The 133,727-nt window shown below is 42.0% G+C and overlaps 6 protein-coding genes across 14 annotated transcripts in view; 4 read left to right on the top strand and 2 right to left on the bottom strand.

The window, feature by feature from the left end:
• Nucleotides 1–348, top strand: part of ebf2 (EBF transcription factor 2) — a 24,100-nt gene extending 23,752 nt beyond the window's left edge. For 4 of the 5 annotated variants that reach the window (XM_063017474.1, XM_063017472.1, XM_063017471.1 and 1 more), the window contains 2 exons: nucleotides 1–149; nucleotides 260–348. The exon at nucleotides 1–149 is cut by the window's left edge. In XM_063017474.1, coding sequence (XP_062873544.1) covers nucleotides 1–149; nucleotides 260–291 — 181 coding nt within the window. In that variant the 3' untranslated portion in view covers nucleotides 292–348. The remainder of the gene's footprint in view (nucleotides 150–259) is intronic. The other variant, XM_063017473.1, reaches the window with a different exon arrangement.
• A 13,422-nt stretch (nucleotides 349–13,770) lies between these two features.
• ank1a (ankyrin 1, erythrocytic a) lies at nucleotides 13,771–104,714 on the top strand. 5 transcript variants are annotated; one of them, XM_063017510.1, is made up of 46 exons: nucleotides 13,771–14,019; nucleotides 32,728–32,820; nucleotides 46,806–46,835; nucleotides 47,242–47,343; nucleotides 49,649–49,747; nucleotides 50,131–50,229; nucleotides 50,395–50,493; nucleotides 50,984–51,169; nucleotides 51,774–51,872; nucleotides 51,964–52,062; nucleotides 53,239–53,337; nucleotides 54,321–54,518; nucleotides 54,606–54,704; nucleotides 55,670–55,768; nucleotides 57,164–57,262; nucleotides 58,375–58,572; nucleotides 58,676–58,774; nucleotides 59,673–59,771; nucleotides 60,551–60,748; nucleotides 60,889–60,987; nucleotides 61,730–61,828; nucleotides 61,953–62,051; nucleotides 62,238–62,330; nucleotides 62,730–62,802; nucleotides 62,918–62,938; nucleotides 64,827–64,923; nucleotides 65,074–65,146; nucleotides 65,251–65,363; nucleotides 66,772–66,996; nucleotides 67,078–67,232; nucleotides 67,388–67,599; nucleotides 74,364–74,568; nucleotides 75,501–75,597; nucleotides 75,684–75,912; nucleotides 76,084–76,212; nucleotides 77,095–77,214; nucleotides 77,936–78,020; nucleotides 78,138–78,212; nucleotides 78,767–78,898; nucleotides 80,817–80,954; nucleotides 88,008–88,080; nucleotides 88,499–88,838; nucleotides 92,847–92,930; nucleotides 95,071–95,214; nucleotides 98,524–98,621; nucleotides 99,807–104,714. In XM_063017510.1, exons 1-45 carry the CDS (start codon nucleotides 13,894–13,896, stop codon nucleotides 98,596–98,598), a joined length of 5,505 nt encoding a protein of 1,834 aa, XP_062873580.1. In that variant the 5' UTR covers nucleotides 13,771–13,893; the 3' UTR covers nucleotides 98,599–98,621; nucleotides 99,807–104,714. The 5 variants fall into 5 exon arrangements, with proteins under 5 accessions (XP_062873580.1, XP_062873579.1, XP_062873583.1 ...); XM_063017509.1 differs by having other exon boundaries at nucleotides 87,453–88,080; XM_063017513.1 differs by lacking the exons at nucleotides 32,728–32,820; nucleotides 46,806–46,835.
• Nucleotides 104,715–107,008: 2,294 nt separating this feature from the next.
• Nucleotides 107,009–109,964, bottom strand: spaw (southpaw). The gene is made up of 3 exons (XM_063018335.1): nucleotides 109,697–109,964; nucleotides 107,371–108,101; nucleotides 107,009–107,161 (listed from the first exon to the last, which is right to left on the bottom strand). Exons 1-3 carry the CDS (start codon nucleotides 109,962–109,964, stop codon nucleotides 107,009–107,011), a joined length of 1,152 nt encoding a protein of 383 aa, XP_062874405.1.
• Nucleotides 109,965–111,717: 1,753 nt separating this feature from the next.
• Nucleotides 111,718–118,448, top strand: sftpbb (surfactant protein Bb). The gene is made up of 10 exons (XM_063017906.1): nucleotides 111,718–111,862; nucleotides 112,482–112,522; nucleotides 114,209–114,283; nucleotides 114,489–114,614; nucleotides 115,796–115,948; nucleotides 116,025–116,105; nucleotides 116,180–116,363; nucleotides 117,076–117,218; nucleotides 117,317–117,397; nucleotides 118,114–118,448. The coding sequence occupies exons 1-10, from the start codon at nucleotides 111,805–111,807 to the stop codon at nucleotides 118,138–118,140; spliced, it is 969 nt and encodes a 322-aa protein (XP_062873976.1). The 5' UTR covers nucleotides 111,718–111,804; the 3' UTR covers nucleotides 118,141–118,448.
• A 628-nt stretch (nucleotides 118,449–119,076) lies between these two features.
• Nucleotides 119,077–126,155, bottom strand: usp39 (ubiquitin specific peptidase 39). The gene is made up of 13 exons (XM_063017905.1): nucleotides 126,030–126,155; nucleotides 125,207–125,288; nucleotides 125,006–125,100; nucleotides 124,748–124,884; nucleotides 123,824–123,976; nucleotides 123,473–123,698; nucleotides 122,834–122,908; nucleotides 122,564–122,631; nucleotides 121,236–121,424; nucleotides 120,982–121,124; nucleotides 119,866–120,001; nucleotides 119,377–119,463; nucleotides 119,077–119,273 (listed from the first exon to the last, which is right to left on the bottom strand). The coding sequence occupies exons 1-13, from the start codon at nucleotides 126,085–126,087 to the stop codon at nucleotides 119,229–119,231; spliced, it is 1,494 nt and encodes a 497-aa protein (XP_062873975.1). The 5' UTR covers nucleotides 126,088–126,155; the 3' UTR covers nucleotides 119,077–119,228.
• A 579-nt stretch (nucleotides 126,156–126,734) lies between these two features.
• On the top strand, nucleotides 126,735–129,745 carry c21h2orf68 (chromosome 21 C2orf68 homolog). Its single transcript, XM_063017876.1, has 4 exons — nucleotides 126,735–127,097; nucleotides 128,292–128,407; nucleotides 128,690–128,835; nucleotides 129,354–129,745. Exons 1-4 carry the CDS (start codon nucleotides 126,988–126,990, stop codon nucleotides 129,474–129,476), a joined length of 495 nt encoding a protein of 164 aa, XP_062873946.1. The 5' UTR covers nucleotides 126,735–126,987; the 3' UTR covers nucleotides 129,477–129,745.
• The last annotated feature ends 3,982 nt before the right edge of the window (nucleotides 129,746–133,727 follow it).

The raw sequence follows: 133,727 nt of genomic DNA, 5'->3' as shown, positions 1-133,727 counted from the left end.
TATACCAGGCTCCAGTGCTTCTTCTTCCTTGCTTCCCTTCTCAACTTTTCCCTCAGCGGCCAAACAGAAGAGCGCTTTTGCGCCTGTCCTGAGACCCCAAGGCTCACCGTCGCCCATCTGTCCGTCCTCCGGAAGCAACGGATTTAGAGGTGAAGCCTTTTCTTCAGACGCATATTCCAATGACTAAATGACCTGTGTGCTGAATTCCGCGCCTCATTGTACGTCCATTAATAATAATCGTATCAAATTTATTTTCTAGCAATGACCGGCCTGGTCGTCCCGCCGATGTAGACGCTTCATACTCGCTTAGGCTAGCGACGTCTGCACCTCGTGACGGATCAAAACAAGACTTGTCAACCACACAAAGCTTAAAACAACGTAACAAACAGAACAATGCGTTCGCTACACGCCGACGAGCGACTGAACTCGAGAACCCTCATGCTACATACGAAGAAATGAGTTCGGCCGCAACGAGAGGATGAACTTCGGTCCACTCCGTACGACGCTTCAAGCGCCTGTTTTACAAATCAGATTCTGGGTCACATGACCGAACTCTAGAATGCAGGGTGCTTTCGAATTTCGGAAAAGAACTGGCCAAAGCTTTTCAAGGTTTTTTGCAAAGGTGGGAAACCTTGTTTACGAGAGACATTTTACATTAATATACGTAGATGTGCGATTTTTTTATTACGATTATTATTATTATTATTATTATAAAAATTTTATTTCTTAGCTTGAAAACACGGAACGTTCTACTTTTTACCTCCCAGATTTGTGAATGAAGTACCTCATATATTGACTTATTTAATGAAAAATGCTATATAAGTTATTCTTGTAGGTTCATTAATAATAAAACATGACTATTTTGATTGTATTTGTAATTGTTATGAAGCTACGATATTGTTATTATTATTATTATGTTACTATTTTATAATAATTGTTGTTAGTTCAAATGTAACACGAATAAACCACACATTTTTTTCATAGCAAAAAACGTAAGCTGTGTCTGAAATCGCATACTTCCATACTGAACAGTACGCGAAAGCAATACGCCAGAGCGGTTAGTACGTCCGAATTAGTACGTCAGACACTCACTCACTGTCTTAACCGCTTATCCAATTAGGGTCCCAGGGGGGTGCTGGAGCCTATCCCAGCTTTTCAATGGGTGCAAGGCACACAGTAACACCCTGGACAGGACGCCAGTCCATCGCAGGGCAAACACACACACACCCATTCACCTATAGGACAATTCAGTGTCTCCAATTAACCTGGGAGGAAACCGGAGCTCCCGGAGGAAACCCACCCAGACACGGGGAGAACATGCAAACTCACAGAAAGGACCCGGACCGCCCCGCTCGGGGATCGAACCCAGGACCTTCTTGCTGTGAGGTGACAGTGCTACCCCCCGGAGTAAGACAAATATTAAACATGTTATGATTGCGTACCACCCTGAATAACGGTTATGACAAAATTTGTCCGATTTTAAAATTGTTATAACTGTGGTGATGAGACGTCATGCATCACGCGACGTTGGTAAGATGTCGGACGTAGCACGTACGAGGTTGCGTGCATACTGCACACTTGCGTTCTGAAAGAGTGTACTGCTTACTGCATACTGCCTCGAATCTAGTACGTACTGCTTAACTATGCGATTTTGGACGCAGCCGTTTTTAATGTAGGACTGATTCTGATTGGTCAGGGTTATCCCAGACTGTGGACTCACTTCACATTTTGCTTATTGAAATAACGGTTATAATTGTGTAGACTATGCAGTAGATTTCACTGTATAACTTTACGACCTGAATTTAATTCCAGGTTTTTATTTATTACAGCTACGTTTTTTAGCGAAGTCTTCCACGTTTTTTCCCGCGCTGATTACCTGTGTATCACGTGATCAGGTTTAAACTGTATGTACCAGCTCATCAAATCAATAAAACATTACACATCTGATTACAACATTTCATTTCTTCTACACAAAACAAGCAGCAAAACGTAACAGGTTCCTTGTTTATACACATGCAGGATGTCCTGTGTTCTATATAAATTATATTCACTACACTATATGACCAAAAGTATTTGGACACCTGACCATGGGTTTGTGGAAAATCCAGTTTTAAAGCGTCCTCTATGTGAAGTTTGCAGCCAGCACAACAGACTCTCTCTTTTCTGAGAAGGCTTCTCACAAGTCTGTCGGAATTTGTGCCCCGTTTGGACGGTCAGTTGATGTTCCAGTTCAATTCAGAGCTGTTCAGTAGGGCTGAGGTCAGGCCACTGGAATTAGCATATGATTTCCTTTATATGGAACTGTTGTGGGGTGTCCCAATACTTTTGTCCATATACTATAGAATAGAATGCCTTTATTTGCCACATATACATATACAGGTGTACAGTACAACGAATTCTTTCTTCGTGTATTCCAGCTTGTTTGGAAGCTGGGGTCAGAGCGCAGGGTCAGCCATCGTACGGCGCCCCTGGAGCAGAGAGGGTTAAGAGTTGCTCAAGGGCCCAACAGTGGCTGCATGGCAGAGCTGGGATTCAAACTCTCAACCTTTCAGTTGATAGCTCAAAGCTCTACCCACTAGACTACCACTGTCCTATATAGTAGTATATATAGTGACTGTAGTGACTGTGTTTTGCACACTTTTCAGTATAAACAAGTTTAGACAAATAATTTTAGGTAAGGATTAAAGATGTTCTGCAGCTGTGCTATCGACCCGGCCAGGCTTCCAATATATTAAGCCTATATAGAGAAAGATGGTAGCTGTACAATTTTTATTGTTTCATCTTTCATTGTTTCTTTTGTACAATTGTGACATCAGTACGAAAAATATAACGTTAAAAAAATTCCATTCATGGAAATGTGGGATTCCAGCGGTAATGCAGTGTTTACATCCCTAAAGACTAGTAGTCTAAATGTCACCGCTGGCTGGTGTAAAGAAGTGTCTGGCGGGTTTATGAATTTTGGAGAGTGCGGATGCACAAAAATAGAATTTCCTGGAGGGCCAGGCTTCCAACAGGCACAGTTGACCGTGCCTGAGAAAGGGGTTCCAGAAAGGTGCTTAGACTGCTGCTTAGACTGCTGCCAATTTTAGTTAAAAATAATATAATATTTAAACACATTCTATTTATGAGGTTCCAGTGGGAATGCAGCGTTTAAACCCTTAAAGACTCGTAATCAAAATGTCACTGGGATCCCAGCTCTGGAAACACACACACACACACACACACACACACACACACATGGGGGCACTTGGGAGCACAACTACACATGTCAAAACCTTATCTGGGAATTCTCGGGGTGTAGTCGGGGGCTTGTTTTTGTTAGCATAAAACATATATAGGGAAAAAAGACAAGAATATGGAAATATGGGCATTACAGATTTGTTACAGCTAAAAATGGTAAAACTGGCATATAGTCTTCCGCTGCTGGGGACCCCGATCACGTCCAAGGAGGGTATATTCACCAGACACATGCTCCCTCCCACATGTGCGCAGTTCAACGATCACTTCTTATTAATCCATAATTCATTATATTCGCATGTGAGGCCAGTCTCGCGCATGGAGAGTCATGCACTGATCTCCGCGTCCCTCCTCTTCTGTACAGGCGCCTCGGGCGACTAACCAGTGTCCTTACACAGTGTTAAAATCCCCACCCACTTTTTTAGTTCGGTCTTTTCCCACCCAGCAGACTTTAGTGGCCAATTTTTTTCTGCTGCAGGCACTGCCAATTGTGCCCGCTAGGGGGCGCCCAGCTGACCGGTAGCAGAGCCGAGACTCAAATTCTGAGAGTTCGGAACCCCAGAGCTGGTGCGGTAGTGAAATATCCTGCTGGGTGTCCATAAAAGAATCCATTAGGGCCGTGTTTTGTGTTTAGGGCGTGGTAGCTCTCTTGGTAGGGTTTGAATCCTAGCTACACCGGCAGTTACTCTTGGACCCTTGAGCAAGGCTCTTTAACCCCTTCTCCAGGAGATTTCTGACATACTCTCATACTATTTTATCACTGGCATCCGTGCTCATCACCCCCCAGTGCAGGCGCCTCGATTGTCTAGCAGAGGTTGCACTTTCACCAGAGACTATGTTTCAGTCAATGGCGTGTCTGTGTAGGCGCCCAGCCGGCTGACAGCACAGCGCCACCCGAGCGCCAATGAGTGCCTCATTTTTAAATCACGGCCTCATTTTTAAATCACGGCCTCATTTTTAAATCACACTACAGCTGCATCGCAGTCCCCAAAACGTCGATAACAACCACAATCCCTGAATTCTCCTGTCACCTTGAAGTGGCACTCGCTATGAAAATCCAAGCTGTTTGTCGTCGCCTCGATCTCCCTCTTCCCTCTCTGCCGTCTCCCTCTCTCCGTCTCTGTCTGACGCCATCACCCCGCCCCTCCTCCCCCTCATCTTTCGACTAATTTGACAAGTTAAATTCCGCTTTGTTGTCAGCGGCTCGGCACTCGTCAGTCTAATACGTCGTCCTGCCTGGAAGCGCGGCGGCCATATGTTGCTTTTCGAAACAATTCCGCGCCTGGGTTCTGTTGATGTTTATCTGGCGGAGTGATCAGAGGTGCCTCTTTTTTTTAAACACGGGCTGATTTCAATTAGGGCGCTCTGTGAGCGAGTGTTGGCGATCGTGCCAACGTAGCGGTCAAACACACCGAATATTAAAAGCTTTGGTGTTTTTCACCAGGGACGTGTCGAGTTAATTTCCTCAATTAGCACCAGCATCGGCCGTGTGTTTTTATACCCATGTGTGAGTGTGTGTGTGTGTGTGCCTAAAATTTAGGTGGAAAGAGAGTTGGGTAGATGCCCGGGGGGAATTGCATTCGTGATCTCCAGCCCTTTCGCCACACTCCAGGTCCAATCAGTGCATTTTTCTGTGGTCTATTCTGGCTTCTGTGGATGCATCCACCCTTCCCCACTCCCCTGGGTGTCAGTAGAGTGGGGTGGCAGATGGAACTGACAGGGAGCGGTCTCATGGGACATTTCCGAAAAGAAAACAAAAATGTTGTGCGCACACACACACACACACATTAAGAGAGAGAGACTGAGACTCCAAACACTTTCAACAAGAACTTTTAATCTTGCTTTTAGCCCACAAACATTAGACACCGGTTTGGTCCACGTGAGGCTACATGATGTCCTTCAGATGGGTCTATTTCATTTGCCGAAATGCAGGAAACACCCCAAACAGGTCGCCAGTCCATCACAGGGCAAACACACCTCAATTTTGGTATCTCTAGTTGGCCTGACTGCATGTCTTTGGACTTATTGGGGGAGCCACACAGAACCAGACCCGTATCCCACCATATATTGGTTACTTTGGTAAATGTACTTACTGGTCCATGTGAGGCTACATAATGTCCTTCAGATTATCACAGATTAGCGTCCGGCTGGTAGCTAGCAGAGCTGAGATTTGAACCCGTGACTTTGAGTCATAGTTTGTTAATTTGTCATGGTCTGTATTAGCACAGCTTTATCTTAATCAGTGGTGCGGACCTGCGGTGGGTCTATTTAATTGGCCAAAATGCAGGAAACACCCCAAACAGGTCATCGGTCCATCACAGGGCAAACACACCCACACTTCGGTCAATTTTGGTACCTCCAGTTGGCCTGACTGCACGTCTTTGGACTTGTTGGGGGAGCCACACAGAACCAGACCCGTATCCCACCATATACTGGTTACTTTGTTCAATTTACTTTAATTATTTACTTTAACTTTAATTTTAGTGTTTATTTGGATTTTACTTCAACCGACCTGGCTTGCCTCAGTGAAGACCCAAGTGGTCATGGGAGAAATGGTGTTTATAGTAGAGTTGCCAGACAATAACCACTGCCAGTTATCGTAAAAATGGACCTATGGGTTTGTCTAGCGTTTGCCAAAAACACCTTAATGACTTTTTAATGAATTTAAGTCAAGTCAAGTCACGTTTATATGTACAGTATAGCGCTTTCCACAATGGACATCGTCTCAAAGCAACTTTATCCAGAAACCAGGACAGACAGACCAAAAAAGCCCTGTTGAGCAAGCCGAGGAAGAAACCTTGAGAGGAAACAGGCTCAGCAAGGACCTCCATCCTCCTTGGTTTAATTTACTTTGCGTACTATTATTCCTCGTCTCTATGAGATACCATCGACCCGCCAGCAGACGCAGTAATTTAAGCAGCACTGAGGAATCCCTTCGGCCTGCCCTCCCTCAGACATAGCCAATCATGTCTGTGTAAGCGCCCGGATGGCTGACAGACAGCAGGGCTTGATTACCAACTCTAAGGCGTCTAAAGAGACGTCAGTGGTGACGGGCTGACATGTTTTATTTTGGGAGGTAGTAAGGACTCAGCAGTAAGAATCAAAGCCAGGTTCTCAGGACCCATGTAGCACCAATGTCGTACAAAAGCAAAATGTGAATTTTAGAATAAAAGAAGAGCACGTGAAGAACTTGGTTTAGCTAGTTGGCCTGCTCACTCGTGCTGTTCTTCAGCTACGTTAGCAGAGGCTCATCTGTAGGTGTACGCTGAGGTGCGGAGGCTCTTGTTTGGGTGATAAATTAAAGCCTGTTCGACAGGAGCAGCTCTGGGATAACTTCCAGCCCCCAACAGTAGGAATAAAGGAAAAGCCACCAGCTAATTGACCTGGCTTCTGTTAGGCCATCAATCACCTCGGGTGGGGGTTAGGCCAACCCCCAGGTTTGTGAGGCGTCAGGCGAGGGCTCTCCACTTAACCAACTTCATGTAACGTTATTAACTCGGCTCACTGCGTCAGATGCGTACCCATTGTGTGTGTTTGGGGTATGAAACCTGGGTGAAGGATGGGAGCGTGGTGGTGCCTGAGGGTCACACAGCTGACATATTTTGTTAGCCTTAGCTAAAATGTTTTACATTTTAATATTAAGAAAGATTAATCTTTAAAGAAAGAAAGAGAAATGCTTTTTCAGAAAAGTTGGGACACTGTGACGAATTTGTGATTCATTAATTTGTTCGAATCTTTAACTAAAAAATATACAAAGCTTACTGGCTAAGGTACCGGACCACCACAGCTAGGTTGCCAAGCACAACCAGCACATCACACACTAACACACCACCACCATGTCAGTGTCACTGCAGTGCTGAGAATGATCCACCACCTAAATAATACCTGCTCTGTGGTGGTCCTGTGGGGGTCCTGACCATTAAAGAACAGCATGTAAGCAGGTTAAAAAGGTATGTGGGGAAATAGATGGACTGCAGTCAGTAATTGTAGAACTACAAAGTGCTTCTATAGGGTCAGTGGAGCTGATAAAATGGACAGTGAGTGTAGAAACAAGGAGGTGGTTTTAATGTTATGTGGCTTTGCTTAGTGAATGTAGTGGTAGCCTGAGTTTATAGAAAATAATTTTCTGAAATATTCCCAAGCCCACATGGATACATTTATTAAAGAATCGTGATATTTGTAATGCAGCGCTGTCTGAGGGATTGAAGCTTACAGGTATTTATTATTGGTTTGCCTTTGCTCTTCTTTATCTTTTAATAATATCATGGACTGTAGATTGTGAATGTTTTAAAGCTCTTCGCAATTGTGCTTTGATTTTTGATTCTTTCAATAATACTCCTTTTAACTCAGTAATGACAGCATCAGCAGCTACTAACTATTCACATGTTTACCTGTTAATCCCCAGCCTTACATTAGACCTGTTCAGGAATTACTTAAAAAATTGGTGTGAATCTGTCTGTTAGTTGTGCTGTTCGCAATGAAATACCTGTAAAAAGTCACTGCATTTAACCTAATGTCCCAACTTTTTTGGACTCTGAACCACATTTTAAAATAATAAAAAGAAAGTAAAAGTCTCAGACACCGTTTAAGCGTGTAAGAAGTGCCAAACCTACTTCAGCTACTTCAGACTGCAGCCTGCAATTAAATATGCAGAGTATTTACGATCAAATAAATCCATTAATTAATAGGAGTGCGGAATGTTTTCTCTCATGCATTAATTACATCCTCATTAGCATATCAATTAGATGAATCAGAGATCATGTAATTAAAGCTCAAGAAGGAGCACCTGCTGCCTCTGTGGCTGTTTGTTGGATGATGGAAGCTCATCAATCTCAGACTTCTCTTCGTCTTCATCTGTGCTGGAATTCATCGTGAGGTATCAAGTCTAGACTTAGTATTCTGATTTAGGTCTTGATTAGGATCTGAACCACTGATACGTGTAAGATCTAGATGACTGACAGGGGGCAGACTTGTAAGGATATATAAGAATAATTAATACAGATACAGTGGTACCTTAAAACTCAACGTCAGTGGGTTCTGAGAGTGGCGTTGAGTTTAAAAGACGTTGAGTGTTCCATGGTTCCGTGATACTGCATATATTTGAGACGAATGTAAAAAATGGGGTTGTTTTTGACACTGAAAATAACACAAGTATAATATAAAAAACACTGAAATACAATTAAAAAACAGTTAAAAATCAATCAAAATACAATAAAACCTGCACTTTAGCTTTGTCGTTCTTTTAATACATTATGATTTAATACTATTATTTAATACTATGATTTAATAATTTTTAATGATAAGCTTTTTAGACTCTCTTGGAAAAGCTATAACACAAGTTTAAAAGTGAAACAGGAGAAAAATCCAGCTGAACACAGATATTCCACACAATGCAGATTCGTCTCATGTTCGAACTTTGATGACGTTTTAACGCAACGCTCAAGTCGAGCACTGAACAAAGCAGTCACACACACGCTGAGTTTAAGGGAAACGTTGAGTTTAAGGGTACACATTTCTCGACAAAGGCTGCTGAGTTTCAAACGATTTGAGTTTAGGGGACGGTGAGTTACAAGGTACCGCGGTATTCGGATAAGTCAGACATCCATAGAAATGATATATAGAGCATTAGTTGGGTCAGGTACTGATGTTAGACCAGAAGTTCTGGCTCGAATTCTACATGTTCAGTAGAGTTGAAGTCACGGTTTTGCACTCACCGAGCACCGAGTTTATTTGAAATACACAATTTTATACACCTGTTAGGACTGGGTGAGAAAACCTTCCCTCCGTCTCAATAATTAGTAAAAATGTTACTAATAAAACATCCAGTGAGTGTAAATACATTGTGAATTCTCCTATTAGTTCATCATCGTATTTCTACACAAGTCGACAAACATAATTCATTTCGGGATGTCTTGATGGTCGCAGGGTAGGAACAGCTGGTCAGGGTACCAAACCATACATGTCCTCACTCAGACCTAGGTGCTATTTAGAAGACCAAAACTCTGTGTTACCTTTCTGTCCCATAAAAAGATCCAGTTTCAAACTGTTGTTTCATGGGACATCATTCCAAAAGGCTTGATGAATGTTAAAGAATTTTGGGGGAAATTATGAGCTCAATGGGCCTTTATGTTCAACTCTTCCATGGATAGCACCCTGCTGAGCAAAGGTTTTCTGTTGACGTCATGGATAAGACGTTGATGCACCCTTGAGGGACTTTTGGAAGGTTGGCCTCTTCTGGAAAGATTTAATACTGTTCCTATACTAATTTGCTTGGAAATAATGGCTCTCACTGTGGTTTGCTGAAGTCCCAGAGACTTTTTTTTATCCTACTTTTCATTATTTTGATGGTTTTAGGTTCTTAAACTTACCAGGATTGGCCTTAATAAAGGTGTTTCCGTATAAATTCCATGGTTTACCAATGCTTTGGCCTGGCCAGGGTCGCAGCAGGTTCAGTTTACCCGGTCTGGACGCCAATCCATTGCAAGCATCTTGCTGCCGTCATCCCCCACATTGGAAGATTGTGGGTTTGAATCCCGGCTCTGCCATAGATCCACTGGACAGTGAGCGAGGTCCTTGACACTCTGGCTCCAGGGGTTGTGTACAATGGCTGTAGAATTTGATTGTACTGTATATGTGTACATGTGTATCTGATGAATAAACATACAGCCAATCATGTCTCCGTGTCCGTTTTACAGACCTGGGTTCAGTCCTTGCCTTGCAACCGTAATGAGTTCCTCATGTTTACCCTGTTTGTTTTGTTTTTTGTCTCCAGGTACCTCAGTCCACCCCCTCCAACCACATAAAGGCGAATTAGCTACTTTTTTTTACTACCTAAGTGTCCCTAGGTGTGAGGAAACATGAGAATGTGATGTGATGGATTGGTTCCTCATTTAAGGTTCTGCACTAGGTTCTAAATGTTTTTGATGAAACTGTATCCATCTAGACAATCAGGATTTAAAGCTTCCTTCCTTCCTTCATTCGTTCTTTGGCTTAAAGAACTATTTTATCGTGCACAGTGATGAAAGTTAAGGAATACGACGTGTGTAGGAGTCCCTCTTCTGGTCACAAGCTGTCATTACATGTTCATCAACCATGCCCCCTCACCCTATTTTGAAGTGTAGGACCAGTATTTCTCTTGTAAATGTGAATGTCATAACGTTGTCCTACAATAGGACCCAGTTTTTCAAGATGTTGCCTGACGATGTTTAGACTTTAACTACAAAATTACTAACATCGGTTTTATGACGTAGTAATTTAACTGTAAAATGATGTCACAAGACTCGTCAGTATGAGTGACTCAGTGATGTAGCGATTTGGTAATACTGTATTATGTCATAAACAAGAGACGTCATTTTCAGTTTGGACCACTAGAGAGAGCTGTTTACCATATATGGCGAGTCGAGAAGAACGACCTGTCTAAAGACTAACTTCTCCGTTGTGGGATTTGAGGTAAGGAAAGCAAAGCAAAAGATTGTGGACAGAAAACTCAAACTCAATGGAGCTCTGTACTTTTGCCCGTACATTTTAATAAATCAGACTCAGGAGCCCAACAGCAACCTGGTGATCTCTAGTCCAGCACTTTAACCACAAGGCTGCCAACTGCTCCTCAGGACAGCTTTGCAGACACAAGGAGAAAACACCGAGCATCGCTCAGATAGTTACTGATAGATAGTAACTCTAAGCCTTGTTTACTTTTTACCTGACTTGTTGATATCATGGTGGCTATCTTGATCTGCCCTTGCGTACCTCTGCTTTGTTAAATGAAGTCTTTGGGTGTGTTCGAAAAGCTAGTGTGCTGTCTACATAGGCAGCATTTTACGTCATCCTGTGCGCGCTCCCGAGAAGGAGGCTGTTCGAAATCCTAGATGCCTTAAAATCCACACTTCTGAGGCATCTTATTATTTCAATGTTATTTTGGCTCAAGAACGAGTGAGCATCGGACGCTGCCTTAGTGATCAAGACAATCCCAGCATTCATGGCTGACGGGGCGGAGAAACGAATGGAGTTATTTTCAAACGTAAATAAAATATGACTGATTTTTAACTTGTATAAACTTGTACCGAGTGTTTTTATTTGCAAGTTCGGGCTTGTCAGGAAATTTAACCCTTATCGGTACATGAAGGGAGATGTTATTGACGTTAGCGTGCTGTGCTACCTCAGTTTATTGGTTTTAATGGCGAGATGCTAAATGCTAAACGCGAAATGCTAAACCCGATGGAATCGCTATCTAAGTAGTGCGTTCGAATAATCTGCCTTTTAAGTCACTGACTTATTAGAATCCTCTCTACTAAGTCAGCTGCCTATGTAGACAGTAAGACAGCAAGGCAGCTCCCTAGGTTTTCGAACACACCCTTTATGTGGTATTGAACTCTTGCTGCGACTTAAACAAAGTATGTGCTTTGCCAATTGTGTCTTTTTTACCTTTGAGTATTAAAACACACTTTTCCCAACCAACCTGGTCCCAGGGGGTATTTCAAAAAGCTCCAAGCTGTGGTGTTAGACCAGGAAAGCATGTCGGAGTGTGTTGCTGCTACCCTGGTGATGCTCACAGAGGTGTTTGGCTATTGCAAACACTCCAGGGATTGGCTGTCAATTAGATCTTGAGGAATGGTAGGCTGCTTCTGGGAAAAGTTATCACTGTTCCAAGTTTTTTCTTCTATTTAGAAATAACGGCTCTCATAGTGGTTTGCTAAGGTCTCAGATTTAAAGCCTGGATTTATCTAGTCCAACTTGAACCAATTGTCATTTCACTTTGGTTAGTAAGTTGATTAAGAACTAGGAGTTCAATGACTTTTTACACAGGGTGAGTTTGTGTTTGATCATTGTACTGTACATTCATTATTCATTTGTTGGCATATAGCTTCTGTTTGTAGGAAAGCAGCCCCATATCATGATGCTCCCACTCTCATATTTTGAGTGGTTGTGGAATTCTTGGAAACGACTTTTTAATCCACACATAATGAATTGAACTTTTGCTGCTGAGATTATTGCAGTGCAGTTTTAGTGCTTAATCTGTTACTGTTGTTTCTGCTGATCTCTCCCCCAGCCGATCGAACCATGGCCTGGTATTGGGTTAGCGTATCTTACCGCCAGAGCTTACTATACCTTTTAGCAAACTTCAAACAGGATGCCACAGTGTTGTCTGTCCGAGGATTTTTGGAGTGACCCTTGGGTACCTTCATACCTCCACAGCCTTTCTCGTTTGGACTTTCAATTCAGCCAATAAGGTTCAACGTTATTTTACTGAGGCCACTCATTCAGGTTCCATAACACAATGTTCCTTTTTGTTGAAGTGATTTCCTTTCTGTTTGTGTAGCAGGGACTAGAGTGAGAGAGATGAGGCAGAAGAGGGAGACAGCGAGCATCTCTGTCTGCATCGGCAGCGTCGCAGAGTGAATGAAAAAAGCAGCATGAGCCCTGGAGATAGATGTAACAATAAAACCAGAGATTCAAGGTCGGTTTGCTTCATATATGCAGCAGACACGGTCTATCATGAAGAACAAATAGAGGCATCGTCCTGTTTCGGATGTCCTGAATGAACCAAGCAGTTCCCTGTAGGAATGAGATAGAAATGAGCAGAGCTTTACAAAGGATAGTGTATTATACTATATACTGCAATATATATATATTGCAAACGTACAGTGCATTACTGCAGCCCTACTCTGTAGGCATCCATTGCATTAACTGATCACAGATCCTGATCAGTGCATGTGGGATAGGCGAGAACTGCACTTGTTGGGTGGGGAACTGATCCAACACAGAGGGAGCATTACTGTTTTTTTCCATGCCTTCCCCACACTCAGACAACCTCTCGCCCAGTCCCCTAACGTCCAGCACGGACGGATGTCTTAAGACCCAGGTAATAACTTAGACTCGGTCCGCTGAGAGGCATTCGGAAGTGTCATATTTCCCATTCAGGTTCCTTCCCATTTTGTTATCGTTGCTTACATGTGTTCTAACACACACAAGGCGGTAAGGGCAGGAAGGTGTGGACGATGGCGGGGAGGAAAGCGAAAGCGCGCAATTGATAGCAATTGATAGCCTGCGATGACTGGTTATGGGTTTTACACCCACTGTTGCTCCTCTGCGCAATACTGAGAGAATGTGAGAGAGAGAGCGAGAAAGAGAGAGAGATGCACAGTGCAGGAGGGTTTAATGAGCAAGGATTTGAGACAGATAGATTAGATATAATACACATGTTTGAGTCATATTATGAATAAAACATATATTAATATAGCTAAATAAATATAATTCTACACATATGTGCACACGTACAGCTAGAGGAAGACAGAATCGATGTGAGAAAGGGAAACAGAGTGAGAAATAGAAATAGAGAGAGAGAGAGTGTAAGCACGCGTGCGAGAGAGAGCGGTGCATTGTGCTGCAGCAGCATTTCCCTCAGTAAACGGCTTGTGCCTGCCTGACAACCCCTGCAGTGTAGCTCGCAGAGTAGCATAACCGAGAGAGAGAGAGAGAGAGAGAGAGAGAGAGAGAGAGAGAGAAAGACAGAAAGTGAGATAGGGGACCGAAGGAGCGGGGCGGGCGAGCTCATTTGGCCGCTGCGGGGCTGCGTAGAACAACTAACGCGGCGCTTTCCGGCGGCACACACTCGCACCAGCACAGACCCGCCGCCAGCCGAGACCCGGACATCCGGCCATGGCACAAGCCGCCAAGCACCTGCGTAAGAACAAGGATTTAGAGGCGCTCGCCGAGCAAGAGAAGAAAGAGAAGGAGGAGGAGAGGGCGAAGAAGAGGAGTCGGTCGCGGGACAAAAAGCGCAAGGTAAGGGGGGAGACCGGTGGAGCGTGTGCACGGGGAACACGGGCGCTCCTAACGGGGAGGGAAGAGACCGGACCGAGATTATCCGTCTTGATCTTAGGGACCCCCGTGAGCCACACGTGAGTCATAGGGACAACATACTTACACCAGGAAGACCCAGAGTCCCGTGCTCAGAGTCTCCCGGTTTGTGAATGGACGAGGTACAGGAACGATTTGGAAACTCTTTACAGATCTAGTATGGACAGGAATGCGAGCAGGTATGCAATGCACGACCAGCACGGGGTTCAACAGAATTCGTTTGTTGCTGGTCGGTCCGGCATTGTGAGCTGCGGTTCTCATTTCCCAGGGATCACTGCAGAATGCGATTGGTAAACACCTCGCCGTGAGGGCGCTGTGCGCCTGTCTGCGGCAGGATGGACGTCGATAATCTCGCTCCTTCTCTTTTACTCTCTCCCTCGTGTTCGTGTCCGCTCTTTAGGACTTTGTTTCTACTGCATTTCATGCTTTATGAGAAGTTTGCTGAAGATTTGTGAGACACCCATACACATTGATGTCTGGCTCATTAAAAGTGTGAAATAATTAACGATGATTGTTTGTACATCAGCTTTGATGGTGGTTTCCTTTAAATGTTGCATTATATTGTAAGTTGACATGTTTACGTGTTGGCTGCGTTGATTTGTGTGTTTGTTGACCACTCTATGGTGTCCATCTATCTATGTGATTCGAAAGACCTACCTACATACCTACTTATCGACTTACTTAAAGTACAAATATATATCCTGGCGTACAAACCCCATTTCTTACCCAAAGAGTTGGGACATTTTGTACAATGTAATACATGATCACTGATCGACTTCACTGTAGCTCATAAATGTGAACACGTTTAGACTTTGATGCCTGCAAAATGTGCCCAAGGCATGGCTGACTCTCACATGTGTGAAGGTACCACTGACGTAGAGAGACATGCTGCAACCAAGATGACGATTGTTCTTGCAAGTCGATGCCAGGCCTCATTCTGCACTCACTCCAACAACGTGGCTTGTGCTTGACTGGCCTGCCTGCAGCCCAGATTTGTCAGATCTGTCAAGCTACCATTTACTGACTTATGATCCCTAGAGCGAAAGAGCAAGAAAGGGAGTTGAGGGGTTAGGAGGTAGAGAGGACTCGGCACTGAGTTATGGGGCACCCAGGTATCTCAAGTGGCGATGATGAGGTGCAGAGACTGCTTAGAAGTGCTTCCTCTTTACCTGTCAGGCCAAACTAGGCATAGCAGGTCAGGACGTTACATAAAAAAATATGAAATATCATAACCAGTGAGAGATTGAACTGATCTTCCGTTCCTGGACAGTTTTACTGGTCACTGCGCTAGCTTCATTAATATTCAAAATATAATTGGTGGTCATGTAGAAGATACTGTGTGTAGACCTCTGATTTTGTGTAGACATCTGTTTATCTCTGGCTCACAGAGTTACAGATTTGACCCCAGGTACCTTGAGTGGCGATGATGAGGTGCAGAGACTGCTTTGAAGTTTAGTTCAGGGTGTCCAAATGCGCCTTCCCTACCGGTCAGGCCAAATTGAGCATGACAAGTCAGGACATTACATAATGAAATGTTTAAGATAACCAGTGTAGAGAGAATGAATTGATTTTCCTGGGTTCCTGGACAGTTTTACTGGTCACTGCGCTAGCTTCATTAATATTCAAAATATAATTAGCGGTCATGAAGAAGATACTATGTGTAGACCTCTGATGGTTCATCTTAGGTTCAGAGAGTTACAGATTTGACCCCAGGTACCTCGAATGGCGATGATGAGGTGCAGAGACTGCTTTGCAGTATAGTTTAGGGTGTACAAGTTGGTGGTCTTATATGTTACAAAGTGATGCTGTTTTTATTGTACAAATATATATATATATATATAATATTGTATTTATAATACTGTATTTATTGATGAACTTGTGGGTCTTAAAGTATTGTGATTTTTAATCATACACACCTTATTGCACTGCTCCCCCAACATCAGGGGTGTTTACTGCTGACCAGTAGAAGTTTATGCCCAACCAAATTAGCAACACACCAAGCAATCACCAGCTTCTCCTAAAACACACGTTCATACAGAGAGACCCCCCACACACACACTTTTGGCTCTTCGTGTATTCGTCTACAAGTCAAGGCATATTTCTTCTTTTTGACTAATGTCTTTATGTTTGACTGTCCGTTTTTCCCCACAATCCCACACCTTGCACCACCAATTTTAACTCATAAGCTACAGCAAAGGTCAAATATGTGTTCTTCTTTACTGGTTTAACAGTCCTCTACTGTAACTGGTGTGTACTGCCAAAGCTGTATGTTTTGGAATCAGGGGGAGTGATTACAGCCTTTAGCGAGTTATATTCAGCGTTATGTCCGAGGCTCCGTACTCTAGTCGGTCCCCTTGGTGCTGAGCCAGCGCTTCCTGACTAGTTAGGAGAATGATTTATATGCTGCAGAAAGAATGTTGGAAGACTCATAGCTTGGTGTCTCCCTCAAGAAAAAACATCTTCACCGTGGATTTGCTCGCTCTGTTATCTTCCTGGTCGCTTGGCGCTCTTTAAAAATGGCTTCACGGTGTGTATTGTGCGTCATGGAAATTGATTCTGCATAGCATTAAACTACACATAGGGTGTAATGAGGCATTATAAGTCTATAGAATTCTAAACAGAGGCTGGTGAACTCTGTTTCCGCATTACACTTGCATAAAAATGACATTACCCAAAGAGGGACTATAGAGTCCCAGTCCCAGGTACACAAAGTTACAGAGTTCCTCCAGGTACAGCGACGGATGATGCTGATGAGGTGCAGAGACTGCTTTAAAGTGGCAGAATTCATGGTTCCATCAATTATGACGAGGCATCGTGGTCTGCAGAAGCAAAGCAGCCCAGGACCATCACACTATCACTGACAAGTCCACCCCTGAATAGCCCAAAAGAATAAAATGAAGGTTTTCGAGTGGTCTATTAAAAGTCCTGAGTTGAATCCCATTGAAAAGGTGGCAAGACCTTTAATGCTCGAAAACAAAACTCCCCCCACAGCGATGCAAAAGACTCACAGCAAATCATTGCAAATGTTTATTACTGCCAAGGGTGGAACAACCAGTACGAGGGTGATATCAGGTGACGGCCCGATACTTCTCGACAGCTCTGTAGGGCTACCTACCTTTGTTTAAGACCACCAGAACAAGAGTTAAACCCACGGAACCCACATACAACAGCTTTCCTGAGGATTTGTAGCACACGGGGAGTAATTAGCCACCATTAGAGCTATAGAGTTTTCGATTAGAAGCTGGCAGGCTTTGTTTATAGCTCAGGATTGCTTAAAGGTGACATTCCTCTCAATTACACCAAAGTATTGCTCACTCTTGACGTTTCTACTCAAGCATCCTAGTGCAATCAGGTCTTTATGCAATAGGTACACACACTTTGTCATGGTTTCTAGAAGCCCTTAGTGGATGTAGAGTTCACCTGGTCATAGCCTGGTCTCAAGGCAGTTTAATTGCTGATGCTCTGTAATATCACCCACAGCATGACAGTGTGCCTTGGAAAAAGGGTCTGGGGTTCTGGATCTAATTTTTTGTGAAATTTGGTACAGACATTGTGTGTGCGAATATGATTCAGATTCATCTGAGCGTTAAATAATGTGTCAGACTGGCCAATCATGGACCGTGTTAAAATACTAATGTAATAAACGTGTCTGATATGATACTGCAGCAGACTGGGACAGATAGTATTATTATTATAATTTTAATTATTATTATTATTTTAATTATTATTATTATTATTATTATTTTTATTTTTATTATTATTATAATTATAATTTTTGATTAGTATTATTATTATTATTGTTGTTATTTTTTATTATTATTGATGTTATTATTAATAAATTATTATTAATAATAAATAAAAAATAATTTCATAAAATATGATCATTATACTGTATATAAATATTAATAATAAATATTATTTTATTATTTTTATTATAGGTATTAAATTAATTGTTAGTTGTAATTTTAGTTATAATTATTTTATAAATTATATTTTGTTATTATTATTTTTTAATTTTGTCATTATTATTATTATTATTATTGTTATTATTATTATTATTTTATTATTATTATTTTGTTAGCAGGTTTGATTTTTTTTATTCTGCACTTAAATCAATAATAAAAATACACCTATTTATTTATTTATTTTATATTTAAAACACTACCCGAAATCCTCAGCACAGCAATGCGAGGCTGTATAAATGAACTCTTGTAGTTCGTCTGCACCCGTCGCAAAACTGACTCCTGCGATTTATTTTCCCTCCATTTTGACCTTGTGATGTTAAAGTCAGAAACACCGCAATATTTCACCGGTGCAGTATTTTATATTTATTTACCTCCAGGCGTTTGGCTGCTGTTGCATTTCCTGTCGTTGTCACGCTGTTGCTCAGTTGGAAGCCCAGTGGAACCCCCGTGCATGACTCAGCGCAACGCAGTGGCATCAAATTGATGTATATTTTTTGGCACACCGGAGGGCTTGCTCGAACTCTGCATTTCAGGACTTGTTTACTGTGTGTGTGTGTAGGATTAGAATTTTTTTTTGCATTTTCCTCCCAATCTAGTTGTATCCAATTACCTGATTGCATTACGCCTCCTCTCTAATGATGTTGACCTCCACTCTGACTGAGGAGAGCCGTGACTGACACACGCCCCCTCCGACACGTGTGCGGTAGCCAAATGCATCTTCTCACCTGCACGAGGCGAGTTCATATGGGGCTCAGTCTTACACACGGAGAGTTACACCCTGATCCTCACTATCCACCATCATCGATCAACCAGAAGATGTCGTAATTGCATCAGTTATGAGGAATCCCCTCCGGCACCCTCCCTAAGAACGAGCCAATCATCGTTTGTCTAGGCGCCCAGCCTGCCGGTAGCAGAGCTGATTTTCGGACTCACAAGTTCAAGATCGAGAACAAATATGGAGTTCATGAATTAAAAAAAAAATGTAGCCCTGATTTTAGCCCTGATTTTCCACTTGGCGACAGGCTTTGGAGGTTGTCGACAGACGCACCGTCTCAGAGATAGTTCGGCATTCGGCTCTCGATTGGTATGCGCGAATTGGTCAACAACACGATCCGAGAGGCTCTTCAGTTGCTTGTAGACTACTGAAAATATCTACCATGCTAAATATCTGGACCTGTCGGCAACCGGCAAGTGTTGCAAACAGGTTTCGACTGGCACTGAGTGCTTTACAGTAAAGCATTGCAGTACCCGAGTATAAACACAACGATGCAAGGATGCAAGAGGCACCAGATAAAATCTTGCCTAGGGTGCCACGTTGGTCAGGGCTGGCTCTGGTTATCAAGGTGTCCATAAACTTTTGATAACTTATCCTTCTCCTCTGACCTCTGTGTTACAACAGAGGGGCTCATTTCAGTAATTAACAGGTTCTGTTCCCCCTCCGAATGTTAACAACCCCAGCACCCCTAACCATCAACTTGGTTCTGCTGTAGTAGCAAATGACACTGGAGTAGAAGATCAGAGCACCAGAACAAGAGTTTCTTGATGTTCTAACGTTTAATGACCTGAAATCATCAATCAGAAACAGCTGGAATCCCGACTATAAGACGAAACGCATTGTCACTTCCAAAATACCGAATAAAATCACGAAGACGTCGATTGTCTCCAGTGTTGATGCACTACAGCGGCCCAAATGTCGGATCCTTCAGGGCTTCCCATCGATTTTCCATTTACAGAAATCAACTCCTCGTCATTATGCCTCATCAGGTCTGTTTGATGTTTCGTGGCATCTTCTGTTCGCCTTCAGGTTCTACTGAACTTTATTGCCTGCCAAATATTAGAACACACACACACACACACACACACTCCCATGTTGCAGTGTAATGGAGTCCCTCTTAGCAATTCCAGCATCGTCACACCATCTGCTGCGGCCGCTCTGAAAACGATCCGTCCCAGTCAGGCTGAGCTCCTGAACCCAGTAGTGCATGTGCAAGTCCTCCACTAGATTGTACCTCTAATCCAGCTAAAGCAACCCCTCGAACTACTGTATGAGGGGTCTTTACGCCTGATGCCCTTCCTGACGTAACCCTCCTGTTGATCCGAGTTGGGGACCTACACTCAGTGTGCACTGATATGTGCCCCCCCCCCCCCCCCCCCCCCCATGGCTTTGTTCATCATGCACCTCTGTATTCGTGATCCCAACCTGGAATTCGAACCCCTGCTGTTACATCCCGTATGTGTTCCTGTATCAGAATGGTTCACCACCCAAACAACCCGGTCAGTCTGGGTCTTATTGGATCTCTCTGATTGATATTGGGGTACAGGGAGTAAAATGTGCACCCATTCCTGTCTGCCTCGTTCCCGTCAGCTGTTTGGCGCCCGCTTGCTCACCGATCTCTCCGAGTCCCTGTAAATCGCCGGCGTCCGTATATAGGTGTGTGAGCCGCTCGAGTTCCAGATGGTCCTCAGCGCTCGCTCGGTGCCTCACACTGCTTTCGAGCGACGCCAGGCACTCGGTTACGTCAGACACGCTGCTGCCTCGCAGGGGGAATCCTGCTGGGACCGGAGAGGAGATGCAACTTGATGAATATCTGTTTCGTCTTTGGTGTGTGTGTGTGTGTGTGTGTGTGTGTAGGTGTGTGTGCAGTACAGTCTCGATCGCTGCTTAATTCGGATAGTGACTTGGATTGCAGGTGTCAGATGCCCTGAATGCCCTTGCACTGTAGTTTATGGGTAGGAGGAAGCCAGTAGGCAAAATTCTGACTGAAGTGCTATCGACCGGCCAGCCGCCTGGACAGACACGATCGGCAGTGTGTCTGTAGGTGGGAGGAAGAGCGGGTCGAGCAGGGGTTCCTCGATGCCTGCTGCTCGAAGCACCAGCGCGAGGGGCGACAATCACGCACGGCAGTACGTTGCTCTCCGTACGCCATTCGCTCTCCGTCAGACTCCGTCTCTGGCAGGTGAAAAGAAGTGTACTGTTGTTCCAATGCACACAATAGGAATAGATTTGTGAATGTCCAGTATTTGAGGATGAGCTGGGCAGTGGTAGGTCAGTGGTTAAAATAGTGGACTAGCAATCAATAGGTTGCCGGGTCAAGCCCCACCCCTGCCAAGAAGCCACTGTTGGACCCCTGAGCAATGCTCTTAACCCTCAATTGCTCGTATGGTGTTCAGTCACTTTGGACAAAAGCGTTCACCAACGGCTTCACATTCCACGCGTCCACATACTTTTGAAGGAACAGACGGCGTGTGGAACGGACTGTGTGATTTATTATTCATTCCGAATGTAGCCGCGTGTTCCGTATCAATCAGAGTAAATCGTCGAGCTGACGTCGTTTATGAAATACATCCTGGCACCGATCCATCTCAGAGCATAAATCACTCGGGCGGTTCACGCGGGCGCCCGACCTTCGCCGGAGTGCGTCGGGGCGCCCGAAGGTGCTACCAGACGGGACGGCCAGCGTCTAGACGATTTTTTCTATTTATTTATGCATTTTTCCCCTTATGTCCCGATTTAGCAAAGTCAGTTTGTCTTCCGCTGCTGTGGATCCCTGATTGCGTTGGAGGAGGGTATATTTGCTGCCCACGCACCCTCCGACACGTGCACAGTCCTAGCGGACCCCTTCCTTACGCCTGTGCTTCTTAGTCCGGTCATTTACCCACCCAGCAGACACGGTTGCCAATTTGTGTCCGCTGGAGGCACTGCAAATTGTGCCCGCTGCGCCACCTGAAGACCCCGCCCACCTAGTCTGGTCATTTCCCAACCTAATTTGTGTCCACTGGAGGCGCCCAGCCGACCGGTAGCAGAAGCGAGATTCGAACCAGGGTGTTTGAATATATAGTGGAATATCCCGCTGCGCTACCTGAGTACCAGCTGATATTTTTATATCTGTACCACGCAGCACCTATTTATATCCTTTTCCCGGTGCGGGTGAAGCGAAATGTAATTAGGAACAGCAGAGCTTCCTAAAGTTACCCACAATCCTCAGGGGGACGGGAGTTAGGGCACCGAAAAAATCCTGCCGTAGCGGACGGAGCAGCGAGGACGGAGCAGCGCTGTTATGGAAGATTAATGAGCAGAAAAAAATCCAAAGGCGTAGAGAGAGAAACTTTACATTTTTCCTTCATTAAATACACTATGGTCAAAAGTATTGGGACACCTGACCTTCAGCTTGCTGGACACACCGTTTCAAAAACAAACTGTAATAGAAAGACGCTTCTCACAAGACTGTCTGTATGTCTGTGGGAATTTGTGCCTGTTCCGTCTTTCAGGCACATATTACATACACAATATGGTCAAAAGTATTGGGACACCTGACCATCAGCTTGCTGGACACCCTGTTTCAAAAACAGATGCTATTAAAATAGAACAGAGTGACCTCTGTGTGACCTTTTCGGCCAGTACCACGGGCGCTCTTGGGAGAAGACTGTCTGTATGTCTGTGGGAATTTGTGCCTGTTCCGTCTTTCAGGCACATATTACAAACACAATATGGTCAAAAGAATTGGGACACCTGACCGTGAGCTTGTTGGACACCTTGTTTTAAAAACGAATGCTATTAAAATAGAACAGAGTGACCTCTGTTAATTAATTGCTTAATTAATGAAGCTCGACTCCAGCTCCACAACATGCGAATGCTCTTGTGACGGAACGGGCACAAATTCCCACAGACACACACACAGTCTTGTGAGAAGCTGAAAAGGTCACACCTACAATAAAGTCCCTCTGTTCTATTTTAATAACACTTGTTTTTGAAACGATGTGTCCAGCAAGCTCCTGGTTAGGTGTCCCAATACTTTTGACCATATAGTGTCATATAGGGCTTACAGGAGCCCTCTGGAGAGGGGGGCGAACACGCCAGCGGGCGCGCGGCGCTAGCTCTGTGATCAAGAGCTGATCCGCAGCGGTCCTGCGCAGCCCCGTTAATTATGCATGCGGTTATGGATTCCTCCACTCGCTCACTCTGAAAGGAGAGAAGGAAAGAGGAAGGGCGAGAGCTAAACTGTTTTGACAGGCTCGCGCGGCGAGAAGTAACGATCACGAGGCGCGCGGGACCGTCCGAACGTTCGGCTAACGCGCGAGGGACCGCGTCAGAGAGAGAAGCACCGTGTGGACGTTCTCGCCGTCTGTCAGAAAGAGCGTGGATACACGATGCTGGTGACGTGCAAGCCCACCACCACTGACATCTGGGTACAAATCTCAGCTGTGCTATCGACCAGCCAGGCAAAAAGAGCGTGAATACACGATGCTGGTGAGCTTGTGGGCAAAGAGGTCGGCTGGGCGCCACCTAGCAGGCATGATCGGCAGTGCCTGCAGCAGACAAAACTGGCCCCAAGTCTGCCGGATGGGAAAAGACTGGCCGAAAGAAGGGGGCGGGGACCTAGACACTTGTGTAGAGACCCTGGTTAGTAGCCCGAGTAACCCTTGTTAGTCAGTACATGACTCTCCATACGAGAGACTGGCGTCACACACCAATCCAACGAAGTACAGGTGAATTAGAAGGGGTCAGTGGGAGGGAGCGTGTGTCAGCGAATATACTCTCCTCAGACACGATCTGCATTTCTAGCAGCAGTAAAAGAAAAGGGGAGAAAATGCTGAAATAAAAAATAAATAAATAGTATATAAATAGTAACGCTAACGGCTGTGTTTTAATTTGTCACGCTTGCAGTACAAAATAATGAGGATTGAGACGCAGCCATAGATACTACCTTCAGGGTTTTAATGTCTTTCATTTGACCTTATTATTATTATTATATTATTATTACTATTATTATTATTATAATTATTATTATAATTACTATTATATTATTATTATTATTATTATAATAATAATAATAATTATTATTATTATTATTATTATTATTACTATTATTATTATTATAATTACTATTATTATTATTATTATTATTATATTATTAATATTATTACTATTACTATTATTATATTACTATTATTATATTATTATTATTATTATATTATTATTATTAATATTATTAATATTAATATTAATTATTATTAATATTAATTATTATTATTAATTATTATTATTAATATTATTATTAATATTATTAATATTATTATTACTATTATTATTATTATTATATTGTTATTATTATTATTATTATTACTATTACTATTATTATTATTATAATTGCTATTATTATATTATTATTTTTACTATTATTATTCATATATTATTATTATTATTATAATATTATTATTATTATTACTATTATTATTATTACTATTATTATTATTATAATTTTTACTATTATTATTATTATATTATTAAATAATTATTATTATATCATTGTTATTATTTTTATTATTTATTTTTTTTAATTATTATTATTATTATTATTTTATTCATTTATTTATTTTTTCTCACATAATTAACTACTAAACCAAACTAAATTCGAAGACTCCACCCCCTTTTTTTTGTTCAGTCTTTTCCCACCATTGGCCAATTTTGTCAGCTGCAGGCTCTGCCGATCGTGCCCACTAGGGCGCGCCAGAGTTGAGTCTCGAACGCAGGGAGAAATACTGACCGTTCCTTTTAACTGTTTATGTTCTGTCACTTTCTATTAATTGGGGCGCTTAGGTGGCGCAGGGGTCTAACGTGCAACCTGCTGAGTACAAATCTCAGTGTTTTATTTGGGTGCTTCAGACCAGCCGGGCTCCTACACAGACATAATTAACTACTAAACAAAACTAAACTCCTTACACTCCTTTGTCCGGTATTTTCCCACCCAGCAGACTTGTGACTCATTTCGTCTGCTGCAGGTCCTGCCGATCGTGCCCACTAGGGGGCGCCAGAGCCGAGACCTGACTCAGAGTTCAGAAGGGTATTTCTTTATCAGCGAGCGTTTGAGACGCCTCATTTGCAAGTTGTTTGGTCCGTCCGCGGGAGCTCGTTCGTCTTTCATGCTCTGTTTGCACCGGCGTCTGTTCAGTCTGTTGCAGCTATTTTTAAACGCACCCGTATGTTCTTATTGGGTGGAGTTATTTGACTCGTATCATCTGTATTTGTTGGAGTCTGTGGTGGAGAGTCTCTGCTGTTTGAAGTAAATAAATTCTAATTCTAATCTTGCTGCTTTTGATGCGGGTTCCTGAGGTGATGCCAAATGCTGATTTCATACGTAATAAGATGCTTAATCACATTTTATTATTATTATTTTGCATTTTTTTAATCCCAATCTGGTCGTATCCAAACACCTGATTGCATTTTGCTTCCTCTGTGCTGCTGCAGTCTCCACTTTTGACCGAGGAGAGCCGTGACTAACACACACCCCTACAAAACGTGCACAGTAGCAGGTCGATTCTTGTCACCTGCATGAGATGGGTTCATATGGAGAACCGTATAGCGCACGGAGAGTCATGCACAGACCTCCATTTCCTGTTCCAGCCCTGACCTCAGCCTCACTCAACAGCTTTGAGGCATCAGTTGAGGCTTTCATGTCCAGCTATACAAGCACTTGAGAACGAACGGGCACAAATTCCCCACTCAAAGCCTTGTGAGAACACCAGAGCTGACATTTTAAACTTGTCGGTTCGAAACTCATCTCTGGGCGCCTACACAAACAGATTGGTTTTGTTCACACAGGGTGGGAGCCCGGATCAGGGTTCCTGATAACTGATGCAATTACGACCTCTGCTGGCTGATCGATGGTGCTGCACAGAGTTGAGGAATAATATGTTGATCAGGGTGTGGCTCTCCGTACACAAAGCTGCTCCGCATATGAACTTGCCTCGTGCGGGTGAAAAGATGCAGTCGGCAGATAGGAGGAGTTCCGAGTGCTTGAAAGAGAATTAAAAATACAACTTCAAGGCAGCGCTGAGATCTCGAGCTGTTGGGGTCAAGTCTTAGCTTTGCTATCAGCCAGCAGGGCGCCTACACAGACACACGATTGGCTAGGAGGGTGGGATTGACAACGGCTAAAACGGGGTTCCTGGTTGCTAGTTGCTCAAACGCTTGCTGGTAAAGAAATACCCTTCTGAACCCTGAGTATGAGTCTCAGCTCTGCCGCCCCCTAGTTGCTGGGGCAACTGCAGCTTCCGTGACCTGATTGCAGGGAAAAAGAAGCGCCAGCCTCCGCCCTCTTTGATCCAGGGTGGCGTAGGTCGACGTGGTTTCATTGCAGCTTTGCAAATGGGCCCGAGGTACGACGTTACTCAGAAACATGATAGTCTCAGTTCTGCGGTCCTGCCAACGTGGGGGTGGTGCAAGAGGCGAAAGTATTGCAATAGAAGAATCAGCACTTATGTGATTGGAAGTCCAGATTGAATATCAAGCCTGAAACCGTCATCGATTCCTCATACCGTATGTAGTTGTAGCTGCGCTAATATGTATGACAGCGCTATGAAGTGCTAGCATGGATATGTTCTCAAATGCCGTGTCATGTTCCCGTGTACAGGAAACGATCCGCAAGGTCGTTCTGTGCTCTAAAACACACGACGTTCCGTTTGTGCTGAATCAGGAACCCTTAAATACGTCGACACACCATTAGCATGAAGATAACCGTCGCTTTAGCGTGTGTTGCGTACAGGCTTAAAGCTAATTATTACGCTTGAGCGTGAATAATAGGCAGACCTCTGTTGATAAAGTGTATAAAAAAAAGAATGATGGAAAATCTAGACGTTTGGCACATTTTCTTGCTAACGCTTTGTTATGCTAATTAGCGAGGGATGAATGAAAGTAGCAGGGACAGACGGGTTGCCCTGTTTTAAAAAAAAAAAGCATAAAAAGGGATTATGGGAGATGAGATAGTACGAGGGTGTCTGTGGGTACTGACAAACTGTAACCCGTATCATCCAAAGTGACTTACAGTAAGACAGAATACAATCAAGCAACTGAGGGTTAAGGGCCTTGCTCAGGGGCCCAACAGTGGCAACCTGGATGAACCGGCAACCTTCTGAACTAGTCCAGTACCTCAACCACTGAGGGGAGTATGGTAATTTATCATTTTCACAACCGTATATTGGGAGAGCGTTTCGAGCATATCTAAAAATTGCTCTTGGCCGCCCAACAACCTGTCGGCGGTTTGCCATTCCTATCCATTTTTGGACCACTGGTGGGTTCTTTCCAGGCTGACTATCAAGAGTACTGTGACAGTATACTGTCTAAGCAATTGAGGGTTAAGGGCCTTGCTCAAGGGCCCAACAGTGGCAACCTGGCAGTGGTGGGGTTTGAAACAGCAACCTTTCGAATACTAGTCCAGTACCTTATCCACTAGGCTACAACTGCCCTACTTCAGCTGTTATCCAAAGCGACTTACATGTATGACTGAATACAACTGCTGAGTTTGAGCAATTGAGGGTTAAGGGCCTTGCTCAGGGGCCCAACAGTGGCAACTTGGCAGTTGACAGTTTGCCATTCCTGTCCAGTTTTGGACCACTGGTGGGTTCTCACCAGGCTGACTATCAAGAGGGGCTTATAGTACTGTGACAGTATACTGTCTAAGCAATTTAGGGTTAAGGGCCTTGCTCGAGGGCCCAACAGTGGCAACCTGGCAGTGGTGGGGCTTGAAACAGCAACCTTTCGAATACTAGTCCAGTACCTTAACCACTAGGCTACAACTGCCCTACTTCAGCTCTTATCCAAAGCGACTTACTTTTATGACTGAGGGTTAAGGGCCTGGCTCAGGAGCCCAAAAGTGGCAACTTGGCATCAGTTGGGCTTGAACCTGGAACCTTTTGATTGCTAGTCCAGTACCTTAACCCTTAACCTACAACTGATTGTAGGTTCAACACCCTGCGACCCATCTGAAACTCTGAGGCTCTGTCCCTGTGTAGCAAGATCCTCATCTTCAACACCAACGAGACACAAACAAGCTTCAGACCTTCAGTAACAGATGCCTGAGCCACATCCTCAACATCAAGTGGCCTGAGAAGATCTCCAACGCCGACCTGTGGGCAAGAACCAGCCAGAAACCCATCAGCCAGGACGTGAAGAAACTGAAGTAGGGCTGGGTTGGCCGTACCCTACGCAAACCAGCCGGTAACGCTACAAGACAAGCCCTGGACTGGAACCCACAGACGTGGAGGAGATCAGTCGAGGGCGAGACAAGAGACGCCGGCCTGTCACGGACCCAGCTGAGGAGGAACACACAGAACAGAGTCCGCTGGAGGGTTGTGGTTGTGGCCCTTCGCTCATGAGATGATGATTGTGCCCCCAGTACGAGCACATTTATTCTGCACTTTGGTCTCAAGCTAAAAATAAACCGGTGCCAACGTCCACGCCGGCGTCCTCTCCAGACACAGATGTTGCCGCTGACTCTCTCACCCACCGTCCGTGCTGATAAATATAGAAACCGAAGTCCTTGTCGTACTCAAGGTTATTTTTATCGTTAACTTTCATCCAGGTACAAAAATGTGCGTCAGCACGAAAAAAGAGACTCCACCGATTTTCTGCCTCGGATTCCCTGAGGCACACGGGTCGAACGCGCTCACGGGCGCCAGCCCGGTTAATGAACACGTATAGATCGGGACACCAGTTTGAGGGACAGTATGACCCCACTCTAATTTAATCTCAGCATAAGGTTGGAGTTTGGGTTTTCTTCCAGACCTTGGTGAGGAGACCACTGTTCCATGTACTTAATACTAATAGCATCTGCTGTAGCCAATCAAACTTCTGGACAATTCATAACTAAGAAATCGCAACTTTGCCATTACATACTGGCCTAAAGTATTTGGATGCCTGATCATAAGATTTTTGACCTCTAGTGACCTCTTCAGGTAGAACAACAGAATTTGTGCTCATTCAGTTCAAAGAAGGACTGGACACTGTTGGTCAAGAAAGCCTCAGCTGTAGCTCTGTGCAGGACACTGGAGTTTCTTCATGACTTTATAGAGCTTACTTCATGCTGGAACAGGAAAGAGCCTTCCCTAAACTGTTGCTGCAAAGAAGGACACATAATTTCCTCTATCTGATTTATTTATTACATCTGTTAGCAACTGTTGTGGCTGAAACACATAGAAGGGGTGTCCCAATATTTCGGTTCATAGCATACGTGTGTATGTAAACTTATGACCCCCACTATATAATTTTGTAGATATGATATTAATAAATATATATAGTCAAAACAAAGGAGCTGCTCCAGCAGCTACTCAATCCACCAGTGAGTTACAATCCAAACGCTCACCAGAGAAAACTGGCAGCAGCAAAAAGCTCTGGACGCTGCCACGCCACCCACGGGAAAACTGGGAAAACCAGAAAGTTTCCAGTTTCCAAAAAGTGCTAGCAAGAAAACCAGTACAAGAAGAGTAACGCTGGATTAGGCGCAGGGAAACCTGGGAAAACGGGGACAACAGGATTCGTCGGCCAGCCCAGTGTCCAGTTCCGATACTGGTGTGCTTCCAATATCATTGGTGCTTTTGATAATGGACAGGGGTTAGCTGTTAACTGACACGCGGACTGGCAGTGTGTTAACCTCAGAACCAGGATCTGCAATTGATGAATGACCGCCATGCAACCTGTCAGCGTTCGCTCGTCCCTCCTCAGACCGCCGTCCGTTGGTCCTCCAGCACATAACGTCTGATTAGGAGTGTCCATAGCACCTAGATGTACCTAATAAATTGCTCGGTGTGTGTGAGCACACTTTCGTTATCTGAAAAACCATGCTGCAAACCTCTCGAGGGAATTCTGGGAAAAAGCTGCCCTGCAAAAGGCAGCACTTTTCACGCTTGCACTTTAATTAGGGTCGTCGGTATTAGAAAGGTATCGCTAACGACCCGACGACAGGGCTAATTCGTTTCTTACTGGCTATCAATGCACCTGTATAGCAGGTTCGGTCTTTGTCGGGTCGTTATTATGAATTTCTTCTTCTTTTCTCGAGGGGTTTAAGACCTGCGTGTACCCTTCCTACCTCTCACACGCCAAGCTGTTGGGCGACTGTTTTGTATTCCAGCAGGGTTCAGTCCCTGTCCGTCCACTTGACCGTGTCCAGCCTCCAGTGTCCAGCATCAGTGACAAACCAGTCCAGCTTCAAGCTGCCTGTTAGCAAGGGGGGAATTTTTGCCCGGAAGTCTTTAAACCTGTGGCGATCGAAGCTCGCTTGACTGTGAACAGTGTGGACAATTCACAGCTGACCTGTTTCTGGTGGAGCCAAAATATTAGGAGCACCCACATAATACGCCGTCAAAACAGCGCCAATTTGCCGAGAGATGGACTCCACAGGACAACTGTAAGAGTCCTGATAACAAGGACGACAATCCTTATCATGATACACCAAAGAGCCAAAACATTAGGAGCACCCGCCCAGTCTATCACGCTGTCAAAACACCCTTGACCTGCTAAGACGTGGACTCCACAGGACAACTGTGAGAGTCATAGCAGCATGGATCATCCTACAGTGCATCCCAGCACGTTGACTGGCCTGTGTTCTGCGATCTGCAATTTGAACCACAGTAGCACTTACGTTGGTCATCAATGAGTCTTGGCGCTCGTCTTGGCGCTCGTCCCTCCTCAGACCGCTGTCCGTTAACTTGGCCCTAATGTTTTGGCTCATCCCAACAAAAGGTGAACGTTATTCTTTTCTCCACCGCTTCGCCACCTGCTTGTACCCCCCTCCGTCCCTCCATCCATCACCATCGCCAACCACCGCCGAACCTCCTCCTCTTTTACTCAAAGCTGTTGGCTGGCTGCTCGGTAATCCAGTTACAGTCAAACACTGCGGCAGGATTCGGTCTGTCTGCCCGTCTATCTGCACTTCACACACACACACACACACACACTGTTCAAGTCTCGCCTTTATTAACTCTAATATCCAGGGCTGTAATCTTAATTTACAGCATATTAATATTCAGAAGTGCCCAAATGCCCCCCACCCCAATGTACTGATGTAAAAAGATAAATAAATATATTTCGCTCAGTAGCTTTGCATAATTTTAGGATTTATCAGTGTTCCCATTGGTTGTTCATATGGCAGGGATGTTTTAGACCACCTCCTTGTTTCTACACTCACTGTCCATTTTATCAGCTCCACTTACCATATAGAAGCACTTTGTAGTTCTACAATTACTGACTGTAGTCCATCTATTTCTCTACGTACTGTTTTAACCTCCTTTCATGCTGTTCTTCAATGGTCAGGACCGCCACAGGACCACCTCAGAGCAGGTATTATTTAGGTGGTGGATCATTCTCAGCACTGCAGACACTGACATGGTGGTGGTGTGTTAGTGTGTGTTGAGCTGGTATCCACTGCCCGTGTCCACTCACTGTCCACTCTATTAGTCACTCCTACGTAGTCGGTCCACCTCAGAGACGATCGCTCATCTATTGCTGCTGTTTGACTTGCTCATCTTCTAGACCTTCATCAGTGGTCACAGGACGCTGCCCACTCGGCGCTGTTGGCTGGATGTATGTGGTTGGTGGACTATTCTCACTCCAGCAGCGCTGCTGTGTCTGATCCACTCATACCAGCACAACACACACTAACACACCACCATGTCAGTGTCACTGCAGTGCTGAGAATCATCCACCACCTAAATAATACCTGCTCTGTGGGGGTCCTGTGGTGGTCCTGACCATTGAAGAACAGGGTGAAAGGGGGCTAACAAAAGTGCTTCTATATGGACAGTGAGTGTAGATACAAGGAGGTGGTTTTAATGTTTAATATTTGATTCTCATCTGATAGATGGATCTGTGTTGTGTTGACTGGAAACATACTTTGGTATCTTGGTACTTATCAGGGACGTGCCTAAATTAAACTAACGTTTTATCTCAGTTGCAGCATGAAGGAGGAGGTGCTGGTGGTTCCCCTACATTCTCCTCCTCTGGTTCTTTTGTTTGTGCTTCTAAGTCTCTTCCTTCGTGCTTTCACGTTCCCATGGTTAAAAAATCAGACACGTCGACACACAGAGCTGAGCGTGCAACCTGTATAAGCTGGGGTATATGAATTCGAATCTTAGCTTTGCTACCAGTAGGCTGGGCGCCTATACGCACAATGATTGGCTCGTCCATTGTGTTGGATCCTAGAGCGGATTTCTCATCACTGATGCAATTCCGACCTCTGCTGGCTGATCGAAGGTGCTGCACAGAGACGGGGGATAATGGGGATCAGTGTGTGACTCTCCGTGTGCAAGACCGAGCCCGGTGTAAACCCTGTGTACTGCACACAGGCAGTAGAGAGGAAGCGAAATGCAAACGGATGATTGGATACGACCAGTTTGGAAGAACAATTGGAAACCCCCCCCCCCCCCCCCCCCCCACCTCCCCAAGTCGTTCTTTTTTGACAGGAAGCTTTCTGGCAGGTCTAGTCCATTCTGTCCCCCTCTCTCTCTTGTCTTAACAGCCCTCCTGTTTTTATGTCGTATGTCCCTTTAGGCCCACGCTGTTCACCGCTGGCTAATCGATGGCGCTGCACAGAGACGGGGAGTAATGGGGATCAGTGCGAAATGCATTTGGGCGATTGGATACGACCAGATTGGGAGGAAAATTGGGAAAAATACCCCCAAAAGTCGTCCTTTTTTGACATTTTGAATCAGAAATTGCTAGACAAGTCCAGTCGGTCAGTCAGGCCTAGCGAAACGAGTCTAGACATTTCTGATCGAGCCTGACGTCTGGTGTTTACAGCTTTCTGGCAGGTCTAGTCCCTTCTGTCCCCCTCTCTCTTTTGTCACTCTAACCTCAGACTTAACAGCCCTCCTGTTTTTATGTCGTGTGTCCCTTTAGGCCCACGCTGTTCACCGCTGGCTAATCGATCAGGACAATAGTGTGAGCTCTGAGCCGCCGGATGGCCAGGGAGTGTGGCACTATGATGAAACAGTAAATATCTGCAACACCTATATCTTTTCATTCTTTATCTATATATACATATATATCTATATATCTGTATCTGTAACGTATCTGTCTGTAGATACGCCTTTGCCATTAGTATCGCTGTGTGTGTGTGTGTGTGTGTGTAAGTGTTTTTTTTTTATTGCTTTTTGTGCAGCTTTTTGTCAAGTTTTTGTTCCTCTTGCTGTATAAATGTGGTTTCAACACTCCATGATTTCATTTTTTAAACAAATAGAATTAATTAATTGTTGTGATTGACTTGTGGTGTGTGTTGTGTTGTGGTGTGTCACCATTGTTGAAAAAATTATACTCACCCAGCTAACACTAAAGAATCCACAGGAAAATGGCACAAATTTATGTTCATCCATGTAACACGAACTGAAAATTAAATAGTAAATAAATAATAATAATAATAATAATAATAATAATAATAATAATAATAATAATAATAATAATAAAATAATAATAATGATAAAATAATAATAATAAATAATAATAAATAATAATAATAATAATAATAATAATAATAAATAATAATAATAATAATAATAATTAGGGCTGTCGAAGTTAACGCGATAATAACGCATTAACGCAATCTCAATTTAACGCGATTAAGATAAATAGTGCCATTAACGCAAATTCTAGTTCATGTTGAGACTTGACTGGTAGAACAAACGTTTTAATGTCGGACATGTCACCGTTTTTCATTTGCGGTTTGTTAACAAAATGTAAAAGAGCGTCGTAGCATCTGCACTTGCATAATAAAGAAATAAATACACACTATATTCACAAGTTGTCGGGAGCAGAACACTTTATTAACTTATTCTGTTACGGTAAAAAATACCGGACAGCTGAGTCAAGCACGTTGTCCATGAACTATGGAAGCCCCAAAGGGTCAAAACACACTCACTTCGTGTAGAAACGTCCATCAAACCATTGGATAGTATTACTGCCTAGTATGTGAGTGAATAAAACTCCCTTACAGTTTTCTCTTGTCCCAGCAGTTTTTAACATAAGTACATTTAGCATAAAATGTGTTCACCATTTTAATTGTAACATTTCACTTAAAAATCCTTGTTTTCTATAACATTTACACAGATTTTTTTTAATGCGATTAATCGCGATTAACTATATGAAATTCTGAGATTAATCGCGATTAAAAAATTTAATCGTTTGACAGCCCTAATAATAATACATAAAGTATAATAAATAATAAAATAAATAATTTAAAATCAGTAGATTAAACTTAAATGAGGCAAGCTGTAGCCTTGTGGTTAAGATAATGGACTAGTAATCCATGCTGGTTGCTGGTTCTACCCTCACCACTGCCAGGTTGCTGCTGTTGGGCCCTTGAGCAAGGCCCTTAACCCTCAATTGCTCAGACAGGGCATAAAGGCATCTGCTAAATGCCAAAAACGTAATGTAAATGTAATGTAAACTGTTTGGGGCGGCACGGTGGCTCGGCTTACAGCAAGAAGGTCTTGGGTTCGATTCCCAGGTGGAGCGGTTTCCTCCCACAGCCTCAAAACATGCAGTCAGGCTAATCAGAGCTACTAAATTGCCTCTAGGTATGAGTGTGTGTAGAGGGTGAACTGGACCCACTGCGACCTTGACCAAGATAAAGCGGTGCTTAAACAGACAATAAATGAACATAAACAGCTGTGTTTTTCCTGTGGGTTCTTTATCACTGGCGCTAAGCTAACGCAACACGGCGTATCTCATACACAAACTTTACACTAATGCATGCGCTGTGGCGTGTCCATGCTAATCCTCCACCCGTATTGTGTGGTACTGTGGTTGTGCACCAGAGCTGAATCTGAGTGGTGAGTGGCGTTCAGTGTGAAGTTCTTTCATCGGTCAGTCGTTGTGTTTGTCACTGTGAGCTTCATTATTCATTCACCTTTATATTAACGTTCATATCAACGTTCACTCGTGTTTGGATCTGTAGTGCAGTGCTTTTGTCAGTCACCGACTGTGGTAAGTGTGGAATTTTCCACTCATGATGTGTTCACAGCAGTGCTGTAGATCATGACTTTGTTTTGTTTAATAAATGTACAAATTGAACATTTAATAATGAGCTTAAATTAAAACCTGAGTGACCAGAGAATGCATTTAGCTGGCTCCCTTTCCATGTCTTTCTCATTGTGTGCTGATTGGAAAGGGTCGAGGATAGGTGTTGTGGCCACTCATTCTCCTATCCAGTCATTTAAGTGCATTGGGTCAAAAATAAACCAGTTCCTAATTTCACATGTGTCAATAAATGTGTGTAGGTGTGAGAGCTGTAAACTTTATCCAAGATTTTTTAGTCTGTTTATATATAAGATTGTTAATACGGGTGATAATATTGAATGTTTATTTTTTTCAGTTAATTGTAAAGACCAATTAATGTTGTTTTTAAAATCTAACCTATTAATGACTAATAATTAACTAATAATATTAACAATACAGCGACTCCTGCTGCCTGGTCGAGGAATCAACACGATTGGTGGAGGAATACTTGGAGTATAGCGTGTTATTCCTTTCCTTATTAAAAAAAAATAATAATAATGGAGAATAATTATGATAATAGTAGTAATTGTTCAAAAAAACAGTAATAATAATAATAAGAAGAAGAATAGAGGAGGATTATGAAAATAATAAAAGCAATTATAATAATAATAATCATTATTATTATAATAATAGTATTAATTGTTTGAAATAATAATAATTAATATTATTATTATAGTAATAATAATAATAGTAATAATAATGATAATAACAATAATAATAATAATAATAATAATGCTAATAATAATAATAGTAATAATAATAAAAATAATAACAATAATAATAATTAATAATAATATTAATAATAATAGTAAAATTAATGATAATAACAATACTTATAATAATAGTAATAATAGTAACAATGGAAAATAATTATAATAATAGTATTAATTCTTTAAAATAATAATAATAGTAATAATAATAATAATGATTATAATAATAACAATAATAATAATTACAATAATAATAATTATAACAATTATAGTAATAATAATAATAATGGAGAATGATTATAATAATAGTATTAATTGTTTAAAATAATAATAATAATAGTAGTAATAATAATAATAATAATAATAATAATGGAATAATATCAACAATTATGATAATAGTAATAATTGTTTTAAAAATTAAAATGCTACTGCTAACAATAATAAAGTAATAATAGAAAAAATAATTTGAAAACAATAATAATCTCTGTACTACTAACTACTACTACTAATAAAAAATAATTAGTAGTAATTAAAAGTACTGCAACGTGCCCAGAGATTTCAGGAAAACCTCAGGAACAGCTGACCCCTCTTGACCCTGACCAGGATAAAGCAGTGCAGTGATAAAATATTTTATTCACTATTTTACCTTTAATTTATGAACTAAAGTCTTTCTTAGTAAATATATTTGCTCATTTAAACATGAACTGGAACAGGTGAATGTAACACTGTGTTAAATCCTAGTTACCTTTAACAACACTAATATACACCTGTTATAATAATGTAATAATGATTCGAGAAGTGTAAACACCAATTTATGATGTTATAAATGATGCTAACAGCCGTGCTTCATAATTTACTACAAATTTCAGACACCGGTCCAAATTGTTGTCTAGCAAATTAAGTGACTTTTTGTTAAAGCTACCGTACGTCCTACCTCCATAATCAGTTCCTTACTGACTGTCCACAGGACTTAAAATCAAACAAATGAAAGTGTACAACTGAAGTGATGCTAATCTGTTTTCTGTAGAAAAATCACTCGTTTATAGAAAAATATCTAGAGTTGGTGTATCAGTATGGATTGACGTTCGCTGTAGTGGGTGTTACATGGCCCTCGGACTCTGGCCCTAAAAATAAACTCTTACTCTTTTTAAAAATATGATTCCAGAATGATTCAGTTTAAGGTAACGATGGGATCTGGGATGGGATCTGACAATCTTAATCCTTAAAGACGAGCCATTTATTTATTATGGATACATGGATACACTTTTACTCCTCTCATTCCGGTGCTATGCCACAGGCTCCGAATGCCCCCCCCCCCCCCCATCACCCTTTGTCCAAACTCATTTATTTGGGTGCATGCCTTTGGCGGGGATGTGCTTTTCCCAGCGTCGGATGGAAGTGGGGTGACGGATCTTTTATTAAAAGAGGCCGGGCCCCTTGGAGCACACACTCGCCTCCACCCCCCCGACGTCTGCTCCATTGTCACCGAGCTTGGTGTCGCTGGAGTGCCTCTCCTAAGCCCCCCTACTGTGAGCATTGTCACTGTAAGTCCAAGTGTAGGGCCGAACCGTGCGGGGCCCTTAAAATGTGCTTACACACAGTACACAGTACGTTTCATTCCTTTTTGTTCCCACAGACGGGTTTTCGGTGCCATTCAGTGACCCTCCTTTGCTTGTCAAAATGCATAGACTCGGTATGCAGAGACGTCAAAGACTTTAGAGGATAAGAGAGAGAGAGAGAGAGAGAGAGAGAGCGGGAGAGAGAGAGTGCAAGACTACGATTCTTGGAAGAAAAAATGTGTCTGTATAGATACAAGCTCCCAAACCCCCTTTTCCAAACCACACCCACCCTCGTACAAGAGCTGCTTAGTCAAGTATATGTGTTTATGTGTCACTTGGGGTGGAACACAAGCCCAGTACTGGGGCATTTGCACCCAGATAGTCGGGCGAGTGAGAGCGTAGAGACGGCACCAAGAGGAAAACAAAGATTAATAAAGATCTGGAAGAGGCAGCAGGTGAACAGGCATGCCAAGCAAGATTTGGGGAGTGAGTACAAACCTCTATTTTCTACTTTACTCTAACTTTTATCCAAAGCGACTTATAGTACTGTGACAGTATACTGTCTGAGCAATTGAGACTTAAGGGCCTTGCTTAAGGGCCCAACAGTGACAACCTGGCAGTAGTGGGGCTTGAGCCAGTGACCTTTCCATTAGCCAGTACCCTAACCACTAGGCTACAACTGCCCTAGTTCATTTGGGTTTGGTGGGTTGGGTAACCTTATAGCATAACTTTTCAAAAACTTTTCTTGTTGGGCGCCAGATTGAGTAAAAATATGCAAACATGAACCACAGACTCTTTTGTAATACAACTAAAAAATTAAATAATAATAATAGACCTATTTAATTATTAATTACACTTTTTTGAGTGACTAATGATCTACCATTGACAGTGTTGTGTAAATTAAGATGATTCCTATTTCACTCACCAGTTTATAATGGGAAGATTGCTATATTTCTTAAAATTAGACGTACCCACCTCTCTCTGAACGAGTTCTAATTTTACTTTAGTTTACATTTCATCCAAAGTGACTTACAGTACTGTGACGGTATATTGTCTAAGCAATTGACACTTAAGGGCCTTGCTTAAGGGCCCAACAGTGTCAACCTGGCAGTGGTGGGGCTTCAACCAGCGACCTTTCCATTACGAGTCCAGTACCTTAACCACTAGGCTACAACTGCCCTAGTTAATTTGGGTTTTGTGAGTTGATTGTTTTTGAACTTTTCTTGTTGGGCACCAGATTGAGTAAAAAATAAAAAAATAAAAATAAATAAAAATAAAAAACAATTATATATATATTAACATATTTTCCCAGCACGACCGAAATCTTCTGCATTTGCCATCCAGTTTACCTTTTGTTCTGAGCAGTGTTGCCACTCTCCATTTTACGAATTCCTAAGATCTTGACACAAAATCCCAATAAAGATTTATACAGTATAATGTATTTTCACAATTATTCACAAAAACAAAAATCCTAAATTAACAGACAAAGAAAAAGTGGGATCAATATCAGTATTAATATTTATAAATTGATCTATTTATTTTTCTTAATATAATTAGATTATCACTCAGAATTAAGGCACCTCAGTAGGTAGCATTTGAAGGAATCTAAGGATTTAGACATGCCTTCTTCTCAGGAGTGTAGAATGACGTAAACAATCAAAGACCTCCTCGTAGATCCTTAAGGACTTTGCTTAGGCATCAGTGTCGACTTGGTGGTGGCCGGTACCTTAACCTATAATCAACCTCTAACCTCTAATGTGTTGTGCTGGTATGAGTGGATCAGACACAGCAGCGCTGCTGGAGTTTTTAAATACCGTGTCCACTTACTGTCCACTCTGTTAGACACTCCTACCTAGTTGGTCCACCTTGTAGATGTAAAGTCAGAGACGATCGCTCATCTATTGCTGCTGTTTGAGTCGGTCATCTTCTAGACCTTCATCAGTGGTCACAGGACGCTGCCCACGGGGCGCTGTTGGCTGGATGTTTTTGGTTGGTGGACTATTCTCAGTCCAGCAGTGACAGTGAGGTGTTTAAAAACTCCAGCAGTGCTGCTGTGTCTGATCCACTCATACCAGCACAACACACACTAACACACCACCACCATGTCGGTGTCACTGCAGTGCTGAGAATCATCCACCACCTAAATAATACCTGCTCTGTGGGGGTCCTGAAAGGGGGTAACAAAGCATGCAGAGAAACAGATGGACTACAGTCAGTAATTGTAGAACTACAAAGTGCTTCTATATGGTAAGTGGAGCCGATAAAATGGACAGTGAGTGTAGAAACAAGGAGGTGGTTTTAATGTTATGGCTGATCAGTGTGTTCAGCTACAGGACTCTTTCTAATACGGCCTGATTGACCTTCAGGGTGAAAGAGCTCGCAATGAACCATTAACTTTGATATTAGGACGGTAAAAGTCTTCATTCTCATTCTCAGCATCCTAGTAAAAAAGCACCGTAGTAAAAAGTAGGTCGAACTAGACAGGCTTTATTATCAAAGCTGCACCTATAGAACGAGGGGGGGCCGTGAAGGAATAGTCGGAGAGGAAGGAGGAGACGAAGGAAGCGAGGTATTCATTTTCACTGCAGTCAGCAGAAGAAAAAAAAAAGATCTAATGCACTCCAGTCCTGCAAAGGATTCCCTCCACACCCCCCACCCCGAGTGTATGGTGTGTATAAATACAGTTAAACACTTTATAACACCATAATAAACTACAGACGTAGTGTAGATAGAAGAACAAGGAAAGGAAAAGAAGAACTCACTGTTCTCTATTATTTATTTATTAATTTATATATTTTTGAGTAGTGATCAGTTTGAGCTGCTGGCGTGTGCACTTCACTAGCGCTTCGTCGTTAGTTGCATGTCAGCACTTAACGCCCCAGAGAGGAAGCGAGTCAGGATCGATATCCAGCCTCAGTAACTTTATATTTAAGGGGGATGTCACATATTAGATCGTTTAGCAAGAGCACTTATTCTTATTATTGAACACGCTGCAGATGGTTCGCGTCCGAGCGGGTTTATTTTGACGGAGGGCGCAAACTTTGTCTTCTTCGGTGCTCATGTGGTGATCTGGCTTCAGGCTTTCATGATCTGGTGGGGGGTGGCTCTAGCTTAGGAGGTTGTTGGACCCTGGAGCGAGGCCCTTGACTCTCTCGGCTTCAGGGGCGCCATACATCGGCTGAACCTGTCCAAGAATTTGGCATATGTGTATATTTGACCAATAAATGCATCCAATCCGTGCTAGATTATTATTGTTATATTTATTATTATTATTATATTTATTATTATTATTATATTTATTATTATTATTATTATTATTATTATTATTATATTTATTATTACTATTATTATAATATGTATTATTATTATTGATGTTATAATATTTATTATCATTATTATATTTATTATTATTATTATTAATATTATTATTATTATATTTATTGTCGTTATTATATTTGTTATATTTATTATTATATTTATTAAAATGATTACTAATATTACAATATTTATTATTACTATTATTATTGTATGTATTATTATTATTAATATTATAATATTTATCATTATTATATTTGTTACTATTATTATTGTTAGTATTATAATATTTATCATCATTATTATATTTGTTTATTTATTTATATATTTATTGTTATATTTCTTCTTATTATTATTAATATTATAATATTTATTATTATTATTTTATTTATTATTGTTATTATTATTACATTGAACGTAAAGGGGCACTCAGGTGGCACGGCCCCACTACAGCTGAGATTTGGGGATCCAGGGTTCAAATCTCAGCGGTGCTATCAGCCAGTCGGGTGTCTGCGTGGACCTGTTCGAGTGGTGGGCTGGCTAAAATACACTAGCTATTGTGAGACCACTTGTCAGTGCGCTCTCAGTGCCGGTCCCAAGCCCGGATAGGAATAGGACTCTGGAAGGGCGTCCCAAGCCATTGGGAGGTCACTTGTCAGTAGCCTGGGGGGTTGTTGGGCCCTCGAGCGAGACCCTTTACCATCTCGGCTCCAGGGGTGCCATACATTGGCTGATATGTATATATATACGCCAACTTGAATTCAAAGGCATCCAATCTGCATTAGATTATTATTATTATTACACTGAATGGAAAGTGGCGCTCAGGTGTCGCAGCCCCACTACAGGTGGCACGGCCTGACTACAGCTGAGACCTGGGGATCCAGGGTTCGAATCTCAGAGGTGCTAACAGCCAGTGGGGCATCTGAATGGACATGATTGGTGGGATGGCTAAAACAGACTAATTGATGTGAGACCACTCGTCAGTGCGCTCTCAGTGCAGGTCCCAAGCCCGGATAGAAATAGGAGTGTTGGATCGGGAAGAGCATTCAAGCTTAAAACTGTGCCAAGTCTGGAATCTGCTGTGGCGCCCTCTAGATTCGGGAGCAGCCAAAAGAGGAAGAAAAAAAAAGGATTCATTTTTAACATTGGGGACGTGCTGGTAAATATTTGAATATAATATGTATTCAGAGGTGTGTGTGTGTGTGTGTGTGTGTGTGTGTGTGTGTATAGGGTCATATTTTTTATCCATCCATCCTATATTTTTTGCTTCTGTCTATCATGCCTGTGTTTTACTAAACCACACATATAAACAGGTATAACCACACACACACACACACACACACACACACACACACGAAGATCCAGGCAGATCTGAATCCACAAACACACTGCAGTGTGTGTTCGTACTGGTGATGTCATCCAGTCTGCCGCAGCACTGGTGCACTGAGAGAACGGAGAGGAGAGAGAACAAAGGCTCCAACATGACAGTGAGAGGGAACCAGTTCTGAGCTAGAACCAACGAAAGGAACCAGATGGCAGAGGGTACATAGGGGGTACACACACAGAGGGTACACACACAGAGAGAGTACACACACATAGGGTACATACAGACATAGGGTACATACACAGTGGGTACACACACAGAGAGAGTACACACACACAGAGGGTACATACACACATGGGGTACATACACACATAGGGTACATACACAGAGGATACACACACAGAGGGTACATACACATAGGGTACAAACACATAGAGTATACACACATAGGGTACACACACAGAGGATACACACACATAGGGTACATACACATAGGGTATATACACATAGAATACATACACATAGGGTATACACATATGGTACATACACATAGGGTACACACATAGGGTACAAACACACATAGGGTACACACACATAGGTTACATACACATAGGGTACAAACACACATAGGTTACATACACATAGGGTACAAACACACATAGGTTACATACACATAGGGTACAAACACACATAGGGTACAAACACATAGGTTACATACACATAGGGTACAAACACACATAGGGTACAAACACATAGGTTACATACACATAGGGTACAAACACACATAGGGTACAAACACATAGGTTACATACACATAGGTTACATACACATAGGGTACAAACACACATAGGGTACAAACACACATAGGGTACAAACACACATAGGTTACATACACATAGGGTACAAACACACATACAGTACAAACACACATAGGGTACAAACACATAGGTTACACACACATAGGGTACAAACACATAGGTTACATACACATAGGTTACATACACATAGGGTACAAACACACATAGGGTACAAACACACATAGGGTACAAACACACATAGGTTACATACACATAGGGTACAAACACACATACAGTACAAACACATAGGGTACATACACATAGGGTACACACACATAGGTTACATACACAGAGGGTATATACACATAGGTTACATACACATATAGGGTATATACACATAGGGTACACACACATAGGTTACACACACATATAGGGTATATACACATAGGGTACACACACATAGGGTACATACACATAGGGTACACACACATAACTGTGTTAGCTTAGTAATCACTGTATAAGCAGTGCGTCTAAATAATCTGCCTCGTGAGTTTGATGTCGTATTACAATCTACACAGGTACCTCAATAGGTTTTCAGACAGACTCATCAAGTCTCTTCACATTATGGAACATCTGGCAAAACATCTGCTTACATTTCTTTTATATTCAGGTCGCAGTTTTTATTAAAAGCCAATCAATATCTTAGATCAGGCACTTAAAATATAAAACCGATAATAAATAGATTAAATAAGCTCAGATCGAAGCTATTAAATCCACCCGGATCAATCAAACACATCAATTCATTATCAAACCAAATTTAAAAATTAGAAGGTGTGTTCCAATACTTCCATATCAATACATATATCCACATAGTGTCCATATGCTGTAGGAACTGGTAATGAATAAATAATAAATAGAATTAGTTTGATTTCTTCTCCTGAGTTTTGGTCACATGACCCTTGTAAGGCTGAATATGGTAAAAGCAGTTTGCTATTGGAATCCTGAGCAGCACCTTATCTTAAGGACACACGCGCCCTCATGCACTGACGTAAGCAATTAAATTTTTTTATTCCATAGAAGTAGCACAACGACGGTGCCTCAGCAAAAATTGTTTATATTAATACGACCACATTATTTCATAAATAACCTTTCAACCGTAAAACCACTTAAATGTACAAAGTCAACAACATGAAGAAGCTGATGGATTAAACGTGATGAGTGAAAACATTTATACACATTTATACAAATCAAATCCCCAAAATGTTGGGACAGCAGTAAAATTGCTGGTAATTTTAAAATAACCAGAATTTTATTGGCTTGGGTGGTTGGCGATGGACGGGCACTTTTCCGGGGTGTGTTCCTGCATTAATGTGGATTGTTTGGGGGTTGCTCAGGAGGAGGTGTTTCTAAAGCTGGGACAATGGATATAAAGTGTTTTACAAATGTGGGATATTTAATGTTTTTATTATATGTATGTATATATGTTTATATATATATATATATATATATATATATACGTATATATATATATATAATATCCAAAAAAACACAGTTGTTTAGCTGAAACATTAAACATTATATATATATATATATATATATATATACATATAATAAAAACAGTTAATTAGCTATAACATTAGTGAGCTATAACATTCAATATATAAATATACATAATAAATAAATTATATATATATATATATCTTATACATATATATACACACATACATATTTATATATGTGTATACTATAATAAAAACAGCTATAGCATTTCATATATATATATAACATATATCTATTATATATATAAATTATATATATATATATATATATTTATTTATATATATATATATATATATATATATATATAATTAGCTATAACATTAATTAGCTATAACATTTAATTTATATAAATAATATATATAATATATCTTTTATATATATAATTAATTAGCTATAACATTTATTGTATATAAATGATATATATACATATATCCATATCTATATATATACACATACATATATATATAAACACAGAGTTGAATAGCTGAAACATTTAATAAACTATATGGCCAAAAGTATTTGGACACCTGACCGTGTTGAACGATCCCAGTTCAAAAACAAACAGCATTAAAACATTAGAAGACTTTAAAGGATGTCTGTGTATGGGAATTTGTGCCCAGTCAGTCAAAAAATGAAAGCATTCATACGGCTGGACACTGACGTTGGTCAAGAAAGCCCTGATTGATGTTCCGGTTCATTCCAAGAGCCCTTCCCCGAACTGTTGCTTTAAAGTCAGAAGCATATATATATATATTCCCTTATGCGATTGATTCATCACAGCTGATAGCAACTGTTAAACTCATGAATTCAAATCAGAAGGGGTGTCCCAATACTTTTGTCCGTATAGTGAACCAGTATATTGTCTCAGTGTATCGAGTCCGTGAGGCAGGAAAAGAAATGAAGTGAGAGGAAGAGAAAACGAGAGAGGGAAGCCGCGAGAGCGAGAGGGTATTATTGCCCCGAGTGGGGCCCGGTCACTACGGTGTTACCATGCCAGCTCCGGGTGTGCGCCCATGCATGCGCTGGAGTGTTTGTTCAGGATCGCCATAGTAAAGACATTCATCCTCTCAAACAGTGCAGCAGCTGCTGAGAACTCACAACTGCTGAGATCTGAGGATCAAGGGTTCGAAGCTTAGTGGTGCTATCGGACGGTCGGGCGTCTGCATGGGCATGATGTGTGTGTGTGTGTGTGTGTATTAATGGTAATCCAGATGTTACCCTTCCAAACACTTCAGCACATTTGAAGTTGTTTGAGAGAACCATTCCACAACAGCTCCCGGTCGGGCTAGGATCGAAAATATTAGCTGTGCCTGAAGGATGGTGGGTCGGACAGGGTTCCTTGTATTGCCGCTGCAAAAACAGTTCCTGCTGTCTCAATAGTAATGGAGCTACATTTACATTTTGGGCATTTGGCAGACGCTCTTATCCAAAGCGACTTGAGGGCAATTGAGGGCCGAACAATGACAACCTGGCAGTGGTGGAGCTTGAACCATTGACCTTATGATTACTAGTCCAGTACCTTATCTGCTAGGCTTCAACTGATCTACTCTAACATGTGGTAAGAATCCACCGCTGGCTGGGGTAAAAGAAGTCCAGTAGCTTTACCACTTGGCTACAACCGTCCTTCTCTTATATGTCATAAGAATCCACCGCTGGCTGGGGTAAAAGAAGTCCACTACCTTAACCACTAGGCTTCTCCTGATCTTCTCTTACATGTGGTAAGAATCCACCGCTGTCTGGGGTAAAAGAAGTCCACTATCTTAACCACTTGGCTACAACTGACCTCTTACATGTGATAAGAATCCACCGCTGGCTGGGGTAAAAGAAGTCCACTATCTTAACCACTAGGCTTCAACTGACCTTCTCTTACATGTGGTAAGAATCCACCGCTGTCTGGGGTAAAAGAAGCCGTAAACGAAGCAATGTGTCAAAGAGAACAGGTGCTAGGCTAGTCTGCCAGCACAGAAAGATCGTAATATGGATTTAGAAATGGAAAACCATTCAAAATGTTTTTAAAATGCAGTAAAATGAATTATTGATGCTTTGATTTGCTTAATCGATGTGAACATTTACAGTTGGGTGCAGAAGTCAGCATGTTTGATGGTTTTGCAATGGAAAAAAACATTGTTGACGTGTCCTGCAACTGGTCTCCAGTTGGTCTCCTGACTTGATGATTGACAGAATTATTAAAAATACAATTAAAGTCGCCCAGGTGGCACGGCGGGATATTCCGCTAGCACACCAGCGCCGAGATTCTGAACCCCTCGGTTGCCCCCGGTCGGCTGGACGACATCTAGCCGGCATAATCGGCAGTGCCTGCAGGGAGGGATGACCGGAATATGTGGGTGGGGTCCACAAACGCTGTGTTGGTGAATAGAGGCGGACAAGGGGATCCCCAGAAGCGGAAGACAGATTGACTACAATAAATTGGGAGAAAATGCTTAAAATATATTAAAAAAGAAAGATTAAATAAATAAAATAAATTAAAAAGAAAGAATCCGGCTAATTGGATTTCTAAATTTCTAAAATGTTATGGCATTTTTTGCACCCGACTGTAAATGGCTGGTCAATTCTGACCAATCATGGACTGTGAAAATAGATAAACTGCCAATAAAATAAATAAATAAACCAGATTTACCCCAGAGATTTTTCTTGCCAGCTGGGGCAATTTGGGAACCGCTGGACTGGAGTAAGTAGCACCCAGACCTTTTGGATCTTTAAATGTGTCGTGGTTTGTTGACTGACTGTTGTGTTTTCCTGTGTGTCGTGTACCAAGGTCTTCCAGAAAAACACTTGAAGTCGTTCTGAAAGCACCTTGTGTCGTGTTCTCGTGTGTTGGTGTATGAATAGATTTGATCACATTTGTATTGTATTAATTTTATTAACTATTATTTTTGTGGTTTGTTTTGTGTCGTGAATAGTAGGTGTTACACTTCAAACCTTCCTACCTAACAAAGTTAGTACACTGTTTATACGTGTTTATATCATGTTGTGTTGGCGTCTTGGACGAACCGACGCTGCAGACCTGCCTCAAAGACTCTTAAATATTCTTCTGCACTCATTTTCTCACCTCTGTATGTCTCTGTCTGTCTCAGACTGATGCCGCCACCAGTTTTCTACGTGCCGCTCGCTCAGGTAACCTGGAAAAGGCTCTTGATCACATCAAGAATGGTGTTGATGTCAACACGGCCAATCAGGTGAGAGTCGTCTCTTCGGATCGGTTGCCCGTCACGAGGTTGAATAAAGGTGTTTAGGTGCTAAAACTTAATGCTGGTAAAAATAAATAAATAAAAGATCATTCATGGGTTACGTGACCTTGCCGGTCGTAATATTCATCAGCTGCTCGTGGTGCCTACTGGACTTACTGAGAAGATTTCAGAGTGTTGCATCATGAGAGTGCTGCACTGAAAACCTGCAATCACTGAGGTGCAAAAGTAAGAAAACGGTGCTGAATCATGGATACGTAGTTATACACTGTAAGACCTCCTTGTTTCTACACTCACTGTCACCATATAAAAGCACTTTGTAGTTCTACAATTACTGACTGTAGTCCATATGTTTCTCTGCATGCTTTGTTACCCCCTTTCATGCTGTTCTTTAATGGTCAGGACCCCCACAGAGCAGGTATTATTTAGGTGGTGGATCATTCTCAGCACTGCAGTGACACTGACATGGTGGTGGTGTGTTAGTGTGTGTTGTGCTGGTATGAGTGGATCAGACACAGCAGCGCTGCTGGAGTTTTTAAACACCTCACTGTCACTGCTGGACTGAGAACAGTCCACCAACCAAAAACATCCAGCCAACAGCGCCCCGTGGGCAGCGTCCTGTGACCACTGATGAAGGTCTAGAAGATGACCGACTCAAACAGCAGCAATAGACGAGCGATCGTCTCTGACTTTACATCTACATGGTGGACCAACTAGGTAGGAGTGTCTAATAGAGTGGACAGTGAGTGGACATGGTATTTAAAAACTCCAGCAGCGCTGCTGTGTCTGATCCACTTATACCAGCACAACACACACTAACACACCAGCACCATGTCAGTGTCACGGCAGTGCTGAGAATGATCCACCACCACCCTCCTGTGGGGGTCCTTACCATTGAAGAACAGCATGAAAGCAGGCTAAAAAAGCATGCAGAGAAACAGATGGACTACAGTCAGTAATTGTAGAACTACAAAGTGCTTCTATATGGTGAAAGGTGCCAAATTGTTGTGTCACAGAGCAAAACATGTTTATTTCATGCCGCAACAACCCCTCAATCATGGTACGAGTAGCATGGTAGGGAGTTTCCCAAACGTTGCGTCACTGAGAGCTTCTTGACACCCGTGTGATAAAAACAGGGTGTGATGTTGTGGAGAGTCTTATCATCACCCAGCAGATACACACCATCATGAACAGTGCTGGAGGTGCGAGTATGTGTTTACATGTTACAAATACACCGTCCTGACCACTACCACCTTAAGCACCTTAAGAGGCAGCATAGTGTCTTAACAGGCAGCATTTTGAGGCATCTAAGAATCGAGACAGTCTTCTTCTCAGGAGGTCGTGGGATGGCGTAAAATGCTGCCTACATAGAGAGCTCGCTATGTTTTGAGACAGACCCAAAATATAACCTGTGTGTGCATCCGTAGTGTAGATAGATCATACTGCACCAAGCACTCCAGAGCCTTCATCAGTATGCTCCTCACAACCTGCAGCAGCACATGTGCTCAGCACAGCAGCCATATTAAACATGCATTATGTAGCAAACACACACCAGAGCTGAGTGCTAATCCAAGGTGGACCCAAGTCTCAGGGGCTGGTGATTACTGATCAGCGTAGGCAGAGATGTTGGGGAAAACTGCAGGACCCTTTGAGACAGGTTTAGGTTGTCTAATTTGAAGACGTTTGGCATCCGGAGACCCCTTCTGGCAGCAGGAGTTTACTACCTCTGCCTCAAGTGCACCAAAGCTGCAGAAAAGTACTGAATGTACAACCCTGCGACTGTGGTCAGCACTGGTGTGTGTTTGCTAGAAACACGTCCATTCATTTGTGAACATCTATCACCTTGGTCTGCTCTGCTTTCGTGACGTTGCGTCTCTCATTTCCACCCCTGGTGTTTCTGATTTCCATGTGGTCATCATTCCTTCTTCTTTTCTCTCATGGTTTTGGATGGGGTGAGTGGTCTCTGGGGTCAGAAGGGGGATAATATTAGCAATGTGAGAAAGGTCCAACCTCACATGTCCGGTGTCGATGAAAGTAGGCTGTGTGAGGTTAGACCTATCCCACACGGCTTGTATTCTTCCCAGCGGAGAGACCACCAACCTGCCATCTCGCTCCATTGCTAGATCTTTCATGGTCATGATCATTTCTTGGGACGTCCATCCTTGCATGAAAGACTAAGCTCTTACGATGTGTGGAAGGGCACTGGAATATTGGTGATCTAGCGGTCATCATGGTAGGATAATATATAATGGAACCTCCAGTGTGAGGTCTATTGCACTCTTTCTTTTCTCCACAGAATGGACTCAACGGACTACACCTGGCCTCCAAAGAAGGTCACGTCAAAATGGTGCTGGAACTTCTGCACAATGGCATTGTGCTAGAGACCACTACAAAGGTAACCAACTTTTGCCAATAAGCAATTGATAAATAAAGAGGGCTTGGGTGGTGGAGCGGTCTAATGAGCTGACCCACCAGGGCTGGGTTTGAAGCTCAGCGGTGCTATCCACCAACCGGCCACCCAGGTTAAAAATCCATTGCTGCAGTACAACGGATGACTTGGAGAGCTTAGCGTGTCTCTCCGAATACGATGTACTTCTCTAAGACTCAGGGTGCACGTGATGATCTCAGCCTGGCTTGGTCAGCTGGTTCAACCGCATGATTGCAATGGGATGGAATTGGAGACGAGACTGGGAGCAATTGGGGGGATTGTTTGTAAATGATCAGTATTCTGGTGTTACGCACTGGTCTGATTTTTTTTGCCTCTCTGTTTGTGAGCAGAAAGGGAACACTGCCCTCCACATTGCTGCCTTGGCTGGACAAGAGCAAGTGGTGACAGAGCTGGTCAACTATGGAGCCAACGTCAACGCTCAGTCACAGGTACAAGATCTAAACTGGGTTTTCAGAGTTTTAAACAGCAAGTACAGACCAACTGTACTAGAACACACTATGATTGTAAGATCCTAATTCCAAAAAAAGTTGGGACAGTAGGTAAATGCCAGTTAAAACTGTAATTGTATTATTGTTTGTTTGTGTTTACAACAGAAGGGCTTCACTCCACTTTATATGGCAGCACAAGAGAATCATCTAGAAGTCGTGAAGTTCCTCCTAGAAAATGGAGCCAACCAGAACATTCCGACTGAGGTAACTTTTTTTTTGTTGCAGAAAACGGGACTGGACCAAGCAATGTGGCGTCTTTAGAGAAAGGCAGGTTTGCCAACAGAGACGTTGGCAATTGAGAGAGTGAGAAACCATGATGTATAGAGAAACCTCCACCTGTAGTGAATTTATGCTCATGAGGAGCAATCATCTGTGCCTCTGTGCCCCCTCTGCTGGCCAAAATGATAACACAGAAGGACAAAACTCTTAAGGTGGCTCACTGCCGAACTGCTTCAGGGACTGCCATGTTACAATTGGGTCTATTTAGACAGTTTCTTGGTATTATAATAGTGGATGGAGTTCTAGCATGTGACTGGCTACTCTGGAACGGCCACTGTTTGAACATCTCAACATGTCCAGACTCTGGTGACTCATTTATCAATTAGTACCTGTATAATGTACCTAATGATATGTCAGTGGAACAAAAAATACAAGATTCATCTTAATTCTGTCCCCTTTTCCTCTCGTCTCTCAGGATGGCTTCACTCCGTTAGCTGTGGCTCTGCAGCAAGGTCACGAGAACGTGGTAGCCCTGCTCATCAGTCACGGCACCAAGGGAAAGGTTCGCCTTCCGGCGCTGCACATAGCAGCGCGCAACGACGACACCCGCACTGCCGCCGTGCTTCTGCAGAACGACCCCAATCCTGACGTCCTCAGCAAGGTTTGTGTGTCTGTGGGTCACCGTGCTGCTCGGCTAACACGGAGACATATTTCCAGAGTCGGGGTCATGTTTTTATAGACGGGCACCAGTTACTGCATCTGGGTCAAGAATATGAACTAAGTAAGTGATCCAGTAGACTGCCCGGTCTAAAGAAACTCCAGGGCCTGTACAAATCCTGACCACTGGGATGAACCAGAATATCAACTGAGGCTTTCTTGACCAAGCCATACAAATATTCTTTTGACTGAATGGGCATTAAAAGGGCAGTTGTAGCCTAGCAGTAAAGGTACTGGACTAGTAATCAGAAGGTCACTGGTTCAAACCCAACCACTGCCTGCCTGCCACTGTTGGACCCCTGAGCAAGGCCCTTAACCCTCAATTGCTTGGACAGTATACTGTCACAGTACTGTAAGTTGCTTGGGATACAAGCGTTTGCTAAATGCCGTCAATGTAAATTGGACGTCCGACAATCACATGGTTACGTGTCCAAATACTTTTGGCCCTTATATTCGCTCAGGCCTATCGAATCAAATTTAAACTAAGACTCATGTTCAAGACCCGTATCAAATCCTTCACATGATTTTCTTTCCTTCACCCCCTGCAGACAGGCTTCACGCCGCTCCACATCGCTGCCCACTACGAGAACGTCAATGTGGCTCAGCTGCTGATCAACAGAGGAGCCAACGTGAACTTCACTCCCAAGGTACAAGTTCAGAAATGTCCCTTCACTGTGTCCTCAGTGTGTTTGCGATCTGGGATCCAACCTGAAAATGTCTTAAAAATGTATTTTCCAGAACGGGATCACACCTTTGCACATTGCATCCAGGAGGGGGAACATGGTCATGGTCAGGCTTCTGCTGGACCGTGGAGCAACTATCGACGCCAAGACTAAAGTATGACACATTAGATTTAGAAACTGTCAAATGATGTGCAGTTTTGCATAGCATTGGAAAAGCTGTGGGACAATAGTGTCCAGCGACTGTAAAATGTATAGTTATAAAAGTGGTTAAGCTAAAAGTAAAAGGTCAAGTGGTCACACTAAAAGTATTAATACATAATCAGTTACTAGTTAGAACATTGGGCGCCAATTTGTGATGGAACAACCCTTAAAGAAATACATCAGAGACTGGATTGTGAGTAGAAAAGTGTAAAAAGGTAAGAAAATAATCACCCCTTATACTCCCATCAGTGACCCTGTAGGAAAGTGGAATATTCCACTCTTAACCATTCAGAGATTTCTTAGCTAGAACACAGGAACTGGTCTAAACCAGCTAGGACTGGGTTTTGGATGTCAAACAATGCAACTGACACGCTTCTTGTCACGTAGAACGTTGGGCGCCAAATTGTGGTGGAACAACCCTTAAAGACTGGATTATGAGTAGACAAGAGTTTTATTCCTGTCTGTAGAAAAGGATCACACGGACTAAATGTCACATAAAACTCGGTGAATGTGATAAGAAGGAAAGAAAATAATCACCCCTCATACTCCCATCAGTGACCCTGTAGGAAAGTGGAAGATTCCACCTTTAACCATTCAGAGAACACAGGAACTGGTCTAAACCAGGTAGAACAGTGGTAGTTCAGCAGTTAGGGTACTGGATTAGTAATCATAAGGTTGCTGGTTCAAGCCCCACCATCGCCAAGTTGCTACTGTTGGGCTGAGCAAGGCCTCTAACCCTTAATACCCTCAAGAAACCCCAAAACCCTCAAGTACACCATTCCATTGTTGCAGAATTCTTGGAATATTAAAATATGACTACTGGTGATCAAGCCCTAAGCATATCTACACGTCCTACATAGTGATTGAGAGGCACCAGCACAGGTAGCCAGACTCCAAGTCTAGTCTGGCCACTGATGCTCGTCTGCTACCCTTCCTGGTCAGCATGGGGTGGTGCAAGCTGCTCCGAAATTAAAATAAGGAATTAAAAGTGACTACATTGAGAGAAAATATATAAAGGGAAGTGTGTGTGTTTGGGGGGGGGGGGGGGGGGCACAAGTGTGTATGTATTACGGTGTAAATATGTCTTGGTAACGTTTGCTTTTGATGCCTTGTGGTTTCCACTTTCCAGGATGAACTGACCCCACTTCACTGTGCTGCCAGAAATGGTCACGTTAGGATCATTGAGATTCTGCTGGAACAAGGAGCCCCCATACAAGCCAAGACCAAAGTAACCATGCAAATACTGTTTACTGTGTTTATCTGGTGTGAAAACCATGTATTTATTTTTTCTTTTTGAAGTAATGGGCATACAAGGACAAGAATTATCAGGCTGTCTAACCATGTGTGCATTGTCAGGCTTAAACAGGGTAAAACTTATAAGATTTTAAAATAAAATACAAAAAAATTCCACAGGAAATACATAAAGGCTGATGGGTAATGGAGTTCTTTTAGGTATTATGAAAGGGTCAGCAAAAACTGCTCTCTCTTCTCTGTCCATTCTTTAATTTGGCTCCTCTGAAGGCTTAAATACACACAGTATATGTATAGCATTCACGGTTACAGAATGATGCCCTTCTGCATTGCCATTTAAGGCCATCAAATGGGGCATGTAGGCGCAGATGATTGACGTGTCGGTTCCTCTTAACTGACAGTCACCTGCATCTTGATGAGCATTAATTGGCTCCAGATGGAAGTGTTTCTGTTCATCACGGTTTCTTCTTCACAGAGTTGCCGGCTCCTCTGTTGGCAACCTGCTTTCCTCTAAAACTGTGATGCCGGTCTCAGTTCAGTCTGGTTTCCCATCTTATCCGAAGGGCTCAGCCATGTTGTGGCGCCTTTCAGGACTCACGAGAGAACCACCTGGATAAACAGGCTACCCCTCATTGCCATCCCTGGCTAAATCTGGGTTTCTCTTCCAAGGTTTCTGAGCTTGTTGCAGGCGCTCTGCGCAGCCTTATTGTGACAACCAGTTTTTTATTTCTGCGCTATCCCTGTTCTATCCTCTTTCTCCATTGCGGGCTGTGGATGGTACCTTGTTTGTTTCTGTTATTTTGGCCACCTCAATCCCAATCTTTTTGTTTGTGTTTTTTAGCCATAGTGTCGTGCCACTTTTGTTAAGCATCCTGCAAATTGGGTTCATTTTCAGTTCTTGCCCCATTACATATTTAAAACCCCATAATAATAATGTTTTTTTGTTTACTCTGTATCCAGAACGGTCTTTCTCCAATCCACATGGCAGCTCAGGGGGACCACTTGGACTGTGTGCGGCAGCTCCTGCAGTACAATGCTGAGATCGACGACATAACACTAGACCACCTGACGCCGCTACACGTGGCCGCACACTGCGGGCACCACCGGATGGCCAAAGTGCTGCTGGACAAAGGGGCCAAGCCTAACACCCGTGCTCTGGTTAGTTCCCCTACGCTATCGAATAATTGTAATAATGCACGTGTGCGTTAGTTCTCCTGTCTGACTGGACTTTCATGATTTGTTCAGAACGGATTCACTCCGCTCCACATAGCCTGTAAGAAGAATCACATTCGTGTCATGGACCTACTGCTGAAACACTCGGCGTCTTTGGAAGCTGTAACAGAGGTAAGAAACAAACAAGCACCGCACTGTTTGATAAATGACCTCAATTACCCTGTTTTTAATTACCCTGTGTATGTGCTTAACATGAGCTTTTAAATACATAAAAAAATTTGACCAAAAAAGTTGGGACAGAAGCGTTTTACTGCACACTTTTTAATGGTTTGGCAGTTGCTGAGTCAAAGTTTTGACTTGACTCCCATTGAGATTCTGTGGCAGGACCCTAAAACAGCCAGTTAATGCTGAAACAAGGAGGGTGGCACAAGCAGTTATAAGGTTTAGGGGGCAATAGGCGGTTCAATAAATGTCGCTTCACAGCAAGAAGGTCCTGGGTTCGATTTCCAGGTGGAACGGTCCGGGTCATTTCTGTCTTGAGTTAGCATGTTCTCCCCATGTATGTTTGGGTTTGCTCCGGGTGCTCCGGTTTCCTCCCACAGTCCAAAGATGTGCAGTAAGGTTAACTGGAGACACTGAATTGCCCTATAGGTGAATGGGTGTGTGTGTGTGTGTGTGTGTGTGTGTGTGTGTATGTATGCGTGTCTGCCCTGCAATGGACTGGCGCCCCATCCAGGGTGTTACTGTGTGCCTTGCGCCCATTGAAAAGCTGGGTTAGGCTCTATATATATATAATATGTCACCTCACAGCAAGAAGGTCCTGGGTTCGATTTCCAGGTGGAGCAGTTATTTCTGTGTTGAGTTAGCATGTTCTCCCCATGTATATGTGGGTTTCCTCCGGGTGCTCCGGCTTCCTTCCACTGTCCAAAGACGTGCTGTCCAGTTAATTGGACATACTAAAAAGTGCCTTTATGTATATGTGTGTGTGTGTGTGTTTGCCCTGTGATGAACTGGCAACCTGTCCATGCTGTTTCCCAGTTAATTAGACCCACTGCGACCCTAAATAGGATGAAGCTGTGATAGACAATAATATATATATATAATTTAGTGTTAATTTGTATGTTTGTGTGCAATAGTCTGGCCTCACTCCACTGCATGTCGCCTCCTTCATGGGCCATCTGAACATAGTGAAGATCCTCCTGCAGAAGGGAGCCTCTCCGAACGCATCCAACGTGGTGAGTACACAAAACTCAAACAACCCAAAACATCTACACTGGTCCAGACTAAACAAAAACAAGTGATAAAAATAGACTCTCAGCACCGAGCAGCTTAAATTTACCTCCTGACCTCTTCACAGTGCTGAGCTGCTACAGCCTGAAGTTTTCAACGCCAAGAACATTACATACATCAGCAGTTTTGTTCCCGACTCTGATTTTATTTTATGGTTTTAAGCTCCCCAGTGTGCTTGCCCAGTATACAATATGGATTTTAAAGTACCTAGACTAAATAACTGCTGTCTAATGTGCTTTGCACCACCACTGCAGAGTGTCGCGAGTTTGAATCGCCAACTTGGAGGTGCCCACACAAACACAACTGGCCCGTTTGAGGGAGGGAAGGTCGGACAGGGTTTCCTTTTCCAGCCAGTGTAATATGTGATCTTCAGGACTGGCTGAGCTCTCCAGTGGGTGGCTCTCCAGTAAGGCTCTGTGTAGGAGCCCAACACCGGCAAAGGGGGTCAAAAGCGTCCACAGGTTGGACACGTCAAAAAAATGGTCTTTGGTCACAGTAGCATGTGACATTTGGTGTTCCAAGACTCAAGAAAGGTTGTGGTGGTGCCAAAAATACATAGATAATACATAATACATAGTTAGCTTGTTCCTATAATGGCGTAGCAGCTAGCACAGACGCTAACAGACTGGAAAATATCCCCATTACCTTTCAACAGCTACTAATGATTCTTAACCTTTTTAATTAGGTTTTTGTTATTGATCATGTGACATGAAGATGTTTTTGATGAAAGAATCTCAAAATAAAATCAGAGGTGAGCTGGTGTGGTTGTAATGGTAAGAGCCAGGCTGCTGGAAATGACAGTCCCTGAGTTCCAGGGTTTGAATCCCAGACAAGGTGCATAGGATTAAATGAACCTAGCCATTGTGGGGACACCTATCAGTGCACCCTTAGTGCCAAGCCTTGATAAATATGATGGTTGTGCCAGGAAGGGCATCCAGGGTAAAAACTGTGCCAAATGAATTATTCAGATGAATGTGAATGATCTACTGTGGCGATCCCTAACGGGAGCAGCCAAGAAGAATCATCAACATTAGTGTGGCAGGTAAAGATCTTCCACTAAAATCGGCCAGCATAAACCTGGTTTAATGGTACCTACACTGGCACCCTTTTTAAATAAAGTCTTTGTCAATGTTTGGAATCCTAGCCTAGTGGTGAAGGTACTGGACTAGTATTCAAAAGGTCGCTGGTTCAAGCCCCACCACTGCCAGGTTGACACTGTTGGACCCTTCAGCAAGACCCTCAATTGCTTAGACTGTATACTGTCACAGTACTGTAAGTCACATAAAAATGCTAAAAATGTAATTATAAACGTAAATGAATCTCTGTTTCCGTCTTTGTAGAAAGTGGAAACTCCGCTGCACATGGCGTCTCGAGCAGGTCACTGTGAAGTCGCAGAGTTTCTGCTTCAAAACACTGCTCCGGTGGACGCCAAAGCCAAGGTTCAGATCTCATTCAGCATTTTATTGTATTTTAGCAATATTAAGCAACAACACAGGTGATATTTGTTAGCAGGATTAATATGCAGACCAAATATGTCCTGTTTATATGTGCTATTAAATTAAATGGCATAAATAATTATTTATATTTTCATATACAAACACTAGCAGATGGATGGATTGTATTGAAGAGCTCAATCATATATTACGCTACACAACCCTCCAGGTTCGGACCTGCAGACAGGCCAGTCTAGCACCTGCATTACTGCACATCCTGCCCAAATGCAAAGTGCCACGTAATAAAACATAGTGAATGAAGTATAATAGCCTCATGTTCCTTTATTTCTAGTTTATTGATGCATTTTCTCCCAAATTAGTGTAGTCAATTTGTCTTCCGCTGCCGGTGGATCCCTGATTGTATGTGTAACCCTTAGCGGAACCCTTTTTGCCTCTCTATCTGCTAATCAGGGTCCTTACAAAGCGTTTAAAGACCCCACCCACATAGTCCGGTCATCCCGCCCTGGCAGAACCGTGTCTGCTGCAGGCACTGCCAATTTTGCCCGCTAGATGTCACCCAGCCGACCGGTGGCAACGCCGAGGAGTTCAGAATCTCGGCGCTGGTGTGCTAGCGTAATATCTTGCTGAGCCACCTGGGTGCCCATGCTTCTTCACTGGTTTTAAATGTGCCCCTTTGTATGTGCTTCTAACTCTGTTGGAACAGTTTGGGGAAGGCACCTTTTTGTTTTGGCATATATGTGTCCCATATATGAATGCTTAGCCAAGTATTGTGTGGAAGAACACTAATGCCCAGCACTAGTGCCTGACCTTACTGACCCTATTGTGGCTTCATGCAGAAGAATCATTCGTTACACTAGGTGCAAATATGCCCTGGCACTGCATCTGTCTATCGCAGGACTTCATACACACTTATCTAGTCACTAACACACACCTAGGGGCAATTTAAATGAGCCAGTCAAACTTCTGAACATTTTGGAAGGTTGGAGGACACCTTAGGCAAGACCTGAACCCAGCTCATCAATATAATGGCCAGCCTTTTAAGTGGAGTACAAGTACATAAGGATATTCAGGTGAAACTATAATGCATGCTGTTTTAGGATGACCAGACACCGTTACACTGCGCATCCCGCATGGGTCACAAAGAGCTGGTCAAGCTTCTGCTGGAGCACAAAGCCAATCCGAACTCCACCACCACAGCCGGCCACACCCCACTGCACATCGCCGCCAAGGAGGGACACACGCAGACCACTCAGATCCTACTCGACATGAACGCCCAGCTGACCAAAATGACCAAGGTATCAACATCTCAGGTCCTGTTATAACCAAAAACAGGCAAAACACTCCAACCGTTAAACGAATGGAAACGAATTTCGCTTTGTGTTTTTTTTACTTTTGCAGAAAGGCTTCACTCCTCTTCACATGGCAGCAAAATACGGGAAGGTGGACGTGGCCGAGCTGCTCCTGGAGAGAGGCGCGAACCCAAATACTGCAGGCAAGGTGTGTGTGCATTCGGGAGCATTTAAAGTACAATAAAAAAACAAATATTAAAAACTGTGCTAGTCCATTTCAGATGAGATTGAGTGCTGGAAGTCTGAGGCATTTATGGATGTTGTTGATATATGGCTTTTACTTTGCATAGGAGAGACTTAACTTGCATTTTTAGATGCAACGACGAACTGTGTTCACTGACGATGGTTTTCCGAAGTATTTCAGAGCCCATGTGATTATATTTATCATATAAAAGATTACGAGCATTCAATGTTGGGTTTTTGGCCTTGCCTTTTATGCGCAGAGATTTGTTCATCTTTAAAATCTTTCAATAATGTTATGCACTGTAGATAATAACAAATCATGAATGTCTCAACGGGCCAGAATAGTGGACAAAGTTTGTTCTGTTGGCTGCACATGTACATAAATGTTAAAAATAACAGTTATAAGAACAGAACTGTGGTAGAAAACATGAACCAATGCAGTTTCACTGCTTCACAAGTAAATAATGATGCTTTAAAATGACATTTTAACATATTAAAACCAACAAACCTTTTCAAAAGAGTTGGGACATTTTGGAAATGCAATAAGAACAAAACGTGTGACTTGTTCATTGTTTTGATGCCTTTTTTGAACTGGCAGATAACAAATAAATAAATAAATGTCACTGTTTTGTCTGACCAAGTTGTGTATTTTTACATAGAAGCAATTTTTTATTTGATGCCTGCAACACAGTCAAAACAAATTGGGACGGTATTTTAAATGCCATGAACCCTATCACAATAAGCACAATTGAATTTACGTGTAGCTTTACCAAGACGTTTTACATGTATTACCCGACGATAAGATTATTAGTGTGAATTAGGGTAAATTTAATATAAACTTTTATGTTTTATTTCTATTTCAGAATGGACTCACACCTTTACATGTGGCTGTCCATCATAACAACCTGGAAATGGTCAACTTGCTGGTTAGCAAAGGCGGCTCTCCGCACAGCACGGCAAGAGTAAGCAGATCTTTCCTAACTTAACTAATGTGTCTGGTTAAAGTGTCTGTAGATTTAATCTGGTTAAATACAACATCACAGTTTTTTGCACCATTAATTGTCACTTATTGTCCGTTGTTCTGTTTATTGTTTCAGTTTATTGTCCATCCATGAGTACAGTGTTACGCACTAGAACCAAAACTATGTGCCTTGCCAAGTATCCGGGTATTTCCACGGGTGTCAGGCTGCCCCCCATGATCTTAGAGAGACCAGCTGACCTTCTTACATTGTTTCGATGTCCACTGATGCGCTGATGTCTGCCTGCCCATTTTAGGTTCTTTTGATAGTGGACAGAAGTTAGCATGGGTTCTGAATTGCCTGCATCTCTGCATTAAGTGTTTTGATATGTTTACCCCAACACCAGTATTTAAATTGTCTGCAATTTGAGCCACAGTAGTTCTTTTGTTTTGGAGTCAATGAGTCTTGGCCACCCAACAACCTGTCGGCAGTTCGTCTTCAGACCTCTGTCTGTACATCAAATACGAAGGATCTTTAAAAAGTTTCTGCACTTTTATATTTTGGTTGTAAGCGGTAAGGGTGGGAGGAGGAGTAATCGGTCGTGTCTGAGAGACTGAGAGATCTTATAGTCCGGATTTAGCTCCATCTGATTTTTGCTCAATGAAGCTTTAAGGGGAAGAAGATTTTTATATGATGATAATATAGAGGCAGCGGCGCATCAGTCGCTTTGCTGATGGCATTCGAACGTTTGAAACTAATACTGACTCGTCTCTGTCCCCCAGAACGGCTACACCCCTCTCCACATCGCCTCCAAGCAGAACCAGATGGAGGTGGCCAATAGTCTGCTTCAGCACGGAGCTTCCGCCAACGCCGAGTCCTTACAGGGAATCACCCCGCTCCACTTGGCATCCCAAGAGGGCCGAGCGGACATGGTCTCGCTGCTTATTTCTAAGCAGGCCAACGTCAATCTCGGCAACAAGGCAAATACACTTTTATACATTATATGATTGGATTAAAAGCGTTTGGTGTTCCTAATGATGTCCCTGTAACAGACCAAGTAACATCTAATGGTTTTATTACATTTTCCATTATTTATATTTTTATATTGATCTCTTTTCAGAGTGGCCTTACTCCGCTGCACCTCGTTGGCCAGGAGGGTCATGTAGGCATTACGGACATTCTGGTGAAGCATGGGGCGTCAGTGTACGCTGCAACACGGGTAAGGTTACATGCTTTTTCTTCCGTTTCTCCCAATTGCAGTGTAGCCAATTAGTCTTCCACTGCCAGGAACCCGATTGCATCCGAGGGGGGTATATTTGCCTCTGATACGTGCGCAGTCCACCAACCGCTTCTTATTCACCCGCACTGATCTCCACTTTCTTTACAGGCGTCTCAGGCTACTAACCAGGGTCCTTACACAGCACTGAAGACCCTATACACTTTTTAGTCCGATTTTTTCCCACCCAGCAGACTTTAGTGGCCAATTTTGCCCGCTAGGTGGCACCCAGTAGACCGGTAGCGGAGCTGAGGTTCAAACTCTGGGAGTTTGTAATTCTAGCGCTAGTGTGCTGGTGGAATATCCTGCTTACGCCAACTGGGCGTCCCAGGTAACATGCTTTTTGTAATTACATTATTTGCTAGCTGTTGCCTTTGAATGCATCTTAAGGCCCTATTGCTAAATGACCAAAAATATGCGGACACCCCTTTTAATTACTGATTTCAGATGTTTCAGCCACACCTAATGCTTGTAGGTGTATAAATGCAGTTATATATGAATTAAAGGTGGCCTGCACAGGACCATGGCCTCGACCCCTGGGCCTTTTCATCCAACGTCAGTACCCGGCCTCACAATGCTTTTCTGACTGAATTCCATGGTTACAGATGTGAGGACGGGGGGCTAACTCTGTATTAATGCTTATGGTTTTGTACATTGTATTAAGTTCCAACTCGTCTTGTTTCAGATGGGCTACACCCCTCTTCATGTGGCTTGTCATTATGGAAACATTAAAATAGTGAAGTTCCTCCTGCAACAGCAGGCCAACGTCAACTGCAAGACCAGGGTATGCAGAAAATAACACATTTCTTTAATATTAAATAATTATTCATTCATTTTCCATCACTTATTGTTTGTTATTGAATGTAATAATAGTATTGATAATAGTATTAACCATTTTCTTGTTTCAGGCGGGGTATACTCCTCTTCACCAGGCTGCCCAGCAGGGCCACACTGACATTGTGACTCTGCTTCTCAAACATGGTGCACAACCCAATGAAATGACCACCGTAAGAGCATTTAAAATCATTAACTTTTTTGGAACATGATGCAGGCGTGAAATTAACCATTATTTGTAAAACCCAGTTTACAAATCAGCTCCTTCTGTTTGTAATAGCATTTTACTCACTGTCCAAACTTTTTTGGAATTGGAATTGGTGTTTGGGATTCACGGGATTCACTTTTCTCTTCACCAGAACGGCACGTCCGCACTGGCCATCGCGAAACGTCTGGGTTATATTTCTGTCATCGACGTCCTCAAACTCATCACTGAGGAAACCGTGACGATGGTAAGTGATGTACAAGATGGTTTGGACTGTACACAATATGGTCAAGAAGTATGTAGACCCCTATATGAACAACAGGCCAATCGTTGTTCATGCGGCCGCACAGCCCAGCCGGCAGGCAGAGCTGAGACTCGATACGATGTATTCGAGATCCCAGCTCTGGTGTGCTAGCGTGTGTTTTACTGCTGTGCCACCTGAGCGGCCACAAACATCCTTTGACTCAACGGGCACTAATTTAGTGAGAGTCTGAAAGGTCGTTATAGCTCTAAATTGATTTTAAAAATGGCTTTCCCGACAAGTTCATGATCAGGTGTCCATATACTTTTGGCCACATGGTGTTCTTCCACACATTTGAGATCAAGTTAGCACTTGAAAGGTAAAACGTGTTCCATATGTTTTTAGACCACCACGGAAAGACATCGGATGAGTTTTCCGGAGACGGTTGATGAGATCTTGGACGTATCCGAGGACGAAGGTAAAATTCGAGCTTAAGTTTCATTTATTTCGTTCCTGGAGGAGAAATACCAAGGGCTTTTTTATTTCGAACGAATTCAAGCGAACTTAAAATGTGCTCCTCTCGCTTCTTCCAGGGGTGGCACAGCTAACTCTAGGTATGAATGTCTATCCTCTCTCTGTTGTGTGTGCAGTGACCATGGCTTGACCTTTTTAACACCTTTTCCTCACATTCTCACCAGTGTGACGGTGGTGATGGATGTTCTCATCAGCATGTATCCATCAGTGCTCATACCTGTAACCTTTTCCTACCTTGTACTCCCCTAACCTTTACTACTAATGCGCTAGTGCTACGTCTTATTTTGTTAAAGCGTATGGATTTCCTAATCTTCGATTCCATGGTGCAGTTTGCCCTCATTGTGCAAAACGTACATCCATACAGAAGATCTTTGTTGGATGACACTTACTGACTCTACCCCATCTGTTGCCCCCATCTGGTCGGGCAACAACAATAATGTTGCTTTTTTTAAACAGGGTAAATAAGGGTGTAGTTTAAGGAGGCAAACACTTTTTGTTTTGATCAGAGCGTCGGTTCAAATCCAGGCTTTGCTCTGCAGCCACTGTTGGGCCCTTGAGCAAGGCCCCTAACCCTGTTTGCTTTGGGGCAGTGTACAATAGCTTACCCTGCACTCTGACCCCAGCTTTTATTGTATATGAGTTTTCGTATTTCATTGTACTGTACACGTGTCTTCGTCTTCTCTCGTTCTTGAATTTAGCGGGAGTGCAAACCTGGCAACCCACCAACACTCTACACACCCACACCAATAGGAACGGCCAATAGGAAAACAGCACATTTATGATGACCAGTGCCAAAAATACAGAATAGTTTTTATTGGATGGGCATCTCAGCCCACCCATAGACACACCCCTATTTGTGACACCCTTGTACTTGTACCCTATCCATCCATCATAAGGGATCCACATTGGACCCCCACTGACTAGATGTTTTCTGGATGTGCTTTCCAAAACAATCAATAGTCAATGGTGTTCAATATTGTTTTTTTTGTTTTTTTTGGCATTGTCCTTTATTGTCTGATAGATTCTCTAATTTAATAGTTCTTTAATACTTTTATGTACTGTAGATGGTGGATTAATTTGCTTGTCTTGACCTTTTTTTGTAGTCGGACCTTTTTAAATTCGGAATTAGCATTAAATTTGATAAAGTAAAGCTTTGAATATTACTTCTGTGCCACTCAGGTGGCGAAGCGCTAAAATACGCTAGCACACCAGAGCTGGGATCTGGAATACATCGTATCGAATCTCAGCTCTGCCATCCGGCTGGGCCAGGCGGCCACATGAACAAGGATTGGGTTCCAGGGTTCTTGATAACTGCTGCAATTACGACATCTGCTGGCTGCGCAGAGTCAGGGAATAATGCTGATCAGGGTGTGGCTGTCCGTGCACAAGGCTGATCCGCATATGAACTCGCCGCGTGCAGGGCGTGTGTCAGTTGTGAGGCTCCTCAGTCAGCAGTGGAGGGCTGTATCGGTAGAGGTGAAGCGTACGCAACCAGGGTAATTGGATACGACTAAATTAGTGGAAAATTGGGAGGAAACTGGAGAAAAAGAGGGAAAAAATTATGAATATTACTTATATGTGCTGGTTTAATGAAATACCTGTAAAAGATTATTTAAATGTTTAATATTTAATATTTCTTTGTGAATGTATTGCTGTGTACAATCTAGGGTTAGGGTTTAGGGTTAGGGTTAGGGTTAGGGTTAGGGTTGAGGGTTAGGGTTTAGGGTTAGAGTTAGGGTTTAGGGTTATTATGATTATGATTTTCATAAACTGTGGGCACTATAATCAGAGATGACCCAATGTAACTTCTAATTAAAATATCTTGTATATTATTAAGTAATGTTTATTTTATAGCTACAGGTCAAAGGTATTTTTAATTTCTTATATATATTGTGAAATTCTTACACCTGATACACCGGTAACGATTGTAACCCTTCTTTTGTCTTTTCTGCCTTTCCTACGCGGCAGGCGAGGAGCTGCTAGGAACCGAGATTGCCAGGTATTTGAAGACGGATGGCATGATGGACCATGATGAAGATTTCCTTTCTCCCAAACAGTTGACTGAGTATGAGAGAGGGTCAAAGATATATTGTTTGAAATGGGTTAAATAGGCAGTCTAGATTATGTTGAGGTTTTGAATACATACACCAAATTCTTAGAACTTAGAATGTCTAAGAACATGTTACGATTGTTGTTTTGTACTTCTGCTTGACAGGAACTACTCCCCTGCTGTCCCGAGGATACCGTGTGTCTCCCCCGAAACATTAAAAGAGCATGAAATGGATCAGGTACATGTATATTATTTATTATTTTATTAAAGATCACAGTGCCGTAAAAATGTGTTTGCTTTGCATTCACGTACACATATTGTTTCCTTATTTACATCGAGCAGCACACGCCTATCCCGATGCCCAAAGAGTATGACGAAGACTCTCTAATCCCCAGCAGTCCCGCCACGGAGACCTCAGATAACGTCAGTCCAGTTGCAAGCCCTATTCACACCGGGTAAATGCATTACAATGTGTAACTACAATACACAGCACAGCTCACCATAATAGTTAAAAGACAAAAATATTCGTGAGTCGTGCTTTTAGCTGCTTTAGACTTTGACATCTTGGACATTTTGACTAACTGATTGCTGGTGTAATCGATCACGTGTGTAGAGAAGCAGACTTTCCCATTGATTATTGAATCCCCTTAGGGACAAAATGCTCTCAATATGCTACATAAACACACATCAAACATTGTCAGCACACTACACCACAGAAAAGTCTGTTACACTAGCTTCATTACCATATGATTGCTAGGACGCCTCGTATTTCAAAATGTTAAATTACTAAACACAAATCTTACTTTTTTTTTTTTTTTTTTTTTTTTTTTTTTTTTAGAATTTAGCGCGTCCAATTTCATCCCATCTATCATCCTCTCATTAGTGCGGATTCCTGCTCCTGATTGGGGCTGACGAGGCCGTTCCACGCCTCCTCCGAAACGTGCACAGCCAATCGATCGTCTTATCACCCACACTTGACGAGTGTAGCGTGGCAGAGTACTGTGCACGGAGGATCACACACTCCGCCACACCCCCTCCTGTCTCCATACAGGCGCCACCAACCAGCCAGCAGAGGGCGCGACCGCCCCGTTCCTGAGAAAGCATCCCCTACGGTCTCAAGTCCCGCCCCCCACCCGGACAACAGGCCAATCGTTGTCCATAGCCGCCCAGCCTTGACCATAAAGGCAGAGCTGGATTCGAAACGACGCTCCTTCGAAATCCAGCCCTGGTTGCAGCGTGTGTCTTTTTACCGCTGCGCCACCTGAGCGGCAAATCTTACATTTTTCACAGGAATCATTTCACGGCCCGTGTTGCGATTCTCACAGCTGTGAATTAGGTAGAGCCTTAATTATATAGCTGGTAGATATTTTAAGTGACCGTATAGTTATGGTGCTGGACTTTTTGACTTTTCACTAAGCTGAATCAGCGTATCATTTTGCAACGTATTCACTTCTGTTCCTACAGATAACCTTCTTTTCTGTCTTGCTTCCTCTAACTAAACGTTAAGCCTATTCTAGAATTCTGGTGTGTCTATAAAAGTTCTTGTGGTACTCAGACTCTCTTGTCTGAGTGCTTTCCCCGTCTGGGATTTCCCGTTCTCCCTCTCCTGATCTACGTCTATAGAAGGGATGTGTAGACTTTAGGCTTAACCTAACAATGGCCAAAATATATCGACACCCCTACTTTTTGTTAAGTTGTTTAGATGTTTCACCTGCAACCATTGAAAACAGGTGCCACTGTGCCCAAAGTAAAGTTTGGTAGGTAGGCTGTCCAGTGGCCTGCGCAGAGCACCGACCTCAACCTTACTGGACAAATTTGGGCAAACGACCAGTTTTGACTTTAGGATTTATCTTCATTTTGCAGCTTCTTGGTCAGTTTCATGGTGGATGCACGAGGTGGCTCGATGAGGGGGAGCAGACACAACGGGCTACGCGTCATCATACCGCCTCGGACGTGCGCTGCCCCGACACGCATCACTTGCCGCCTGGTAAAGCCTCAGAAACTCTCCACACCACCTCCTCTGGTGGAAGGCGAGGGCTTGGCCAGCCGAATCATCTCCCTGGGTCCGGCTGGGATGCAGTTTTTGGGGTGAGAAATGAATCCGACTTCAGTTTTTGCTGTAGTTTCGGACTGTAGTTGAACCTCGGGTTCGTTTGGTTTCCCTCGCAGACCCGTGATCGTAGAGATCCCACACTTTGCGGCGCTTGGCCGAGGAGACCGAGAGCTGGTGGTCTTGAGAAGTGAGAATGGTTCTGTCTGGAAGGAACATCGGAACCGCTACGGCGATGAGGTGTTGGAAACCATCCTCAATGGCATGGATGAAGGTGGGTGCTGGGTTATGAAGGCCTAATGTTAAAGCAACAAGCTGGAAGCCAATTGTGCCTGCTGGAGGGTGCCCAGCTGAAAAATAAATTAACAATGGCATTAATGTATGAATCACATGGTGAAATCCTCAAATTCTTTTTTGATTTTCTTCTAGACTTAGAAAGCCAGGAGGAACTTGGGAAGAAGCGCATCAGGCGCATCATTTCCACCGACTTCCCCCTCTACTTCGCGGTGGTCTCCCGCATCCAGCAGGAGAGCGACCTGATCGGCCCGGAGGGAGGTCGCCTGACCAGCAAGATTCTGCCGTTGGTCCAAGCCAATTTTCCAGAGACATCCGTGACCAAGCGGGTTCGTCTAGGACTGCAGGTGAGTTCAGAGGAGGAGAGGGAGGAGGCGGCACCTTAACATGACTTGCCTTGTGTTAGACGTCCATTCTTAATTGAATGCATCATATAAAATATCAATCCAGTCGTTTTAAAGATGCTAAATGTGTCTTTTACTGTCTGAAAAATGATCAATTGGTTTGTATTGGACTGGTGTACCCTGATTGGAAGGATTGTAGTTGTGTTGTGTTCTGTCATCAACTTTTGTAGCTAATAGCAAATCTTGTGTTGCTAATAGCAAAACCATGAAATGCATGTCCATACACAATTACACATGGATAAAAACAAACAGCCTACCAAAAAAACCCAAAAGAGCAGCAGTGTCATCAGTAATACCACATTCTACCTGAAACGAAAGGGCATCGAATTTGTCTTTGTGTTCTGCTGTGTTGCTAATAAAGCTGTGGAGTAAATTTTAAATGCCACAGAAAGTGTGTGTATATATATATATATATATATATATATATATATACACACACACACACACGTCTTAATGAAAAAAAAAAATATATATATATATATACACATACAGTTTTAGCTTTATATATACACACATAATATATATATGTACAGTGTATCACAAAAGTGAGTACACCCCTCACATTTCTGCAGATATTTAAGTATATCTTTTCATGGGACAACACTGACAAAATGACACTTTGACACAATGAAAAGTAGTCTGTGTGCAGCTTATATAACAGTGTAAATTTATTCTTCCCTCAAAATAACTCAATATACAGCCATTAATGTCTAAACCACCGGCAACAAAAGTGAGTACACCCCTTAGTGAAAGTTTCTGAAGTGTCAATATTTTGTGTGGCCACCATTATTTCCCAGAACTGCCTTAACTCTCCTGGGCATGGAGTTTACCAGAGCTTCACAGGTTGCCACTGGAATGCTTTTCCACTCCTCCATGACGACATCACGGAGCATATTCATATTCGAGACTTTGCGCTCCTCCACCTTCCGCTTGAGGATGCCCCAAAGATGTTCTATTGGGTTTAGGTCTGGAGACATGCTTGGCCAGTCCATCACCTTTACCCTCAGCCTCTTCAATAAAGCAGTGGTCGTCTTAGAGGTGTGTTTGAGGTCATTATCATGCTGGAACACTGCCCTGCGACCCAGTTTCCGGAGGGAGGGGATCATGCTCTGCTTCAGTATTTCACAGTACATATTGGAGTTCATGTGTCCCTCAATGAAATGTAACTCCCCAACACCTGCTGCACTCATGCAGCCCCAGACCATGGCATTCCCACCACCATGCTTGACTGTAGGCATGACACACTTATCTTTGTACTCCTCACCTGATTGCCGCCACACATGCTTGAGACCATCTGAACCAAACAAATTAATCTTGGTCTCATCAGACCATAGGACATGGTTCCAGTAATCCATGTCCTTTGTTGACATGTCTTCAGCAAACTGTTTGCGGGCTTTCTTGTGTAGAGACTTCAGAAGAGGCTTCCTTCTGGGGTGACAGCCATGCAGACCAATTTGATGTAGTGTGCGGCGTATGGTCTGAGCACTGACAGGCTGACCCCCCACCTTTTCAATCTCTGCAGCAATGCTGACAGCACTCCTGCGCCTATCTTTCAAAGACAGCAGTTGGATGTGACGCTGAGAACGTGCACTCAGCTTCTTTGGACGACCAACGCGAGGTCTGTTCTGAGTGGACCCTGCTCTTTTAAAACGCTGGATGATCTTGGCCACTGTGCTGCAGCTCAGTTTCAGGGTGTTGGCAATCTTCTTGTAGCCTTGGCCATCTTCATGTAGCGCAACAATTCGTCTTTTAAGATCCTCAGAGAGTTCTTTGCCATGAGGTGCCATGTTGGAACTTTCAGTGACCAGTATGAGAGAGTGTGAGAGCTGTACTACTAAATTGAACACACCTGCTCCCTATGCACACCTGAGACCTAGTAACACTAACAAATCACATGACATTTTGGAGGGAAAATGACAAGCAGTGCTCAATTTGGACATTTAGGGGTGTAGTCTCTTAGGGGTGTACTCACTTTTGTTGCCGGTGGTTTAGACATTAATGGCTGTATATTGAGTTATTTTAAGGGAAGAATAAATTTACACTGTTATATAAGCTGCACACAGACTACTTTTCATTGTGTCAATGTGTCATTTTGTCAGTGTTGTCCCATGAAAAGATATACTTAAATATCTGCAGAAATGTGAGGGGTGTACTCACTTTTGTGATACACTGTATATCTTTGTATATACAGTGTATCACAAAAGTGAGTACACCCCTCACATTTCTGCAAATATTTCATTATATCTTTTCATGGGACAACACTATAGACATGAAACTTGGATATAACTTAGAGTAGTCAGTGTACAGCTTGTATAGCAGTGTAGATTTACTGTCTTCTGAAAATAACTCAACACACAGCCATTAATGTCTAAATGGCTGGCAACATAAGTGAGTACACCCCACAGTGAACATGTCCAAATTGTGCCCAAATGTGTCGTTGTCCCTCCCTGGTGTCATGTGTCAAGGTCCCAGATGTAAATGGGGAGCAGGGCTGTTAAATCTGGTGTTTTGGGTACAATTCTCTCATACTGGCCACTGGATATTCAACATGGCACCTCATGGCAAAGAACTCTCTGAGGATGTGAGAAATAGAATTGTTGCTCTCCACAAAGATGGCCTGGGCTATAAGAAGATTGCTAACACCCTGAAACTGAGCTACAGCATGGTGGCCAAGGTCATACAGCGGTTTTTCAGGACAGGTTCCACTCGGAACAGGCTTCGCCAGGGTCGACCAAAGAAGTTGAGTCCACGTGTTCGGCGTCATATCCAGAGGTTGGCTTTAAAAAATAGACACATGAGTGCTGCCAGCATTGCTGCAGAGGTTGAAGACGTGGGAGGTCAGCCTGTCAGTGCTCAGACCATACGCCGCACACTGCATCAACTCGGTCTGCATGGTCGTCATCCCAGAAGGAAGCTGACGCACAAGAAAGCCCGCAAACAGTTTGCTGAAGACAAGCAGTCCAAGAACATGGATTACTGGAATGCCCTGTGGTCTGACGAGACCAAGATAAACTTGTTTGGCTCAGATGGTGTCCAGCATGTGTGGCGGCGCCCTGGTGAGAAGTACCAAGACAACTGTATCTTGCCTACAGTCAAGCATGGTGGTGGTAGCATCATGGTCTTGGGCTGCATGAGTGTTGCTGGCACTGGGGAGCTGCAGTTCATTGAGGGAAACATGAATTCCAACATGTACTGTGACATTCTGAAACAGAGCATGATCCCCTCCCTTCGAAAACTGGGCCTCATGGCAGTTTTCCAACAGGATAACGACCCCAAACACACCTCCAAGATGACAACTGCCTTGCTGAGGAAGCTGAAGGTAAAGGTGATGGACTAAACCCAATTGAGCACCTGTGGCGCATCCTCAAGTGGAAGGTGGAGGAGTTCAAGGTGTCTAACAACCACCAGCTCCGTGATGTCATCATGGAGGAGTGGAAGAGGATTCCAGTAGCAACCTGTGCAGCTCTGGTGAATTCCATGCCCAGGAGGGTTAAGGCAGTGCTGGATAATAATGGTGGTCACACAAAATATTGACACTTTGGGCACAATTTGGACATGTTCACTGTGGGGTGTACTCACTTATGTTGCCAGCCATTTAGACATTAATGGCTGTGTGTTGAGTTATTTTCAGAAGACAGTAAATCTACACTGCTATACAAGTTGTACACTGACTACTCTAAGTTATATCCAAGTTTTATTTCTATAGTGTTGTCCCATGAAAAGATATAATGAAATATTTGCAGAAATGTGAGGGGTGTACTCACTTTTGTGATACACTGTATATATATATATATATATATATATATATAAAATATAATTATATTACGTATACACACACGTTTCAATGAATATATATATATATATATATATATATACACAGTTTTAGCTTAATTTATATATATTAAGCTAAAACTGTGTATATATATATATATATATACACACACACACACACACACACACACTATATATATATATTAGCTCTCATTAAGGGTTCAAATGCATGTATTGTATTCAAATGCATGTATTCTATATATATATATATATATATATATATATATATATATATATATACATATACAGTGTATCACAAAAGTGAGTACACCCCTCACATTTCTGCAAATATTTCATTATATCTTTTCATGGGACAACACTATAGACATGAAACTTGGATATAAGTTAGAGTAGTCAGTGTACAACTTGTATAGCAGTGTAGATTTACTGTCTTCTGAAAATAACTCAACACACAGCCATTAATGTCTAAATAGCTGGCAACATAAGTGAGTACACCCCACAGTGAACATGTCCAAATTGTGCCAAAAGTGTCAATATTTTGTGTGACCACCATTATTATCCAGCACTGCCTTAACCCTCCTGGGCATGGAATTCACCAGAGCTGCACAGGTTGCTACTGGAATCCTCTTCCACTCCTCCATGATGACATCACGGAGCTGGTGGATGTTAGACACCTTGAACTCCTCCACCTTCCACTTGAGGATGCGCCACAGGTGCTCAATTGGGTTTAGTCCATCACCTTTACCTTCAGCTTCCTCAGCAAGGCAGTTGTCATCTTGGAGGTGTGTTTGGGGTCGTTATCCTGTTCGAAAACTGCCGTGAGGCCCAGTTTTCGAAGGGAGGGGATCATGCTCTGTTTCAGAATGTCACAGTACATGTTGGAATTCATGTTTCCCTCAATGAACTGCAGCTCCCCAGTGCCAGCAACACTCATGCAGCCCAAGACCATGATGCTACCACCACCATGCTTGACTGTAGGCAAGATACAGTTGTCTTGGTACTTCTCACCAGGGCGCCGCCACACATGCTGGACACCATCTGAGCCAAACAAGTTTATCTTGGTCTCGTCAGACCACAGGGCATTCCAGTAATCCATGTTCTTGGACTGCTTGTTTTCAGCAAACTGTTTGCGGGCTTTCTTGTGCGTCAGCTTCCTTCTGGGATGACGACCATGCAGACCGAGTTGATGCAGTGTGCGGTGTATGGTCTGAGCACTGACAGGCTGACCTCCCACGTCTTCAACCTCTGCAGCAATGCTGGTAGCACTCATGTGTCTATTTTTTAAAGCCAACCTCTGGATATGACGCCGAACACGTGGACTCAACTTCTTTGGTCGACCCTGGCGAAGCCTGTTCCGAGTGGAACCTGTCCTGGAAAACCGCTGTATGACCTTGGCCACCATGCTGTAGCTCAGTTTCAGGGTGTTAGCAATCTTCTTATAGCCCAGGCCATCTTTGTGGAGAGCAACAATTCTATTTCTCACATCCTCAGAGAGTTCTTTGCCATGAGGTGCCATGTTGAATATCCAGTGGCCAGTATGAGAGAATTGTACCCAAAACACCAAATTTAACAGCCCTGCTCTCCATTTACACCTGGGACCTTGACACATGACACCAGGGAGGGACAACGACACATTTGGGCACAATTTGGACATGTTCACTGTGGGGTGTACTCACTTATGTTGCCAGCTATTTAGACATTAATGGCTGTGTGTTGAGTTATTTTCAGAAGACGGTAAATCTACACTGCTATACAAGCTGTACACTGATTACTCTAAGTTATATCCAAGTTTCATGTCTATAGTGTTGTCCCATGAAAAGATATAATGAAATATTTGCAGAAATGTGAGGGGTGTACTCACTTTTGTGATACACTGTATATATATATATGTGTGTGTGTGTGTGTGTGTATATATATACACACACACACATACACTTTTAGCTTTATATATATATATATAAATATAATATATGTATTTAATTATAGAATCATTCTGGGGTCAAATGCATGTATGCATGTATTGTATTCAAATGCATGTATTTTATATATACATACGTATATACACACACTTTAAGATTTATATATATATATAATTTTATATTTATATAATCATTCAGGGTTCAGAATAATACAGATATATTTATGTCAAGCTAAAAGTGTGTGTGTGTGTGTATATATATATATATATAAACTGTATATGTATGTATAAATACAATTATATGTATAAATAAATATATATATATATATATATATATATATATATATATATACTGTATATATATAACTACTATTTTATTATTACACTATTTTAATGTATATTTTCACTCAAAACTACATATAAGTATATATAAATATATACAGTATGTATCTAAATACATTGTTAAATATATACAGTTTACATTGTTAAAATTAATCAATCGTACTGTAAATAAACACACTGATTGAAACTAAAATGCTTTACAATATTTACAGGGTCACCATATATAAATATAAACAGGTTCCAATATTTATTTGCAAATAAATCATTGTTCATTAATGAGAATAAATTTTTTGTACAAAAATCATTCTAATAAATTCTAATAAATATTCCTGCCTGACCAGATCATGTGTGTCTGCTGTTTTGTTATCATCTCAATCTTCTGTCTCCTCTCTGCTTTGTTCCAAATCTCATTTCTCGTAACCTCACACCTTCATTTGGCCCTCATATTTTTTCTCTTCATTACTGATATTTTCACTCCTTAATTTCAATTACGTTGCTCTTGCACGATCTAAAAACATGTAACTTTTCTCTATGACCTGCTTTTTTCTGCTATTTTCATTTCTTTTCTTGTATCTTCTCATCACTGCCTCTTCCACGATATTTTTCTGCCCTGACCATCTGAACATCCACCGTACACGCTTCACCTGGCGCTCAGGCCCAGCCGGTCCCTGACGAACTGGTGGCCAAGCTGCTGGGGAACCAGGCCACTTTCAGCCCCGTGGTGACGGTGGAGCCGAGGCGTCGCAAATTCCACCGGCCTATCGGTCTGCGAATCCCACTTCCTCCGTCCTGGAGGGATAGTCCTCGAGATTCTGGAGAGGGAGACACCACCAGCCTACGTCTGCTCTGCAGTGTTATCGGTGAGAGTCATCTAAAGAGGACAGTGCATGATTTTATTATTATTAATTTATCATAATAATTATAGCTATTATTATTATTATTATTATAATTAGTATATTATATTGTTATTACTGCTATTATTATAATTAATATAATTAGTATATTATTATTATATTATTATTATTATTGCTATTATTATAATTAATATAATTAGTATATTATAATTGTTATATTATTATTATTATTGCTATCATTATAATTAATATAATATGTATTTTATAATTATTATATTATTATTGCTATTATTATAAATAATGTAATTATTATTTTATAATTATTATATTATTATTATTGCTATTATTATAATTCATATTATTAGTAATGTATAAGTATTATATTATTATTATTGCTATTATTTTAATTAATGTAATTATTATTTTATAATTATTGTATTATTATTATATTATCATAATTATTATTACACTAATCATTATTACTATTTATCATTATTAAATTATTGTATTTTTTATTATTTTATTATTATATTATCGTACTTTTTTTTTACACTATTACTATTATTATATTTTTATTATTATTATTATTATTATTATTATTATTATATTATCGTACCTTTTTATTACACTATTATTATTATTATTACTATGCCCTGAACTCAATAATTAACGGATGTCCCAATACTTTTGGCTATATACTGTATTTACATAAAAACAGTGGACGCTCATTGAAAACATTATGTCTTGTCTTTTGTACTGTTTTTAATTTTTAATTTTTAATTTATTAATGCACTACATTTTTATTCTGCTCTGTTACAGAAAGTTAGCATTTAGTTAGCACTAACCGGTAATAATTATATTGTGGACAGTTATAAAATTGCACAAAAGCCTGAGAAGTCAGTACTTGATTTAACAACATTCCTTTTATATTTACCCAGGTGGTACTGACCCAGCCCAGTGGGAAGATATAACTGGAACCACCAAGCTTTTATATGCTAACGACTGTGCCAATTTTACCACCAATGTCTCAGCACGGTACGCTAAAGTCCTTGTTATTGCACTCTAGCTGAATAGTTGTATAGCACATCGCTGATCAAGTTCTTATTTCCTCTCTGCTCCAGCTTTTGGCTAGCAGACTGTCCTCGGACTGCAGAGGCCATTTCCTTTGCCAACGTGCTGTACCGCGAGCTGTCGGCGGTCCCCTACATGGCCAAATTTGTCATATTCGCCAAGATGAACGAGGCGCGAGAGGGCAGACTGCGCTGCTACTGCATGACTGATGACAAGATGGACAAAACCCTGGAGCAGCATGAGAACTTCACTGAAGTAGCACGTAGCAGGGACATCGAGGTCCGAAACAAAAACTCACTCTCTATAAGATCTGATATCTCAAAGTAGCTTTATTGGCATGAATGTAAAGAGAACAATACTGAAGTGTGTGTGTGTGTGTGTGTGTGTGTGTGTGTGTGTGTGTGTGTGTGTTCATTTCATGCATTTGTACCTGTGTACCATTAATATCAGGTCATGGAGGGTATGCCACTACACCTGGAGTGCTCTGGAAACTTAATCCCCGTTCGCAAGGCCACCCAACAGCCTCGCTGCTTCAGCTTTCAGGCCTTCAGGGACAACAGACTTCCGGTCTCTGTGAAGGTATTTATTGATTTATTTATTTTCACTATTTAAAAAGTTGCCAATCCACCATCTGCATGTTTCCAAAGTCTGATGAAACCAAAGTACCTGGAGGAGGAAACCCCAGTGGACCCAAAACAATATAATGTTATCTTATTAACTTCATTCTTTTTTGTAAACATATAAAGCAAATTATATAGCAATTGAGTGTGGCACCCCCTACAGTGCATGATATTATTGAAAGATTCACATATTTCGAGGAAATTTTGAATGCCTGTGATCTTAATTGCTCACATGGCACTGGACGTCTTGTGTCCATAAAAATAATGCATGTTGTGTTTTTGGGGCCAAAGAATTCAAGGACCAGATTTTTATAACCAAACCCTTTTGGAACATATGCTGCCTTTTGGAGGACGTCTTATGTCTGGGAGGTCTATGCTTACTTCAACAACAAGCCATGTTTTGTAGGTTTTAGCAGCGTTGGTTTGTAATCGAAGAGTGCATGTGATAGCCTGGCATGCCAGCAGTCTAGAGCTGCATTATGAAGAGCAAAATATAGCAATATTCTGTAACATTAGGTAGCTGAAAACTTAACAGAAAGTTAGCAAATAACTATGCTCTAGGGTGGAGCAGTGGTAAACTACTCTAGCTTGGGATCCAGGGTTCGAATTCCCATTGGCAGTCAGCCAGTCACCATCTGCACACAGACATGATTAGCTATATCTGGGGGGAATGGCCGATGGGGATGGGGAATGGCCGAGGCCCTGCAATGGATTGGCATCCTGGGATGTGTTACTGCATTGTGCCTAGTAATTCCAGCGAAGCCAGACCTACCACGACCCTGGTCAGGATAAAGCCCAGCTTCTTTGTCCCTCAGTATGTCCATCACTTTCTTCTCTCAAGGTACGAGACAGCAGTAAGGACCCGACTGGTTTCTTGTCCTTCTTGCGCAAGTCTACCAAGTATGAGGACAGCCAGCAAGTACTATGCAACCTTAATATCGCTATGCCACCATGCATGAAGGTACCCAAAATGTTTTTGTACTCTTTAATTTCTTCCTATATAAATAATAAGATACACAAGGACAAGCCAAAACATTAGGACCACTTGCCTAATATGCGGTCAAAACTGCTCAATTTCACCAAGAATAGACTTCACAGGACATCGAGGCATCTTAAGGAGTCCTGTGGTATCTGGTTCCAGGATTTACCATCAGGGCCTTCAACTTCTGCTTGGTGCCATCTCTTCCACGACTACACAATGCCCAGCTGTCAACAGGACCAATTGACCAATTTAAATTTTTTGCCCCCAAATGACCAATTGCTCTAAAGTTCCATTATGCCAGTGTGTTAGCATGGGCAATTTCACGGGCCTGAAATTACACTTAGGAGCAGCTCCATACATTGAAGGGTTTAATTGACCTGCAATTTGAGCCACAAATATTGGCCGCCCAACAACCTGTTGGCGTTTCATGACTTGTCCCTTGTTGGATCGCTGTCGGTGGGTACTCAACACGGCTGCTTGAGAGCAACTCTTGTTGTTTTTGAGATACTTCAACTTAATCATTGCTACCATCTACCATCAGCCCAACAGATCCCTGACTGTCGTGTACACAATTGTCACAAAAGAGGTGATGCCAGGCAGGTGCCATGTTAGGAGTTGGACCTAACGTTTTGGCTCATCAAGGTATACACAGTAAACAAACAGCCAGTATAAGCAGTACAAATTATTACCCCAACATTAGATTGGAGGGGGTGAAGACAGAAGGAGGACACTTACCCCACTGGCCCTTCGAGAGAGATACAGTGCTCTCAATGAACCTAATATGGGTAAGTACAGTCCTGCATATACCTGCACTCTACCACTGCTTGAGCGTGCTTTCCAAAAGATTTGTGCACCCGTGTTAGACTTTTAGAGGGTCTAAGCAAAGGGTTTGATTTTCACAGCATCCATGAGCGTCGTGGAACGGACAGAGTTAAAAATGGCAGTAATAGCTGAACAACTGGGACTGAGCTGGGCTGGTGAGTGAGTGAATAAATGAATTATTTTTGTATAAGTGAATAGTTTGTCCATTGTGTAATCATGACATCATGATCCTATCAAACATGCCAGTCTGGTCCCATATTGGTGGCAATAATAGTCTACAATTTGGGAAGGGTGTAGAAATTTGTGCTCATTCAAGCTGATGATTTTTACATGCTACTCTTCAGCACTCCGTAGTTTGAATTGCCTTCTGCTTTGTGACTGAGCTGTGAATGCTCCTAGACTTTTCATTATGACAGCATATTCTGTTGCGCAGGGCTATTCTAGCTGTCCTAGAATGCCTGTGCAATGTTTACCGTCAAATATCTCTTCTAGTATGACCCACAAGACTGCCAGTGTTGATCTATCTATCTTTCTGCACTTGGCAGTGATTGAATTTGCTGCAATAAATGAATCAGCTACATCTGAGGGGTGTCTATTTTTGGGAAAGGGTCCATTAGAATGCTTACTAAGGACTATGATATATGTGCATGGGTGTATAATGTGCATTTTATAAGTTTTGTTAACAGTCATCTCCTGTCTCTCTGCATAGAGCTGGCCCGAGAGCTCCAATTCACTGTTGATGAAATTAACAGGATTCGAGTAGAGAACCCCAATTCACTTCTGGAACAGAGTTCAACCCTGCTTAATCTGTGGGTTAGCCGTGAAGGCAAGAGGGCAAAGAGTAAGTACTCCGTCAACTGTGGATATCAGACCCTAAGGTTCTGTGGCGTTCACCATATTTGTTTCACTTTCTAAAAATATATTCACATTCACTGCATTTAGCAGACGCTTTTATCCAAACCAACTTACAATTGACTGAATACAATGCAAGAAATCGAGAGATCAGGGTCTTGTTTAGGGTGCCAGAAGTGTCAACTTAGTAATGGTGGAGCTTGAACTAACAGCTTTTAGATTACTAGGCCAGTACATTAGCCACTGAGCTACCACTGCCTCCGTAGTATAGGTCCAAAAGGACCAAAAAAGATATTTCACAGTTTATAAGTGTTAAGAACGTTTTTGACATCCAGTCGTTGCAGTAATAAACATACAAGACTTCCAGTCGCACCAGTCCACCAGTAGATGTCTCCATTTACATTTGTATTGTATAAGCTACATGACTTGGCATCCTGACATGTAAACATTGGGTTTTTAATGCGATTCCACTCAAGATTTTGAAAAATAAGTTCTTCATCCAGGATAGTAGTTATTTATACACCAAATAAACAATGGACAGTCTTTTGAGAGCAGTGTATTAGCTTTAAAATGCGCAAATTACTATTAGCATAAAATATTAGCATAACAGACTGGAAGAGGAGTGAAGGAGCTAATCAATGTCTGAAATTGAACTGAAACAACAAACAACCATTTCTGGACATAATCTAAAGTCTTCACTAGCAGTTTTTAACCTTTTTTAGTCTTAGACCCCCTTTGTTCTAAAAATATGAAAAATCTGTATTGTCTTGTTGCTGATGGGAAATTCAATGAACTGGTCATTTCTGATGTTGGTTAATGTAGTGGGTTTATTTCTGATGAACTGGTGGTTCTACATCAGGGGCGGACAAACAAAGGGCCACACTGGGTTTTAAAAATTGACAGACGGGCCGGGTGGGGGTTTGGAACTAATATAAATTCACATTCAAACCTTTATGTTTATGATTAAAGGATGAATTTTTGAATATAAATGGAACGCCAGACTCATCCCATTATGTGCGTGTTTACACATGCGTGAATGTGATTTTTTAATGTTTTTGTTATTATTTATCTTTGTTTCTACTTGGCGTATCGCCGTCTAAACAAAACCAGTTCAGCGTTTAAAGCTGCACTAAGGTAATGGTTTATGTGTGACGTTTTAAACCAGCCAAGTGGTTAGATCAAGCTGGGGTGACAGGCGACTCCAGAGGGGTAGTAGGGCTCAGTGCGATGGCAAATGTGACGAATGAATATCTCTGTGTAGGCCAGATAGAATCAGCTTTAGCAATGGTCGGTAGTTTTTGGTGTGCGCCATCCAGTGGAATCAATTGAAACGCAGGGTACTGCAGGAAAAAGGTCAAATTAATGCTTAAGGACAATTTTGTAAATACTCAGTGGCCCGCAGGCTGTAGTTTGCTCACCACTGTTCTACATCAACAACTGAATCAGAATAATTTGTTGTCACCATGCGTTGGGATATGCACTATTATGGTGTGCGAATCAAATTTTTGTCCATTGTCAAAGACCCAATGCAGGCTATAGTTAGCTTAAAACCTACATCTTTCAAAGGAATTGATTTTCCCATCCAATTCCTTGATAACCACTGGTCTACCGACCACCTATCGAATATTCCCTAATATATTTTTAATCTAGTGGATTCACACTCAAGACTTCAAAATGGTAGAATAAAAATGGTGGCTACAGATCAGACCTTTTGTGACTGAGTGAACTTTTGTGTTAAACTGAGGTGCTGTGCCTTGTGCCTGGGATGTTCAAAATCAAATCCACGACACGATAAAAGTGCACAAAATGTCAAGAGGTCTGAATCCACTGTAAACAAGTAAACAGTGGACTGGTGTTAAATGAGATCTTCTATTTTTTGTCCCGCTACCTTCCACTTACTGCTGTAGTGGACAGTCTTTTCATGGCTTTGAGGAGCATCGACCGAATGGACATCGTGAAGATGATGGAAGGGCAGCAGGGCGGCCAGGAACACGAGAGACGCCGACAGAACGACCGAGACCACGTCTCTCCCGGCTTGACAAACGGTAAGTGATTCTTCGGCGTCTCGGTCGTCCGTAATTCTCCTTTCCCTGCCTCTTGTGAGCACATTTTCCTCGAGTCCTGGCTTTTACTTTCCTTCGGCTAACAAACGCACCATTTTCTCGTGATCTAACCGCTGACGCCCAATCACATGGCTGAGAATTTTCACTTGATCAGATTTACTGCCACTAAGACCAGGGCAAAGGACATCCCTACACTCCTGCTGATCGACTTGTGACATTATTATGTGTGTATGCTTTTTATTTATATATATTTTATATGATTAATAAATAGGTGTTGGGTTGTATGAGTTATATAGTTATGTATTTGTCAGTAGTTCTCTCTTGGTTTATGAATGTTATTTTCTTATGGCTTTGTTATAATTATGCCACATGTTGAGATCAGCTAATTACTTCTGGCAACTGATCGGGAATCAGAAAGAGCTCTTTAGTATACATATATATATATTTTTTTTATTATTTTTTTTATTATATAATTTATTCCATGGTGAGGCCATGCTGAATATATCTGGCTTTTGCAATCTCAAGTCTCATGTTTGATTAATCTTCAAGCTTTGGGAAAATAAGATGGTTTTAAACTGTATGATCACCGAAATGTATACCATACCTGCAAAGGTGCGGGTCGCGCCATACGAGGGAAGTACTTGTTAAAGCCTCGCACCTGCGAGAATGAAAAAGAACCCAAGTGCAAAATGCTTGACTGAGGTAGAACAACACTGTGGCTAGAAAGCCACAAGTGGACAGTTGCAAATACCTAAGGTGGCCAAAATAACAGAAACAAGTTCCAGTTCATGTTTAAGAGGCTTTATTGTCATTTCAACTACATGCAAGTACCAGGGTGCCACACAGAACACAAGTCTGTACATGGTACAGAGTGAATAATAAAAGAGATAAAAAATTTATTAATTATTAAATAAATAAAAAAATAAAAACTTAAATCTAACTTAATTGTGAATGTACTGCAATCTGTAACAACCTCACAATTAAGTGAGTAAAACATCACAAACCTCTCTACAACAGGGCCGGTCCTTGGCAGAGGCAGGATTGGCGTTTGTCCCGGGTGATGATTAAAGAGGGGGCACCATTTGCCAAGACTTCAAGTCCAAATCCAACCTTTATTGTTTTATACACGTTATAAATTATAGATCTTTAAATGTATGTTCTATATCGAGTCATTCTTGGTTTAAGTGAGTGAACAGCAGAACTGAAGTTTGTGCGTACACAGAAAAAATACAACAATACTTAGTGAGGTCATTTAATTTAGCTGGATTAGCAATTAAAATATATAAGACAGAGTATACACATACGTCAGTCTTGCTGGCTTCATTAAATTGCTGTAGCTAGTTCCTGTTGCCCCTTTACCACTATGTACTTTATAATATTAACCAATGTCAGAACAATATGGTGAATCTTTTAATTATATTATGTACTGTAGATGGTGAAATATACATAAGTCAGTCTTCATGGCTTTATTAAATTACTGTAGCTAGTTCCTAATAAATCTTACTACTATGTACTATGTAATATTAACCAATCTCAGAACTATCGTGATGTTCCAGCGAGCCTACATGATGAATCTTTTAATGATATTATGCACTGTAGATGGTGAAATACACATACGTTGGTCTTGATGTCTTTATTAAATTACTGGAGCTAGTTCTTGTTGCCCTTTACTAGTATAATATTGACCAATGTCAGAACAGTAGTGACATCCCAGCGAGTCTATATGGTAAATCTTTTAATAATATTATGTACTGTAGATGGTGAAATACACAGCCAGTCTTGGTTGCTTCATTAAATTACTGTAGCTAGTTCTTGTTGCCCCTTACTACTATACTAATATGCACTTCATAATATGAACCAATGTCAGAACAATATGGTGAATCTTTTAATAATATTATGCACTGTAGATGGTGAAATATCCGACACAAATCCACAAACTGAATGACTGTAGTTTGCTGTAAGAATAAAAAGGACACAGTCCAGAGTCTAAACATCAGTCCAGTTAAATGTGTACTGCAAGTTCAGACGTAGTGTCATACCTCTTCCCTTTGACCCTTCTCCTTGTGTTCTCTGGACATGTCATCTGCAGCCTTTTCCTCCTCCTTCTCCTCCTCCTCCACCACACTTCTCTGACCTTTGACCTCATACAGACCTCATGTTGACCTCCGGCCCTCACCTCTTTATCCTAAAGTTTCTTCCTTTCACTCCTACCCACAAAAACACACACCCTGTGATTCAAGTTCCCTCCTCATTAGCTGTACATTCACAGCGTCCCCTGCTGGAGGGAGGTGTTTCTGACCCTGTCACCTTCTGTCTCTGTCTTCCTCTCTTTCTCTGTCCATCGACACACCCCCTGCTCACGTCTCATCCCTCCCATGATGCCTGCATGCGTGCACTCGAGGCCCATTAATAACTGTGCATGTCAACGTCAAGGGCGTGGAAGCTGGATGCTGATCTGTGGAGTTTCTTCTGTGGTTTTTTGAAGGGCTTTGATTTGATGACTAATGAGACACTTGAGAACCCGTTCAAACCCCCATATGACTGACTGACGACCAAAATACAAACGTAAACACCTCAGATGTACAAACCTCAGTTTAAAAAAAGTTGGGACAGTATGTGAAATGCTAATAAAACAAGTCAGCAGTGATTTGGAAATTCCTCTTTTTAAAAACTTTAATTTTCTTGATTTCTCAATAATGTTTTGCACTGTAAAGGGTGAAATAGGTCAAATTCATGTAAAACAGGATTTTTTACAGGAATTTAAAGATTTTAATACTGGGCCGTCCGACAAGGGCCAGGTGTCCATATACTTTTGGCCATATAGCGCATGTGTAGTAAGTAGGTCCATGATGGATCAGATGTCACAGGCTGTCAGTATTGATTTTTGACCTTGCCCTTGCAAGTGCGAAGATTTCTTCTGAGTTTCTTGATCTTTCAATAATGTTTTGCACTGTAGAGGGTGAAATATGTAAAATGTACTGCCTATTTGGAGCTGGATTTCACCTACAGTCCAAACTTTTCTCAGACTGAGGTTTGTACAGACGTGTACAAATTATCGACACACTTGATCATGACGTGAACTTTAGTCCCTCTGTGGTGCTCATGTGTGTGTGTGTGTGTGTGTTACGAGCGGAACATTCACATGCCCTTCAAACCAAATGCGATACGCATGCTGTATGTTTTGCATGTGGGTCGAGCTGATGTTGCCCAGCATGGCATGCAGTAGAACGACTGAATGATTTATTAGTACTACAGTAAACTGCTGTTTTTGTACCTGAATAAGAAGAAAAAACTACTTTATTTTTCTTATACACATCCACAGTATTGTTTTATTGAAGTAAATGTTTCTTGTTTCATGTCTGTCTTTTATCTTCTGACTTCAGCACCGTACTAATACTGTCGGTTTGTGTTACCACACTAGTACCAGGTCTGTGTTTGATCTTGTTGTTGCATCAGTGCATTTCTTTTTTGTGTGTGTGTGTGTGTGTTTTATACATGTTGTGTTTGTGTGTTTGTGTTCTGTCGTCATGTATCATCTCTGGGCGCAGTAGTACTACGCAACATAAACACACACGCATACCCATACATCAAAGAAATGTATATAAAACATGAAACCCAAACCTAAACACAGCGGTCCGTGCCCTTCAGACGCTCTGGTGGAAGATGGGGCGGTGGGTGTACCCAGCTGGTGTAACTAATACCCCCCTGCACACTCAGCACATGCCAAACTAGTGACGACCTGCTTCACACTCGTGTCCTGCTTTTAGACCCCCCGATTCGTCTCACAATCTGTCCTAATAACAGAACGCATGCGCGACACATGCTTCCTCCTGGACCGTGCGTTTTCCAGGGACGTCTCTGCAAGACACGAGCGTTAGATTGACCTGCCGACCGTCCAGACATGTGTGGAGCTTTGTGAACCTGAGCTCTGAGCAGCCGAAGTGTTAGTTTACTTTCATGACTACGACAATTGGTGTCCTCTTTTCCCGAACAATGAGGGAACGTTGTTTACAGGAAATGGGATGTAACACGGTCGTAAACCTGCCCCCGTCCCAAGATTTAGGACTGTGTCACAGCCATCAAATTTAGAATGAGCGTTTTAATTTTTTTTAATCAAATCAAAAACAGTTCATTAGTTGATTCATGTAGCAGCAGGTTGAGTGGTTTATTAGCTTTTTTCACATGTGGAGTGTTTTAAAATGGCGTAACTTTAATAAAATGTGTTCATATTAAAAAAATACAATCAAGTTTGTTTTTCAAAACAGTAAAAATTATTTAGTCAGTTAAATAAATTCATTTTATTAATAAATTTTTTTATTTTTTTATTTTTATACATTTTATTTTTAATAGCATTTTACAGAATGACCCAAATATTCTGGAAATTGATTTTAAATTTAGAAATGTAATAAAATTAATAAACACTTAATAATATATAAATTTTTATATATATATATATATATATATATACTGTATATATATAATATATAATATATATATATATATATATATAATAAGATATAAATTTAGAAATACAGAATTAAATATTTAAAAATATGCAATGCATTTATAAATTTGTAAAAACTATTAAAGACAAGTGGATCTACAATCTCAAAACAAACAGAAACGTTTAACACCACGATTGAAGTAAATTCTGATGTGTTATTGGTAGACGTGGGTACCGTGAGTGTTTTTTCTGAACATGCTGACTGGGTTTTTGTGTATTGGACGTCTTCAGCGCTTCTTGTTGACGCTGTTACAGAACATCAGAACACAGATGATGGAACCTGAGTTTAGACGTTAGGGCGGTGTGAAGCGTGTGTTCCTCCACTGAACTCACATTCCTGAGCCATGTGGCAGAACCCACCTTCTGGTGTGTATTGACCAAAACTTTATCAGTACAGGCTTGTAAATCAGGATCAGAGGTCACAGACTGACCAAAGTGGTCTGAGTGTTCTGTGGCTTTGGTCTGACAGTGCTGGTCCTGCCACTCAATACACAAACTGCCCTTAATTCTCGTCCGTCTGATCACATCAGGTTATGTTTAATATCACTGAACAGTGACTGTGCAAAATAAATAAAAAATGTAGAAATACATTAAGAAATAAATAAATGCAGAAAGAAAGAAATTAGTGTAGAAATACAGAAATAAATTTTAAAAAATGTAAAAAAAAAAAACTGAAATAAATACATTTCAAAATAAATAAATTTACAAATACAGAAATTAAAGAAATTTAGAAATAAATAAAAAAAATTTGAAACATAAATAAATACACTTTAGAAAGAAAAAAAGAAATTAAAATGCAGAAATAAATACTTTAGTGTAGAAATACAGAAACAGATAAATGTTGAAATAAATAAAAATAAATGTAGAAACAGAAATAAATTAATTTAGGAATAAATAAATGAATAAATATAGAAATACAAAAATAAATAAATAAATGAAGGAATAATTAAATATGTGTAGAAATAAATAATTAATTGTAAAAATACAGAAACAAATAAATGTAGAAATAAATAAAAAATCAGAAACACAAAAATAAATAAATGCAGAAATAAATAAATGTTTTTAAAAAATGAAATGTAGAAATACATAAATAAATAAATGTAAATATACATAATCAAATAAATATAAAAATATATAAATAAATAAATATGGGAAACAAATATAAAAAATATATGTAGAAATACAAAAATAAATAAATGTGGATATAAATAAAGTAATAATTAAATATATATAGAAATAAATAAATAAACATAAATAAATAAGTAATTTTTCCTTTTTCATAACAAAAAAGTATTTATTAAGCTATGCATTTGTGCATTTATTTATTTATTTATACTTATTTTTTTCATCCTCCATAATCTTTCCTTATAAAATGCTCACCGCTTTGTAATTTGATTTGTTCTGAAATCAAACATATTTATAAAGTGTGTGTGAATTTGTTACCATGTTGAGTGAAAAGTACATGGATGTAAATATGATTGTAAAGATGATTGTAAAGATGATTGTAAACACAAGTGCTTGCCTGCATGCTCTGCAGCTTGACATTAACATCATGACGACTAACATCATGATTGGGAGAATGAGTGCATGAGGACGTTCTGCACGTTTGCCTCTAAGCAGGTAGTGTGTACCAGATACTAAAGGTCTGTAGGGGTGTCTTTACTGTCCGGTTGGTACCAAAATTCCTCGGCCCTTTTCTCTGGTGGCAGTAACCTGTACAGTGTCAGCCAGCGGAGCAGACTCGGTGTTCCAGAGCCGCGGTTTTGCGTATTCGCCACGGTCCTACCGCTGCCTGTACTCTTGCGACTGGCTGATCTCTTGCTTGCGAGAACTTTCCCCATTCCACCCTTTACTCCCATCGTGACCCATTCCTCCCCACCCTTACCCTGGTTCGGAGCACACCCCTCCTAGGGCCCTAAGGAGGGGGATGGGGTGGGGAGGCGCATGTCAGTGTGCCTCTCTCTTTGTCGCTTCAGGTTATGGACTAGCCGTCCCGGACGAGTTGCTTTCGCCAGCCTCTGGTCAGCACAGCTTGACCTCCCCGATGGGCACCGAGCCCTACTGGCAGGAGGTATCGAGCATGGACTGCGCGCCCATCGCCACCACCGAAGAAGACACGCTGATGGAGATGTCCGAGGTGCAGGTGTGGCCGCTGGGCAAGAGCCCGTCTCTGGTGGCCGTGGAGGACACCACCTCGCTCGAGTGCAGCAATGCCGACGACTCGGAAGGACCGCTTTACGGGACCCTGGGTAGGACAGGCAGTGCCACGCCGGGCACGGGACAAGGCACGGGGTTGAGCGGGTCCATCGAGCTGCTGGAGGACCAGTCCTTCGGGGCGGACTCGGAACCCGCTACTCCTGGCACGGGGGTCAACATCAACGGGCTGGATAGAGGTCAAGGGTTGGAGATGGATGAGAAGGAAGAGGAGGTTGCGGTTGATGCAAGAAGGAGTGTTTCGGGGGGTGACGGTGAGGGTTTGGGAGAAGAAGGGAAGAGCTCAGGCTCAGAAGAAGGCTTGTCTGTCATTGCAGGGCAGCAGAGGATTTACTCTCGAATGTGTGAGTCCCCTGGGTTCGGTCGAATTGCTGATTGTAACGGCGACAGGTAAGTAAAATTTTTTTTTGCTCTTTACTTTTGTAGCTAAACTCCTAGGAAATTCTAGGAGCGTCCAGTTGGCGCAGTATATTAAGATTGCGACCGGTCAGCTGGGCGCCTTACAACAGGCACAACTGGCAATTAGTTTTCTGGGTGGGGACCAGACTTGAAAAAGGGGACTTGGTCTTTGGCGCTGTACAGAAGTGGAGGAATGTGGTGATCGGCGTGTGACTCTCCATGCGCAAGACTGGCCACACACAAATCCACTGAAGTACAGGCGCATAAAAAGGGGTCGTAGAGGGAGCATGTTAGGCAAATATACCCTCCTCAGAGGCAATAGGGGTCCACAGGACCACAGAAATTGGGTGGAAATGCATAACTAAGGTTCTTTGACAAAAAATACTGAAGCATAATTTTCCCCTCTCAGGTCGAGCGGCGGTTCCTTCCTCTCCTACCTCCAGGACCAGGCCAGCCCAGGATGGCATTCCATCCCGGATCCCGGTCAGAACTGGACAGGAAACTCGCAGCTCTCCAATTCCAGACAGGCCCGAGAGTCCATGATGTCTTCGGTGCGAGCCGCGGTGGACGGAGATATGAACCAGTCGCACCTGTCCCAGGAGGCCTTGCTCCAGCCGGTGCGGGACATGGGCCACACCGAGATCCTGCGCGGGCATTTCTGGGGGACGCAGCCTTTCGAGAAGGGTCTGGGCTTTCCCCACAGGGTACCCGAGATCCGAGGATGGGAGGACATGCGTCTCCGAGGACAAGTAAGAGCTTAGAGTCTGGATAGATCGCTGGGGAGGGCTGTCAGACCTCCAGTTGTGTTTGCACTATATGGTCAAAAGTATGTGGACGCCTGAGCTTATTTGGTGATTTGTCTCCTTTATTTGGTCTTGGCTCATCATACCATGCCTTAGTTGACCAAGTTTTGACCTCAGGGGCAAAGTCTTGCTTGAACAATGATAATCAGGACGAGTCTCCACAAACATTTGATCGTATAGTGTATAATGTTAGGGTATATCCTGCAAAGATCACACCCAGAGCACGATGAGGTGTATTTTAAGGGCTGACAAACTTGTTCCTTTGAATGTTTGCTTGAGTCTCTTGTTCTTGTCCTCTTTTTTAAATACTACCTTTATCCAAAGCGACTTACAGTACTGTGACAGTATATATTGCTCAAGCAATTGAGGGTTAAGGGCTTTACTCAAGGGCCCAACAGCAGCAACTTGGCAGTGGTGGGGCTTGACTCAGCGACCTTTTACCATATAGAAAGACTTAGTAGTTCTACAATTAATGACTGTAGTCCATCTGTTTCTCTGCATGCTTTGTTACCCCCTTTCACTCTGTTCTTCAATGGTCAGGACCCCCACAGGACCACCACAGAGCAGGTATTATTTAGGTGGTGAATCATTCTCAGCACTGCAGTGACACTGACATGGTGGTGGTGTGTTAGTGTGTGTTGTGCTGGTATGAGTGGATCAGACACAGCAGCGCTGATGGAGTTTTTAAACACCTCACTGTCACTGCTGGACTGAGAATAGTCCACCAACCAAATATATCCAGCCAAGGTCTATAAGATGACCAACTCAAACAGCAGCAACAGATGAGCGATCGTCTCTGACTTTACATCTACAAGGTGGACCGACTAGGTAGGAGTGTCTAATAGAGTGGACAGTGAGTGGACACGGTATTTGAAAACTCTCCACTCATACCAGCACAACACACACTAACACACCACCACCATGTCAGTGTCACTGCAGTGCTGAGAATGATTCACCACCTAAATAATACCTGCTCTGTGGTGGTCCTGTGGGGGTCCTGACCATTGAAGAACAGAGTAAAAGCAGGTTAAAAAGTATGCAGAGAAACAGATGGACTACAGTCAGTAATTGTAGAACTACAAAGTGCTTCTATATGGTAAGTGGAGCTGATAAAATGGACAGTGAGTGTAGAAACAAGGAGGTGGTTTTAATGTTATGGCTGATCGGTGTATATCTCTGATATCTCTGCTTTGTGTTGTTTTGTTGTTTTAAGTTATATATGTGTACAAATGACCCACTGTCCCAAGTTTTTTGGAACTGGCTTCACACACACACAGACATGTCATGTAAAATAAAAAAAACACCAAAGCCCAATAAGGGCAGTGCCAGTTGGTGCCAAATATAGCACCTGTCTCTCTCTGTCTATGTATACGACCTGTCTCTCTCATTCACACACACACACACACACACACACACACACACACACACACACTCCTGATTTACTTTACACCACAGGAAAGGAATCCATAAATATAAATACACGGACAGTAAGGTCACTGACTACAGTGCTCTTAATGTGTCTATGCATATAATAATAATTATAATAATAATATGTTTTATTTTATTATATACTGTCAATCTTATACTTTAGGTCACTTTACATGCATATCATATTACATTTAGTGCTTCTGTCCTGAGGAGCTTTACTGACCAGTTCGGCCAATGGTATTCCAAGCTTGCAGATCACACTGCAACAGGAGACGGGGGGGTGAAGTGGGGTGGGGTGTTGTGTTTTTGGAAACACCAGTGAGACACTGATTGGGAGAGAGACAGAGAGAAAGTGAGAAGGAGCTATAAGGATCTATCAGACTTGACTGACTTTTGGTCGCCCGGCTGACTGAACTTGGGGGAGAAAGTGGGATCGTTGGACCACCAGGAGAGAGAAAGCAGAAATGGACTCGGATCAGACTCCTCTGTAGGAATGGGAAACATTAAAGGTTAAGAGAATCCCCCCGACGTGTTTGAGAACAGAACCGGCAGGATCAGTTTGTGTTTGTACTGGCGTGTGAATCAGTGAGGCGAGATGTGGGCCCTGGTGACGGAGCTGCTCTTTAGTTTCGTGGTTCTGGCTTTTCTGGTGCTGAGCTGCCAGAGCGTGTTGCACATCGCCAGCGGGACGGTGCGCTCGGCGCTGACGTTCGTTCACGCGCAGCTGGACCGGGAGCTGGGGGAGGACGAGAACATAGCGGACGAGGAGGAGAACGTGACCACCCGTGTGGTGCGACGCAGGGTTATTCTGAAGGTACCTGAGTGTTGTGGAATGGGCTGAGCTGCCTCGCTGCCTAAGTAGAGAGGATTCTAATAAGACTGCTGGGATTGCCTTCACTTTCAGCGCTGAGGAAGCGTCAGATGATCCGTCGTTATTCAGTCAGATTATCAGTCAGAATTAAGGCGCCTCAGTATTTTAAGGTAGCTTAGAATTTAGACATGCCTTCTTCTCAAGAGGATGACGTAAAATGTATCTATGTAGACAGATCACTAAGTTTTCGGACAGACCCATTATTTGTCCAAGTTTGGTGAGGATTTTTGGGTTCAGAGTGGCCACTCGGCTCTTTTTTGTACCTCAGTTTGGAAAGCTGGACTTTTGACCACTTGGCAGTTTGGCTTGGGTTGAGTTGAGTACAATCAAATGTGTGGGCATCAGGACTTTTGGAAGCCCATATCCAAGCCTAATTTTAGTCAGACGTTTGGGGTTTGACGGATTGTCCTGTTGGAGCACCATATTCCCTCCCCAAGAGGAAAGAGGTCTCTAGAATCTGGTCACAATCTGGTCACCCTGAGTATAAGATAATTGTTTGTATAGAGCGCCCAAGACTTTCCCATTGCGATCCTTGCGAGTTTAATGGGTACAGTCAGCCTAGCTCGGTTAATACGGGCATTGAGAAGTCGCCAGCTATACTCGATCATAGTCATTCATGGAATTAGAGGTATTAGAAAGTCATACTACAGATCATTTTACACTACATTGCTGACTATATTATGGACTTTTAGAACAAATGTCCAGTGACGTACGTACACTATATGGGCAAAAGTATTGGGACACCCAATCTATCTAATTTTTGGATTTTATGTGTTTCAGGCACAACAGTTGCTAACTTGTAATAAATCAATTATAGAAATAAAATCATACGCTTCTAACTTTGCCGAAATAGTTTAGGGAAGGCTATTTCCAGTTCCAGCATGACACAAGCTCTATTAGGACCTGAAGGAAACCTCGTCCGTATGGAGCCCTGATCTCAGCCCTGCCGAACAGCTCTGGAATGAACCGGAACATCAACAGTGTGGACAGTGTGGACAGTGAGGCTTTCCTAACAATGCTCTTTTGACTGAATGGACGCAAATTCCCACATACATGCTTCAAATCTTGTAAGAAGCCCGCTCCGAAAAGATAAATAAATAGAGGTCACTGTATTTCAATAGCATTATTACGGTCATGGTCGGGTGTCTGAATACTTTTGGCCATATTGTGTACATAGGTTGTGTTTGCCAGCTGTATTTTGTATATAATGATGATAAAACAAGGGAATTTATTATTATTATTTGTTTTAGTCACTATTGGCCTTGGTGTGACTGGAAACGTCTCAATATCAAAGGGTTTCTCTATTATGACATCACAGCAAGACTTGAGCCAATATGTACTTGTAACACCTCCCATCATTCCACTCTTACAAGTACATGTTCCAGTACTGACTGTGTAAATGGAACGCAGAGCATGTGTCTCATCGCCAGTCATCCAGTGACAAGGTCATAATCACTATATATTGGGCCCCTCCCCAATATACTGGTGTTAGGACCCTTTAGTCTTCCTATCATTAGTTCCCCAACCCTTCAATCGTTCGATTCATGACTATGACCTTGTCAAAAAGCGCCTCTCGTGGTTGTGACCTGCTTTTGAACGCGCCGGGTGTCCGTTCGGCTCTTCACTCTGCCTCTCTGCTGTCATATATCACATAGGGCGACGAGGCCGTGGATCTTCCCGGGGAGCAAGTGAGTGAGGAGCAGTTTACAGATGAGCATGGCAACATTGTCACCAGAAAGGTCAGCTTCACCATGCTTTCTACAGCCCGTCGCTCGCGCTGTCGGGAAAATGATTATTGCGACGATAATCATTTTCTTTACTGTCACTGATGATGTCACGATGTGCACGTCAAACATGAAACATTTTTTTATAAATCACAGATTTTTTTAAAGGATTTTTAAAGAACAGAGACACATTTCACAGCTGTCATTAAAATAATAAACTCATAAATCAAATTATAGGATAAATAGAAATTACAACACAGCACAGCTACCTTAACGGTTGAATGTAAACCTAGAACATCCAGCGATGGTGCGAGGCTTCATGTTCTGTCTCAAATACAAAAATTCCCTTTCGTGTTTTAACACCCCTCCTCTGCGTCCACAGAATTGGTTGTTAGTTTTCCAAACTCAGTTACCTGAGTCGTGTTTTTAGCAGCTATACGAGACAAGGCGAGTTTATTTGTATAGCACTTGTGTCAATTCAAAGTGCTTTACATACAGATAAATTATAAAAGGATAAATAGTGCCATAGCATTAAAACCACCTCCTTGTTTCTACACTCGCTGTCCATTTTATCAGCTCCACTTACCATATAGAAGCACTTTGTAGTTCTACAATTACTGACTGTAGTCCATCTGTTTCTTTACATACCTTTTTAACCTGTCACCTTGTTCTTCAATGGTCAGGACCCCCACAGGACCACCACAGAGCAGGTATTATTTAGGTGGTGGATCATTTTCAGCACTGCACTGACACTGACATGGTGGTGGTGTGTTAGTGTGTGTTGTGCTGGTATGAGTGGATCAGACACAGCAGCGCTGATGGAGTTTTTAAACACCTCACTGTCACTGCTGGACTGAGAATAGTCCACCAACCAAATATATCCAGCCAAGGTCTATAAGATGACCTATGATTATTTAGGTGGTGAATCATTCTCAGCACTGCAGTGACACTGACATGGTGGTGGTGTGTTAGTGTGTGTTGTGCTGGTATGAGTGGAGAGTTTTTAAACACCGTGTCCACTCACTGTCCACTCTGTTAGACACTCCTACCTAGTCGGTCCACCTTGTAGATGTAAAGTCAGAGACGATCGCTCATCTATTGCTGCTGTTTGAGTCGGTCATCTTCTAGACCTTCATCAGTGGTCACAGGACGCTGCCCACGGGGCGCTGTTGGCTGGATGTTTTTGGTTGGTGTTTGGTTTTGGTTGGCTCAGTCCAGCAGTAACAGTGAGGTGTTTAAGAAGTCCATCAGCGCTGATGTGTCTTATCCACTCATACCAGCACAACACACACTAACACACCACCACCATGTCAGTGTCACTGCAGTGCTGAGAATCATCCACCACCTAAATAATACCTGCTCTGTGGGGGTCCTGACTATTGAAGAACAGCATGAAAGGGGGCTAACAAGGCATGCAGAGAAACAGATGGACTACAGTCAGTCATTGTAGAACTACAAAGTGCTTCTATATGGTAAGTGGAGCTGATAAAATGGACAGTGTGTGTAGAAACGAGGTGGTTTTAATGTTATGGCTGATCGGTGTAGATAAAAATAGCTTATCGAGTGCAAAATTTAGAGCTCAGTATGATTGCTAGGATGCCTCATAGTGCAGATCAACCAGTAAACATGAGGCACTTGAACGCTACATTACAATTCTAGGTAGGGCCTTAATCATACGTGTTCCTACGATGGGCCTTTATCATAGGTCAAACGTTTGGCTGCGTTTGGCTTTGTTTTGCAACCTGGTTCCAGATGCTGGTCCTATTCGTTATGCAAAGACTATGTTAAAGCCCGCGCTCGCTGCAGTCTGATCATTTATCACTGATCATCGTTTTCTACCAGAAATACTTTTTATAGTTCACACATACCAACGATAACAAGGAGAAAAATATAATAAATGATAGCAGGTGAACGAGAACGAAGGTGAAACTGGTGAAAGAGAAGGAATGGAAGGAAAGTCCCTACATCCTTTCGCCCACCATTCTCAGTTTACGTCTCTCCGTATGGTTTCCTTCCCCTCCTGTTGTTTTTCCTCCTCCGCTTCTGCTCTGTCCTGCATTTTACCTTCACTTTGTGTTTCTCTCTGCTTCACCACCATTCATTCATTTGCTCCCTCTCTCTCCTCACTTCCCGTGGCCTGGCTGGGTTTGTGTAGGTCGTGCGGAAGGTGGTTCGGAGGGGAAAAGGTCAGTTTGAGGGTCAGGAGCTCACGATAGATGGGCTGCCGCAGGACGCCGGCGAGCTGCAAGCCGACGCCGACCAGTTTCTCAACTATGCCGTCCTGGCCCGGGATGGCAAGGTGGGCTTTTGAGCGCGCCCTGTGGACTTTTTGAGTCGCGCGTGCTAATGCTGTGGACGCAGTGGATGAGCGTTTAGTTCAGGCTGTGACTAAATACAACACCCGAGGTCAATGTACCAACACGATTATAGTATAATAAACACTATATGGATGAAAGTATTAAGACACCTGTTCTATTTTTTTTAATTCACGCTTTTCAGCCACATTACTTGCTAACAGGTGTAAAATCAATTATAAAGTATAAAGGAAATCATATGTTTTAAAGGGAAGACCCTTTCCTGTTCCAGCATGACTGTACCCCTCTGAGTAGCTCAGCTTTCCCACTAAACAGCTCTGGAATGAACTAGAACATCAGCTAAGTCTTTCTTGATTCCCGCAGACATGCTTTAAAGTGTTGTTAGAAGAGCAGAAGAGCGGCTCTTGTTTGAGCTCGTGATCAGGTGTCTGAATACTTTTGGCCATATAGTGTGTAAAAGATATACTTTAAAAAACAAGGTTGACTTAATTTAATTGAAACATTATTGTCCTTGTAATGTCCATTACAAGCCATATACACCGATCAGCCATAACATTAAAACCACCTCCTTGTTTCTACACATATTGTCTATTTTATCAGCTCCACTTACCATATAGAAGAACTTTGTAGTTCTACAATTACTGACTGTAGTCCATCTGTTTCTCTACATGCTTTGTTACCCCCCTTTCATGCTGGTCCCACAGGACCACCACAGAGCAGGTATTATTTAGGTGGTGGATCATTCTCAGCACTGCAGTGACACTGACATGGTGGTGGTGTGTTAGTGTGTGTTGTGCTGGTATGAGTGGATCAGACACAGCGGCGCTGATGGACTTCTTAAACACCTCACTGTCACTGCTGGACTGAGAATAGTCCACCAACCAAAAATATCCAGCCAACAGCACCCCGTGGGCAGCGACCTGTGACCACTGATGAAGGTCTAGAAGATGACCGACTCAAACAGCAGCAATAGATGAGCGACCGTCTCTGGCTTTACATCTACAAGGTGGAGCAACTAGGTAGGAGTGTCTAAAAGAGTGGACAGTGAGTGGACACGGTATTTAAATAGAGAATGATCCACCACCTAAATAATAGCTGCTCTGTGGGGGTCCTGTGGGGGTCCTGACCATTGAAGAACAGCATGAAAGGGGGTAACAAAGCATGCAGAGAAACAGATGGACTACAGTCAGTAATTGTAGAACTACAAAGAGCTTTTATATGGTGAGTGGAGCTGATAAAATGGACAGTGAGTGTAGAAACAAGGAGGTGGTTTTAATGTTATGGCTGATCGGTGTATATTCACTAGTGGTCTCAGACTTTTTAGAATTAGATGATAAATATGAGGCTTGCTGGTTTATTAAGTAAATATAAATAAATAGAAAAGTGTGCAAATGAATTCTAACTAAGGTGAACAGGTAGCAGAAGTGCTAATGATGTTTAGCAATGAGTGTGAAGCCTTTTAGCATTAGCGCTTCAAACTGTAGTAGTGTGTCATGAACAGGGTCGACTCTGCACTCAGTATTATAATGTAATCGACTAAATAAAGCTAAATTATGTATGAGACATGATTGTTTGAGTATTAGCTTCATGCTAAAGGGAATTTGTTACCTTTTGACAACAGTGCTATGCTACGTTGTTTAACAGCACGAGGAAAGAAATAAAAACAAGCTTCACTGTTTTACAGCTGAATGATTTGGGTCAAATTATTTTTAGTGCACAAGTAACGTTGTTTTGTTATTATTTATGTGTTTATTTACGTGCTGAGGACTGAATTTGTTAGCTAGAACTTTTCATCAAGACTGGTGACACAGCTATAGCTTAGCTACATGATAATCTAGCAATAAAGTCTATCATAATAATAATAATAATAATAACACAATTATTATAAGTTGCTGGAAATTCTGTGGAATTGTAACTCTACCTTGTAACTACTGTAAGCTAAGCTAGCCAGCCTGTTAGCTATTTAGCTCTATGCTAACTTTTCAGTTGCTTCATTTTACTCTCTAGCATGGCCTCATAATTTCTGTTTATTCAATAAAACACACAAAGTAAGTCAAGCTAGCTTGGCTTCAACTGTATAAAACAGCACATGGAACAGTAGTCCCTGACAATTCAGGGGGACAAATTCAATATTTACGTCATTTTAAAATTCTCTTTGTGTGGATGATCGGATTCAAAAAAGGCAAATGAAACTGTTGTTACGATAGCTTGAAATGTTCCAACCTCACGAGATGCATCGTGGTTATTTTTCCCCAGCATGCGCATCATTTTCACGCTGCCCAAAAACGAGGAACCAGTCAGCAGTCTTGCACGGACGTGATTGGCTAGTGTGTGAGGGGGTCGCTGGAACAGGCTGGTCGTTGTGAGGCGGGACTTGTCGGTGCGCTCTCAGTGCAGGTCCCAAACCCGGATAGAAATAGGAGAGTCGTGTCAGGAGGGGCGTCCGGGGTAAAAACTGTCCCAAGACTAGAAATGTTCCAGAAGGAGCCGCTCAGGTGGCAGAAGCAATATAGATAATCGGAATTTAGTCATATCCAATTACCTGCAGACCTCCACTCCTGCCACGAAAGGGTCGCAAGTAACAGACGACCGCTTCTTTACACCTGCAACAAACAGGTTAATATGGAGATCCATAGCACGCACAGAGAGTCACGCACTGATCCCCATTATCCCCCGTCTCTGTGCAGCAACATCAATCAGCCAGCAGAGGTCGTAATTGCAGCAGTTATGAGGAATCCCTACAGCCCTCCCTCCCTCATGATGAGCCAATCATTGTCTGAATAGGCGCCCGGCTGGTCGATAGCAGGGCTGAGATTCTAACTCGCAAACTCTATAGATGTCAGCACTGCTTCATGTTCTTTAAATGTACTTAATTTCCTAGTAAACTACAAGTTATTTAGGGTTGGTTCCTCTTTGCGGGCATCCATTTGTCCTCGTTAATAACCCACGTTCGATGTTTCGCCTTGTACGCCATTAAAATGTCTTTAATCTAATAAAAACGAACGTCTTTCTGCGTCCTGTTAGTCGTTTCTCATCCTTCTCCCTTCTCTCTCTTCCTTTTCATGCCTTCACGCTCGCCATCTAAATCTGGACCGCAACCCCTACCGTACCTCTCACATAACCCCTCTCACCCCCCCTCCCCCACTGTATTTCTGGCCTCCCCGTCCACTCCGTGTCCCCCACGCTGCACCTTTTCATTTCCTCTCATCCATTTCCTGTCACATTTTGGACTGTTCCATCTGCTGCTCCTGTGCCGCTGCTCATCACCCCCTGTTCTTCCTCACTCTCGATAGCTGGAGGTTGTGGATGTGAAGAAGGGCGGGGCTCAGATAGTGAAATGCGCCACTTTGCGGAGGGTAAAGCAGTGAGCGGCGCTCCCGCCGCCGTCCAGGTACAGGCTAGAGGCGTAACGCCGCCGCATTTAATCCTGCTACTGATGAGGATTAAATAAACGTTTAATACAGCAGATGTTACAATTAATTCATCATTAATCATTATTAGACTGTTAGAATAATAGAGTTTTGCACGGATTATATTAATATGAAATATTTATATCATTTTTATGTAATGCCAGTGAAAACTGTATGGTTAAAAGTATTTGGGCACCTGACCATGTGCTTGTCGGACGTCCCCTTTCAAAAACAAACGGTACTAAAATAAAGTGACCTCTGTGTGACCTTTTCAGCTATAACAACAGCCACTCTTCTGAGAAGCCTTCTCACAAGATTTTGTACTGTGTCTGTGGGAATTTGTGCCCACTTTGTGCGGTGAGGCTAGACGTTTTCGAATCATTAATCATGTCTTCATTGAGTAGGTGTATATTTGCAGTGACTATATTGAGACAGAGCAGAACAACAGGTAGTGTGGGTGCTGCACAGTAGTGGGTCCCAAAGACCTGTGTTCGAACCTTGAGTCAGTATGTGGACCCATGCAGTATATGAATTAGGTAGTCCTAATTTCCCTCTGTGTATGTGAGTGAGAGCGTTTATAACTTGGAAGCCAGCGATAGCACTTTGATTTAACAATGGCGCCCTCAATGGCGCACGAACGGGCACGAATTCCCACAGACACAGTCTCGTACAAGACATCTCCAGAATAATGGGCGCTGCTGAAGCCGTCCTCGTATCAAAGCTATTCTGGTAGCACACCAGTCGGACCGTTGACACCGGTCAGCTGGGCGCCATCTAGCTGGCATAACTGGTGGTGCCTGCAGCAGACACGTTTCTGCTAGGGCAGGATGAACGGACTATGTGGGAGGCGCCTGAGCAGAGTGCATGGGTGAAAAAGGGTTCCGCTAAGGGCTGCACATGGTCCTGACCTCAGCACCACTGGACCGCTCTGGAATGAACCGGAATGTGCAAACACTTTCGATTAAATGGACACAAATTCCCACAGACCTGTAATGTAAAAAGGTCACTATTTTAATACAGTTTGTTTTTGAAATGGGATGTCCGACAAGCTCATGGTCAGGTGTCCAGATACTTTTGGCTCCAATCTTGTATGTTATGTATATTTCTTTCGTATGTTATGTTCGCATCCCATCTAAAATGACTTTGTTTTTCTTATTCCCCGACAGGATCTGTCCGCCAAACCCAAACCCTCCCTCATTGACACATGATGAGCGCCGAGCACCGCCGGGAGAGCGAGGAAACGAAGGGGGCGCCGCCGGACGACTTTTGTGACTCCTTTAAAAAAAATAAAATAAAATAAAAAACCGACAAACCGAACCGATGCAACCAGAACTAGGCTAGACGCATGATTTCATAAAAAAAAACGAAAACCAAACCTAGAAAAAAAGAGAAATGTTGATAAATGAAAAAAAAGCATCCGAGAAGTGCTTCCTGTTACCCCCTGTATCAGCATGTGAGGTGCTGCTGCATGGCTTGCCTTTATACACCACAGACATGAAAGGGTGATGACATGATGTATGAGGGGCATGAAATTAGGGAAGAGTTCACCCCCCTTCCTACATCCAACACACACACGTACACATACACACACGTACACATACACACACCCACCTCCCTGTTTAGTGTGGGTCAGGTGGGGGATTTAGGTTTACTAAACCTGGATCACGCAGCTTTCCGGATCGTGTTCGCACCCGGATCTGCAACAGCTCGTCCGAAATTCGAGTCTTCCGATAACCTAACGTCCCGACTTCTGAACTTCTGACTTCTAGCACTGATACTGTGCATAACGCAATATATGCACTAAATATTAGTTCAACGTGTGCCGTGTCTGTACGTGTGGTTACGTTCCAGTCGAAAAAAAAATAACATGAAAAACGATGTCTCGATCTAATCTATGTGATGATGCTGCTGATATTTACTCATGTGTTTGTTTAATAATTAATTCAGTATAATCGACAGTATGTACAACGTCACAACGTCACACGTTTGCAAATTCCTGTCCAGTTTTATGTTTATTATTATTTTTATTAGGTTTTTTTCAGTTTGTTTGTTGGTTGTTCTTGTAGTTCATAATTTCTGACCTTCTGGCCGACAACTGGACAAAATAGTGCTTCCAATAATCTGTGGACTTTATTTTATTTGAGGAATGATTGGCGTATTGAATGTGAAAGTATCACATCACACACACACACACACACACACTTTCTAGCGGTATCGTTTTTACACTCACGCTCAGTGAAAATGTAGCATCCAAGTCTTCCATTCGAAATATTCAGTAGCTCAGGTTCTGTTTGGCTCGGACGGACGCTGAGAACGCGGTATTATTTTTAGCTCTCGCTTTCTTTTGGTCATATATTTTCTATATATTTTGTAACATTTTGGTTATTAATAGGGTAGCGAAGGAGGAACTATATGGGGAATAGGAGAGAGATATGCGCAGCAAAAATATTCGCAGACTTGCCTGCGGTTCCATATTCTTAACACAGGGGCGCCAAATCTCCAAATGCTTTCTTTTAGTCATTTATCTTTTATATATATTTTGTAACATTTTGGTTATTGAGTGGTTAGAGAAGGAAGAACGATATACAACATAAAACATGGATTTTGTAAGAGTTTGCGCAGCAAAATATTGGCCGACTTGCCTGCAGTTCCATGTTTTGTACACAGGGGCGCCAAATCTCCAAGTGCTTCCTTTTAGTCATATATTTTCTATATAGTTTGTAACATTGGTTGGCGTAGGAAAAACGATATAAAACATAAAACATGGGTTTGGATTTTCCTCAACAAATAAGTAAATATTGGCCGAGTTGCCTGCAGTTCTGTATTCTGAACACAGGGGCCACCAAATCTCCAAATGCTATGTGCAGCACTTTTAATACTATAAGCCGGTATTATTAAAAGTGAATAATAAAATATTCAGTAACTCAGACACTGAGAACGTGGTATTGACGGACGAGGCCAAAATTAGCTCCCGCTTTCTTTTAGTCGCTTATTTTCTTTATATTTTGTAACACTGGTTAGCGAAGGAAGAGCGATATAAAACATAAAACATGGGTTTGGATTTTCCTCAACAGATAAGTAAATATTGGCCGACTTGCGTGCAGTTCCATATTTCGAACACAGCGGGCGCCAAAAATTGATGACTTTGTTCCTTAAATAAATGGAACGAGTCAGCGTGAGAAATATGCAGTACCGGTGCCAATCAGAAGGGGGAGATTAGTGGTACGCAGCACTGTAAATACTGCAATAAGCAACCACTGAGCAAGCAATAGACTTTTCTCATTGCTTTTCTATTTAAAATGCAATACCCGCGAATACAATACACGGACGTTATTGTTTGAATAAATTCTATTTATTAGATTGTAGATGGTTTTTATAGATGTTGGAACGATTCGGTTAAATGATACGACAGTAGAGACGCAATATTTTTTTTCTTTTATCTTTTAAATAACATTTTTATTTTTATTTTTCTTCATGATACCAAAGCCCATGTAGCCAAATCAAAGTAAAAAAAAACATATATTCTAAATATATTGTGTCCTCGTGGTAGTGATTTTAAAGCAATATATTTCCTAGCGTTCGTCCTGTTTGTAGCATAGCTACAGAACGAAATGCTACATGTTCGTGCGGTTTTCATGCAAATTTACTCTTCCGGGCTGCACGAAGATACTTTGCGAACACTGTGATTAGACTGCAGCACTGTCCCACCAACAATTGTTCAACCATCGTGTCGATTTGGACGTGTAGCTACAAGTTTTCGCAAGAACGATGTAAAACTTGGATTTTGGAGTCGACCTCGGTCCTCAACTGGTTATATTTTTAATTTTAGTCTTAATTCGGGTTCCCAGTACAACTGAGACAGCTAACAAAGAACTGACCTGAATAATGATTTCAAAAAAAGTCGTCACAGTAGGCAAAATCAGTAAAAAAAAATAGAGAGCAATGATTTGTGAATGCTGTTGACCTGTGACCTTATGATGTCACAAAATTTCTTAAAGTTTACACATACTTTCCATTAATTTTTTATTTTACTTGCATTTTGCCTACTGTCTTAACTTTTTAAAACTCTATTTATAGTATAAACGAACAAAATTGTAAGTAAAGCTGTAGAAAGTAAAGACTCTGGGTGGGACCTGACAATGTAGCCTCGCTCAGAAAAACATCATCATGCCTGAACATAATAACTCCTTCTTTTATGTAGCACGATACCTTATACTCTGATGTATGTAACAGAACTAGACTGCTTATGTGTAGCTCCTGTGTAGCATTATTTTGGTTTTATGAGACTCAGCCGACGCTTCGTTTGGATTTTGCGACCACGGGCAGGTTGTTCATGTGTAGAAGACAATCCACTGGTGAGGTTTTGTGGAAAGGAGAGTAGAACCGCAATCAGTGTAAAATCTACGTTCACTGTAGGAGAGACACAAATAGTAAAAAAAAACTATTAAACCCACTTGGAGTGAGTTACTGCAGAATTATTGGACATATCCATCAGATATTTGGTATATACATCAAATGGATGGTGGATTCTGAAAATATTCACACCTCATGACTTTATGGTGTCGTGGATTTGATTTTGAATGAATTGACATTGTACCTAACGATATACACTTAATCAATCATAACAATGACGTAACTCAAAACTGAAATTGTGGCATCTTGTTTGTTTTTATTTCTCCTAACGTGTCCAGAACTTGCAATTTCTTTTAACTCTAACCCTAACCCTAATCCTTTTCTCTCAAATTTTTAGCGCATCCAATTGCCCGATTGCGTCATGCTTTCTTTTGTCACTTACACTAGGCGAGTGCAGGGCAACTCAGCCTTGTGTACGGAGAGACACACCCTGATCAGCACTCTTTCCCCGCCTCTGTGCAGGTGCCATCAATCAGCCAGCAGAGGTTGTAGTGCATCAGTTACGAGGAGTTCCTATCCGGCTTAATACTCCACCCCATATGAACAACAGGCCAATCGTTGTTCATGTGGCCGCTCATCCCAGCCGGATGGCTAGCGTGTTTTTTTTTTTCTTCAAATCCACTGTAAAATAAAGTGCAAAAATGGGAAGATGTCTGAATACTTTCTGAATTTACTGTCCATTTGTTGTTGAGCATCGTAAATTAGGTCATTTTATTTTCCCAAATCTGATTACACAAGATTTGAGACACAAACATACTTGAGGTGCATTAGTTACCACTTTATTTACCTTATTTTATTAATTATTTTACATTAAAACTATTTCTAACTGTAGATGTCAGAATGTGCGATAAAAATGCTACTGACCAGCAACGTGCAAGACATGAGCCACTTTTTTTCACCGATTTAAACTGTCAGTTTGTAAAGTGGTGATTTTATTATTCCTATTATTCTATTAAGTAATATTAAGTGTTAATTCTCACCGATTCTGCTGCTGAGTTTAACATAAATGATGTCACATTTACACACGTGCACTGATAAGATTTCCGGGATGTTACTCACTACCGGTGGACTTGTATACGATGTACAGACGGGGGGGTTGTTCCGAATCGTGGGGATTAAACCGGTTTCATGCAAAAATGTAAACTCGTGCAAAAACTAGCCGACACGTACTTTTATCTTCTAGAGAATGGATCGAAACTAGCAACTCAATAGCATATTAATCTTGAAAAAGGAATGCAAACTGCACACATGCACAGAAATGTTTTTTATATATATAAATATACAGAGAAATTCTATATACAAATGAAGTATATATATATCCGTATATATTTAATTAGAATGCTTTGCTATTGCTAATGGGAATTTATTACCTTCTATCGGGGATTACAGTTCTATTATGGATGTACCTATAGCACCCGGGACTTGAGGTATGCCTGCAACTTGGAGAATATTAAGGCCTTGTGGGTCTGATTTGGATTTCATTATTATTTTGTATTGTTATGGAGATGAGAGGACAGTGAACGGTATTTGTACACGGGTCTGCGGATCAGCACTGATCTGATCTGACCTGAGATGTATACTGTACGTATAGACGACTCACCCTGTACACCAGCTCAAAAAAACGACATTTACAGGATTAATAAAGAAATAACTACTCACTAGTGCTGACGTCTTGTCCTTTTTTTTTACTCAAATTATTAAGAATTTTAAAAACAATTAAATCACTTTTCTACATCGTCACCTTCCTTTGCGATGCATTTTTCCCAGCAGCGTTGTACCAACTTTTTAATGCCACAAGCAAAAATTGTTTTTGGTTGAGCTCGTAGCCACTGATGCGCCGCTGCTTTCACATCAGCATCACATGAAAATCTTCTTCCCCTTAAAGCTTCCTGAGCATTCAAAAAGGTGGAAATTAGATGGCGCTCTGTTCCAACATAAGGGCCATACATACAGTATATGGTCAGACAAGTTTGCTTGGAAGGACTTCCAGTGGCCGTCAGAGAGCCCTGACCTCAACCCAATTCAACACCTTTGGGATGAAGTGGAACGTCCGTAGTCAGCCAGGCCTGAACTTGCAAATGTCACTACAAAACTTGTAGAAAGCCGCAATTACTCACTAAAGCTGAGACGTCCAACAAGCTCATCGTCAGGTGTCCATATACTTTTGATCATATAGTCTATATTGTTTAAATCCATTAAATATTCCCATAAATATTATGGGGCAGTGGTAATCTAGTGGTTAGCGCGTGTATATGGTCAGACAAGTTTGCTTGGAAGGACTTCCAGTGGCCATCAGAGAGACCTGACCTCAACACAGTTCAACACCTTTGGGATGAAGTGGAACGTCAGCCAAGATTGACCTCACAAATCACACACCAAAAACCACAACTACTCACTAAAGCTGGGACGTCCAACAAGCTCATGGTCAGGTGTCCATATACTTTTGGCCATATAGTATATATTGTATATTGCTTAAATCCTTGAAATGTTTGGTGTCTCCAAATATCCTAACCCTAGACTCTACAGACTCTCAGAAGTGAGTGTTTTCTTGTCACTGGGCTGGTACGTCTGGTGTGTTTCTATTGACGTGGTAAACCAACACAGTGTTTTTTCAACTCATATAAGACACACAATGCACAATTTTACCGATAGGTGTGTTTACACTGTCTGTTATTCCACAAAGTCACTCTCAGACCACCCAACTCTAGTAATACCATGTTTTTTACAATGCGGTGATTCCAGCACCTGAGGACATCGACCATTCTTCAAAAAAGGGCCGCTAACACCCGGCCTCTGACGACGCCCCCGGATCGACAAATGTCGGATGTAAAAAGAAGTCTACACACCCCTGCAGACCAAGGTGAATCATTTAGGAACTTTTCGCACCTTTTGTACAATTTAATTCAAAAGAAAAATAAACTGAAATCTTTTAGGGTTAAAAATAATAATAATAATAATAAAATGATTTTACGACAGTGGTTTTGGGTAGGAGTCTATCGGCATGGCACAGCATGGCACGTTGTGATTTGGCAACCTTTGCTCGCTCTTCCTTGTCAGATTGATTTTCTATTACACATTTTCTATAGGATAGAAATCTAAATTATTTATACAGTATTTGCTGAGTTTAAAATATTAGTAAGAATTAATGCAGTGTATTTTTAATATGGTATTTATTTGGACACTTTGCTAGTGTGGTAAATCCAGAGAACTGTACCTTGAACTGTACTGTCTACCTCATCTGGCTGGTTTAGACGAGCATTATACATGAAATCCATACATAACACAGCCTCTTAAGACACATATGGGGACGTTATGGCTGCATTATGGCTTTGTTATGCTTTATACTTTGTTCTGCTGAACATAGACCTGTTGTCCTCATTTGTAGACACTTTTGTCTGATATTTATTGGTACCAGAAGTACTAGACAATCAATAAGTTAAAAACAAGAACCAAGAAACCAGGTGTTAAGAGGATAGAGAAGCTAAGATGAAGCATAACGCGCTGCTATTGAATAATTCATCGAGGATTTTTACTGTACATGAGGTTCATGCTTTGATTATATGGTTCCTGAACTGAGAATCCATGTAATCCATGATTTATTTCATCTTTTTTCTTCATACAAAATATATAAGAGCTTTTGATAACATAAAATACATAAAAAAACTTTACATTTGTATCAAAATACACATTTTACATTTTTACAGCAGTTATTCCATAATTCCATATTTACCATCCATTTAAATATTAAATATCTTAATTCATTCAGTAGACTCGTCACTTCGGGTACTAGTCCGACTGAAAAGGCTGCTTTGCTCATCGTAAAACTGGATGCCCCAAAAGGCGTGGACGTTTACAGCCTCAGCCCTCCAACAAAAAGCATCCAAGGTGAAGTAGGTGAGAAAACGACTCCACTTGGCATTGGGATGGGAGGGGGATTCTTCAAAGTCCGGAGGGTTTATTGGCAACCGCATTCTTCTACCACCATGTCCTCGTGGTGACGCAGCACCACGTCGTCGCCCTCGTAATACAGCATGGAGAGCGAACTGAGCCGGGTGGGGACGCACGACGGGCAGGAGACGCGCTCCGGATGGTACAGCTTCAGGAGACTCTGTTAGCAAAGCAAAAAGATGCGAGTTTTTAATATTCAACATTTTTTAGGGTTAATTTCATTCAATTGTGTTTGATGTCTGACGTTTGTATCAGGGAACCAAAGCAAGTCTTTATGGATCTTCTCAACTTCTGAAGATCTAAAGATGCAAACGTCAGACACCAAACGTTCCACCCCGAATCCACACAGAAGTCAACAAAGGTTTTTACCTGCATGTATGCGTGATTGGTGGGTTTATAAGACTCGTCCAGCGGACTCGGACACTCCCCTTCGCATCGGTATGCGTTGTAGCGCTTCGGATGCACGATCCACTCGTTCCACCCGATCTGGTCGAAATCCACCCACATGTCCACTCGCCTGCACAGCGGCCTTTGCTCCGCGGATTCCACGGGCGACCCGACCATGGTGAAGTTCTCAGCTGAAACATCCTGGATCAGACTCGCCGTGATCCGGTTCCTTTTACTCCTGCGACTTTGGATCGCCGGTCTGTCCAGGACGACGTATTTGGACTCCGCTACTGTCTGCATCAAAGACGGGCTGCTTTGGTGACCCTGGGTGGCCACATTCTTCAAAAAAACCACGATCATGACCTGATCTGAGGTCACGTGGTAGATTTTTGATGGTTCGTACCCGTCGCTCCCGCTGCCCTCTTCTCCTGATGAGTCTTCGTTTGCGAGCCACTGGTTCTCGCCTGCTTGGTGCAGCCAGTGCGTGAGCAGACTGGTTATGTTGAAGACCGTTCCAGGAGTCGCTTTGACGCTCCCGATGAAGACTCGCTTGTCTGCCGAGTTCTGGGCATGATAGATCTCGACGACAGTCCCGGTGGAGGCTGAAAAGCCAGGTAGTCGCAGGCGGAGCTCGGAAAGCCTGATTCCTTCAGCGCCGAAAAGCGAAGACATGTCGAAAGTGAAAGTCCACCTCTCACCGACCTGATAGCCATCTGATTGAGGGGGGGGGGGGGAAACGTTAAGCCGTTAGAGATCGTAAAACTATCAAACAATTAACATTAAATAGAAACCGAGATAGCAGAATAAACATCGACTAATGTGATGGTCTGCAGGTTCTTCCAGAGCAGGCAAGAAGTCCAGGCATGTGTACCCACGCTCTACGAAGAGGGGGAGTCCCCCGGGACGGATGTGTATTGAGCCGTTCACTGGAACAGACATCTGATGGGCTAATACACACACCCTTTCTTTAAAGTGAAATAAGCACTGCCACTGGGGAAGTGTTAAACGGGGAGAATCAGACACCAGATGATAAGAAGCGTGCCAACAGACGGACCACGACGTCCATGATGTGTGCCAGGAGTTCCTCTCATGCCACAGCCTGCCTAAACTGCTCTGATGTTGTTTTATGTTTACTAAATATTAGCCACATAATACAGAGAGGCTGTAGCATCAGCTAATGTTGTGTATCTGTCATTAGGGTCTAGGGTTCGATCCCCAGTAAGGTGTGTTCAAGCCCCACTGCCACACAGATGCCATTGTTGGGCTCCTCATCAAAGCCCTTAACCCTAAATTGCTTGAACTGTATTAACAGCAAGGTCCTGAACTAGAACCCAAACTGGTCTTCTGGACTTTTTAGTTGCCCAAGTCGTCAAACAGCAAAGCATCCCCAAATGAAAATACGAGTTTGAATCTTGACCGAACCCACCCACTCTACCAGCTGCCCACCAGAAACGGGCAGTGGAAGCCCAGCGGTTAAGGTACTGGACTAGTAATCAATAGGCTGACGGTTCATGCCCCACCACTACCAATTTGCAACCATCAATGGGCTCCTGAGCAAAGGCCCTTAACCCTCAACTGCTTGAACTGTAAGAATCTAGAAAATAAAGTTACTAATGATTCCTTCATTATAAAAAATAATAAATAAATATTTAATAATATGTAATATACCTATGTAATAATAGTATAGTATAATTCATAATAATAATAATAATAATAATAATTGGACTTGTTTAATATGTATTCTATCCTTGCAAACACTCATAACAATAATATACTTATGTAATAATAGTATAGTATAATTAATAGTAATAATAATAATAATAATAATAATAATAATTGGACTTGTTTGTATTCTATCCTTGCAAACACTCATAACAATAATATACTTATGTAATAATAGTATAATATAATTAATAGTAATAATAATAATAATAATAATAATAATAATAATTGGACTTGTTTAATATGTATTCTATCCTTGCAAACACTCATAACAATATCATACTTATGTAATAATAGTATAATATAATTAATAATAATAATAATAATAATAATTATAATAATTGGACTTGTTTAATATGTATTCTATCCTTGCAAACACTCATAACAATAATATACTTATGTAATAATAGTACAGTATAATTAATAATAATAATAATAATAATTGGACTTGTTTAATATGTATTCTATCCTTACAAACACTTATAAAAAATAATAAATACATATTTAATAATAGCCTAAAAACATTTTGTTTCTCAGAGAAAAGGGTTGCTGTGAATAAAACACATTCTGAGATGCATTGGCATACCTTTAGCGACCAGACTCAGCACAGAGTCTGACTGGTGCAATGCCGGGTTGGCATCAGGGTTGGCACCGGCTGCTGTCCTGGTCATGCCCACTGATTTGAAGTCTCTATAGAGCTGCATCATGTACAGTGGGTACCTGTAAGGATGGTGTCCAGCTACACTGTACCCATGTTTCATCCTGTGCTGGCTGCGCTGTCGGAATCCCGTGCAGCCCAGGCTGGCCAGGGTGAGTACCAGGGTGAGTACCAGGGTAAATGAAAGTGGTCCCATGGTGTCAGCAAGCGTTGTGCAGGATCAGTGACGAGCTCCTCGCAGCGCTTCTCGTGTTGGGTCTCTGATGAGTCCAGGCGATGGCCGGAGCTTTTAAGGAGTCCCGGGTGGCCTTTGATGACCCCGGTCATCCTGCAGCCTCGGAGGAATCCCTCTGATCCCTGGAGCGGATCTGAGGAGGGAACAGCAGCGCGAGCTGTCAAGTTCACTGTCTCTCGAAACTCGCGCGCGCTTTTATATGCGCGAGGCGCGAAGTAACCGGCGCTTTAGTATCGCACCGACTCGCTTTGATAATCGGGGCCACCCGAAAGACCAAACGCCCCAGTTTGTGCCACGAATCTCAAATACACATAAACACGAGGTGCACGAGTCTGCTGAAGTCATAACTCACCGTTTCTGCTCTAGTTAAAGTCAGACGGGCCATAAACGTGCACGCGGAATCCACACTGGACTGATGCGTGATTTCTTGACCCCTGTCTGATTCGGAGCGATCCACGCACACCTGTTTCTCCTGCGTGTCCCTGCGTGGCCATGAAATCGATCTGAAAGCATGATCGTTTGAAAAGGCATTTCAATATTCTGGAGTGTGACTGTAGGAACGTGCGCCCAGTTAGTGAAAGCAGCATCAGTGAGGTCAGGCGCTGGTGCAGGATCAGTCAACGTCCCAGGTTTTATTTCTCAAAGGTGTTGAAGAGGTTTAAGCCAGTTTATTACTGTAGTTCAAAATTATTATTTTCTAAGTTAAAAGTTTTCCTGTTACCCTCTTTTTTGGGATTGAGGTTGTAAACAAAAATCGTGCAGATCTATAATTTGTTTTATAAAAAAATCATAGGGAATTTAAAGAAGAAACTAATAATGATAATGATAATAGTAATAATATAAAAATAATAATTGTAATACCAACAACAATATGACAAAATATTGTAATAATAATAATAATAGCAATAGTAATAATAATATAATAATAACAATAATAATAGCAGGAATAATAATAAAAATAATAATAATAATAATAATAACAATAATAATATTAATAACAATAGCTCTCCTCGATCAGAAGTGGAGGTTATCAGCAGCAAAGAGGAAGCAAAATGCAATCAGGTAATTGCACATGACTAGACTAGGAGGAAAATGGGAAAAATAATGATAATAATAGGAATAATAGGAATAATATTAACATAATAACAATGATAAAGATAATTATATAATAATGACAGTAATAATTTAATAATAATAATAATAATAGTAATACTGATAAAACAACAACAAAACAGCAACAATAATAATAATAATTAATATTAATAATAATTAATAATATTAATAATAATGATAACAATAATAATTGTTCTTGGGAAAATTGGGAAAAAATGTAAAATAATAATAAATAATAAAATGAATAATAATTAACATAATAACAGTAAGAACAACAGTTATAATAATAATAGTAATATAATAATAGTAATAGAGTAAAACAACAATAATAATGATAATTATATAATATCAACAATAATAATGTAATAATGGTAATAATAACACTAATAATGTAATAATAGTAGTAATAATAATGATCATATTAATAATAATGGTCAGGTCAGGTGAGCAGGGTTGCTTTTAAAACAAGGGCTCTTGTTATTATGAATGTGTGTCAGGTGCTTTTAGTATTTTTTTATTCAGGCTGCTTCTGATTGGCTCATTCTGCCATGCAGTTCTTATTCCTCTTCCGTCCTGGTTCCTCTTTACAGTGTGGAGAGCTGCTGATGACTTGCACCCTCCATAACACAGCTCACATCACAGCTCACATCACGTCTTCATCCATCCCCATGCTGTAGTAGATCTCCTCATGATGGCTGCAGGAGCCGCGATCTGCGTGTTTATTCTCTCCTGCGTCCTGTCTCCAGGTAGGTGGAGGTCTGAGGCTCAGTCGTGTCTGTGATTGATAAGGAATCTACAAGAAATGAAAATGTGATCGATCAGCTGCGCGTATCAGCGAGCGCATTAAAAGTAGATCCAATGAACCGAACCATGCAGGAGCATCATCAGATTTCACCAGTCAGTGGTCAGAAGACCCAGACCAGACTACTAAATGGAATCAGGGTGGAATCGGTTCTATCCCGAGTGTGCTTTGTGTGGAAAACCCGCAGCCCTGCGGTACTTAACTTAATAAACGTATCAATGCGCTATAGATTCAGCTTTTAAAAAGCATACATGTCCCATTTTCATTTCTTTTCTTAAATATTTGACGATTTAAAGCTTATAGACCAGTTTTAGACTCGATTTAGACCTGTTTGTTCGTCTTCATAAGAACACAGCTTGTTTCTCTTGTTTATACACCACTGTTAGAAAAAATAGTTCCTAACAGATTATAACCTGATTGAAGTGGAAGTCATGTAATGTTGTTTCTTTTATAGCAGAATGAGCTGCTCAGTGCCAGAAGAATATATTATTTAACTTATATTATTTAGCACCAGTTCTTGAGATGTATGACTGGTTGTTAATGATGTGATTACTACTTTACAGGACAGATGACAGTGATCCGGTCCAGCTCCAACCCTTTAATGGTAACTGATTTCTGTTGTTTTGACTATCTGTAATAACCCTGATGATGAATTTTACAGTTTGATTTTACTGTTTATTAAATGACACACAGATGATGGCCTTTAAGGCTTCCAAGTGTTTGTGGGTAAACATTTATTAAAGGTTTTTGCAGGGTAATACAAGCATCATGTTGTTTATTGAAATTACCTACAATTCAAAATGTATAATTATTACATGCAGATCCTTCAAATCGTTACTGGAAAAAACAAATAATAATAATAGTAATAAAAATAAGAATATGACAAAAGTGATAGGGGAAAATGCAAAATAATAATAATAATAATATTAATAATAATAATAAACAGGTAGGTGTTTGTCTTTTTAAGTAAAAAAAGCTGAGAAGTAGTAAACCTAATAATGAATATAAACGCACTTTAGACTAAACGATAAAGAGGAATTGAAATTTTCATACAGAAACAGAACATTAGCATGAACACCTCAAAAGTTTCAGGACGCTACGTTTCTGCTACACTTCTACATTTCAGGACCCAGAAAAGGGATGTGAAACCATCTAATATTAAACACTGTTGTATCTGTGAAGCGATGCAGAAGGGATTTAGTTTATTCTCATTGTGCAGTATGTTTGAAACTTATAGAATTGTACATTTTTAGGTTGGATGACAATTTTTGACAAGTTTTGCTGCTGTAAAAAAGTTGCTTAACTACGACCCGTTAGCCTCTTACTAGACACTATCTATACTGTATACACACACACATACACTAATAATGTTTAACACTTCTCCAGTGTCATACTGTTTTATCTACCTGTTTACTGTTTTTAACAGGAGACAGGTCTAAACTGCAGGAAGGCCACTCTAGCACCTGTACTCTCTTACTATAAAGCCAGGCTGGTGTAAAAAAGTTGCTTAACTATGACTCTTTAGCCTCTTACTAGACACTATATATATATATAAACTGTTCAACAGTTTGAGGTCTCTGTTGTCATATATTGCGGTTATTGTTTTCAGTAAAAGACAGGTCTAAACTGCAGGCAGGCCACTCTAGCACCAGCACTCTCTTACTATAAAGCCAGGCTGTTGTAGCACATGCAGAATGTTGCTTGCCATTGTCTGACTGAAATACACAGGCACGTTCCTGAAAATGGTGCATTTTGTCCAGGATTTTTTACGTGACCCAGGCCACACAAACAATGCACCTTACTCTCTCTATGCTGTAACACAAAGCCTCCACAAGGGGCGTTTGCGTACAGGTTTGTAAAATTATTATTATTTCTCTATGCGACCCATTTTGGCTCGCTCTGGTCTAGATGGCAGCATATGAATCTGCACGTGCGATGGATTGGCGACTTGTGTAGGGTTTGTTATTGCATTGGGCTCATGATTTAGGGGAAACTGGACCTGTCACAACCCGTGCCAAGATTTCTGGCATCTATTGTTTTTTTATATGTAGATTTAACTATGTTTGGTGTCTGTGTTAACGACAGAACATCAGTGACATAACATATATCATTTATATATATAAAGTATATCAGTATATTAAAGTATAAAGCAGTATAAAGTGTATTTAATGATGTGTATGCATATATGTTGTTCAATATGCTCAGTTGTTCGTAATTTACAACATTAATAGTCAGTGTATATGTAGGGTTAGCTACTAATCAGCTCTAATCAGCTCTTATTGCCCTATAGGCTGAAAACATGTGCTCGGACTGTACCAAGATCCTGGAGCTTTTTTCTGACATGATCTCGCAACCACATGCTCAGGTGAGTAGAAATGCTCATTTATTTGTCAAAATAGATACATGAGCAATCTGTCCCTTAACAAACATCCTTTAAAGAGTCTAAATGTGAAATGCAGATGTGAAACTTCTGTATTGATGTTTTACAGAAGTGCAAGTTGTGGTTTGACCTTCAGCAACTTTTAGCAACTCACTTTCTTAATTTCGTATGTGATTGGCTTTGTTCACAGGAGCTTATCCAGGAGTCTCTGAACAATGTTTGTCGTCGTCTTCCAGACCCCCCGACTGTTAATGAGTGTGAAAATGCAGTAAAAATTTATCTGCCTTTATTCCTAGAAAGGTTCCTTGCCTTCACTGTAAGTTCTTTATCTATTTTTTTCCTGAAATGAAGGTGCAAGAACAAGTTTGATTTCTTTTCTGAATGAAATGGGGTCTGATTTTTAATCAAGTCCTAATAATAGACAAACGTATTCTGGTTACACTAATACACACAAACAGTTAGAATTTTTATTAAGAAGTATATGTGAACTATTGCGCCTCTGGCAAAAGTCTGGTGTTCTAATCAATAAGCTAAAATTGGAAATGTACATTAGGTGCTTCAACCCATTAAAGCATGAAATAAAATTCAGAGGAGCTTGTCCACAGATTCAGTGTTAAAAATGACAAAATAAAACCCGAAACGAGCAATAAACGTGCCAGTGTCTTTGCTGGGTGGTCCTCAATGGCAGGGACCATACTGTATGTTGTTGAGTACAACTGAGTGCAAAAGTATGCATACACATCAATAAATACACGTTATACTGCCATGGTATTTAATGTTTCATGTTACTAATGTTATGTCATTAACACAGATACCAAATATAGTTAAATCTACATAAAAAAACAACAGATGCCAAAAATGTTGGCACGGGTTGTGGCAGGTCCAGTTTCCCCTGAATCATGAGCCCAGTTCACTAAGACACCCTATACAAGACGCCGATCCATCGCTGGGCCTCAGCCATCATCTTTCATGGTATGGCACGTGCAGAATCATATGCCGCTGTCTAGACCAGGGCGAGCCGAAAAACACTTTCAGATGAGACATTTTTCCAACTGTAAAGCATGGTGGAGGAGGCATCACGGATTGGATCTGCCTTGCTGCCTCAGGACCTTTGATTTTATTATTTAATCTTCACTGTTTCTGTCAAAATGGGTCCAGTTCCACAGAGATATGCTGGACTCAAGGCTGGAATACCCCGGGCAGCCAATTGTGTCTGTGTAGAGACCAGGCTGGCCGATAGCACCGCTCCTAAATCCAACTGACACACTGTGGCCAGATTTGAAGAGGGCTTCAAAACGTTTAACCGATCAATCCAGCTTTGATAGGACATGATACTGTCTATCATTATGACCTGGATGTAGATTTGACTAGGTCATAATAGATTATAAAATATTATATAAACTTTTTCTTGCACTTGTGTACGTTATAAATACATTGTTATAACACCAGGATGGTCTGGGTCTACGCTACGTTCATAGCCTGTAATTTGAACCACAGGCTCATAAGGAGGGTGAGATATGCAGTGTGCTGGGACTGTGTGCCGTTCAATCAGAAACCCTAAAAACCCCCAAAACCCCGGAGCTGCCCAGTGTTGGGTTGGACGGAAATGGATTCCTTCAAGTGCATCCGTCGACTAGAACCAGTCCCGAGGTAATTTCTCCCCCTTTTCTGATTCTACAGTTTAATCAGGACAGGTACAATGACTGAGTAACTCTTCTCTTTACAGTTGGAGGTCAGTCCCCAGTGCACCTTCTGCCTCTTTCTCATGAAGAAGCTGGAAGACATGCTGCCGAAGGAGAGAACCGAAGTAAGACCGCTTGCAAACGCTAGCGTTTTGTCTTGGCATGAAAGGTTTGTATGACTGTCTGACGTTCATCGCAGGAGACCGTGGTAAAGCTGCTGGAAAAGATCTGCGACCACCTCCCTGAGCACTACAAAGACCAGTGCAACCAGCTCCTGGAGAAATACGGCAAGGAGATCATCGACTTCCTGCTCACCTCCGCCACGCCTCATACGATATGCGCTTTGATTCATTTGTGCCTCTTCCAGGAGACGCCTGCCATGGGTAAAAACGTCACTCTACAACAGATACAGATAATGATCTTAAAAAAAAAAACCTTGATTATCAGTGTTGTTGACCTGACCGGGCGACCTACTGGCACCATATGTAGTGCCTGAATAAAGATGGGGAGTTGCGACCTCTGCTGGCTGGTTGAGGCGCTTGCAGGAGAGATTGCTGATTCACAGATAGTACTGCGCGACTGGCCATACATTATACGACTCCGTCTATGGAAAGTCTGTTCTGGGAACTGGAAATGACTCAATTGGGAGAAAACCCCTTTATAAGTCTGAATATCTTACTGATCTTTGGAAGCAGTATAGCCCATCCCGCTTAGTCAAGAGAAGCCGTCTGTCGAACCTCTTGATCGTACATGGCCTAGCCAGTGGATGGTTGTATTTTCAAAACCCCTGAACTCTGACTCTTTTATCCAAGCAGTTGAGGGTTAACGAGTGCAACTTGCTGATGGTGGGGCTTGAACCACGACCTTCAAATCAAGTCCAGTACATAAAAAAATGGGTCGCAGAGAAAATTTATAGTAATTAAATAAATGAACTTTTACCAGGCACATAAACACAAAATGAACTTGTACATGTACGCCCCCTTGTGGAGGCTTTATGTTACATGTTGTAAACCACAGTGGGACCAGACTGCCAGGATTTGGTTAATAAAGATCTTCTAGCTTGGCGGGTGACGTAATCTCATACTCTTTTCTCAGTGCCGTATCTGCCTTCAGACTGCCAGACGTGTAAAACCCTGGTGATCCTCAGCCAGTTCCATCTGGGCCGGAATGCCAGCGAGCCTCAGGTGTCCAGCGTCCTCCACAAGATGTGCCATCTCCACCCGAACGCCCTACCAGGGGTAACGATCACTTTGCTGGGGTTCAGCTTCGTTACACGAACGCTGATTTGATGGAGTAAAAAATTTCTAATTTATTTTCTTGTTTTGGGATGTCACAGTGCGAGCCGTTTGTCCTTCGTCATGCCAAGGTGCTAGTGACCATTCTGGGCAAACAAGAGGAAGCAGTAAATGCATGCCAGGTAATTTAGCAAATGAACCCCCCACCACCACCACATTCCAAACAAGTGTTCATAGCTGGACTGGCTATTTTAAATTCTCTTTAGGTGTATGTGGGTAAATGTGATGGATCGTCAGCTCTTTTGCATGCACAGTATGTTTAAGCCCCGTCCACAGCTTTTCAGTGACATTTCAGGACTTACTTAGAGCCAATCGTGTGGATTATAAGGTATGTTTTGACACACTGTCTTCTTAATAAAGAAGTTCCATTCCACCATCTACCTGTGCAATGTTTCCAGTGCCACGGGCTGCCACACTGCCCTAAAGCACGTTGGCAAGCCGTTCCCTTCTGTCTCCCGATCTAGTCACATCCAATTGCGATCCCTGGCCAAGGAGGCCGTACCAAACACACGCCCCCCCCAGACACATTTGCAGTAGCTGACTGCTTCTTTCACCTGCACTGCTTCTTTTCACCGCACAGGGATCAGTATCAGATGGAGTTTAAGAAATATAGTATTAGTCACTGACCAGGCTCTGCTATGCATCCACTGTTGGACCCTTAAGCAGGGGAGCCATACAGCTTTCAAACAAGCCGGGATATGCAGAAAAATCATTGAATTGTACAGTACACGTGTTTATGTATATATGATATATAAATAAATTCATTGTTATTATTATTTTGCTAGTCTGCTTAGTATAACTGAAGTAAAAAAATGAATTCCTGTTTTTCTGTTAACAGAAGTTCTTCTGTCTGGGACGTGAATAATATGATGGATCTTCTAGCCCCGACCTCGTAACGTTTGCTACTTGATTTGCAATCTTATGCTGTACTTGAAGTTATGACATCGACCAAAAATAATAATAATAGTGTTTTTCATACACAAGATTTTACATGCTACTGAATTTAATCATGCTTTTAAAAAAACTTTGTTTGTTTTGTATGAAAAATTGCTTTTTTATTAAAAAATTAAATTAAATTTTACACCCAAATGTGATTATATGTTAATACTTTACTGACTCACCCAGTACTATAAAAGTCAGGACAGTAAGGTAAGTACAAATAAAAACACAAAGCGTTGATTTTTAAACTGTTGTTCTGAGGTATTTTTGTATTAAAAGCACAAAGAAGAGAAAAAGTTTAAGAGTGTAAGCAGTGTAAGACTGGGAAGTCATTAAATTACACTAATACACTGAAATAAAGCTACAATACACAGCACAGCTACCTTTACGGTTGAATGTAAACCCAGAACATCCAGCGATGGTGCGAGGCTTCATGTTCTGTCTCGAATACGAAAATTCTCGTCCCTGTTCCGACCCCGTCCCTCTCTGCGTCCACAGAATCGGTTGTTAGTTTTGCGAACTTAGTTACCGGAGTCGTGTTTTTAGCTGCGACTTTGACACCTTGGACGTTTTGACTAAGCGATTGCCAACTGAATTGCCGTAGGATTGCGAGGACGCCTCTTAGCGCAGATTAACCAGGGAACACGAGATACTTGAACGCTACACGAATGAAAAATTTGAATTTCACAGCAAATTGTATATTACACAGGAAACCTGTGGGAAAGGATTTTCACGGCCATGAAATTAGGTAGGGTCTTAGTCATTAGGGATACATTAGGGCAGTTAAATAATTGGGATACAGGGGGCTAGGGTAACTTCAAATTAGCATCGGAACCACAAATCTGGCAGCACACTTGCTGTGTTCCTTAAAATGTTTTAATAAACAAAAGGTCATCGTTTTAGCAAACGTAACAGATATACAAACGAGGGGGGAAAATGAACAAAATGGCTTGACGGGACGAGCTGAGAGAGATTTTTAGGTTAAGCCAGCTGGAGAACTCTCTCTGAGACGTTTTAAGCTCCTGTATGACTGTCTTCACTCTCCTGTCTCTTCCAGATCTGAAAAAGATGATATACATATCCAGAATAAATAACAATTCATCTCTAATTAACTGCTAATAGTATAAATATTATTAAATATAAGTCCTGTTCAGAGACTGACCTGTATGTAGGCTTCTGAGAGCGTGATCATCTGTGGCAGGATATCGGTCACCTGCAGGTCCTGGAGTTCGTACCACTTCCCGGTGCCCTGTGAAATTTAAAAATAGGGACACATCTCAAACTACTGCCTTTATACACAGGCTGTCCTCACACTGAACCCCCACACACACACAATAACTCAAAAGGTCTCTCTCTGCACTTGACTTCACATTACATACTACACAAACTATACTTTCTATATGGTTGTAATTGTCATACTGCTGAATAATAGTAATTGCATTACATACATTAATATTTCTATTTTTATTTAAGTTACTCTATTTACTGTATTTACTTATTGGGAATCAATAAAGGGATCTTATCTTTAAAAAAAGAACTATAAGCGTGCGCTCGAGTGGCTAGCGCACCACAGCTGAGATCCGATTTCAAATCAGGTGGGGGCAAATACTTTTTCACAGCTCAAGTTTCACACATTTATGGAAGCACTCACGTGATGTAGGACGTGAATCCTGTACGATCCCTCCGTTGGTTTTCCGTCGTGCACTACATTGGCCACCAGATCGTAGGTGGTGCTCTTCTCGGTCGCCTGGGCTTCTTCTGTGAGGTACTCGCGCAGGTCCACGTTCCTGTGAAGGGTATGAAGAGATATAAACACACAAACGAGCATGTCCCGGCAGCCTCTGGATTTGAATCATTCCTATAATTTTCTCCCAATCTAGTCATATCCAATCCAATTACACAGTATTCATTTCACTTGTAATGGCCACAGACATGCTTCAAGCCTTGTGAGAAGCCTTCTCAGAAAAGTGGCTGCTGGATGTCAGAGAAGCTCACGGTCAGGTGTGCAAATACTTTTTTTTTTTTTTATCTTTTTTTATTGGTTTTCAAAAATTTAACAACATGTAAATCAGACAACAGATATATTACAGACATACATCACAACTATGTAACAAGAGAAAGAGAATAAATAAAAAAGAACTACAAAATAATAATAATAAGAGAGGTAAGAAATATAATTAAATAATAAATAAATAAGTTATTTAAAAGAGAAAAGAAAGAGAGAAACAAAAACAAAAAGGGGGGGGGAGTTAGGATGTAAGGTTACTCGAGTCCTCCGAAGGAAGCCGTGGAAGGGATTTGAAGAATGTTATAAAGGGGGACCAGCACCTGTAAAAGTTGTCTGTTGAACCCCTCAAACCAAACTTTATTTTCTCAAGGTGTAGAAAGAACATAACATCCTTCAGCCAAAGTGAATAAGAGGGGGAAAATGAGACTTCCAACTAATAAGTATTCGTCTTCTTGCCAACAGGAGAGAGAATGCTATACTATCCAATTCTCGGGAGTTCCATTGGGATATGTCGGAAGGGACGCCAAATATAGCCAGTTGAGGGCATTGGCTTAACTGTTTGTTAAACACTGAAGAGAGGGAGGAGCACACAAAATTGTGTGATAGAGTGTCGCTGGATCACCATTGCAACGGGGACAATTGGGTCTTACTTCTGGATAAATTTGGGCTAACCTTTAATAGGTGTGCAAATACTTTGGACCATATTTCGAGTGTATTTCGAGTGCTGTTAGTGTATGAGCCATGATAAAGGAGACTCACGTGATGGGAAAGTTGACGATCGTCGGGTTCTTTTCAACAAAGAAGTTGTTCTTGGTAAATCGTTTGATGTAGAAGATCAGGTACGGAGGAAGTTTGGTTAACTGGAAGCGTTTGAGAAAGTTCTCTTTGTACGTTTTGTACTCCTGCAACCAGAAATAAAAGAACAAAGTTCCTCATGAGCAAACGCTGTTGAAATTGTGGGTTTAATGCCAATAAACATTTAAACACTACGCTTTAATTAATTGGCTCGATACCTTCTCGGTGTTGCCGTTGAACTTTCCCAAGATGTTGAAGAGAGGGACCTGGGGGATGATCAGCTGCTCTTTCTCATCCTTATAAAGAGGCGCTGTAGGCAGGTCAAGGGTCAGGTACAGAAAAGTGGACTCCAGCATCTCCTCCTGGTACTCTTCCTTCTCCAGAAGGGCCTCTTTCTCTTCTGCGGGCTGTGTGACACACAAAACGCACAGGTCAGCATTTACAGCGGATTCTGAAAGTATTCAGACCCCTTAACTTTCATGTGGACTGGGCAAGCCGTAGCCTAGCGGTTAAAGAACTGGACTAGTAATCAGAAGGTCACTGGTTCAAGCCTTACCACTGCCAGGTTGCTGCTGTTGGGCCCTTGAGCAAGGCCCTTAACCCTCAATTGCTCAGACTGTATTACTGTAACTGTAACGTAAGTCGCTTTGGATAACGGCGTCTGCTAAATGCTGAAAATGTAAATGGACTGGATATAATTATCATTTTTGCAATTTTATAATTGTCATTGGCATTTTACCCGCTTTTTTGTCTGCTGCTGGGGACCCCGGCGGTGTACAAGGAGGGTGTATATTTACCTGACACACACTCCCTCCGATGTAAGCACAGTCCACATATCCCATCTTATTCTCCTGTACTTTGGTGGATTTGCGCATGACGTGGGCTTTGTGTACGGAGAGCCACGCCCTGATCTCCGTGCTCCTTCACTCTGTACCAGGGTCCTTACACAGAGTTCACATCCCCACACCTTTTAGTCCGGTCTTTTCCACTAAGGTAAGCCAATTTTGTCTGCTCCAGGCATTAGCCAACTGTGCCTGCTAGAGATACAAACCCGGGAGCTCAGAATCTCAAGTGCATCCTGTTTGCTTCAATTAACCTTGAGATGCATCTAGAACTGTACTAGAGTTCATATGTTGATGGGAAATAATGATAGGAAAGGCACATCTGGGTCTATAAGGGCCCACAATTTACACTGCAATGTCAGGACAAAGCCCAAACCATGACGTCCAGGGAACCATCTGTGGAGCTCACTCTGCCAAATCAGGCATGTGGACCACAATGATGTCGCTCTGATTCATGATGCACTCCCTGACGCGACCCTCCGTATTTCTAACTCGGGCCATTACAAAGCTTGAGTGGATCTGCCATGAAGAATGGGATAAGCTGCCTAAATCCAAGTGTGCAAAGCCTGTAGAGACGTTTCAAATAATTGCAGCTGCCAAATAGGCTCTAACAAGCATCAATTAACGGGTCTGAATACTCTGAATGAGAGATTTACATTTTTAAATTAAAATAAAAAATAATCTAAATATAAAGTGTCGCTCACCAGATCTGGATGAGGAAGCTTCTTTGAGAAGATGCGCATGGAGCCCTGGAACACTTTAGTAAGAATAGCTGCAAAGTATTGAAAAGATTTAATGCTACATGAAAATTATGAACTACTAATAATTAAATGTACATAAAAGCATATTTGTTACATATAAAACCACAGATTATAAATAGACCGACTAGAATTCTGGAAAAACTGGGACAGGGTGTGAGATGGAAATAAAACCCAGAAAAATTAGTAGCAGAACCTGAAAGCAGCTGAACTTACATGGTTTCTTCTTGGTTCCACCCAGGGCTCCATGCAGCGCGTTTAAAAACCAAGAGAGAAAGTCCACAGCGTCACCTACAGAACAGACACAACATGACATCTGGGTACAAGTATCAGGACGTCCTTTCTATACAAATGCTGTCATCTTTTGACCGAATGGGCACAAATTCCCACAGACATACTTTAAAGTCTTATGAGAAGACTTCTCACAGGATCACAGGTCACTTGATTTTAATAGCATTCGTTTTTAAAATGTGATGCCCGACAAGCTTATTGCCAGGTGTCCAAATACTTTTGGCCATACTAGGTATAGAGTATTCAGTAGAATCAATTAAATATTATTTAATAAAGAAAGGAGTCAATTAGTCCCAGCAAACCCACCACTGCTTGCTCATCAGCCAACGTGGGCGTGGTGCACCCAACAGAGGAGCTGTTACAGGGCATTGGACATGACTAAAACCTTAAATCAGGCTTAGGTCTAGAGCAGGGTTTTTCAAAGCCTGGGTCGTGACACTTAGGTGGGTCGCAAGATAAAAAAAATGGGTCTCAGAGAAAAATAATACTAATTACATAAGCTTTATGTTACATCATGTAAGCCACAGTGGGACCAGATTGTACAGAGCAAAGCTGAGAGAGTACCTTGCTTGGTAATCTGGAAGGTCTTCTTGCTGCAGAGCACGACCGCCTGCAGCATTTCGTGAGGCGAGACGTGGGCCTTGAAGTTGCGCGGGTTCCAGAGCTTGCGCATGAGCTCGCCGAAGCGCTGCACCAGCAGGAACATGATGTCGCCGGGCGGACGCCGGATCCCGCGGTAGTTCTCCTCCTCTAGGAAGTAGTTGCGCAGAGGAGGGACGTTACACAGGGCCTACAGGGGGGAAAAGATCATCATCATCATATCATCACATCACTGTGTGTAGATGAAGCACAGGTGAAGATTATTTGGTGATATAGGAGTTGGATATACAGCATTTGTTCGTTTTGGTTTCTTACCTGCAGAACTACATTGGCGTAATCGTTGGCCTTGATGTTATTCAGCCCCACAATACCGGGCAGGTATGTCGTGCCATCGTAGGCCCGGTACAGCTTCCCGTGTTTATCCAAATTGGCGATGTGCTGTTTGGTGAACGTCGGTTTCAGGACATACTGAAGATACAAAAGCAAACGTGCGTAAATGAAGGGCTGAGAGATTCGAACCCTGCTCTGGGTTCAAGCTGCTTCAATCAGGGTTTATCCAAAAAAAAATAATAAGGCGGTCTCAGAGAAAAATAATAATAATTAAAATAACTTGTACGTGAGCGCCCCCTTGTGGAGGCTTTATATTACATCTTGTACAAGGCAGACAAACTATATAGCCAAAAATATGAGGACACCCATCTTAATGATTACATTTGGTCATTTCTATCACATCCTTTGCTAACAGGTGTATAACAATAATATAAGGTAAATGATATGCTTTTAAGATCGTGGCAAAAGTTTGGGGATCCCCCCTTGTCTTTCAGCATGAGCTCAAGCTGCCTACACAGAGCTCCAGTCTCGATCAAACTCAACATTTTTTAGATGAATTGAACTTGGATTGCAACTCCAGAGCCAGGCCTTCTCTCCCAATATCAGTGTCTGAAGTCTATTGACAACATGGGCACAAATTCCAACAGACACGATCCGAAATCTTGCGTGGATGATAGGAGTAATTCAATATAAATGCTCATGGTTTTGGAATGAGATGTCCAACAAACTCATGGTCAGGTGGCTCTGCTGACTCCCAGTACGCTGTAAGGATCTCTGCACAAATCAGACTACTTATATCTATCCACACAAAACGGAAAATCACAGTCATGCCAAGGTCCGGAAATCCCGTATCCGATCAGCAAACGAACGAACAAACAAACGAGCGAGCGAGCTTAAATCGTTTCCTACCGTGATGTCCTCTAGCGACGAATCTATGATCTCATAGTTGTCCGGTAAACAGTAGAACTTGAGGGTGTGAAGATTCAGGAAGACGTGATGTGTGAACTGAACGCTGTGGGTGTACGCGTGCGACTTCAGACCTCTGCCTAAACAACGGTAACAGAAAGAAAATGTAATTCACCAGTGTTGGTGCTATTTTAGGTCTATGAAGTATGTTGTGTTTTTTTTTTTTAAATAGGGACCAAAACAACAAGGAAAAAATTTTACCTTGAAAGTACTTTCCACAGATGAGACAGGCGTAGACGTTAATGTGCGAGAGCGAGACTGAGCACAGTTTCTCGAAGTCAAAATCCAAAACGCTCCTGTAAAGAGAGAAAAAACAAAACAACAGATTATTAATCGTACAAGATTTAAGACAAATTCTGACACGACAATGACTAATGATTATTACACAGTTTCTACACAGACCTGTTAATTGTGTCAAGGTAGGGACAGTGGCGGCTTCTTTTGTCTTTGGTGTCTTGAGAACGGGCCACTTTCTTCGGCATTCCTGAGAACAGAAGCAGATAAATAAACAAATAATAACTTTTAAATGAATTTAAAAAGGACTTCTGTATTAATAAGGCAAATATAGTTTTCTGGACTTGATCCGACACATTCTGCCTTACAGAAAAGCCCAGACCTAAACCTCATTGAACGTTTGAGGACAGACCTTTAGATGAAGAAGAGGTTATTAGATACTTTCTGTCTAATATGATGAAGCTTAAGAGGGTCAATCATGACAAATGGGATAAACTGCCTCAATCCAGCTGTGCAAACCCTGGAGAGCCGTTTCCAATAAACCTTGCAGCTGTAAATGTTGCCTAAGGTGCGTCTACATTTTACATTTTTAGCATTTTAGCAGACGCCTTTATCCAAAGCAACTTACAGTACAGTTACAGTATACGATCTGAGCAATTGAGGGTTAAGGGCCTTGCTCAAGGGCCCAACAGCAGCAAACCTGGCAGTGGTGGGGCTTGAACCAATGACCTTTTGATTACTAGTCCAGTACCCAAACCACTGGGCTACGGCTTGCCCCCCACATACTACATACTATGCAACAAAGGGTTCTGATAATTTTGGGAATGAGATTTGGGTTTTTGATTTGCAATTTATTTTTAAGTCCATTCAAAATCGAATCCACACATTAAGTCAAGCTAACATGCTTACTGTTCAACAAGCTAGCCAAACACCCTTACTTTACTAAAACCCTAAAATACGTATTTTATATTTTAAATGTAAAGCATATTACCTTCATCTTCCTCTTCTTCATCATCATCAACATCCCTCTCTCGTTTTATATTCGCCATTATTTACCTTTTCTGCACCTACTACACAATGCTAAGTTTGAAAACACTGAAGTAGCCCCGCTAGATTTTTCCAACCCGTTTTACGCCAAGCACACGCCCCCTCTTAGAATTCTGTATTACTATTGGTCAGATTCGACTCATGCCGGGTATATCACTTGTTAATTGGTGAATCTGTGTGTCAGTTAGAATTTCTGCCCAATCTGTATTTAGGAGGCGGGGTTTGTCGAAAACTGGTAAGGAAAAAAATAACGTTTGTTGTGCGTATTGGCTAAGCTACAAGGCTACCAAAAAGACGACTGGAAGAAAGTAGACATGCGCAGTGGTGAAATTACAAATAGAATTAAACTCATATTTATTGTTTGTGTATAAATGCTGACATTTATTAGCACCTACTACACAATGCTAAGTTTGAATATACTGTACTTAAGTAGCCCAGCTAGATTTTTCCAACCCGTTTTACGCCAAGCACACGCCCCCTCTCAGAATTCTGTGTTACTATTGGTCAGATTCGACTCATGCCTGATAGATCACTTGTTAATTGGTGAAACTGGGTGTCAGTTAGAATCTCTACCCAATCTGTGTTTAGGAGGCGGGGTTTATTGAATACGGGTAGGGAAAAAAGAACGTGTGTGTATTGGCTTAGCTACATGGTAGCCAAAACGGGTTGGAAGATAGGAGACATGCGCAGTGGTGTAACTACAAATAGAATTATAAATTTTATAAACTGTATTGTTTGTGTATAAACGCTGAGATCTATTAGCAAATCTTACATTTAATAAGAAGGACGAACTGTTTAATCGGTTGCTTTGCTCCGAGTGTCTTTCATGACCGATGATTTAGCTCGGAGTCACTTTTAAAAGGTTCTACGGTTATTTTCGGATTTATTTTGCAAGCTGAATTATGGAAGTTCTGCAGAAATCCGAGGGAGAAAATCTGAAGTATAAACCTGGAGGTCGTTTGGACATGAGTCACGGTTTTCTGCACCATATCCGGAGAAATCAGATCGCCAGGTACGAGCATGCTAGTGGGCTAATCTGTATTTGTAAGGCTGCCCGGTTATTTAACTTTAAATGTAAACATTGCTGTCGAATTGGCAGCAGATATTTTCCTATAGGTATTTTATAGGACGAATGTGTGGAAGGTGGAATATAATTTAAACCAAAAACGACTTAATAACATTAGCTTTTAGCAAAATTGACAAAATGTCACAGTGTTCCGTACAGTCCACCGTTAAAATGCTAGTAACTGGATACGTAGAGTTGGTTAACGGTGTTCCGTACATCAGTCGAACACAACTTTATACCAAGTTCTATATTGTATTAAATTATATTATATTAAATTATACTTAATTATTAAATTAAGTTCTATATTCTTTCATTTTATCCAGTATGAATAAAGTATCTATCTAACGCAAGACGTCGTATCTTTTTGGCCACTGGGTGGCGCAGTGGAGCACAAAAGTCCTAATGTGGTTACAGTAAGCTTGTTTGAGACCCCATTCCAGAACCATCGGTACTGATATGGCAGCATCACCATCTTCATTGCTGTTTTCAGAAGGCTTTCTGCAAGATTTTGGATTGTGCTTGTGGGAATTTATGCCCATGTTGAACAAGAAGGCCTTGCTCACAGTCAACGTTCCACATCATCCCAGTGGCTTTCAACAGGGTGAAGGTCAAGGGTCTCCAAACCAAAGGTCTTCACTGACCTTGCTTTGTGCCCGGGGGTGTTTGGAGGTGTTTAATTTATTTTACATGATTGGTTTTATACCTATAATAGAAATGGGTGTGTTAGAAATACCTAAACTCAATATTTAGAAGCAGTGTCCCAATACTTTTGTCCATATAGTGTACGTTGGGTTCGAATTTACTTCAGATTTGGGAAGTTGCTGGGTGTTACCCCTTTTTTGATTGCACCTGATGTGCAGTTGTCAGGCTGTGATGGCATTTTTCACAAGACGCTGAAAGCAAACACGCCTGTGGTTTTGGAATTAAATGTTCAACAATCTTACAGGCAGATCAGGTGTCCACATCTTTCTGGCCATATAAAGTAAAAGCATTAAAGTCATTGATACAAACCAGGTCTCGCGAGGTAGCGTGACACCACGTCTACGCCTTACTTTTTGCTGAAGACGGAAGGAAATGCATTTTGTAGTGGCACTGACTTGGTTTATTGACCTGGATATAATGAGTATGTGTGTTTTAAAGGGACGACTATGACCGGGAGACTAAACAGGCCAAGCAGCAGCAGAAGCGCAGACATACAGCAGTGCCACAACGTCCACGCCGTCCAGACCGGGAGGTTTATAACCCGCGCCATCGAGGTATGAAAATATACAGCCATGTGAAGGTAACGACTAGTTGTGTTAATAATAAGGAACGTTTCTAATCAGGTGTCGTGCTGTGTAGTCTTATCTTGGATGCCAAACCACTGAACACTGCTGAGATCTCGAACTCTCATGTTCGAATCCCAGACGGTGCTGCCGACCTGGCCGGGCACCCACACAAGGCACGGTCGGCTGTGAACGGAGGGAGGTCAGGTGCAGCCTTTGCTGTTCGCTCAAATTGCCAGTCACGGTTTACCGACATGCAGTGCTGCCTTGCAGGTGGCTCGGAGGCTGGCACCGGTGTGGAGCCCGAGGAGTGGAACGAGAGCAGCTCGGGCACAGAGCAGGAGAACGCGGGCACCGAACTCTTCTGGCTCGACTACCAGGCCGACAGCGGCCACGTCACATCGTTCATCGTTTACAAGGTATGAGGACCACTCGATGACCAGTGCCTGTGTTAGCATGGGCACTTTGATTCGCATGCAGTCCCATACAGGAGGTTTCGATGCCCCTTGTATTGAGCCACAGTAGCTCCTCTGTTGGTCCGTACCAGACGCCATAGCCTTTAAGTCCACCTGGCATCAATGAGTCTTGGTCGCCCAACACCACCTTCGTTAGACACTCATCACTCTCACAACGATTTGACCCTTATTAAGGTCATTATGGTCTTTATGCTGATTAGATCTACGAGGAGCTTGACATTTATTAGATCCCCACATTTTTTGGAGGCAGCCCTGATGTTTTGGTCTATCAGTGTACAATGCGGTCCAGCCAAACACATCTCAGGAAAGTTCCAAGCATTTGAAGCTCTCCAGCAAAATAATCTTAGTAATGGGAGTAGCTAAAACATTAGGAGTAATCAGGAGGGCTGTCTACATACTTCTGAAACCTCTTCATACGATGATCTGACTTGTTTGATGTCTGACCGGCTCCTTGTTTTCAGACGGATGATCCGGAGAGCGTGGCAGACCGGGTGGAGCAAAGCAACGTTCTGGATTCAGCCATGAGAGCCGCCCTGCTGGCACGAATCGGGAAAGAAATGGACAAACGACGAGACAAACGCTGAACCGGACGTCGGAAACGAAGCCACGATGGACCGAAGACTCGTGGACTGTGAATCAGACGCTCCAGCGACAGAGAGGAGATCTAACGGTGCGGTGCGTTAGTGCTCTGGACTCGAGAAGTTCATCCGAACGTTAAAAGTCGTTAATATATAACGAGGGACGACGGATGAAACTCCGCGGCGGATTGTTGTACATAATAAATTATATTTATTTAGTGACGTTTTGGTGTTTTCTGGCTGTAGTGCACAATAAAATATAAATATTCTCAGCATGTCAGGACTCAGATTGAAGTGCTTTGTGTTTTCTAATGGAAATGTTGTTTAGTCCCACAGATCAGCACCAGCACACGTTTACCAGCTGAAATGTCATTTTATTTATTTATTTATTTTTTACTTTATCATAGAATTCATGAGGATTTGACTCATAAATTGGTCTTTTAATTCAGAATAAAAGATCTGTGCACTGATGTACATAAACCACGATCGTATCACCTCACACACGCAAGGATTTCTTTCTTTGTTAGGACAGCAGTTCTGCAGTATTTGGACAACGTTGGTTAAAGCTAGAAGGAAATAGTATTAGAGTATTAGAAATATACATAGTAGAGAGTGCTACAGTATTAGAAATATACATTATTATAAATAAAATCTGTCATCATGATATACATTATAAAACAGAGCATGAACATGATCTCAGAAAATACACAAAGTGAAATAAATCCTGCAAATCAAGCCTGTTTGTAATACCTCCGATATACTGGCTGATCATGTGATTTAATTAAAAAATAATAATACCTATGTAATTCACCTAATATACATTGATTGTCATCTGTTCTATCCATAAAGATCCTATCGTTTATATATATATCTATAGTTTTTATTCTGTTTATGCATTGTTCCTATTAGTCGTATCCAATTACCCAATCATGTTCCACCTCTACTGCTGCAGGAGGTCGTGACTAACACGGCCGACGGCCTGTTTTCACCTGCACCAGGTGGGTTCATATGGAGATCCGTATCGCGCACAGAGAAACATGCACCAATCTCTGTTATCCAGCGCCATTCATCGATCAGCCAGCAGAGGGCGTAACTACAGCAGTCATTCCATAACTATATATATACTGTATATATATATATATATATATATATATATATATATATACAGAGAAACCTCGATTTAATTTAACGGACCTCTATCGGATTTGAGGTCATAACTACAGTAGTCATTTAATAAATATATATATACACACACAGAGGAACCTCGATTTAACGGACCTCTATATATTTGATTTGAGGTATGTATATGTATAAATATATATACAGGGGAACCCCAAATTAACAGACCTCTATTTATCGGATTTAACAGACAAAATTTGGAAAAGTGAACGTCCGGTCCAACTATTTAAAACAAAGCTTGCTAGCCTTACGGAGATTCATATCATGCATGGAGAGTCACACACCGATGTTCGTTATACCCCGTCCCTGTGCAGGTGCCATTCTTTGATTGGCCAGCAGAGGGCGTAACTACAGCAGTCATTCAATAACTATAATATATATACAGTATATATATATATATAAAAACGTATGTATAAAAACGGACCTCTAATTATCAGAATTAACAGACAAACTGAACGTCTGCTCCGACTGTTTAATATTCCTGTGAGAAGAGTTTCAGACCAGTAGTTCAGTAATCGTCCGCTAGCCATACGGAGATCAGTATCGCGCACGGACAGTCACGCACTGTTCTCCATTATCCCCCGTCCCTGTGCAGGTGCCATTCTTTGACTGGCCAGCAGAGGACATAAGTACAGCAGTCATTTAAAAACTATACCATATATATATATATAGAGAGAGAGAGAGAGCGAGAGAGAGAGAGAGGAAACTCTATTTAACGGATTTCGGATTTAAAGGACAAAATCTGGAAAACTGAACGTCACCAAGCGCACCAGTAGTTCAGTAATCGTCCGCTAGCCATACGGAGAGTCACGCATCTCGATTATTCCCCATATACATATATATATTACCAAGGAACCTGTATTTAACGGACCTCTATTTATCGGATTTAACAGATAAACCGAACGTCTGGTCCGGTTGTTTAAAATTCCTGTGAGAAGCGTAACAAGATCAGTAGTTCAGTAATCGTCCACTAGCAGGCGCACGTCTCTCTGTTTACATGAGCAATAGGCTTGATTATTTTTCCGGGAGGCTTGCTTTGTTCTCGCCTTTTTCTCTGTGTTTGATGCTTCATTTTCGCAAGTTCTAGTGCTTTTGTGGACCTCACTGTTTCAGACATTCATACATTTTACGGACCAGTGCCCCCCTTTAAGTCTGTTAAATCGAGGTTCCACTATATATATAGTATATATGATTAAAATGACAAATGATACGTGATACTGTTCAGGATGACGTTCCTGTGCTTATGCAAAATTCCAGAGGTCGTTTACTGCACGGTCTGACAACAGTTACACACACGAGGACATGCCCACACCCGTCCATACACAGACACACCCAGCATTACAGTTATCACAGACGCTTAGACAGCCTAGCACGTAAAGAACCTAAATACTCCACGCAAACACGTCCAAAACTGTCAGATATTCACCAGCTACTACTTTTGACATCGAGCTACTGGGGATGTCACTGTAAAGCCGCTAACCGGCACGACTAGCAGGTGGAGAGAAGACGAGGGGGGATCCGGACGACACGAAATACGACAATACTAGGACTCCGACCACAGTCAGTCGCCGATTAAAAAACGGACATGGAATATTGTTCCCCTTTTTTCAGTGAAGCTAAGGTGGTCACGGACGCAGCTCCTGCTGTCAGGCGCCACTACGAATAGCGCAGGTACACACAGCGTGTGTGTCATAGCGTGTTCCCTTTTTACAGTATGTTTTTATGTGAGAATCCACCGCTGGCTGGGGTAAAGAAGCGAGGGCGTTCCTGTGTGTATTTACTCCACTATCCAGTCAGGTAAACATTCCAGCAGTGCTGTTTCAAATCCTACAAAAGTTTTTTAAGTCCAGTTTTTTTTGTGTTTTTTTTTGTTTTTTTTTACCCCTTTTTTCTCCCCTTTTTAGCGCATCCAATTGTTCAATTAGCATCGTGCTTCCTCTCTGTCTATGCCGAACCCTGCCCTGACAGAGGTGATTGAAGCTAACCCATATCCCCTCCGAAACACGAGCAGCAGCCAGATGCATCTTTGCCACCCACACATTGACGAGTTTTGGCGCCACCCAGCATTGCATGCGGAGAGACACACCCTAAGGGCACCCTCTCCCATCTCTGTGTAAGCGCCTCCAATCAGCCGGCAGAGAACGCAATCGCATTCTGACAGAGAGAGACCCACATCCGGTTCTTTGTCCCACCCCCCATATGAGCAACCGGCCAATCGTTGCTCATATAGCCACTCAGCTTCGAACCGGCAAAGCAAGGCTGGACTCGATACCACGCTCTCAGAATCCAGCCCTGGTTGCAGCGCGTCTCTTTTTACCGCTGCACCACCTGAGCGGCTTACGTCCAGTTTTTGCAGAATTTGAAGCTTTCCCCGTCTCCAACACCCCTGATCCAGCACACTGAGGGCTCGATAAGCAGCTCTTGAGGTAAATCAGGTGATCGGTTATTGGTGACCTTATTGGTTCACTCTCACTCACTCGCTTTATAAGCCGTTTATACTAATCAGGGTCGTGAGGGGGTGCTGGAGCCTATCCCAGCTCTCAATGGGTGCAGGGGACACAAAAAACACCCTGGACAGGGCGCCAGTTTATCACAGGGCACACACAAAGGCAATTTTAGCATCTCCACTTAACCTGACTGCATGTATTTGGAATGTGGGAGGTAACCGGAGCACCTGTAGGAAATCCACACGGACACATCGATTATCGATCGTTGCAATCAAACACATTAGACGTCGACTCGACTGCGCTACATCGCTAGATGTCTGTTATCTTACTAAGACGACGGAAGAACACGACTCACAGCGGCTAACACTGTCCTAATACGAGGAAACGGCACAGCAGGTCTACGACAAACGTTCACGTCAAGACTCGTCATAGTGACGCGTGATCTGTGTGGAAAGTAAAAAAACTAAGTATAAAAAAGACTGTATACATGAATATACACTGATCAGCCATAACATTAAAACCACCTCCTTGTTTCTACACTCACTGTCCATTTTATCAGCTCCACTTACCTTATAGAAGCACTTTGTAGTTGTACAATTACTGACTGTAGTCCATCTGTTTCTGTGCATGC

This window comes from Trichomycterus rosablanca, chromosome 21 (genome assembly GCF_030014385.1).
Source record: "Trichomycterus rosablanca isolate fTriRos1 chromosome 21, fTriRos1.hap1, whole genome shotgun sequence".
Classification (NCBI taxonomy): domain Eukaryota; kingdom Metazoa; phylum Chordata; class Actinopteri; order Siluriformes; family Trichomycteridae; genus Trichomycterus; species Trichomycterus rosablanca.
The sequence above is the reverse complement of the archived record's forward strand: the minus strand, read 5'-3'. Positions and strand labels throughout refer to the sequence as shown.

What these genes read in the sequence shown, in the direction of transcription:
- ank1a (XM_063017509.1), top strand. Translation starts at nt 13,894, where the DNA reads ATGGCACAAGCCGCCAAGCACCTGCGTAAGAACAAGGATTTAGAGGCG. An exon ending in CTTTGGAAGCTGTAACAGAG is followed by an intron (nt 54,705 to 55,669) that starts GTAAGAAACAAA and finishes TGTGTGCAATAG; the next exon opens with TCTGGCCTCACTCCACTGCA. An exon ending in GGGTTCGTCTAGGACTGCAG is followed by an intron (nt 67,600 to 74,363) that starts GTGAGTTCAGAG and finishes CCTGGCGCTCAG; the next exon opens with GCCCAGCCGGTCCCTGACGA.
- spaw (XM_063018335.1), bottom strand. Translation starts at nt 109,964, where the DNA reads ATGGGACCACTTTCATTTACCCTGGTACTCACCCTGGTACTCACCCTG. An exon ending in GCTGAGTCTGGTCGCTAAAG is followed by an intron (nt 108,102 to 109,696) that starts GTATGCCAATGC and finishes CCCCTCAATCAG; the next exon opens with ATGGCTATCAGGTCGGTGAG. An exon ending in CCAATCACGCATACATGCAG is followed by an intron (nt 107,162 to 107,370) that starts GTAAAAACCTTT and finishes CTTTGCTAACAG; the next exon opens with AGTCTCCTGAAGCTGTACCA.
- sftpbb (XM_063017906.1), top strand. Translation starts at nt 111,805, where the DNA reads ATGATGGCTGCAGGAGCCGCGATCTGCGTGTTTATTCTCTCCTGCGTC. An exon ending in CTCCTGCGTCCTGTCTCCAG is followed by an intron (nt 111,863 to 112,481) that starts GTAGGTGGAGGT and finishes ACTACTTTACAG; the next exon opens with GACAGATGACAGTGATCCGG. An exon ending in ACCCGAACGCCCTACCAGGG is followed by an intron (nt 117,219 to 117,316) that starts GTAACGATCACT and finishes GGGATGTCACAG; the next exon opens with TGCGAGCCGTTTGTCCTTCG.
- usp39 (XM_063017905.1), bottom strand. Translation starts at nt 126,087, where the DNA reads ATGGCGAATATAAAACGAGAGAGGGATGTTGATGATGATGAAGAAGAG. An exon ending in TGGAACCAAGAAGAAACCAT is followed by an intron (nt 122,632 to 122,833) that starts GTAAGTTCAGCT and finishes AATACTTTGCAG; the next exon opens with CTATTCTTACTAAAGTGTTC. An exon ending in TCAACGGCAACACCGAGAAG is followed by an intron (nt 121,125 to 121,235) that starts GTATCGAGCCAA and finishes TTCTGGTTGCAG; the next exon opens with GAGTACAAAACGTACAAAGA.
- c21h2orf68 (XM_063017876.1), top strand. Translation starts at nt 126,988, where the DNA reads ATGGAAGTTCTGCAGAAATCCGAGGGAGAAAATCTGAAGTATAAACCT. An exon ending in CGGAGAAATCAGATCGCCAG is followed by an intron (nt 127,098 to 128,291) that starts GTACGAGCATGC and finishes TGTGTTTTAAAG; the next exon opens with GGACGACTATGACCGGGAGA. An exon ending in TTATAACCCGCGCCATCGAG is followed by an intron (nt 128,408 to 128,689) that starts GTATGAAAATAT and finishes GCTGCCTTGCAG; the next exon opens with GTGGCTCGGAGGCTGGCACC.